The 144,179-nt window shown below is 48.3% G+C and overlaps 2 protein-coding genes across 3 annotated transcripts in view; both read right to left on the bottom strand.

Annotated features, from left to right (window-relative positions):
* Positions 1–20,755: 20,755 nt before the first annotated feature.
* Positions 20,756–75,688, bottom strand: LOC122923005 (docking protein 1-like). Of its 2 annotated transcripts, XM_044273794.1 has the most exons (5): positions 75,496–75,687; positions 48,518–48,820; positions 25,776–25,875; positions 23,973–24,145; positions 20,756–22,587 (listed from the first exon to the last, which is right to left on the bottom strand). In XM_044273794.1, exons 1-5 carry the CDS (start codon positions 75,559–75,561, stop codon positions 21,295–21,297), a joined length of 1,935 nt encoding a protein of 644 aa, XP_044129729.1. In that variant the 5' UTR covers positions 75,562–75,687; the 3' UTR covers positions 20,756–21,294. The 2 variants fall into 2 exon arrangements, with proteins under 2 accessions (XP_044129729.1, XP_044129730.1); XM_044273795.1 differs by lacking the exon at positions 48,518–48,820 and having other exon boundaries at positions 75,496–75,688.
* Positions 75,689–134,227: 58,539 nt separating this feature from the next.
* Positions 134,228–144,179, bottom strand: part of MRPS26 (mitochondrial ribosomal protein S26) — a 17,260-nt gene continuing 7,308 nt past the window's right edge. Inside the window, exons 3-5 of the mRNA XM_044273799.1 lie at positions 135,288–135,434; positions 135,090–135,213; positions 134,228–134,684 (exon numbers count right to left, since the gene is read on the bottom strand). Coding sequence (XP_044129734.1) covers positions 134,550–134,684; positions 135,090–135,213; positions 135,288–135,434 — 406 coding nt within the window. The 3' untranslated portion in view covers positions 134,228–134,549. The remainder of the gene's footprint in view (positions 134,685–135,089; positions 135,214–135,287; positions 135,435–144,179) is intronic.

Below are 144,179 nucleotides of genomic sequence, written 5' to 3' on the forward strand. Positions count from 1 at the left end.
CACACAATAAGACGTGAGGGAATTAGCGGAGGAGTCCTGGATAATTACATACATAGTTCACACAATAAGACGTGAGAGGATTACCGGAGGAGTCCAGGATAATTACATACATAGTTCACACAATAAGACGTGAGAGGATTAGCGGAGGAGTCCAGGATAATTACATACATCGTTCACACAATAAGACGTGAGGCGATTAGCGGAGGAGTCCTGGATAATTACATACATAGTTCACACAATAAGACGTGAGGGAATTAGCGGAGGAGTCCTGGATAATTACATACATAGTCCACACAATAAGACGTGAGGGGATTAGCGGAGGAGTCCTGGATAATTACATACGTAGTTCACACAATAAGACGTGAGGAGATTACCGGAGGAGTCCTGGATAATTACATACATCGTTCACACAATAAGACGTGAGGAGATTACCGGAGGAGTCCTGGATAATTACATACATAGTTCACACAATAAGACATGAGGCGATTAGCGGAGGAGTCCTGGATAATTACATACATAGTTCACACAATAAGACATGAGGGGATTAGCGGAGGAGTCCTGGATAATGACATACATAGTTCACACAATAAGACGTGAGAGGATTAGCGGAGGAGTCCTGGATAATTACATACATAGTTCACACAATAAGACGTGAGGCGATTAGCGGAGGAGTCCTGGATAATTACATACATCGTTCACACAATAAGACGTGAGGGGATTAGCGGAGGAGTCCTGGATAATTACATACATAGTTCACACAATAAGACGTGATGGGATTACCGGAGGAGTCCTGGATAATTACATACGTAGTTCACACAATAAGACGTGAGGCGATTAGCGGAGGAGTCCTGGATAATTACATACATCGTTCACACAATAAGACTTGAGGGGATTAGCGGAGGAGTCCTGGATAATTACATACATAGTTCACACAATAAGACGTGAGGCGATTAGCGGAGGAGTCCTGGATAATTACATACTTAGTTCACACAATAAGACGTGAGGAGATTAGCGGAGGAGTCCTGGATAATTACATACATCGTTCACACAATAAGACGTGAGGAGATTAGCGGAGGAGTCCTGGATAATTACATACATAGTTCACACAATAAGACGTGAGGCGATTACCGGAGGAGTCCTGGATAATTACATACATAGTTCACACAATAAGACGTGAGGAGATTAGAGGAGGAGTCCTGGATAATTACTTACATAGTTCACACAATAAGACGTGAGGAGATTACCGGAGGAGTCCTGGATAATTGCACACATAGTTCACAGAATAAGACGAGAGGCGATTAGCGGAGGAGTCCTGGATAATTACATACGTAGTTCACACAATAAGACGTGAGGCGATTAGCGGAGGAGTCCTGGATAATTACATACATCGTTCACACAATAAGACGTGAGGAGATTACCGGAGGAGTCCTGGATAATTACATACATAGTTCACACAATAAGACGTGAGGAGATTAGCGGAGGAGTCCTGGATAATTACATACATAGTTCACACAATAAGACGTGATGGGATTACCGGAGGAGTCCTGGATAATTACATACATAGTTCACACAATAAGACGTGATGGGATTACCGGAGGAGTCCTGGATAATTACATACATAGTTCACACAATAAGACGTGAGGAGATTAGCGGAGGAGTCCTGGATAATTACATACATAGTTCACACAATAAGACGTGATGGGATTACCGGAGGAGTCCTGGATAATTACATACATAGTTCACACAATAAGACGTGAGGCGATTAGCGGAGGAGTCCTGGATAATTACATACATAGTTCACACAATAAGACGTGAGGCGATTACCGGAGGAGTCCTGGATAATTACATACATAGTTCACACAATAAGACGTGAGGCGATTAGCGGAGGAGTCCTGGATAATTACATACATAGTTCACACAATAAGACGTGAGGAGATTAGAGGAGGAGTCCTGGATAATTACATACATAGTTCACACAATAAGACGTGAGGAGATTAGAGGAGGAGTCCTGGATAATTACATACATCGTTCACACAATAAGACGTGAGGAGATTACCGGAGGAGTCCTGGATAATTACATACATAGTTCACACAATAAGACGTGAGGAGATTACCGGAGGAGTCCTGGATAATTTCATACATAGTTCACACAATAAGACGTGAGGAGATTTCCGGAGGAGTCCTGGATAATTGCACACATAGTTCACACAATAAGATGCGAGGAGATTAGCGGAGGAGATTTTTCCATTCACACAGCCTTATGAGGGCTTATTTTTTGCGGGACAAGTTGTACTTTGTAATGGCACCATTTACGGTTGCATACCATGTAGTAGGAAGCAGGAAAAAGATTCCAAATGGGGTAGAATTGGGGAAAAATGTAATTCTGATAAAGGTTTTTATTTATTTATTTACACTTTACACTATGCGGTAAAATTTACCTCTTATCTTCATTCTCCAGGTCAGTACGGTTACAACCATTTTTCTTGCATTTTGATATTAAAATTAAAACCTTTGAGGAAATTTTTTTTTTTATAACCATATTCTGACCCCTATAACTTTTATGTAGTTATGTGTACGGGGCAGTGTGGGGGCTCATTTTTTGCAGGACAATCTGTTATTTTCAGAGATACCATTTTAAAGTCTGGGCGACCTTTTGATCACTTGTTAGAAAAAAATTCTTGAGTAGTTGAAGTGACAAAAAATGTCAAATTTTTATTTTAAGGAAAGGGTGGTGATTTGAACTTTTTTTAAAAAAAATGTATATTTTCAAAACCCTTTTTTTTTTTTACTTTTTTTATGTCACCTTGGGTGACAATAACTGGCAATCATTAGATTGTGTTCATTGATGTCTATATAGACACCATTGAACACTTAATTTGCACTATACAAATACAATGCTGCCACCTATTGGTCTGTATTGGTATAGTCATCTAATAGGCACTGAAGCCTGCTTGAGGCTTCAGCCTATTACATCAATGTAACAGGTTCCCCGATCTCAGCCGGGGAACGCTGTTACCGGAGCGGAAGTGTGCGACTTCCGCTTCTGGACTGCGCAGATGCCGTGGTCACATTTGAAAGGGAAAATTTATGCGATCAGCCTTGTGGCTGATCGCATACATGTGCTGCGGGTCCCTGCTATTTAAAATAGCAGAAACCTGGCGGCTATGGCGCCCGCTGCTCGTGCGAGCGGACGCCATGTTTGGGGACCGGACTTCCGCCGTACATGTAGGTCCTTAAGGGTTAAGGATTAAAGGGGTTAAGTTATACATGCAAAGCCTATTCAGTTATAATATTAATTAGGGATATTCCAATAAACATGTCCAGACCTGTCCGGACGCCCTCGGGCTGATGTCAGCAGTAAGTATATAAGGCGAGCTGGACGGATTTGGATAAAGTGATCTGTTATAGCGCTATCAGTTTTGAAACTTAAGATGGATAAAGGCAAATATGTTAACGATCCAGACAATTTCTGCTACATATGTGGCAAATACACGACTTATGATCAGGGCAAGAATCTGACAAAGCGAGGGCGTCTTGCAGCTCGGGATGCGTTGTGCTCGTAGTGCAGAACTTCCTTGGGAACAGACGAGCTGCAAACTATGCTGAATCAGTAGACAACCTGCTTACAGCACATGAACAACTTGGCTGCCGGATGTCAGTGAAAGTGCATTTCTTACATTCCCATCTTGACTTTTTCCCACCCAGTTTGGGACATGTAAGTGATGAACATGGAGAGCGGTTCCATAAAGATATTTCTACAATGGAGAACAGGTATCAAGGCCGCGGGAATCCCAACATGATGGCGGACTACTGCTGGTTTTTGCAACGGGAAAATATGACTGTTCACAAAAGCAGATCCCTGAAGCACTTTTAGCAGCACTGGGCCTCGCTCAAGTAGGACTTTTAAACTGGAAATGTTGTTATTCCATTCCATTTTCATACACTGTTTACTGCACACACTGTGTTGTAGATCAGGGAATTGTTGGAGTAAAACTCGTTCTGTTCAAACTGATTCAATGCTTTCCAAGTGCTTCATTCATTTAGGCATACTTATTCATAGCAACATTTTGTGACGTTGTTACAACAATTCTGACTTTGGATTTGTAATCCGCACACTTCATTTAGTATAGGACAAATGGTTTTTGCCCAGTAGCAGATGAAAAGTTTTTTTTTGTTGCGTTGTGTTATTTGACCTGCTGTGCAGGTTTTTGAAATCTGCAACATGTCAATTGTTGTTGCATTTTTCCCTTTTCAAAGGGCGAGATCTGCATCAAATCCACACAAAAAAAAACAAAAAAAAAAAAACACTGCACTAAGTATTAAGCAATGTATTGCTGCATTTGTGGGAGGGGAGGCTGATTACAAGGCTAATTATACGCACCTGTGGGCCCAGGCTGGCTGATTACTAGGCTATTTACAGGCACCTGTAGGCCTAGGCTGACGCTGATTCAGCTGATTTCACTACCTCTGAGTCAGCTCTAGGATACAGCAGCATGGGGTGGAGGCTCCTTACGGCTGGGCAAGGGCAGAATGTCTCAGGAGGGCCCTGGTATTCATGGTAGGATCGGAGTTGTTTGCACGGGACCCACGCTGCGGTCCGCGACGTGTAGTGATTTGGGATGAAGCAGAGTTTGGGCGCTAAATGGTCAAACTATGGTTGTTTGTATTGTTTGTCTGGCTATTCAGAGGCCTGGTCTGCATACAGTCATTGGGGTAGCAGGTGCTTAGAGTGGGCATGGTTGTATGTATGTTTTCTGATACCTGCTTTACATGCGGGCCGCGTGTCTACAGTTGGCTCAAGCACGCATGCTGGGTTTAAGTGATGGTTAATGTGGTTCAATGGTCGATAAAAAAAAACCAAAAAAAAAAACGTATATTTTGTCCAGCTTGTGGGGGGCTATTACATATGGTTATTGGTGTAAGCATGTCCCTAGAATAGGTATGGTCGCATGTTCTGATACCTGTTACATACGGGACGCGTGTCTCCAAGCTACGCACACTGTGTTTAAGCGATGGTATTTTATTCATTTAGTTTTTGGAAGGGTCATGGATCAATGGGGAAAAAAAAAAAAACTCCTGCAGCATCATGTGGAGGTTCGTTTGCACCTGGACAATGGCAGAAGGTGCCAGGCGAGTGCTGGCATTCACGGTAGGATCGGACTTGGTTACCTTCAAAGCTATGTCTGTGTGTCTGCGTTCACATTTTGTCCTATACACCATTCACTACTAGAGCTGCGGTCATATGTCCACTGTTGCATTACATTAATACTTTGCTCACTTTCAGATTGCATTCATACGGCTGCTTTATACCATGTTCCTCATGCTCATACTCAGAGCTGTGCCCATACCATGTTTTTAGGCACCACTCACATCCAGAGCTGCATGCACCCACTTGTTCTTACATCATGTGTTATACTCTGCTTCTACTTAAAGCTGCATTTCTTTTCATTGCTACATAATGGTTACTCAGCATTCTTACTAGGACTATCAGCATACCGCTCTTCCGATAAACATAGCTGCTTACGGGTCTTTCCCCGGTGGTTTGTTACATTCCTTAGGCCTACCTTTTTCTGTTTACTTGGGAAGGGGAAGGGGGGGGGGAAAGAAAGGAGAAAAAAAATATAATAATTGGGTGGTGTTCTTTAGTCCTGGTTTGCATTCACTCAGACTGGTCTCCTTTACTTCTGGTTCGCATTCACTCAGATTGATCTCCTGCCCCAGTTAACCAAATAGCTCCCTAGCGGTCAGTGGGCCAATAGGAGTAAGTTCCTGCTATGTTTTCAGTTGTTCATTCGTTTGTCACGACAAGGGTCTTCTCTTAGCGAACTGCAATGCCTCTGGCTCTTGTTTTTCTCCCTTCTGTTTCAATTTCGCGGTTCGCGGTTGATTTAATGTTTCGTTCATGGAAGTGGTTCGGATCTCTAATGTCTATGCATTTTCCATTAGGTCTGGCTCACGTTTTAATTACTTATCGTCACTGTAAGGTCATCCAGGTCAGTGTCTTGGCTTCGGGGGGCCTCATGGCTTCGGGGGCCCGATGACCGTTCTTCATGTTGTCCGTTAGGGGTACAATATGGTTGTAGGCTGGTTAGCATCCTAGGTTTATTGTCGGAGAGGGTCATGGTTATGCGAGTCCCCAAGTCATACTGGTGGTGCATAAGTGGTTTAAAAAAATTAAAAAATAAATAAAAAAATAATAATAATAATAAATAAAAATTATATAAATCCGCCATTAGTCTCTCACGCATGGCTTCTCCGTTTTAGTTTTACACATGGCTCCGCCATTAATCTCTCATGTATGGCTTCTCCCTTTTAGTGTTACACATATGACTCCGCCATTAGAGTCTCTCACGCATGGCTTAGCCATTAGAGTCTCGCACGCATGGCTTCTCCGTTTTAGTTATACACATATGACTCCGCCATTAATCTCTCATGTATGGCTTCTCCCTTTTAGTGTTACACATATGACTCCGCCATTAGAGTCTTTCACGCATGGCTTCTCCCCTTTAGTGTCACATATGACTCCGCCATTAGAGTCTCTCACGCATGGCTTAGCCATTAGAGTCTCTCACGTATGGCTTCTCCCCTTTAGTGTCATATATGACTCCGCCATTAGAGTCTCTCACGCGTGGCTTAGCCATTAGTCTCTCACGTATGGCTTCTCCCTTTCAGTGTCACATATGACTCCGCCATTAGAGTCTCTCACGCATGGCTTAGCCATTAGTCTCTCACGTATGGCTTCTCCCTTTTAGTGTCACATATGACTCTGCCATTAGAGTCTCTCACGCATGGCTTCCCCCTTTTAGTGTTACATATGACTCCGCCATTAGAGTCTCTCACGTATGGCTTCTCCCTTTTAGTGTTACATATGACTCCGCCATTAGAGTCTCTCACGTATGGCTTCTCTGGTTTAGTCTTACACTATGACTCCGCCATTAGAGTCTCTCACGCATGGCTTCTCTGGTTTAGTCTTACACTATGACTCCGCCATTAGAGTCTCTCACGCATGGCTTCTCTGGTTTAGTCTTACACTATGACTCCGCCATTAGAGTCTCTCACGCATGGCTTCTCTGGTTTAGTCTTACACTATGACTCCGCCATTAGAGTCTCTCACGCATGGCTTCTCTGGTTTAGTCTTACACTATGACTCCGCCATTAGAGTCTCTCACGCATGGCTTCTCTGGTTTAGTCTTACACTATGACTCCGCCATTAGAGTCTCTCACGCATGGCTTCTCTGGTTTAGTCTTACACTATGACTCCGCCATTAGAGTCTCTCACGCATGGCTTCTCTGGTTTAGTCTTACACTATGACTCCGCCATTAGAGTCTCTCACGCATGGCTTCTCTGGTTTAGTCTTACACTATGACTCCGCCATTAGAGTCTCTCACGCATGGCTTCTCTGGTTTAGTCTTACACTATGACTCCGCCATTAGAGTCTCTCACGCATGGCTTCTCTGGTTTAGTCTTACACTATGACTCCGCCATTAGTCTCTCATGCATGGCTTCTCCGTTTTAGTGTTACACATGTCTCCGCCATTAGTCTCTCACGCATGGCTCCGCCATTAGTCTCTCACGTATGGCTTCTCCATTTAAATTTTACACACATAACTCCGCCATTCGAGGCCAGCTGCGTGGTCCCACAACAAGTAAGTTCCATGTCTTGATCTGCCTTCGGACCCGCTCGCATGGCTCGGTCATCTGTGGCTCACAATACAATACTTGTGGTGGATCGCACGCATGGCTTGTGCCATTAGAGTCTCACTCACGTTATTGTTTTCCCTGACTTTTATTTTCTAGGTTGTTGGGTTTTCATTGTTTTCTTTATAAGCAGTCATCCCAAGCCTGCCTTTGCAGACATCATCTTCTCCCAGGCATGCTTACTTCATCTACAAACTTGGGCCGAGGTTGTTGGTGTCCGGCCTAAGTCCTGGGTATCGGCCGTCTTCCAGTAGGAGGTACAGTAATAAGGCGCAGTTTACGAAGTCTGTCATGTCTTCAGACACAACAAGTCCTATCACGACTACGACCGTAAGCTTATTTTCTGTCACAACTGCAGGTATTATGTGTACGTTCTGTCCTTATTACAGGCAACATTAGCTTGTTAATCGAAATAGCCATACATTCCTGTGTATGGTTCCCCAGGCCTGGTGGGTTTACACATTTCACTTAATTTACTACTACAGTAAGACGGAAGATGCCATGTGCTAACTTTTGGGCCCTTAATAGAAAGTGTGGCCTGGGGAATAAGTAGAGGTAAGTATGTTGCCACCAGGAACAGTTGGTGCCTGATCAGGGCCCTTGGCAGATGGTTGGAGTTAATCTAGGCCTTCCAACAGATTCACCATTGTTTGTTTCAGTCTGCAGTTCTCAGGATTCAGACCTTCTCGTTATAGGGTCATATGTTGGTCAACATAGAAGTAAATCGTTCCTGGGTACCGGCCACTCTTTCAATCGCATCAGCATTTACCATCTCCAAGAACGATGTGGTGGTGCACATGACAAAAAGGTAAGGTAGATGGAAGTCACTGATATATACGGTATATTCCGCACCTTCCTCGTGAAAGATCTTTTCCGTTCAAAATCTGGTGTCGTAACGGTATGTATATATTACTCTAAACGAGGTCTGCTCTTTTTGGCCCCTTTAGGCTGCCCTACCACAGCGGTTATTGCATAACTCCACTGCTTGTTGTAGATGGGGTTAGATAGGTTAGGTTCACCTTTCTGATAGCCGATCCGACCACAAGTATTAAGCAATGTATTGCTGCATTTGTGGGAGGGGAGGCTGATTACAAGGCTAATTATACGCACCTGTGGGCCAGGCTGGCTGATTACTAGGCTATTTACAGGCACCTGTGGGCCCAGGCGGACGCTGATTCAGCTGATTTCACCCACCCACCCACACCTTCTTAGTCACTTCTCATTAGGGTGGCCCCCTTTAGGCTGCCCTACCACAGAAGTTATGGCATAACTCTACTGCTTGTTGTAGATGGGGTTAGATAGGGTAAGTTCACCTTTCTCATAGCCGATCCGACCACAAATGCACCAAAAAAGCAATAAATACTGCAGATTTATGTGGGTTTTGTGCAGATTCCATGTGGATTTTCTATTGACAAATCTGCAGCCACATGAACAGTTACATCCAAGGTCCTGGGTGCAGCGAATGCTAGAATGCCCCTCGTGGATTGTCGTGTTGCATATGTGCGCGATTGTGACACACATTTTTTTTTAGGGGGCAGGATGGAAACATTTTTCTGCCATGGTTTTGAGATGGTTTTACTTGCACCTCCCAGAGACTTGAACATTACGCTTTTCGATGCCTCATATAATGCACTGCAGTACTCCAGTATTACAATGTATTACGTCTACAAGTGTTACAGGGACTGGCAGCTCTGGGGGACCTTGGTTGACTCCTGGTTACTATTGATCCCGTCATCTGAGGTATCTACGACATTCGCTCATCTTCAGGGAATTAATTATTTCGAGATGTATATGCCACATTTCATTGTGATATCCACTCTTCAGGGTGATTGGTGTTGAAGAGTGGACATTTTGATCATGTCATCTCTTTGTTCTGATTTCAGCCTTGCATACATAAAAGGTCCCATGTGTGACGTTTGTAGTTCCTCGGCCTCACTTGGCCCGTAACCCTGTCACGCTGACCCTGTGTGTGACCAGTACACCCACATCCTGTCCCACAGCAGCATATATGTGGGCATTGATGTGGACGTTGCTTGAATCCACATTATGTTCCTGTGTAAAAGCCACGGAAGATGCAACCATTGATACCTCGGCGAGCGATTCTTCACGTGTGTGCATTCATGGGCGTCTCTATGTTACACTTCTGCTTGGCTATAAATAACCTTAGTGCACATAGTCACACGCCATCCCCGGAAGAGGTGAGAGCAGCACTGATGGGCCTGTGGTTATGCAAGTGTAATCTTCCCCGGCATGCTGGCTCATGGCTATGTCAAAGAGCCCTTCTGTCCTGTGTGTTAGGGAAGTAACTGGGAAGCAGTAGGAAGATCTGTCACCAGAATACCAGGGCTGTTTACGGCACCTGGATCTGCTGTAGAGCTCTAACAGGATGTAGCAGAACTATGTCAGCTGCTGTTATCAGGACGTGGCCACCATGAGATTGTAACAAGACTGCTGTAGAGACAGCGTCACAATGCATCCACCAAACCCCATGGCTGCCATCTATGTCTACGCAGCCTGTCTCACAGGTTATGTTCTCCACCAGACCCCAGAACTTGACCTCAGCATGAAAAAGAGAAAACCTCCTGACCCCGAGTGGTGATCAGACTGTATATTATACATTGTATAATTCCTAGCACTGCTCCTAAAGCCCATTTCATCGGTCCAGTGATTGGCTGAATGTTGCTAAGATCATCACCCCATCTAAATGTCCCACAACAAACAAGCAACTAATCAGATAGCACGTCAGTGGGTCTTGGCCACTCCTGACCCTGTCCTTCCTTGCAACACTTTTGGTATGTAGTAATCACTACATACTAGGGACAAGACCGGCCGTTCTGGAGGTGATCTGACTCCGTCATATACAGGTCACATTTTGGCCCATGTTATGGTCACCTGCTTTTCTTTCTTCGGCAAGTAGCACAGGCTTTCCCTCTAGCGGGTATGTTGTGTAAGTCAGTTTCTAGTCTATAACCACCTTCAATAAAGTGACATCATCAGCATAGACGGAACCAGCTCCTGTACTCTGAGGCCTCTTATAAATTACACCGTAGTGGTCCCAGCACCCACCATCGATGCCACTGCTCATCACACGCTGACTTGTGAGAGGAGTAGTCTCTTATAACTTACACCGTAGTGGTCCCAGCACCCACCATCGATGCCACTGCTCATCACACGATGACTTGTTAGAGGAGTAGTCTTTTATAACTTACACCATAGCGGTCCCAGCACCCACCATCGATGCCACTGCTCATCACATGCTGACTTGTGAGAGGAGTAGTCTTTTATAACTTACACCATAGTGGTCCCAACACCCACCATCAATGCCACTGCTCATCACACGATGACTTGTTAGAGGAGTAGTCTTTTATAACTTACACCGTAGTGGTCCCAACACCCACCATCAATGCCACTGCTCATCACACAATGACTTGTGAGAGGAGTAGTCTCTTATAACTTACACCGTAGTGGTCCCAGCACCCACCATCGATGCCACTGCTCATCACACGCTGACTTGTGAGAGGAGTAGTCTCTTATAAATTACACCGTAGTGGTCCCAGCACCCACCATCGATGCCACTGCTCATCACACGCTGACTTGTGAGAGGAGTAGTCTCTTATAAATTACACCGTAGCGGTCCCAGCACCCACCATCGATGCCACTGCTCATCACACGCTGACTTGTGAGAGGAGTAGTCTCTTATAACTTACACCGTAGTGGTCCCAGCACCCACCATCGATGCCACTGCTCATCACACGCTGACTTGTGAGAGGAGTAGTCTCTTATAAATTACACCGTAGTGGTCCCAGCACCCACCATCGATGCCACTGCTCATCACACGCTGACTTGTGAGAGGAGTAGTCTCTTATAACTTACACCGTAGTGGTCCCAGCACCCACCATCGATGCCACTGCTCATCACACGCTGACTTGTGAGAGGAGTAGTCTCTTATAAATTACACCGTAGCGGTCCCAGCACCCACCATCGATGCCACTGCTCATCACACGCTGACTTGTGAGAGGAGTAGTCTCTTATAAATTACACCGTAGCGGTCCCAGCACCCACCATCGATGCCACTGCTCATCACACGCTGACTTGTGAGAGGAGTAGTCTCTTATAAATTACACCGTAGTGGTCCCAGCACCCACCATCGATGCCACTGCTCATCACACGCTGACTTGTGAGAGGAGTAGTCTCTTATAAATTACTCCGTAGTGGTCCCAACACCCACCATCAATGCCACTGCTCATCACACAATGACTTGTGAGAGGAGTAGTCTCTTATAACTTACACCGTAGTGGTCCCAGCACCCACCATCGATGCCACTGCTCATCACACGCTGACTTGTGAGAGGAGTAGTCTCTTATAACTTACACCGTAGTGGTCCCAACACCCACCATCAATGCCACTGCTCATCACACAATGACTTGTGAGAGGAGTAGTCTCTTATAACTTACACCGTAGTGGTCCCAGCACCCACCATCGATGCCACTGCTCATCACACGCTGACTTGTGAGAGGAGTAGTCTCTTATAAATTACACCATAGCGGTCCCAGCACCCACCATCGATGCCACTGCTCATCACACAATGACTTGTGAGAGGAGTAGTCTCTTATAACTTACACCGTAGTGGTCCCAGCACCCACCATCGATGCCACTGCTCATCACACGCTGACTTGTGAGAGGAGTAGTCTCTTATAAATTACACCATAGCGGTCCCAGCACCCACCATCGATGCCACTGCTCATCACACGCTGACTTGTGAGAGGAGTAGTCTCTTATAACTTACACCGTAGTGGTCCCAGCACCCACCATCGATGCCACTGCTCCTCACTCGCTGACTTGTGTGAGGGGTAGTCTCTTATAACTTACACCGTAGTGGTCCCAGCACCCACCATCGATGCCACTGCTCATCACACGCTGACTTGTGAGAGGAGTAGTCTCTTATAAATTACACCGTAGTGGTCCCAGCACCCACCATCGATGCCACTGCTCATCACACGCTGACTTGTGAGAGGAGTAGTCTCTTATAAATTACACCATAGCGGTCCCAGCACCCACCATCGATGCCACTGCTCATCACACAATGACTTGTGAGAGGAGTAGTCTCTTATAAATTACACCGTAGTGGTCCCAGCACCCAGCATCGATGCCACTGCTCATCACACGCTGACTTGTGAGAGGAGTAGTCTCTTATAAATTACACCGTAGTGGTCCCAGCACCCACCATCGATGCCACTGCTCATCACACGCTGACTTGTGAGAGGAGTAGTCTCTTATAAATTACACCGTAGTGGTCCCAGCACCCACCATCGATGCCACTGCTCATCACACGCTGACTTGTGAGAGGAGTAGTCTCTTATAAATTACACCGTAGCGGTCCCAGCACCCACCATCGATGCCACTGCTCATCACACGCTGACTTGTGAGAGGAGTAGTCTCTTATAAATTACACCGTAGCGGTCCCAGCACCCACCATCGATGCCACTGCTCATCACACGCTGACTTGTGAGAGGAGTAGTCTCTTATAAATTACACCGTAGCGGTCCCAGCACCCACCATCGATGCCACTGCTCATCACACGCTGACTTGTGAGAGGAGTAGTCTCTTATAAATTACACCATAGCGGTCCCAGCACCCAGCATCGATGCCACTGCTCATCACACGCTGACTTGTGAGAGGAGTAGTCTCTTATAAATTACACCATAGCGGTCCCAGCACCCACCATCGATGCCACTGCTCATCACACAATGACTTGTGAGAGGAGTAGTCTCTTATAACTTACACCGTAGTGGTCCCAGCACCCACCATCGATGCCACTGCTCATCACAAGCTGACTTGTGAGAGGAGTAGTCTCTTATAAATTACACCATAGCGGTCCCAGCACCCACCATCGATGCCAGTGCTCATCACACGCTGACTTGTGAGAGGAGTAGTCTCTTATAAATTACACCGTAGCGGTCCCAGCACCCACCATCGATGCCACTGCTCATCACACGCTGACTTGTGAGAGGAGTAGTCTCTTATAAATTACACCGTAGCGGTCCCAGCACCCACCATCGATGCCACTGCTCATCACAAGCTGACTTGTGAGAGGAGTAGTCTCTTATAAATTACACCGTAGTGGTCCCAGCACCCACCATCGATGCCACTGCTCATCACACGCTGACTTGTGAGAGGAGTAGTCTCTTATAAATTACACCGTAGTGGTCCCAGCACCCACCATCGATGCCACTGCTCATCACACGCTGACTTGTGAGAGGAGTAGTCTCTTATAACTTACACCGTAGTGGTCCCAGCACCCACCATCGATGCCACTGCTCATCACACGCTGACTTGTGAGAGGAGTAGTCTCTTATAAATTACACCGTAGTGGTCCCAGCACCCACCATCGATGCCACTGCTCATCACACGCTGACTTGTGAGAGGAGTAGTCTCTTATAAATTACACCGTAGCGGTCCCAGCACCCACCATCGATGCCACTGCTCATCACACGCTGACTTGTGAGAGGAGTAGTCTCTTATAACTTACACCGTAGTGGTCCCAGCACCCACCATCGATGCCACTGCTCATCACAAGCTGACTTGTGAGAGGAGGAGCCTCATATAAATTACACCGTAGCGGTCCCAGCACCCACCATCGATGCCACTGCTCATCACACGCTGACTTGTGAGAGGAGTAGTCTCTTATAAATTACACCGTAGTGGTCCCAGCACCCACCATCGATGCCACTGCTCATCACACGCTGACTTGTGAGAGGAGTAGTCTCTTATAACTTACACCGTAGTGGTCCCAGCACCCACCATCGATGCCACTGCTCATCACACGCTGACTTGTGAGAGGAGTAGTCTCTTATAAATTACACTGTAGTGGTCCCAACACCCACCATCGATGCCACTGCTCATCACACGCTGACTTGTGAGAGGAGTAGTCTCTTATAACTTACACCGTAGTGGTCCCAGCACCCACCATCGATGCCACTGCTCATCACACGATGACTTGTGAGAGGAGTAGGCTCTTATAAATTACACCATAGCGGTCCCAGCACCCACCATCGATGCCACTGATCATCGCACGCTGACTTGTGAGAGGAGTAGTCTCTTATAAATTACACCGTAGCGGTCCCAGCACCCACCATCGATGCCACTGCTCATCACACGCTGACTTGTGAGAGGAGTAGTCTCTTATAACTTACACCGTAGTGGTCCCAGCACCCACCATCGATGCCACTGCTCATCACACGCTGACTTGTGAGAGGAGTAGTCTCTTATAAATTACACCGTAGTGGTCCCAGCACCCACCATCGATGCCACTGCTCATCACACGCTGACTTGTGAGACAAGGAGCCTCTTATAAATTACACCATAGCGGTCCCAGCACCCACCATCGATGCCATTGCTCATCACACTATGACTTGTGAGAGGAGTAGTCTCTTATAAATTACACCGTAGTGGTCCCAGCACCCACCATCGATGCCATTGCTCATCACACTATGACTTGTGAGAGGAGTAGTCTCTTATAAATTACACCGTAGTGGTCCCAGCACCCACCATCGATGCCATTGCTCATCACACTATGACTTGTGAGAGGAGTAGTCTCTTATAAATTACACCGTAGTGGTCCCAGCACCCAGCATCGATGCCACTGCTCATCACACGCTGACTTGTGAGACAAGGAGCCTCTTATAAATTACCTTGTAGAGGTCCCAGCACCCACCATCGATGCCACTGCTCATCACACGCTGACTTGTGAGAGGAGTAGTCTCTTATAAATTACACTGTAGTGGTCCCAGCACCCACCATCGATGCCACTGCTCATCACACGCTGACTTGTGAGAGGAGTAGTCTCTTATAAATTACACTGTAGTGGTCCCAGCACCCACCATCGATGCCACTGCTCATCACAAGCTGACTTGTGAGAGGAGTAGCCTCTTATAAATTACACTGTAGCGGTCCCAGCACCCACCATCGATGCCACTGCTCATCACACGCTGACTTGTGAGAGGAGTAGTCTCTTATAACTTACACCGTAGTGGTCCCAGCACCCACCATCGATGCCACTGCTCATCACACGCTGACTTGTGAGAGGAGTAGTCTCTTATAAATTACACCGTAGTGGTCCCAGCACCCACCATCGATGCCACTGCTCATCACACGCTGACTTGTGAGAGGAGTAGTCTCTTATAAATTACACCGTAGTGGTCCCAGCACCCACCATCGATGCCACTGCTCATCACACGCTGACTTGTGAGAGGAGTAGTCTCTTATAACTTACACCGTAGTGGTCCCAGCACCCACCATCGATGCCACTGCTCATCACACGCTGACTTGTGAGAGGAGTAGTCTCTTATAAATTACACCGTAGTGGTCCCAGCACCCACCATCGATGCCACTGCTCATCACACGCTGACTTGTGAGAGGAGTAGTCTCTTATAAATTACACCGTAGTGGTCCCAGCACCCACCATCGATGCCACTGCTCATCACACGCTGACTTGTGAGAGGAGTAGTCTCTTATAACTTACACCGTAGTGGTCCCAGCACCCACCATCGATGCCACTGCTCATCACACGCTGACTTGTGAGAGGAGTAGTCTCTTATAAATTACACTGTAGTGGTCCCAACACCCACCATCGATGCCACTGCTCATCACACGCTGACTTGTGAGAGGAGTAGTCTCTTATAACTTACACCGTAGTGGTCCCAGCACCCACCATCGATGCCACTGCTCATCACATGCTGACTTGTGAGAGGAGTAGTCTCTTATAAATTACACCATAGCGGTCCCAGCACCCACCATCGATGCCACTGCTCATCACACGCTGACTTGTGAGACAAGGAGCCTCTTATAAATTACACCATAGCGGTCCCAGCACCCACCATCGATGCCACTGCTCATCACATGCTGACTTGTGAGAGGAGTAGTCTCTTATAAATTACACCGTAGTGGTCCCAGCACCCACCATCGATGCCACTGCTCATCACACGCTGACTTGTGAGAGGAGTAGTCTCTTATAAATTACACCATAGCGGTCCCAGCACCCACCATCGATGCCACTGCTCATCACACGCTGACTTGTGAGAGGAGTAGTCTCTTATAACTTACACCGTAGTGGTCCCAGCACCCACCATCGATGCCACTGCTCATCACACGCTGACTTGTGAGAGGAGTAGTCTCTTATAAATTACACCGTAGCGGTCCCAGCACCCACCATCGATGCCACTGCTCATCACAAGCTGACTTGTGAGAGGAGTAGCCTCTTATAAATTACACTGTAGCGGTCCCAGCACCCACCATCGATGCCACTGCTCATCACACGCTGACTTGTGAGAGGAGTAGTCTCTTATAACTTACACCGTAGTGGTCCCAGCACCCACCATCGATGCCACTGCTCATCACACGCTGACTTGTGAGAGGAGTAGTCTCTTATAAATTACACCGTAGTGGTCCCAGCACCCACCATCGATGCCACTGCTCATCACACGCTGACTTGTGAGAGGAGTAGTCTCTTATAAATTACACCGTAGTGGTCCCAGCACCCACCATCGATGCCACTGCTCATCACACGCTGACTTGTGAGAGGAGTAGTCTCTTATAAATTACACCGTAGTGGTCCCAGCACCCACCATCGATGCCACTGCTCATCACACGCTGACTTGTGAGAGGAGTAGCCTCTTATAAATTACACTGTAGTGGTCCCAGCACCCACCATCGATGCCACTGCTCATCACACTATGATTTGTGAGAGAAGAAGCCTCATATAACTTACACTGTAGCGGTCCCAGCACCCACCATCGATGCCAGTGCTCATCACATGATGACTTGTGAGACAAGGAGCCTCTTATAAATTACCTTGTAGAGGTCCCAGCACCCACCATCGATGCCACTGCTCATCACACTATGACTTGTGAGAGGAGTAGTCTCTTATAAATTACACCGTAGCGGTCCCAGCACCCACCATCGATGCCAGTGCTCATCACACTATGACTTGTGAGAGGAGAAGCCTTATATAAATTACACCGTAGCAGTTCCAGAACCCACCATCGATGTTACTTCTCATCATACTATGACTTCTGAGAGGAGTAGTCCCTTATAACTTACACAGTAGCAGTTACAGCAACCAGCATGGATGCCAGTGCTCATCACACTATGACTTGTGAGAGGAGAAGCCTCATATAAATTACACCGTAGCAGTTCCAGAACCCACCATCGATGTTACTGCTCATCATACTATGACTTCTGAGAGGAGTAGTCCCTTATAACTTACACAGTAGCAGTTCCAGCATGGATGCCACTGCTCATCACACTATGACTTGTGAGACAAGGGGCCTCTTATAAATTACACCGTAGTGGTCCCAACACCCACCATCGATGCCAGTGCTCATCACATGATGACTTGTGAGAGGAGGAGCCTCATATAAATTACACCGTAATGGTCCCAGCACCCACCATCGATGCCACTGCTCATCACACGCTGACTTGTGAGAGGAGTAGTCTGTTATAAATTACACTGTAGCGGTCCCAGCACCCACAATTGATGACACTGCTCATTGCACGATGACTTGTGAGACAAGGAGCCTCTTATAAATTACTCTGTAGAGGTCCCAGCACCCACAATTGATGACACTGCTCATCATCACGCTATGACTTGTGAGACATGGAGCCTCTTATAAATTACTCTGTAGAGGTCCCAGCACCCACCATCGATGCCACTGCTCATTATCACACTATGACTTGTGAGACAAGGAGCCTCTTATAAATTACTTTGTAGAGGTCCCAGCACCCACCATCGATGCTACTGCTCATCACACGATGACTTGTGAGACAAGGAGCCTCTTATAAATTACTCCGTAGAGGTCCCAGCACCCACCATCGATGCCACTGCTCATCATCACACGATGACTTGTGAGACAAGGAGCCTCTTATTACTTCGTAGAGGTCCCAGCACCCACCATCGATGCCACTGCCCATCGTCACACGATGACTTGTGAGACAAGGGGCCTCTTATAAATTACTCCGTAGCGGTCCCAGCACCCACCATCGATGCTACTGCTCATCACACTATGACTTGTGAGACGAGGGGCCTCTTATAAATTACACCATAGTGGTCTCAGCACCCACTATTGATGCCACTGTTGTTAAACACACGATGACTTGTGAGACGAGGGGCCTCTTATAAATGATGCCACTAATCATCCTCACACAACACTGACACTTACCTGCTTCTAGGGTGATACGGGACTATGGCTTCATATCTGCTCACAGTGAAAGCATCATACACATGTCCTATACTGTATCATACACACGTGTGTTCTACACTGGATCACACCCATGTATGTGTCCTATACTGCATCACACACGTGTTCTATACCGCATCCTACACATGTGTTCTATACTGCATCACACCCATGTGTCCTATACTGCATCACACCCATGTATGTGTCCTATACTGCATCACACACGTGTTCTATACCGCATCCTACACATGTGTTCTATACTGCATCACACCCATGTGTCCTATACTGCATCACACCCATGTATGTGTCCTATACTGCATCACACACGTGTCCTATACCTCATCCTACACATGTGTTCTATACTGCATCACACACGTGTCCTATACCTCATCCTACACATGTGCTCTATACTGCATCACACCAACGAGTCCTGTACTGCATCATACACCATATGTGTCCTATACTGCATCACACACGTGTTATATACCGCATCCTAAACATGTATGTGTCCTATACTGCATCACACACGTGTCCTATACCACATCCTACACATGTGTTCTATACTTCATTACACCCATGAGTTCTATACTGCATCATACACCATATGTGTTCTATACTGCATCACACACATATGTTTTTTATACAGCAGCATACACATGTGTTCAATACTGAATCATACCCATGTTTCTTAGGCTACTTTCACATTAGCGTTTTTTGTGGATCCGTCATGGCAGACAGAAAAACGCTGCAGGCAGTGTTTTGGTGTCGGCCTCCAGAGCGGAATGGAAGCTGTTCGGAGGCGAACTGACGCATTCTGAGCGGATCCTTTTCCATTCAGAATGTATTAGGGAAAAACTGATCCGTTTTGGACGCTTGTGAGAGCCCTGAACAGATCTCAGAAACGGAAAGCCAAAACGCTGGTGTGAAAGGAGCCTTATACTGCATCATACCCACGAGTCTTGTACTGCGTCATACCCACGAGTCTTGTACTGCGTCATACCCACGAGTCTTGTACTGCGTCATACCCACGAGTCTTGTACTGCGTCATACCCACGAGTCTTGTACTGCGTCATACCCACGAGTCTTGTATTGCGTCATACCCACGAGTCTTGTACTGCGTCATACCCACGAGTCTTGTACTGCGTCATACCCACGAGTCTTGTACTGCGTCATACCCACGAGTCTTGTACTGCGTCATACCCACGAGTCTTGTACTGCATCATACCCACGAGTCTTGTACTGCGTCATACCCACGAGTCTTATACTGCATCTTACCCACGAGTCTTGTACTGCGTCATACCCACGAGTCCTATACTGTGTCATACCCACGAGTCCTATACTGTGTCATACCCACGAGTCTTGTACTGCGTCATACCCACGAGTCTTATACTGTGTTCTACCCACGAGTCTTGTACTGCGTCATACCCACGAGTCCTATACTGCATCATACCCACGAGTCTTATACTGCATCATACCCACGAGTCTTGTACTGCGTCATACCCACGAGTCTTGTACTGCATCATACCCACGAGTCTTGTACTGCGTCATACCCACGAGTCTTGTACTGCGTCATACCCACGAGTCTTGTACTGCGTCATACCCACGAGTCTTGTACTGCGTCATACCCACGAGTCTTGTACTGCGTCATACCCACGAGTCTTGTACTGCGTCATACCCACGAGTCCTATACTGTGTCATACCCACGAGTCCTATACTGTGTCATACCCACGAGTCTTGTACTGCGTCATACCCACGAGTCCTATACTGTGTCATACCCACCTATGCACACACACGCACAGATACATGTCCTATACCAGTAGCATTAATCATTAAACCCAGAACAATTTATTCCTTGTATTATAAAACTGCACAGCATCATCTGGCAGACCGGGTTGGGAGCCTCACAGATTTATAGAAGTCATCCTGGTATAGATACCGTGTATATTACAGTCTGCAGTAAGCCAGGAGCAGCCATGACAGCTTCACCCGGGACTACTGTAGTAGTAGACGATCATCTCTGTCCAACCACAAATCACAGGTGAGATACATGGAACCACCTTTAGAATTGTGGGTACAGGTCATAAATCCCCAAAACTGGGAGAAGAAGAAGCTAGCAATGGATGCGGATCTTCTCAGAGAGTGGAGCTCATGGATCAGTGTCTTCACCTTGTGGGTGGACTTCTTAAACCCATGTGTCTATAGACAGCAGCTTTTTACCCACCACCTTCCATGTTGTGCCTGCAACCTCAAAGAACATCAAGCAGAGTCTGTTCCTGATCATCGGAGCAGAGGCCACAAACTGATGGACATTAGAAGAATGTGTGTGCATATACAAAACATGTGACCATTTCAGCATTCGGGTCACAAAACTCCCAGTTCCTCATAGATCAAATCACCAGGTACTTTTTCTGAAGCCTGTGGCAGCTGAAATGTCCCAGAGGCTAGGACACTTGTCATGTTGTCGACATCCTCATGGGTGATAGGGCTTTTAGCAAACTGAGATTTATTTGGGGAAGTCCCAGGCTGTGGTTTATTTGATGCAGATAGTGATGGTAGAGGTTTGCCCATCACTGGTAGGGGTGGTGTAGACTGTGGTTTTGGTGGCAGGGGCGGCATCATTTTTAGCTTGGTCTCTACTGTCACTGTTTTTATCACTTGACTATAGATGGGTTGAGTGTTTCCATTGTTATTGTTCCTGTTTGCTTGGCTGCAATGAGCCACCACCAATACCTTCTCAAAATCGTCTTCTTTCCCTGGTGGTTTTGGAATTAGCTTTGCTTGAGGCTTTGGAGCAGGAATAGGTTTAGTACCAGGCTTGTTGCGTGGCTGACTGGGTTTTCCCAGAAAGTTTGGCACAGAGTAGTCATCCGAGTTGGGATTGTATGGAAACTCATACCCCACCTTGTCATCGTTGGCTTGCTTCTTCCAGGCCCCAGCCTCAGTTTGTACCTCTGAGTATAACTGAAGTGGAGTACTAGATTGTGCCATGCCCTCAGGCTCATCATAAATATGCTCCTCACCTCCTCTTGGAAGTTTTGGAAGCCCCATAGAAGGTGCACCGACACCTCCTCCTACAACTTCGTAGCCAACGTGTTCATAGAGGTCTGAGTAAAGAGGAGAAGCTGCACTTTTGTCCTTATGTGGCCTTACACCTTGACCAGCCACACTGTCCACAGGATCTGAATACAGGGGATCAAAATGAGGATTGACCCCCTTAACAGAGTCTTTGGGCTCTGAATAAACCATCAGGTGCTCATTCTCTCCAGATTGATAACTTAAAGATCGAGAAAGTGGAGAGCGTGGGGGAGTGTTGGTCTTCCCTGGTATTGCACTCAATGACGAATGGTCAAGCAAGTGCTGGGGCTGAACAGGTTTAGTCGATGGGAGATTGGGAAGAGCCCTGCCTTTAAGAGACTTCTCCTCCATGTCCTTTCTGACTTGGGTGTCAGATCCACCCGAGTCTGATCCCAGAGAGGTGTTATCCGAGGGGTTCTCTGTATCCAGAATAGGACAGCTGAGACGGTTTTCTGAACCTTGCTGAGCCCGGATTGAACCTTCAACTTTCTGAAAAATGTCATGACCTTGTGTTGTCTCAAAGGTAAAATTTCCAGGACCCGACTGACATCTTCTGCCGGCTTCAAACGAGAACATGACCTAAAAGAGTAACGTAGAAGACTGATTACTGTAGAGAAACATCATCTAGCACTGTGCAAATAAAAATATTCCAAGATGAGCGGCTGATGTAACATGACTGAGAGATTGTCACAGCCCCGCCCCCTGTTACTGACATCACAGGAGCCACGACCATTGTACAGACCCTGCTATGACCACTTTACAGATGCTGCTGGAGCTACAACCACTGTACAGACACTGCCAGAGCTACAACCACTGTACAGACCCTGCTAGAGCTTTGACCACTGGACGGACACTGCCAGAGCTATGACCACTGTAAGGACACTGCCAGAGCTATGACCACTGTACGGACACTGCTGGAGCGATGACCACTGTACAGACTGCCAGAGCTATGACCACTGTAAGGACACTGCAGGAGCGATGACCACTGTACAGACACTGCCAGAGCTATGACCACTGTATGGACACTGCCAGATCTACGACCACTGGATGGACTCTGCTGGAGCTACAATGACTATATGGGCGGTGCTGGAGCTACAACTGCTATATGGAGGCTGCTGCAGCTACAACCACTGTACAGGCGCTGCCAGAGCTACGATCATTGTACAGATGCTGCCAGAGCTACAACCACTGTACAGACACTGCCAGAGCTATGACCACTGTAAGGACACTGCTGGATTGATTACTAATGTACGGACACTGCCGGAACTACAACCATGTACAGATGCTGCTGGAGCTAGGACCACTGTACAGACACTGCTGGAGTGATGACCAATGTACGGACACTGCCAGAGCTGTGACCACTGTAAGGACACTGCTGGAGCTACGACCACTGTAGGGACACTGCTGGAGTGATGACCAATGTACGGACACTGCTGGAGCTATGACCACTGTACAGACACGGCCAAAGCTGTGACCACTGTACAGACACTGATGGAGCTACAACCACTGTACGGACACTGCCAGAGCGATGACCAATGTACGGACACTGCTGGAGTGATGACCAATGTACGGACACTGCTGGAGTTACGCCCACTGTACGGACACTGCCGGAGCTATGACCACTGTACAGATGCTGCCGGAGTGATGACCAATGTATAAACGCTGCCAGAGCTATGACCACTGTACGGACACTGCTGGAGTGATGACCACTGTACAGATGCTGCTGGAGTTATGATCAATGTACAGACACTGCTGGAGCTACAACCACTGTACGGACACTGCGAGAGCTATTACCACTGTAAGGACACTACTGGAGCGATGACCACCGCACAGGTGCTGCTGGAGCTGTTGCATAGCCTACAGTTGACCATTAACTTTATGTGAATCTATGAAGGCGATGTCATTGGTCTTCATTTCATCACTTATTTGATTCAGTAGCATTTCCTCCGTCATTTAACCCTTACCTTGTCTCGTCCATACCTCCGCAGCAGTTTGTAAGGCCAGGAATACAGGACTTTCATAGTGCTTGGATCCTTCAGCATCAAGCATTCGTCATCAGCGTTCAGAATATAAGTTCCGCGGAGAGAGCAACGCTCTGCAGCTTCTGTCCTCTGCACAGTGACCCGGTATTCAGACACTGCAACAAGAGGACAACATTATCTAGTCCAGTACTTTAATACATATTACTAACCATCCTCTGCATCCACGGCATTACAGGGTTCAGCCCAGTAAATGACGCGTCATCGGTTCTGCAACGTTTCTCACCATTGTCAGGTTCTAACAACACTCTGCCCACAAGGCTGACAGCTTGCTGCAAGATGTGTCCCTGCCAGTATTGTCTCCACTATCATTATCCCCATCACCATTGTCCCCGTCACCACTGCCTCCCATCATTATCTCTGTCAACATTGTCCCCATTATCAGTATCCCTGTCTCACCACTGCCTCACATCATTATCCCCATCACCACTGTCCCACCATCACTGTTTTCTGGTCATAATTGTCTCTGCCATCACTGTCTCTGTTTCCATTGTCCCCTACATCATAGTTCCCACCATCACTGCCCTTTATTCCATTGTCCCCATTATAGTTCCCGCCATCACTGCCCTTTTTTCCATTGTCCCCATCATAGTTCCCGCCATCACTGTCTCTGTTTCCATTGTCCCCATCATAGTTCCCGCCATCACTGTCTCTGTTTCCATTGTCTTCCACATCATAGTTCCCGCCATCACTGTCTCTGTTTCCACTGTCCTCATCATAGTTCCCGCCATCACTGTTTCTGTTTCGATTGTCTCCCACATCATAGTTCCTGCCATCACTGTCTCTGTTTCCACTGTCCTCATCATAGTTCCCACCATCACTGTCTCTGTTTCCATTGTCCTAATCATAGTTCACGCCATCCCTGTCTCTGTTTCCATCGTCCTCAACGTTATATAGTTCCCGCCATCACTGTCTCTGTTTCCATTGTCCCCATCATAGTTCCCACCATCACTGTCCCTGTTTCCATTGTCTCCTACATCATAGTTCCCGCCAATACTGTCCCTGTTTCCATTGTCCCCGCCATCATAGTTCCTGCCATCACTGTCTCTGTTTCCACTGTCCTCATCATAGTTCCCGCCATCACTGTCTGTTTACATTGTCTCCCACATCATAGTTCCCGCCATCACTGTCTGTTTCCATTGTCCTCATCATAGTTCTCGCCAATACTGTCCCTGTTTCCATTGTCTCCCACATCATAGTTCCCGCCATCACTGTCTCTGTTTCCACTGTCCTCATCATAGTTCCCGCCATCACTGTCTCTGTTTCCACTGTCCTCATCATAGTTCCCGCCATCACTGTTTCTGTTTTGATTGTCTCCCACATCATAGTTCCCGCCATCACTGTCTCTGTTTCCACTGTCCTCATCATAGTTCCCGCCATCACTGTCTCTGTTTCCATTGTCCCAATCATAGTTCACGCCATCACTGTCTCTGTTTCCATTGTCCTCACCGTTATAATTCCCGCCATCACTGTCTCTGTTTCCATTGTCCCCATCATAGTTCCCACCATCACTGTCCCTGTTTCCATTGTCTCCTACATCATAGTTCCCGCCAATACTGTCCCTGTTTCCATTGTCCCCGCCATCATTGTCCCTGTTTCCATTGTCTCTGCCCTCTGAGGGTCTGGTTTCTATTTTCTTCCCCAGTAGATGTTTCCTTACATTAGAATACTATAGATTATTATTTCTCATGTATGACGTCACTTATTTCACCAGACTGAACCGCTTACCTTCCTTTCGGGAGAAGTAAATGTTGTTTATAGCCATCTCCAGGGACGTGACCCCATCTGAGGCCTCTGACCCCTTGTCCTGGGAGCCGTCCACCTTTCCCTATGAGAGAACAGAGAAGGATTAGGTAGAAGAGAGGATTGATGGGGCTGTAGTAAATGCTCAGATCTCGGCCATGACAGCCATCAGTAGATAATTGTCTTGGCCGCTTCATTATAAATCAGTTTATATGGGTCATAATGAGGAGAACCTCAAAACTCTAATGAGGAGTCCACATCACGGTTGGAGGCACCTGTGTCAGTGGTCTGTAGAAAGATGAGGATGACTGCTCTGTGTCACCAGGGTCATCAATACTAGGAAACCGGAGGATGAAATGTTTAGTACAACAAAGTGGCATCATCTGACCATGGAAACACTGAGGATAGTAATGTAGACTGGACATCACCTAAGGCCACCACCCTATGAGGGTCCAGGACCTGCAATGATCAGTGCAGAACTTGAATGTTGTCATATTATACAGGACACAGCGGCGTTGTCTCCGCAGAGCATGGCCACTGTGCATGGATGGAGTTCGTGGCTGTCCCATGTAATATTAATAATTCTTATTTCTATAGCGCCAACATATTCGGCAGCGCTTTACACTCAGGAGGAGATAGGGGTGACACAAGAGCTTACGATCTATGAGGAGATGGAGGAGGCACAAGAGCTTACAATCTATGAGGAGATGGAGGTGACACAAGAGCTTACAATCTATGAGGAGATGGAGGAGACACAATAGCTTACAATCTATGAGGAGATGGAGGAGACACAAGAGCTTACACTCTATGAGGAGACAGGGGTGACACAAGAGCTTACAATCTATGAGGAGATGGAGGAGACACAAGAGCTTACAATCTATGAGGAGATGGAGGAGACACAAGAGTTTACAATCTATGAGGAGATAGAGGAGACACAAGAGCTTACAATCTATGAGGAGATGGAAGAGACACAAGAGCTTACAGTCTATGAGGAGATGGAGGAGACACAAGAGCTTACAATCTATGAGGAGATAGAGGAGACACAAGAGATTACAATCTATGAGGAGATAGAGGAGACACAAGAGCTTACAATCTATGAGGAGACAGGGGTGACACAAGAGCTTACAATCTATGAGGAGATGGAGGAGACACAAGAGCTTACAGTCTATGAGGAGATGGAGGAGACACAAGAGCTTACAATCTATGAGGAGATGGAAGAGACACAAGAGCTTACAGTCTATGAGGAGATGGAGGAGACACAAGAGCTTACTATCTATGAGGAGATGGAGGAGACACAAGAATTTATAATCTATGAGGAGATAGGGGTGACACAGAAGGTAAGAGTGCTTGTTTTGTACAAAGGTCCGGCCATGTTGGGAGATTAGTGCAGCAGATATAAAGCTGCATGAGCCGTCACCAGCCGATATATGAGGTGCTTCTGGGTGCAGTGGAGAGTTTGGTGGAGGATCAGGTTCAGGAAATGATAGATGGGCTGTTTATGGAGAGGGGTTAGATCAGGGGAGGCGATAGGCCACCGTGAAGAGATGTGTTTTTAGGGAGCACCTATATCCTTATATATTGTCATTTAACCCAATCTCTTGAGGTAGGACACTCCAGAGAACTGGTGCAGCTCGGGAGAGGTCTTGGAGCCAGGAGTGATTAGTTCGGATTAAGGTGGAAGTCAGTCTTAAATCATTTACAGAGCAAAGAGCACAGTTAGGGTGGTAGACAGAGATGAGGAGGAGATGTAGGGGGTGCAGCACTGTGGAGAGCACAGGTAGGATGGTAGACAGAGATGAGGAGGAGATGTAGGAGGTGCAGCACTGTGGAGAGTACGGGTAGGATGGTAGACAGAGATGAGGAGGAGATGTAGGTGGTGCAGCACTGTGGAGAGCACAGGTAGGATGGTACACAGAGATGAGGAGGAGATGTAGGGGGTGCAGCACTGTGGAGAGTACAGGTAGGATAGTAGACAGAGATGAGGAGGAGATGTAGGGGGTGCAGCACTGTAGAGAGTACAGGTAGGATGGTAGACAGAGATGAGGAGGAGATGTAGGGGTGCAGCACTGTGGAGAGTACAGGTAGGATGGTAGACAGAGATGAGGAGGAGATGTAGGGGGTGCAGCACTGTGGAGAGCACAGGTAGGATGGTAGACAGAGATGAGGAGCAGATGTAGGAGGTGCAGCACTGTGGAGAGTCCAGGTAGGATGGTAGACAGAGATGAGGAGGAGATGTAGGAGGTGCAGCACTGTGGAGAGCACAGGTAGGATGGTAGACAGAGATGAGAAGGAGATATAGGGGATGCAGCACTGTGGAGAGTACAGGTAGGATGGTAGACAGATGAAGGAAGAGATGTAGGGCGGTGCAGCACTGTGGTGGGCACCGGTAGGGTGGTAGACAGTGATGAGGAGGAGATGTAGGGGGTGCAGCACTGTGGAGAGTACAGGTAGGATGGTAGACAGAGATGAGGAGGAGATGTAGGAGGTGCAGCACTGTGGAGAGTACAGGTAGGATGGTAGACAGAGATGAGGAGGAGATGTAGGAGGTGCTGCACTGTGGAGAGTACAGGTAGGATGGTAGACAGAGATGAGGAGGAGATGTAGGGGTGCAGCACTGTGGAGAGTACAGGTAGGATGGTAGACAGAGATGAGGAGGAGATGTAGGGGGTGCAGCTCTGTGGAGAGTACAGGTAGGATGGTAGACAGAGATGAGGAGGAGATGTAGGGGGTGCAGCACTGTGGAGAGTACAGGTAGGATGGTAGACAGAGATGAGGAGGAGATGTAGGAGGTGCAGCACTGTGTAGAGTACAGGTAGGATAGTAGACAGAGATGAGGAGGAGATGTAGGAGGGGCAGCACTGTGGAGAGTACAGGTAGGATGGTAGACAGAGATGAGGAGGAGATGTAGGAGGTGCAGCACTGTGGAGAGTACAGGTAGGATGGTAGACAGAGATGAGGAGGAGATGTAGGGGTGCAGCACTGTGGAGAGTACAGGTAGGATGGTAGACAGAGATGAGGAGGAGATGTAGGGGGTGCAGCACTGTGGAGAGTACAGGTAGGATGGTAGACAGAGATGAGGAGGAGATGTAGGGGGTGCAGCACTGTGGAGAGTACAGGTAGGATGGTAGACAGAGATGAGGAGGAGATGTAGGAGGTGCAGCACTGTGGAGAGCACAGGTAGGATGGTAGACAGAGATGAGGAGGAGATGTAGGAGGTGCAGCACTGTGGAGAGCACAGGGTAGGATGGTAGACAGAGATGAGGAGGAGATGTAGGAGGTGCAGCACTGTGGAGAGTACAGGTAGGATGGTAGACAGAGATGAGGAGGAGATGTAGGAGGTGAGGTGCAGCACTGTGGAGAGCACAGGTAGGATGGTAGACAGAGATGAGGAGGAGATGTAGGGGGTGCAGCACTGTGGATAGTACAGGTAGGATGGTAGACAGAGATGAGGAGGAGATGTAGGAGGTGCAGCACTGTGGAGAGCACAGGTAGGATGGTAGACAGAGATGAGGAGGAGATGTAGGAGGTGCAGCACTGTGGAGAGCACAGGTAGGATGGTAGACAGAGATGAGGAGGAGATGTAGGAGGTGCAGCACTGTGGAGAGTACAGGTAGGATGGTAGACAGAGATGAGGAGGAGATGTAGGAGGTGCAGCACTGTGGAGAGCACAGGTAGGATGGTAGACAGAGATGAGGAGGAGATGTAGGGGGTGCAGCACTGTGGAGAGTACAGGTAGGATGGTAGACAGAGATGAGGAGCAGATGTAGGAGGTGCAGCACTGTGGAGAGTCCAGGTAGGATGGTAGACAGAGATGAGGAGGAGATGTAGGAGGTGCAGCACTGTGGAGAGCACAGGTAGGATGGTAGACAGAGATGAGAAGGAGATATAGGGGATGCAGCACTGTGGAGAGTACAGGTAGGATGGTAGACAGATGAAGGAAGAGATGTAGGGCGGTGCAGCACTGTGGTGGGCACCGGTAGGGTGGTAGACAGTGATGAGGAGGAGATGTAGGGGGTGCAGCACTGTGGAGAGTACAGGTAGGATGGTAGACAGAGATGAGGAGGAGATGTAGGAGGTGCTGCACTGTGGAGAGTACAGGTAGGATGGTAGACAGAGATGAGGAGGAGATGTAGGGGTGCAGCACTGTGGAGAGTACAGGTAGGATGGTAGACAGAGATGAGGAGGAGATGTAGGGGGTGCAGCTCTGTGGAGAGTACAGGTAGGATGGTAGACAGAGATGAGGAGGAGATGTAGGGGGTGCAGCACTGTGGAGAGTACAGGTAGGATGGTAGACAGAGATGAGGAGGAGATGTAGGAGGTGCAGCACTGTGGAGAGTACAGGTAGGATGGTAGACAGAGATGAGGAGGAGATGTAGGGGGTGCAGCACTGTGGAGAGTACAGGTAGGATGGTAGACAGAGATGAGGAGGAGATGTAGGAGGTGCAGCACTGTGTAGAGTACAGGTAGGATGGTAGACAGAGATGAGGAGGAGATGTAGGGGTGCAGCACTGTGGAGAGCACAGGTAGGATGGTAGACAGAGATAAGGAGGAGATGTAGTGGGTGCAGCACTGTGGAGAGTACAGGTAGGATGGTAGACAGAGATGAGGAGGAGATGTAGGAGGTGCAGCACTGTGGAGAGTACAGGTAGGATGGTAGACAGAGATGAGGAGGAGATGTAGGGGTGCAGCACTGTGGAGAGCACAGGTAGGATGGTAGACAGAGATAAGGAGGAGATGTAGTGGGTGCAGCACTGTGGAGAGTACAGGTAGGATGGTAGACAGAGATGAGGAGGAGATGTAGGAGGTGCAGCACTGTGGAGAGCACAGGTAGGATGGTAGACAGAGATGAGTAGGAGATGTAGGGGGTGCAGCTCTGTGTAGAGTACAGGTAGGATAGTAGACAGAGATGAGGAGGAGATGTAGGAGGGGCAGCACTGTGGAGAGTACAGGTAGGATGGTAGACAGAGATGAGGAGGAGATGTAGGAGGTGCAGCACTGTGGAGAGTACAGGTAGGATGGTAGACAGAGATGAGGAGGAGATGTAGGGGTGCAGCACTGTGGAGAGTACAGGTAGGATGGTAGACAGAGATGAGGAGGAGATGTAGGGGGTGCAGCTCTGTGGAGAGTACAGGTAGGATGGTAGACAGAGATGAGGAGGAGATGTAGGGGGTGCAGCACTGTGGAGAGTACAGGTAGGATGGTAGACAGAGATGAGGAGGAGATGTAGGAGGTGCAGCACTGTGGAGAGCACAGGTAGGATGGTAGACAGAGATGAGGAGGAGATGTAGGAGGTGCAGCACTGTGGAGAGCACGGGTAGGATGGTAGACAGAGATGAGGAGGAGATGTAGGAGGTGCAGCACTGTGGAGAGTACAGGTAGGATGGTAGACAGAGATGAGGAGGAGATGTAGGAGGTGAGGTGCAGCACTGTGGAGAGCACAGGTAGGATGGTAGACAGAGATGAGGAGGAGATGTAGGGGGTGCAGCACTGTGGATAGTACAGGTAGGATGGTAGACAGAGATGAGGAGGAGATGTAGGAGGTGCAGCACTGTGGAGAGCACAGGTAGGATGGTAGACAGAGATGAGGAGGAGATGTAGGAGGTGCAGCACTGTGGAGAGCACAGGTAGGATGGTAGACAGAGATGAGGAGGAGATGTAGGAGGTGCAGCACTGTGGAGAGTACAGGTAGGATGGTAGACAGAGATGAGGAGGAGATGTAGGAGGTGCAGCACTGTGGAGAGCACAGGTAGGATGGTAGACAGAGATGAGGAGGAGATGTAGGGGGTGCAGCACTGTGGAGAGTACCGTCTGCAGATGACACATATAGCGCACAGACGTCAGACAACACCTACATATAGTGTACAGACGTCTGCAGATGACACATACATATAGTGCACAGACGTCTGCAGGCAACACATACATATAGTGCACAGACGTCTGCAGGCAACACATACATATAGTGCACAGACGTCTGCAGGCAACACATACATATAGTGCACAGACGTCTGCAGGCAACACATACATATAGTGCACAGACGTCTGCAGACGACACATACATATAGTGCACAGACGTCTGCAGACGACACATACATATAGTGCACAGACGTCTGCAGGCAACACATACATATAGTGCACAGACGTCTGAAGACACATACATATAGTGCACAGACGTCAGACGACACATATAGTGCAGAGACGTCTGCAGGCGACACATATAGTGCAGAGACGTCAGACGACACATACATATAGTGCACAGACGTCTGCAGGCGACACATACATATAGTGCACAAACGTCAGACGACACATACATATAGTGCACAAACGTCAGACGACACATACATATAGTGCACAGACGTCTGCAGGCAACACATACATATAGTGCACAGACGTCAGACGACACATACATATAGTGCACAAACGTCTTGTCACCACCAGACATCTGAGAAGCTCTGACAGATGTCTTTCAGAACCTCCTCCTTGAGGTTCCTTTTGTTTTGCTTTCATTTTCTCATCTCGTTAGCCTCTCTCAGCTGTCATGTAGTTGCACTGATTGCATCCCTTTAAATCCTTTCCCATAGTGCTTCACTTTGCGGTTTATATTCCTTCCTGGAGTGTGTGCATGCTGATCCTACTTCTGAGTCTTCTACAGATAAGTTTTGTTCATTCATTTGTGTTTTTCTGTTTGCTGGATCCCAGGTGACCCTGACTCCCTCCATATCAAGTGTAGGGAGCCGGTTGCCATGTCCCCTCACTATTATAGGGTGTTCAGGTGTTATACAGTCGAGGTACGAGGATATGCGATCATCTACCATTGAGATTTTCGCATAGGCTGAGCAGTCAGGGAGAGAGCCAGGTCTCATGCAGGGCTCTCCCTTTTGTTCCTTAGTTTTGGATCCAGTGAGTCGGATATTCATTTTGTGTCTTCTAGTTTCCTGTACACCTTCCGTGACATTATAAACCGCTAAAACCGTCTCAAGTATGGATCCGGTTTCACTTTTGACTAAACACATGCAGGGTCTTTCATTGGAGGTAGCAGATCTCCGTAAGACTCTTTCTCAGTTTCAGGTGACCGGTTCAGCTTGCGTTCATGGAATTTGTTCTGAGCCTAAGATCTCGCTCCCGGATACGTTCTCCGGGGGTAGTGAGAATTATGTTTGTTTTAGAGAGGCTTGCAAACTCCATTTTCGCCTACTTCCCCATTCCTCTGGTGATGAGGAACGGAGCGTGGGGATCATCATCTCGCTGCTCAGGGATAACGCTCAGTCCTGGGCCTTTTCGCTGCCGGTGGGGGCACGGCCCCTCTGTTCAGTGGATGAATTCTTTGTAGCCCTGGGTCAGATATATGATGATCCGGATCGTATTGCTCTGGCTGAGTCTAGACTACGTCTGTTATGCCAGGGTAAACAATCCGCAGAGATATACTGCTCAGAATTTCGGAGATGGGCAGCTGATACTGGTTGGAATGATGCTGCACTCCGAAGTCAATTTTGCTATGGTCTTTCAGAGGGATTGAAAGATGCATTTGCCTTTCATGAGAGACCTACCTCCTTGGACTCTGCCATGTCTCGGGCCGTTCGTATTGACAGGCGTCTTAGAGAGAGAGGAGAAATCACTCCTTCCTGTCATACTCAATCCCAGGACAGTGCAGTGGTCTCATTCTGTGCGCAGGGGTCTTGGTCGCTGTCAGCCCCTTCTGAGCAGGAGCCCATGCAGCTCGGTTTGATTGCCTCTGACAGTTGAAGATTTAGTCCTCATAGGAAGGTTTGTTTCGGTTGTGGGGGTATAAATCATTTGGAAAATGTTTGTCCCTCTAGGAGATTCAGACAGTCTTTTCAGAGTAATAAAGAAACTAAAAGAAAAAAATCCTTTAAAAATGTTCCATCAGTTACCATTGGCAAGGTTGATGCGGAAATTGAAGGTTTTCCGTTTGCTTGTAGTTCCCGTTTTGTCCTGCCTGCCAGGGTGGCGCTAGAGAGCAATAAAAATTTTTGTAGATAGTGGAGCAGCTGTCAATCTTATTGATAATCAGTTTGCTATAACTCATGGTTTCCAGGTATGCACTTTGGGAAAGGATATTCCTGTTTTTGCTATTGATTCCGCTCCACTTTCACAGAAATCGTTAAAGGGCATAGTTCACAATATCCGTTTGATTGTGAGTGATGCTCATGTTGAGGATGTGTCATGTTTCGTCCTTAGCGGGTTGCCTCCTCCTCTTGTGTTGGGGCTACCCTGCCTCACTAAACATAACCCCACCATTGATTGGCAAGCAAGGCAAATAAATGGTTGGAGTGACTTTTGCAGAGAGAATTGCCTCACGACATCTGTTTCTGAGGTTTCTACTAAGACTGTACCATCTTTTCTCTCTGAATTTTCGGATGTCTTCTCTGAGAGTGGAGTTCAGGATTTGCCCCCGCACAGGGAGTACGATTGCCCTATTAATCTCATCCCAGGCGCCAAGCTGCCTAAATCTCGTTTATACAATCTCTCCCTACCTGAAAGGGTCGCTATGCGTGCTTATATCTCTGAGAGTCTGAGAAAGGGACACATACGACCCTCGAAGTCACCTGTTGCGGCTGGTATTTTCTTTGTTAAGAAAAAATATGGTTCTTTAAGACCTTGTCTGGATTTCAGGGAGCTGAACAGTATCACAATTCGTGACCCTTATCCGCTTCCTTTGATCCCGGACCTGTTTAACCAGATTGTTGGGGCTAAAGTTTTTTCCAAGTTGGATCTAAGAGGGGCATACAACCTGGTCAGGGTCAGAGAAGGAGACGAATGGAAGACGGCCTTCAATACCCCTGAGGGCCATTTTGAGAATTTGGTTATGCCTTTTGGTTTGATGAATGCCCCAGCCGTCTTTCAGCATTTTGTGAACAGCATTTTTTATCATTTAATGGGGAAATTTGTATTAGTGTATCTAGATGACATTTAGATTTTTTTTCTCCTGATTTCAAAACTCATAAGGAACACTTACGTCAGGTCTTGCTCATCCTGCGGGAGAATAAATTGTACGCGAAACTGGAAAAATGTGTGTTTGCGGTTCCAGAAATTCAATTTCTGGGGTTTATTCTCTCCGCTTCTGGTTTTCGCATGGACCCCGAGAAGGTCCGCGCTGTGCTTGAGTGGGAGCTTCCTGAGAATCAGAAGGCTCTGATGCGTTTTTTGTGCTTTGCCAATTATTACAGGAAGTTTATTTTGAATTATTCCTCTGTTGTTAAACCACTCACTGATATGACTAGAAAGGGGGTAGATTTTTCCTCCTGGTCGGTAGAGGCGCGTAAGGCCTTTTCTAATATCAAGGAGAGTTTTGCTTCCGCTCCCATCTTGGTACAACCTGATATTTCTCTACCCTTCATAGTTGAGGTTGATGCTTCTGAGGTGGGTGTGGGTGCGGTCTTGTCTCAGGGTCCCTCTCCTGCCAAATGGCGACCGTGTGCCTTTTTCTCGAAGAAACTCTCCTCCGCAGAGAGAAATTACGATGTGGGAGATAAGGAGTTGTTGGCTTTTGAGGAATGGCGCCATTGGCTAGAGGGAGCCAGACACCCTATTACCGTGTTTACTGACCATAAGAATCTGGCCTACTTGGAGTCAGCCAAGCGTCTGAACCCGAGACAGGCCCGATGGTCTTTGTTCTTTTCCAGGTTTAATTTTGTTGTCACGTTCCGCCCTGGGGTTAAGAATGTGAAGGCGGATGCCCTGTCACGTTGTTTTCCGGGAGGTGGGAATTTTGAAGACCCGGGTCCCATTTTGGCTGAAGGTGTGGTGGTCTCTGCTCTTTATCCTGAATTGGAGACAGAGGTTCAGGTAGCTCAGTCAGAGGCTCCTGATCTTTGTCCTCCTGGGAGGTTGTTTGTGCCTCTCGCTTAAAGACACAAGATTTTTAAGGAACACCACGATACTGTCCTTGCTGGGCACCCGGGGGCAAGAGCCACAGTGGATCTCATCGCTCGGAGATTCTGGTGGCCGGCGCTTCGTAAGTCGGTTGAGGGTTTTGTGGCAGCCTGCGAGACCTGCGCTCGTGCCAAAGTCCCTCATTCACGGCCATCAGGTCCTCTCCTTCCCTTACCCATTCCTTCCCGTCCTTGGACACATCTGTCCATGGACTTCATAACGGACCTGCCTCGTTCCTCGGGGAAGACTGTGATTCTGGTGGTGGTGGACCGTTTTAGCAAAATGGTGCATTTCATCCCTTTTCCTGGCTTGCCCAATGCTAAGACGCTGGCGCAGGCATTTATTGATCACATTGTCAAATTGCATGGTATTCCTTCAGACATAGTCTCTGATAGGGGCACGCAGTTTGTTTCCAGATTCTGGAAGGCTTTCTGTTCTCGCTTGGGGGTTCGGTTGTCATTCTCTTCTGCTTTCCACCCGCAGTCGAATGGCCAGACAGAGCGCGTCAATCAGAATCTGGAGACATATCTGCGCTGTTTTGTGGCGGAGAATCAGGAGGATTGGTGTTCTTTTTTGTCCCTTGCTGAGTTTGCTTTAAATAACCGTCATCAGGAGTCCTCTGATAAGTCACCATTTTTTGGTGCATATGGGTTTCATCCGCAGTATGGGACATTCTCTGGAGAGGGGTCTTCTGGTTTACCTGACGAGGACAGATTCTACTCGTCTTTGTCATCTATTTGGCAAAAGATTCAGGATAATCTAAAGAGCATGAGTTAGAGATATAAGCGTGTGGCGGATAAGAGACGTGTGCCTGGTCCGGACCTGAATGTTGGTGATCTGGTGTGGTTGTCTACTAAGAATATCAAATTGAAGGTTCCCTCCTGGAAGTTGGGTCCTAAGTTGGGCCTTACAAAATCTTGTCTGTCATCAATCCTGTTGCCTACCGTCTTGATTTTCCTCAGACTTGGAAGATCCATAATGTTTTTCCATAAGTCCTTATTAAAACCTTATGTCCAACCCATTGTACCCTCGTCTTTGCTTCCTCCTCCGATTGTGGTTGACGGTAATCTTGAATTTCAGGTCTCTAGGATTGTGGATTCTCGTGTTGTCCGCGGTTCTCTCTAGTACCTCGTTCATTGGGAGGGTTATGGTCCTGATGAGAGGATGTGGGTCCCAGTGACGGACATTAAGGCCACTCGTCTCATCAGGGCTTTCCATAGGTCCCATCCTGAGAAGGTGGGCTCTGAGTGTCCGGAGTCCACTCGTAGAAGGAGGGGTACTGTCACCACCAGACATCTGAGAAGCTCTGACAGATGTCTTTCAGAACCTCCTCCTTGAGGTTCCTTTTGTTTTGCTTTCATTTTCTCATCTCGTTAGCCTATACAACATCCAGTCCTATATTAATTGTAATACCAAGCATGTGGTGTATCTTATTACATGTACTATTTGCTCTTTGTTGTATGTGGGCTGCACCACCACCCCTCTAAAAAATCGGATTCGCAGACACATTTCCGATGTACCCCATTATAAGGACCGGAATGTCTCTGCAGTCAGCCTGCATTTTGCAGTGGTACATGCTGGTGATGTATCCCACTTACAAGTTAAGGGCATAGAAAGAGTTTTTCTGCCGCCTAGGGGGGGGGATCACAGGAGGAAACTCCTTAACAGGGAGGCCTTCTGGATCTTCCAGCTAGAATCTCGCCAGCCCTGTGGGTTGAATAGACGTCATGATCTCATTCTACAAAATTAATTTGGGACCGTGTCGTCTTTTCTTTTTTATTACACATATGCTTTGCCATCAGTATCTTTGCTCTCTTTGTATTTGTATTTTTATTTAATATAATGATCACTGTTTCAGTGACCTAATTTACCTGTATGTAAGGTTTCTTTTCCTTTTTGCTAGTGTTTGCACTTGATTAAAAAGGGTTTTCTTCTGTGTCATGTGCATGGGAACGCCCCCTTGGGTCTCCACCTCCCAGGTGATACCCATCAGCCTGGGGTTAGTTTGTGCTACTTAAGAGGGAGCTCCCATTTCATAAACACGTTTGTCATGAGGAAGGACCCATATTTCTCTGAGGTCTGAAACGCGTTGACTGTTTTTTGTACACCTGTATGGATTTTAAACTTGCTGGATTAAAGTTTCTCATTTTTTCACCGGAGAGAGCTGGATTTTCTTCTCTTTCTTATTGTATATACCGCACCCAGGAGCGGCATCCGTGCACCTCTGGTGATTCTACTACTGCAGGTGAGAGCTGCCTTACGTTTTCTACGTTAGCCTCTCTCAGCTGTCATGTAGTTGCACTGATTGCATCCCTTTAAATTCCTTCCCATACTGCATCACTTTGCGGTTTATATTCCTTCCTGGAGTGTGTGCATGCTGATCCTACTTCTGAGTCTTCTACAGATAAGTTTGTTCATTCATTTGTGTTTTTCTGTTTGCTGGATCCCAGGTGACCCTGACTCCCTCCGTATCTAGTGTAGGGAGCCGGTGGCCGTGTCCCCTCACTATTATAGGGTGTTCAGGTGTTATACAGTCGAGGTACGAGGATATGCAATCATCTACCATTGGGATTTTCTCATAGGCTGAGCAGTCAGGGAGAGAGCCAGGTCTGATGCAGGGGTCTCCCTTTTGTTCCTTAGTTTTGGATCCAGTGAGTCGGATATTCATTTTGTGTCTTCTAGTTTCCTGTACACCTACCGTGACACGTCTGCAGACGACACATACATATAGTGCACAAACGTCAGACGACACATACATATAGTGCACAGACGTCTGCAGACGACACATACATATAGTGCACAGACGTCTGCAGACGACACATACATATAGTGCACAGACGTCTGCAGATGACACATACATATAGTGCACAGACGTCTGCAGGCAACACATACATATAGTGCACAGACGTCTGCAGACGACACATACATATAGTGCACAGACGTCTGCAGACGACATATACATATAGCGCACAGACGTCAGACGACACATACATATAGTGCACAGACGTCTGCAGATGACACATACATATAGTGCACAGACGTCTGCAGACGACACATACATATAGTGCACAGACGTCTGCAGACGACACATACATATAGCGCACAGATGTCAGACGACACATACATATAGTGCACAGACGTCTGCAGACGACACATACATATAGCGCACAGATGTCAGACGACACATACATATAGTGCACAGACGTCTGCAGACGACACATACATATAGTGCACAAACGTCTGCAGGCAACACATACATATAGTGCACAGACGTCTGCAGACGACACATACATATAGTGCACAAACGTCAGACGACACATACATATAGTGCACAGACGTCTGCAGACGACACATACATATAGTGCACAGACGTCTGCAGACGACACATACATATAGTGCACAGACGTCTGCAGACGACACATACATATAGTGCACAGACGTCTGCAGACGACACATACATATAGTGCACAAACGTCTGCAGACGACACATACATATAGTGCACAGACGTCTGCAGACGACACATACATATAGTGCACAGACGTCTGCAGATGACACATACATATAGTGCACAAACGTCAGACGACACATACATATAGTGCACAGACGTCTGCAGACGACACATACATATAGTGCACAGACGTCTGCAGACGACACATACATATAGCGCACAGACGTCAGAAGACACATACATATAGTGCACAGACGTCTGCAGACGACACATACATATAGTGCACAGACGTCTGCAGACGACACATACATATAGTGCACAGACGTCTGCAGACGACACATACATATAGTGCACAGACGTCTGCAGACGACACATACATATAGTGCACAGACGTCTGCAGACGACACATACATATAGTGCACAGACGTCTGCAGACGACACATACATATAGTGCACAGACGTCTGCAGGCGACACATACATATAGTGCACAGACGTCTGCAGGCGACACATACATATAGTGCACAGATGTCAGACGACACATACATATAGTGCACAGACGTCTGCAGACGACACATACATATAGTGCACAGACGTCTGCAGACGACACATACATATAGTGCACAGATGTCTGCAGACGACACATACATATAGTGCACAAACGTCAGACGACACATACATATAGTGCACAGATGTCAGACGACACATACATATAGTGCACAGACGTCTGCAGACGACACATACATATAGTGCACAGACGTCTGCAGGCGACACATACATATAGTGCACAGACGTCTGCAGGCAACACATACATATAGTGCACAAACGTCTGCAGACGACACATACATATAGTGCACAGACGTCTGCAGACGACACATACATATAGTGCACAGACGTCTGCAGACGACACATACATATAGTGCACAGACGTCTGCAGGCGACACATACATATAGTGCACAGACGTCTGCAGGCAACACATACATATAGTGCACAAACGTCTGCAGACGACACATACATATAGTGCACAGACGTCTGCAGGCAACACATACATATAGTGCACAGACGTCTGCAGACGACACATACATATAGTGCACAAACGTCTGCAGACGACACATACATATAGTGCACAAACGTCAGACGACACATACATATAGTGCACAGACGTCTGCAGACGACACATACATATAGTGCACAGACGTCTGCAGACGACACATACATATAGCGCACAGACGTCAGAAGACACATACATATAGTGCACAGACGTCTGCAGGCGACACATACATATAGTGCACAGACGTCTGCAGACGACACATACATATAGTGCACAGACGTCTGCAGACGACACATACATATAGTGCACAGACGTCTGCAGGCGACACATACATATAGTGCACAGACGTCTGCAGGCGACACATACATATAGTGCACAGATGTCAGACGACACATACATATAGTGCACAGACGTCTGCAGACGACACATACATATAGTGCACAGACGTCTGCAGACGACACATACATATAGTGCACAGATGTCTGCAGACGACACATACATATAGTGCACAAACGTCAGACGACACATACATATAGTGCACAGATGTCAGACGACACATACATATAGTGCACAAACGTCTGCAGACGACACATACATATAGTGCACAAACGTCTGCAGACGACACATACATATAGTGCACAGATGTCAGACAACACATACATATAGTGCACAGACGTCTGCAGACGACACATACATATTGTGCACAGACGTCAGACGACACATACATATAGTGCACAGACGTCTGCAGACGACACATACATATAGTGCACAGACGTCTGCAGGCGACACATACATATAGTGCACAGACGTCTGCAGATGACACATACATATAGTGCACAGATGTCTGCAGACGACACATACATATAGTGCACAGACATCAGACGACACATACATATAGTGCACAGACGTCTGCAGACGACACATACATATAGTGCACAGACGTCAGACAACACATACATATAGTGCACAGACGTCAGACGACACATACATATAGTGCACAGACGTCAGACGACACATACATATAGTGCACATACATCAGACGACACATACATATAGTGCACAGACGTCTGCAGACGACACATACATATAGTGCACAGACGTCAGACAACACATACATATAGTGCACAGATGTCAGACGACACATACATATAGTGCACAGACGTCTGCAGGCGACACATACATATAGTGCACAGACGTCTGCAGGCGACACATACATACAGTGCACAGACGTCAGAAGACACATACATATAGTGCACAGACGTCAGACAACACATACATATAGTGCACAGACGTCTGCAGACGACACATACATATAGTGCACAGACGTCTGCAGGCGACACATACATATAGTGCACAGACGTCTGCAGACGACACATACATATAGTGCACAGACGTCTGCAGGCGACACATACATACAGTGCACAGACGTCAGAAGACACATACATATAGTGCACAGACGTCAGACAACACATACATATAGTGCACAGACGTCTGCAGATGACACATACATATAGTGCACAGACGTCTGCAGGCGACACATACATATAGTGAACAGACGTCTGCAGGCGACACATACATATAGCGCACAGACGTCAGACGACACATACATATAGTGCACAGACATCAGACGACACATACATATAGTGCACAGACGTCTGCAGACGACACATACATATAGTGCACAGACGTCAGACAACACATACATATAGTGCACAGATGTCAGACGACACATACATATAGTGCACAGACGTCTGCAGGCGACACATACATATAGTGCACAGACGTCTGCAGGCGACACATACATACAGTGCACAGACGTCAGAAGACACATACATATAGTGCACAGACGTCAGACAACACATACATATAGTGCACAGACGTCTGCAGACGACACATACATATAGTGCACAGACGTCTGCAGGCGACACATACATATAGTGCACAGACGTCTGCAGACGACACATACATATAGTGCACAGACGTCTGCAGGCGACACATACATACAGTGCACAGACGTCAGAAGACACATACATATAGTGCACAGACGTCTGCAGGCGACACATACATATAGTGCACAGACGTCTGCAGGCGACACATACATATAGTGCACAGACGTCAGACAACACATACATATAGTGCACAGACGTCTGCAGATGACACATACATATAGTGCACAGACGTCTGCAGGCGACACATACATATAGTGCACAGACGTCTGCAGGCGACACATACATATAGTGCACAGACGTCTGCAGATGACACATACAGATAGTGCACAGACGTCTGCAGGCGACACATACATATAGTGCACAGACGTCTGCAGATGACACATACATATAGTGAACAGACGTCTGCAGGCGACACATACATATAGTGCACAGACGTCTGCAGGCGACACATACATATAGTGCACAGACGTCTGCAGATGACACATACAGATAGTGCACAGACGTCTGCAGGCGACACATACATATAGTGCACAGACGTCTGCAGATGACACATACATATAGTGCACAGACGTCTGCAGGCGACACATACATATAGTGCACAGACGTCTGCAGGCGACACATACATATAGTGCACAGACGTCTGCAGACGACACATACATATAGTGCACAGACGTCTGCAGGCAACACATACATATAGCGCACAGACGTCAGACGACACATACATATAGTGCACAGACGTCAGACGACACATACATATAGTGCACAGACGTCTGCAGGCGACACATACATATAGTGCACAGACGTCTGCAGACGACACATACATATAGTGCACAGACGTCTGCAGTCGACACATACATATAGTGCACAGACGTCTGCAGGCGACACATACATATAGTGCACAGACGTCTGCAGATGACACATACATATAGTGCACAGATGTCAGACGACACATACATATAGTGCACAGATGTCAGACGACACATACATATAGTGCACAGATGTCAGACGACACATACATATAGTGCACAGACGTCTGCAGACGACACATACATATAGTGCACAGACGTCTGCAGAAGACACATACATATAGTGCACAGACGTCTGCAGGCGACACATACATATAGTGCACAGACGTCTGCAGGCGACACATACATATAGTGCACAGACGTCTGCAGACGACACATACATATAGTGCACAGATGTCAGACGACACATACATATAGTGCACAGATGTCTGCAGACGACACATACATATAGTGCACAGATGTCTGCAGACGACACATACATATAGTGCACAGACGTCTGCAGGCGACACATACATATAGTGCACAAACGTCAGACGACACATACATATAGTGCACAAACGTCAGACGACACATACATATAGTGCACAGACGTCTGCAGACGACACATACATATAGTGCACAGACGTCTGAAGACACATACATATAGTGCACAGACGTCTGCAGACGACACATACATATAGTGCACAGACGTCTGCAGGCAACACATACATATAGTGCACAGACGTCTGCAGACGACACATACATATAGTGCACAAACGTCTGCAGACGACACATACATATAGTGCACAGACGTCTGCAGACGACACATACATATAGTGCACAGACGTCTGCAGATGACACATACATATAGTGCACAAACGTCAGACGACACATACATATAGTGCACAGACGTCTGCAGACGACACATACATATAGTGCACAGACGTCTGCAGACGACACATACATATAGCGCACAGACGTCAGAAGACACATACATATAGTGCACAGACGTCTGCAGACGACACATACATATAGTGCACAGACGTCTGCAGACGACACATACATATAGTGCACAGACGTCTGCAGACGACACATACATATAGTGCACAGACGTCTGCAGGCGACACATACATATAGTGCACAGACGTCTGCAGGCGACACATACATATAGTGCACAGATGTCAGACGACACATACATATAGTGCACAGACGTCTGCAGACGACACATACATATAGTGCACAGACGTCTGCAGACGACACATACATCTAGTTCACAGATGTCTGCAGACGACACATACATATAGTGCACAAACGTCAGACGACACATACATATAGTGCACAGATGTCAGACGACACATACATATAGTGCACAGATGTCAGACGACACATACATATAGTGCACAAACGTCTGCAGACGACACATACATATAGTGCACAAACGTCTGCAGACGACACATACATATAGTGCACAGATGTCAGACAACACATACATATAGTGCACAAACGTCTGCAGACGACACATACATATTGTGCACAGACGTCAGACGACACATACATATAGTGCACAGACGTCTGCAGACGACACATACATATAGTGCACAGACGTCTGCAGGCGACACATACATATAGTGCACAGACGTCTGCAGATGACACATACATATAGTGCACAGACGTCTGCAGACGACACATACATATAGTGCACAGACATCAGACGACACATACATATAGTGCACAGACGTCTGCAGACGACACATACATATAGTGCACAGACGTCAGACAACACATACATATAGTGCACAGACGTCAGACGACACATACATATAGTGCACAGACATCAGACGACACATACATATAGTGCACAGACGTCTGCAGACGACACATACATATAGTGCACAGACGTCAGACAACACATACATATAGTGCACAGATGTCAGACGACACATACATATAGTGCACAGACGTCTGCAGGCGACACATACATATAGTGCACAGACGTCTGCAGGCGACACATACATATAGTGCACAGACGTCTGCAGACGACATACACATATAGCGCACAGACGTCAGAAGACACATACATATAGTGCACAGACGTCAGACAACACATACATATAGTGCACAGACGTCTGCAGACGACACATACATATAGTGCACAGACGTCTGCAGGCGACACATACATATAGTGCACAGACGTCTGCAGACGACACATACATATAGTGCACAGACGTCTGCAGGCGACACATACATACAGTGCACAGACGTCAGAAGACACATACATATAGTGCACAGACGTCAGACAACACATACATATAGTGCACAGACGTCTGCAGATGACACATACATATAGTGCACAGACGTCTGCAGGCGACACATACATATAGTGAACAGACGTCTGCAGGCGACACATACATATAGTGCACAGACGTCTGCAGGCGACACATACATATAGTGCACAGACGTCTGCAGATGACACATACAGATAGTGCACAGACGTCTGCAGGCGACACATACATATAGTGCACAGACGTCTGCAGATGACACATACATATAGTGCACAGACGTCTGCAGGCGACACATACATATAGTGCACAGACGTCTGCAGGCGACACATACATATAGTGCACAGACGTCTGCAGACGACACATACATATAGTGCACAGACGTCTGCAGGCAACACATACATATAGCGCACAGACGTCAGACGACACATACAGATAGTGCACAGACGTCAGACGACACATACATATAGTGCACAGACGTCTGCAGGCGACACATACATATAGTGCACAGACGTCTGCAGACGACACATACATATAGTGCACAGACGTCTGCAGACGACACATACATATAGTGCACAGACGTCTGCAGGCGACACATACATATAGTGCACAGACGTCTGCAGGCGACACATACATATAGTGCACAGACGTCTGCAGACGACACATACATATAGTGCACAGACGTCTGCAGGCGACACATACATATAGTGCACAGACGTCTGCAGACGACACATACATATAGTGCACAGACGTCTGCAGGCGACACATACATATAGTGCACAGACGTCTGCAGGCGACACATACATATAGTGCACAGACGTCTGCAGATGACACATACATATCGTGCCCAGTTGTCAGACGACACATACATATAGTGCACAGAGGTCAGACGACACATACATATAGTGCACAGATGTCAGACGACACATACATATAGTGCACAGACGTCTGCAGACGACACATACATATAGTGCACAGACGTCTGCAGATGACACATACATATAGTGCACAGACGTCTGCAGGCGACACATACATATAGTGCACAGACGTCTGCAGGCGACACATACATATAGTGCACAGACGTCTGCAGACGACACATACATATAGTGCACAGACGTCTGCAGATGACACATACATATAGTGCACAGACGTCTGCAGGCGACACATACATATAGTGCACAGACGTCTGCAGGCGACACATACATATAGTGCACAGACGTCTGCAGACGACACATACATATAGTGCACAGACGTCTGCAGGCGACACATACATATAGTGCACAGACGTCTGCAGATGACACATACATATAGTGCACAGACGTCTGCAGGCGACACATACATATAGTGCACAGACGTCTGCAGGCGACACATACATATAGTGCACAGATGTCAGACGACACATACATATAGTGCACAGATGTCAGACAACACATACATATAGTGCACAGATGTCTGCAGACGACACATACATATAGTGCACAGATGTCTGCAGACGACACATACATATAGTGCACAGACGTCTGCAGGCGACACATACATATAGTGCACAAACGTCAGACGACACATACATATAGTGCACAAACGTCAGACGACACATACATATAGTGCACAGATGTCAGACGACACATACATATAGTGCACAAACGTCTGCAGGCAACACATACATATAGTGCACAGACGTCTGCAGGCGACACATACATATAGTGCACAGACGTCTGCAGATGACACCTACATATAGTGCACAGACGTCTGCAGATGACACATACATATAGTGCACAGACATCAGACGACACATACATATAGTGCACAGACGTCAGACGACACATACATATAGCGCACAGACGTCAGACGACACATGCAGTGCTGCCCATAATTATTCATAGCCCTGGCAAATTTTGACTTAAAGTTACTTTTATTCAACCAGCGAGTAATTTTTTGATGGCAAATGACATCTGTGTCTCCCAAAAGATAATAAGACGATGTACAAGAGGCATTATTGTGGAAAAAAAACATTCCTCAGCTTTTATTTACATTTGAGCAAAAAATACAAGATGTTTCGCACTGTGGAAAATCTCAGAGGACGTGGTCAGAAGCCAAAAGTAACCTCTGTGCTGCCAGGAGGATAGTTAGAATCCAAGGATCCCCACCAAGGCCATCCTGGTGAATCTGGGCTCTGCTGGTGGCAATGTCCCAAGGCAGACAATCCAACGGACACTGCAGACCAAGGAGGACGCCACTTCTCCAGATAAGGCAGACAATCCCACGGACACTGCAGACCAAGGAGGACGCCACTTCTCCAGATAAGGCAGACAATCCCACGGACACTGCAGACCAAGGAGGACGCCACTTCTCCAGATAAGGCAGACAAAAGCTTGCTTGGCCTTTGCAAAAGCTGATCTAGACAAAGAAGACGACTTCTGGCCTTCTGTGTTATGGTCAGATTAAACAAAAATTGAATTGTTTGGTCACAATGATGTTTCCTTCATTTGGCGTAAAAAAGGAGAAGCCTTCAACCGAAAGAACACCATTCCCACTGTCAAACATGGTGGTGGGAACCTAATGCTTTGGGGGTGTTTTTCAGCCAATGGACCAGGGAACATAATCACAGTAAACAGCACCATGAAAAAGAGCAATACATGAGGATTCTCACCGACAACATCAGGCCGTCTGCAGAGAAACGTGGCCTTGGGCACCAATGGACATTTCAGCAGGACAATGACCCAAAACACACAGCAAAAGTGGCGAAGAAATGGGCAGCAGACAACAACATTAACGTTTTGGAGAGGCCCGGCCAGAGTCCAGACTGGAATCCAATTGAGAATCTGTGGAAGGAGCTAAAGATCAGGGTGATGGCGAGAAGACCCTCCAACCGGAAAGATTTGGAGCTCATTGCTAAAGATGAATGGGCAGAAATACCTGGAGACCTGCAAAAAGCTGCTCTGCAATTATAGGAAGCGTCTGATCGCTGTAATGGCCAATAAAGGCTTTTCTATTTATTATTGAGAAGGGGATGAATAATTTTGGACTGGACACTTTTTGCTCAAATGTAAATAAAAGCTGAGAAATGTTTTTTCCCCACAATAATAATGCCTCTTGTACATCGTCTGATTATCTTCTGGGAGACACCGATGTCATTTCCTTTAAGTCAAAATTTGCCAGAGGTATGAATAATTATGGGCAGCACTGTACATATAGTGCATAGACAGGAGATCGCTTCATGTTAATGCGTGGTCTCCCTCACTGATCGAGCAGCCGACTGACCGGATAGAACACTTCCTTCCTGACAATCGGCCGATCTAAATCCACCTTGACACTGGTACTCACCATGAAGGCGATTTCGCTTAGCCTCTGCACCCATTCCTCGCACTGCAGGCGCTCTGTGGAGAGCACCATGGTCTTGTCGCTTGTCTCTATGATGAATGCTGCCATGTTTTCTTTGTGGCCATTCTCTGTTGGGGCTGGGGCCACATGGATACATTCTGACAGTCGTATAACCTTCCGGTCAGCGGCACGTCGGGCGTATATCTTCTCTCCAGTCAATGTGCCATCCTTCCAGTCATAGATCTCTAGTCGAGCCACCCCAAACTGAGAGTCCGGATACAAGACCATATAGCATCTCTTCCACTTCTGTCACAAAAGACACAAGAGACGGTTAGATGGTGCTACACATGTGTGACTTGTGAGATAACACTAGGTTGCCCATATATGCCATATACAGAAGACTGGACAGGCCCTTTAAGAAGGGTAAAGAACCTACAGCCATCCTTGATCTCCACACCTGGTGTGATCATCTTGTAATACTGAAACCATTTTTGATCTCCAGACCTGGTATGATCAACTCGTAATACTGAAGCCATCCCTGATCTCCAGACCTGGTGTGATCAGCTCATAATACTGAAGCCATCCCCGATCTCCAGACCCGATGTGATCAGCTCGTAATACTGAAACCATCCCCAATCTCCAGAACTGATGTGATCAACTCATAATACTGAAGCCATCCCTGTTCTCCAGACCCGGTGTGATCAGCTCGTAATACTGAAGCCATCCCTGATCTCCAGACCCGGTGTGATCAGCTCATAATACTGAAGCCATCCCCGATCTCCAGACCCGATGTGATCAGCTCATAATACTGAAACCATCCCTGATCTCCAGACCTGGTGTGATCAGCTCATAATACTGAAGCCATCCCCGATCTCCAGACCCGATGTGATCAGCTCGTAATACTGAAACCATCCCCAATCAACCATTTTTGATCTCCAGACCTGGTATGATCAACTCGTAATACTGAAGCCATCCCTGATCTCCAGACCTGGTGTGATCAGCTCATAATACTGAAGCCATCCCCGATCTCCAGACCCGATGTGATCAGCTCGTAATACTGAAACCATCCCCAATCTCCAGAACTGATGTGATCAACTCATAATACTGAAGCCATCCCTGATCTCCAGACCCGGTGTGATCAGCTCGTAATACTGAAGCCATCCCTGTTCTCCAGACCCGGTGTGATCAGCTCATAATACTGAAGCCATCCCCGATGGTGCTACACATGTGTGACTTGTGAGATAACACTAGGTTGCCCATATATGCCATATACAGAAGACTGGACAGGCCCTTTAAGAAGGGTAAAGAACCTACAGCCATCCTTGATCTCCACACCTGGTGTGATCAGCTCGTAATACTGAAACCATCCCCAATCTCCAGAACTGATGTGATCAACTCATAATACTGAAGCCATCCCTGTTCTCCAGACCCGGTGTGATCAGCTCGTAATACTGAAGCCATCCCTGATCTCCAGACCCTGTGTGATCAGCTCATAATACTGAAGCCATCCCCGATCTCCAGACCCGATGTGATCAGCTCATAATACTGAAACCATCCCTGATCTCCAGACCTGGTGTGATCAGCTGTCATGGCCATGGTCATGGTCGTGACTCTTGAACCGCATGCTGTTGCCTGCAGTTTGTATGTAGGTGTTCAACCACAGGTGAGGGCCGCTAGTGTGCTGCCTCACTTGTGGTTGCCGCGGGCAACAAGTTATGTTGTACTGTTGCAGCCTGAGCTGTTGTTAGGCAGCTTGCTGTAAGTGCATGCGGTTGTACTTGGCAACTTGGTTTGTATGTGTGCACTTCCCTTGTTTGGTGTGCACGGGGTTTATTTGTGTGTATTCCCCTTTAAGTTGCTGTCTTCCCTTCCCTGGTGTTGGAAGGGTTAATTCCCTTCTGTGTGTGTGAACACTGGGTGTGTCTCTATGTGGGTGTGACTACTTGGGCCTATAAAGCCTTAGTGTATAGTGCAGGTCAGAGGGGTGCTTCAGCCATGCTTTGCTGGAGACACTCTCCTGGTATTTACATCTGCCAGTGGGGGCCACCCTTGTGGTCATAGGTTTATCTGTGAAGTTTATGTCTCGATGTTCAGTTGATGTTTTCCTTTGTCTGTGTTTATTTGCAACTACGGATGTCCTGGTTACCTGTGTGTTATGTGTGCTGTGTCCTCTAGTTGTTCTGTGGACATTAGTAGTGCATGCATGGGTTCCAGTCAGCGTGGCTGTGACAGGTACGTGTGGAACTAGTTGTTCGCCTGTCATATCTGTATGTTGTATGTGTTTCCCCATTCCTTGTAGCTTGGCCAGTGAGACCCCTGTTCCTCCGTGTCCAGAAGGAACAGGCCGTCTTACCTTGACTCCTAGTTCAGGGACCGGTCGGAGGGTGAGTTAGGGATCCGAGGTTCCTGAGCATGGGCCCTCCTACCTTCAAGGTCGGCCCATGCAGCTAGGAGTTAGGGTCAGGTTAGGGACGCTGTAGGAGGTGACCTGCTCCCTAATCCTGTCGTCCTGGCCGAGCAGCCTAACATCTTCTGGCATCGCACGACTGAGGGTTTTCTCCATCCTCAGCCGTGACATCAGCTCATAATACTGAAACTATCCCCAATTTCCATACCTGATGTGATCACCTTGTAATACTGAAACCATTTGTGATATCCAGACCTGATATGATCAGCTCGTAGTACTGAAACCATCCCCAATCTCCAAAACTGATGAAGCCATCCCTGTTCTCCAGACCCGGTGTGATAAGCTCGTAATACTGAAGCCATCTCTGATCTCCAGACCTGGTATGATCAGCTTGTAATACTGAAGCCATCCCTGATCTCCAGACAGGTGTGATCAGCTCATAATACTGAAACCAACCATGATCTCCAGACAGGTGTGATCAGCTCATAATACTGAAGCATTCCCTGATATCCAGACTTGGTGTGATCAGCTCATAATACTAAAACCATCCCTGATCTCCAGACGGTTGTGATCAGCTCTTTATAATGATCTTGTCCCTGATCTTCAGACCTGGTATGATCAGCTCGTAATACTGAAACCATCCCTGATCTTCAGATCTCGCATGATCAACTCACAATACTGAAACTATCTCTGATCTCCAGACGTGGTTTAATCAGCTTGTAATATTGCCACCATCCCTGATCTCCAGACCTGATGTGATTGGGTCATAATAGTGGACCATATATGATCTGTAAACCTAGTGTCATCAGCTCAAAATACTAAACTGCCCTGATCTCCAGAACTGGTGTAGTCAGCTTATAATACTGAACTGTCGCCAATTTCTAGATGCATGAAGAGATGGTTTGTACTGGGAGTGAGCACACGTGTGCAGCCATAAAGAATGAGTTGATGGTGGCCTCAACTCCAGAAAGAGGAAATGAACATTCACATAGTGGCTGAATCTACACAGTAAGAACATGGCACGTCCTCCACCCACACACAGTGCATTATGGGAGCTCAGTACATGAGAAAGGCCTACAGGGAGATCAGAAGAATGTCATATCAGGACTGCAGCTCTGGCTGCAACTGGAGTATAGGACATATGGTCCCAGCACAAGCTTCTCAACCCTAAGCTGCTGTGTGGTTTCTGGAGGAAGCAAACACAATTATTGTGTCAGCTCGGCCCCATGGACGCAGTGATGGGGAAGTGAACTTGTATTTCATCTCAGGAAGAGTACTTTGGAGAAGTTGCAGTGAAATAATGAGAGATCAAGGCTAAAGAGCAAAGGGAACAAGTGGAATAAAACACTAGCCATGTTGTATACCAGGAGTCTTGACAAAACATACCAGACCTTTAATGCTGATCTACAGTGAGAACCAGGCCATCAAGTACATGCCCTGAGAGCCTGGCATCACAAGAGCGACTTCCAAGTAAACCACCCAGAATAGAGCTGTAAAGAGGTTTTGCAGAGCCATGACCTCCAGTAGCTATTACGATGGGCAAGATCATATGAATTAACCTCACATGCAAGGGTAAGGTAAAGCTTGTCCACCAAGATGGAAGATCAAGTCAATCAGGGGGTGATGTGTTGATCTTAATATGTGCGAACCCAAACAAGGGCAGTGTGAGGGCTCATAATTCATAGCAGAAGCCACATGTCCAAGTCATTGATCTGCTTAGCACATTGTGGAATCAAGAGGGTCTTGGTATTGGTTCTGATGAAACTGTAAAGCCACTTACCAACTTCATGGCATCTCTGTCAAGTGGGTGCCACAACAGGGAGCCACCAAGAACCCTAACAGCACTCGAGGCTCTGGAAAAGCCCGCAGGCACTGCGTCATGTGTACAGATCACAAATGCGCTTCTATGTGGTCTCATTAACCCAACCAAAATATTAGAGAAAAGGCCACGTTTCTCGAACAACTGGACCTGAACTCACTGCATTATGGAGATCTAGGGCGATGAGGAGAAACAAAGCTATTATATATGTTCTTCTGCACTGTATTCACTGAGGAAAATAAACTGTCAGATGAAATGCAGAATGTAAGAGTAAATTCCCCATTAAAAGTGTCCTGTCTGACCCAGGAAGAAGTACAGCAGCGTCCTAAAAAGATGAAAATAGGCAAATTGCCGGGACCAGATGGCAAACACTGCCGTATCCTAAGATTAAGTAATGTCATAGCCAGACCCTTATTTCTGATATTTGCAGACTCTATACTGACAGGGACGTTCCACACGATTGGTGCATAGAAAATGTGGTGCCAATATTCAAAAAGGGTCCAAAAACAGAGCCCGGAAACTATAGGCCGGTAAGTTTAACATCTGTCGTGAGTAAACTGAAGGTTTTCTGAGAGATGCTATCTTGGAGGACCTCAATGAAAATAAGCAAATAACGCCATATCAGCACGGCTTCATGAGGGATCGGTCATGCCAAACGAATTTAATCGGTTTCTATCAGGAGGGAAGTTCTAGACTTGACAGCGGTAAATCAATGGATGTCATATATCTGGAATTCTCCAAAGCATTTGACACTGTACCGAATAAAAGGTTAGCATATAAAATGAGAATGCTCGGACTGGGAGAAAACGTCTGTATGTGGGTAAGTAACTGGCTCAGTGATAGAAAACAGAGGGTGGTTATTAATGGTACACACTCAGATTGGGTCACTGTCACTAGTGGGGTACTTAAGGGGTCAGTACTGGAGAGGTCACCGTCACTAGTGTGGTACCACAGGGGTCAGTACTGGAGGGGTCACTGTCACTAGCGGAGTACCTCGGGTCAGTATTGGAGGGGTCACTGTCACTAGTGGAGTACCACAGGGGTCAGTATTGGAGGGGTCACTGTCACTAGTGGGGTACCTCGGGTCAGTATTGGAGGGGTCACTGTCACTAGTGGAGTACCACAGGGGTCAGTATTGGAGGGGTCACTGTCACTAGTGGAGTACCACAGGGGTCAGTACTGGAGGGGTCACTGTCACTAGTGGGTTACCTCAGGGGTCAGTGCTGGAGGGGTCACTGTCACTAGTGGGGTACCACAGGGGTCAGTACTGGAGGGGTCACTGTCACTAGTGGGGTACCTCAGGGGTCAGTACTGGAGGGGTCACTGTCACTAGTGGGGTACCACAGGGGTCAGTACTGGAGGGGTCACTGTCACTAGTGGGGTACCACAGGGGTCAGTACTGGAGGGGTCACTGTTACTAGTGGGGTACCTCAGGGGTCAGTACTGGAGGGGTCACTGTCACTAGTGGGGTACCTCAGGGGTCAGTATTGGAGGGGTCACTGTCACTAGTGGAGTACCTCGGGTCAGTATTGGAGGGGTCACTGTCACTAGTGGAGTACCACAGGGGTCAGTACTGGAGGGGTCACTGTCACTAGTGGGGTACCTCAGGGGTCAGTACTGGAGGGGTCACTGTCACTAGTGGGGTACCACAGGGGTCAGTACTGGAGGGGTCACTGTCACTAGTGGGGTACCTCAGGGGTCAGTACTGGAGGGGTCACTGTCACTAGTGGGGTACCACAGGGGTCAGTACTGGAGGGGTCACTGTCACTAGTGGGGTACCTCAGGGGTCAGTACTGGAGGGGTCACTGTCACTAGTGGGGTACCACAGGGGTCAGTACTGGAGGGGTCACTGTCACTAGTGGGGTACCACAGGGGTCAGTACTGGAGGGGTGACTGAACAAATTTGCTCTGACGTGGGTTCATTCTTGGGAAGTCTCACAACCCTCATCTGAGATATCTTGTGATTGCCATTCACACAAGCCATAATATTGGAGACGGGAGGGTTATCTTAGCCTTGGATGCCTGTTGATTTTGTAGTCCTTTTGATGAGCTGCGATGTGTAGGATGAGGTTTGTTAAATTTCATGAAATGGGAACAACTATTGTATGCTAACCCTGCCACTAGGTTAGGATTAACAGGTATGTTTCCGATAGCTTCAGGTTGGGTAGAAGAACTTGACAGGGGTGTCCTCTGCCCCCCATGTTCTATGCTATTGCTGTGGATCCATTGACGGCCCATATTTCGTACTCATGGTGCATGATTTATATCTGGCACATTGCAGGATCATATTTCTGTCTATGCAGATGTGGGGGTCTCGATGTCCTAGGGTTTTTAATGACTATGCTAGTCCAGCTAGGGAATTAACCCTTATAAAGATAATTATACTTTTAATAATTATACAAAAATGAGGTACACTGTTATCCTAATGTAAGTAAATCCACAAGAAGGCTGGGTAAGCTAGTTATGGGTGGGGAGACTCTCCCTATATACACACCCTGAAGCTATACCCTCTGCCCGGGGACGGCCCCTAATGGTGGGGACTCCCTGTCCTCGAGCCTTGGCTAGCAACTCCTATAACACCCTCATTTTGTGTAAGCTGGTAGTTTAGAGCCTAAATGTGGATTCCTACATGGACAGACGGACAAGACAAACACAAAAAAGTGCCCAATGTATACAGCCCTGATGATGGACTAACAACAAGAGGTACATGGTGCACTTAACTAACTACTAAAAGACACCCTACTATGATAGTATTTGATCACAAACAAATTATACGGCGAACCCCAACGCGTTTTCCCCGCGGTGTGGGGTCATCAGGGGGGGAATGAGTCTATATATTTAAATAGATGATAAAACAAAAACAGAAATAGAACGGACGGGACCCATATTATAATGAGGTCTCCGTAAGACGGGTGTTGATCACCGTTCAAGGTACAATGGTGTCAATTCACATACAATAATTAATTAAAATGGACCAGATGATAATCCTAGGAGGAGGCGGAGGAGGAGGAGGAGGAGGAGGAGGCAGATCAAGTATCGCATCCCCGGATTGTGCAAACACAAGGACTCAAGGTAGGTTTCTGTGGAAAGAAAGATGTATATACATGTATTTGTGCAGTAAAACCAACACTAGCTATTAAATAGCTGAGGAGTAACCACCACCAAATAAAACCCCAGAAAAGGAGATAGCGCACTGTGCCCGGGGGGGACTTGGTGTATATCTGAATGCAGTATATACCGCAATAGAGCCACACAGGTCATGGACCAACATAGATTTTGTGGTGTCCAACAGGACGAGCATCCACGTGTATTTGATAAGTGCAGCTGAAACATGAAAACATATAGATTTGCTGGTATATGCACAGAAAAACCAACACTTGGGACCACCACCTTTCGGAACCCAAAGGTATAAAAACAGAACTACCTCAGATACGTCACTCATTAGGTAGACACCTGTCAGAAATAGATGGCTTGTTGACTACGATCACCTATATGACAGAAGACGTACATCAAAACATAGGTATAGCCTGACCTTGTGGCCAAAAGTGTCCAGAGAGTACTCACAGTCAGGGCCTGTTGCGGCGCTTCCTCCAATATTGATCCTCCTAGGGTCCCCACCTTATAAGCGTCATCCTAATTGGTCCCAGGTGGCTACCACATGGACCAGATTGTGGCTACCACTTACAGGACAGACAGTATGGGCGTGCGTTCCACACTGGAACGCACGATAGAGCGCCAGCTTCCGGCAGGACCTCCGGTTAGGTGAGATAATGATGCAAATCAGTTAGTCCCGGAACGCATCGTACATCCGGTCGTTGGACCGCAACTGACTTCCTGTCTCCCATATGCTTTGATAGATCCTAGAGATGCATCCAAGAGCGTTAAAGCGATCAGACAGTGGCTGATAGAAAAGGATATTCAAAGGGAAAGGATTAGGGTATTTTTTATTTATTATTTAGATCACTCAGGACACTATGTTGGTCCATGACCTGTGTGGCTCTATTGCGGTATATACTGCATTCAGATATACACCAAGTCCCCCCCGGACACAGTGCGCTATCTCCTTTTCTGGGGTTTTATTTGGTGGTGGTTACTCCTCAGCTATTTAATAGCTAGTGTTGGTTTTACTGCACAAATACATGTATATACGTCTGTCTTTCCACAGAAACCTACCTTGAGCCCTTGTGTTTGCACAATCCGGGGATGCGATACTTGATCTGCCTCCTCCTAGGATTATCATCTGGTCCATTTTAATTAATTATTGTATGTGAATTGACACCATTGTACCTTGAACGGTGATCAACACCCGTCTTACGGAGACCTCATTATAATATGGGTCCCCGTCCGTTCTATTTCTATTTTTGTTTTATCATCTATTTAAATATATAGACTCATTCCCCCCCTGATGACCCCACACCGCGGAGGAAACGCGTTGGGGTTCGCTGTATAATTTGTTTGTGATATCAAATACTATCATAGTAGGGTGTCTTTTAGTAGTTAGTTAAGTGCACCATGTACCTCTTGTTGTTAGTCCATCATCAGGGCTGTATACATTGGGCACTTTTTTGTGTTTGTCTTGTCCGTCTGTCCATGTAGGAATCCACTTTTAGGCTCTAAACTACCAGCTTACACAACATTAGGGTGTTATAGGAGGCCAAGGCTCGAGGACAGGGAGTCCCCACCATTAGGGGCCGTCCCCGGGCAGAGGGTATAGCTTCAGGGTGAGTATATAGGGAGAGTCTCCCCACCCATAACTAGCTTACCCAGCCTTCTTGTGGATTTACTTACATTAGGATAACAGTGTACCTCATTTTTGTATAATTATTAAAAGTATAATTTTCTTTATAAGGGTTAATTCCTTAGCTGGACTTGAATACTACTTACCTTTTGACCCATCATATAAATACCTTATCCATAATTGCTGGACTTAGATTTATTAATGAGTATGGACTGTAATCTGGCCTAAAAAACTGGGATAAGTGCTGTGTACTACCCACATTTCCTTGCTCTTCTTGCAATAGGTCACCCAGTTTACCGCTTTGGGCATTCAGACCTTTACAGGATTTCCACAGTTTTCCACTTATCTTCCAGGCTGGCAGAAAATAGAAGAGATTACCTGTTTCGAGAATGACCTGAATTATCTTTATCCCTAAAATTCTATATGTTCTCCTTATTCCCCCATGTATGAGCTCCAGGACTATTCAGAAGCTGGGTTCTGTGTGTAACAGTGGCTGCTGTACGCCGCTGTTCCCCCGCTTATCGCTGCGGTCCCGGGTGCCGCGCTCAGCGGTGACCTGTGGCCAGTGCTTCCCATTTCACCGCTGCGGCCCCGGGCTCTGTTCTGTAGGTGTTGTTGCTTTTGAGGATTCCGCTCCACAGCTTCCACTCAGCCCTGGATACAGCATGAGGTCGGCTGGTTTCGGGTTACACTGCTCTAAGGGCGGAGTGCATCACTTCCCGGGCTGTGTGGGTTAGGTCAGGTGACCTCGCTGACCAATCCTAGCCCTCCTGCACATATATAAGTGGCTCAGCCCTCTTCCCAGATGCCTCAGTGTCAAGGTCCTTGAGTTTGCTAGTTCCTCATACTCTCGTGTGCTCCTGATTTATACTTCGTTCTTGGACTCTGCTTATCGTCTGATCCCTGCCTGCTTGCTTTGTCTCTCCTGTTGCTGATCTGGATTACCTGACCTGTACCTGTGCTGCCTGCCCTGACCTATTGCCTATCTGACCACGTCTCTACCTTATCCTTCGATCCTGCACCGTTGCTCCTGGTAACATCTCTGCCCGCCTGACTACGCTTATACTTCTGGTACCTACTCATGTACCTCCTGGTCCACCCGGACCAGCTGCCAGTGACTCAGGGATTGCTCTAGAGTAGCCCCTGGCAACTACCCTAACGGCTCAAGTCTATCCTCACCATCTGAGGCTCTAGTGAAAACCAGGTAGTTGCTTAAACATGCCCCTCCAGAGTATAGCCAGTCAGTGGCACAGTGGGTTCACACCCGCTGATCCGTGACACTGTGCTCCTGGTTAGGCTGGAAAGGCAGGTTCTTCTGCACCCTAGGGTTCTGGAAAGTTTTATGTTGTCCAATCTTAACTTATATCACAGGGCTTCCCAATTATGACACCCTTGTAGACGCGATTGTCAGACCCTATGACCCAAATATTTCACTTCCCTGTTATTCCAGGGGATCAGCCTTTCTCTCCGGATCCTGCAGAATTCCCCTCTGCACAGGTAGGCCCTGCTGATGTGGAGTGCTGCCCGTAAACCATGTCAGACACCCACTTATGACGTCTGTGTCATAATGTCGGAATACAACCCTCAGATGTGGCCGTCTTTGGGAACGAGCTGGCCTGGTTTAGATGTGGCAGGTTCTTTCGATTGGAAGCATTGAATCATTCCAAACCCTTGAAGGGGGTACACTGCTCAGGATAGGCCATCACTATCTGCTTGGTGGGGATCTGACATCCGGCATCCGACTAATCAGCTGTTCTGTGTAGCTCCCTCCATTGCGTACTGGGCAGAACTGGTTACCATTCACTTCAATGGGAGCAGTGCTGCAGTAACCACCACACAATGGCCGCTGCTGTGTAGTACTAGTGTAGAAGTTACTGCAGAACAACTGATCGGCGGGTGTGTAGGGTAGATCATTGGGATGGGACATACATGTGTAGATCAACAAGGCATGCTCACATAGATTAGGACGGGACATACATGGGTAGATTGGGACATGTTACACCCATATAGATCACCAGGACGGGTCCTACACCCATACAGATCACAGGACGGGTCCTACACCCATACAGATCACAGGACGGGTCCTACACCCATACAGATCACAGGACGGGTACTACACCCATACAGATCACAGGACGGGTCCTGCACCCATACAGATCACAGGACGGGTCCTGCACCCATACAGATCACAGGACGGGTCCTACACCCATACAGATCACCAGGACGGGTCCTACACCCATACAGATCACCAGGACGGGTCCTACACCCATACAGATCACCAGGACGGGTCCTACACCCATACAGATCACCAGGACGGGTCATACACCCATACAGATCACCAGGACGGGTCATACACCCATACAGATCACCAGGACGGGTCATACACCCATACAGATCACCAGGACGGGTCATACACCCATACAGATCACCAGGACGGGTCCGAAACCCATACAGATCACCAGGACGGGTCCGAAACCCATACAGATCACCAGGACGGGTCCGAAACCCATACAGATCACCAGGACGGGTCCGAAACCCATACAGATCACCAGGACGGGTCATACACCCATACAGATCACCAGGACGGGTCATACACCCATACAGATCACCAGGACGGGTCATACACCCATACAGATCACCAGGACGGGTCATACACCCATACAGATCACCAGGACGGGTCCGAAATCCATACAGATCACCAGGACGGGTCCGAAACCCATACAGATCACCAGGACGGGTCATACACCCATACAGATCACCAGGACGGGTCATACACCCATACAGATCACCAGGACGGGTCATACACCCATACAGATCACCAGGACGGGTCATACACCCATACAGATCACCAGGACGGGTCATACACCCATACAGATCACCAGGACGGGTCATACACCCATACAGATCACCAGGACGGGTCATACACCCATACAGGTCAATAGTTATATTTCACTGTTGGTCTAAATTTACAGCTTGGAAAGGTTTAGTGAATCTGCTCCATAATGTGTCAGGAGGACAAGAGCTTCCAGCCACATGACATCCTACAATCATTCTAGAACACCCCAAGGGCAGCAGCTGTCAATGTCTGATTCACCAGGCACATGTAAGGAGACTTCAGGGTGATGTTCATACAGAGGATCCTATAACTCCTGACTCACCTCCTGGCTCTCACACTCTCTTACCTTGCAGATGAGCCACCATCATCGCCTCTCTGCCCAAACTACCCATCCAACCTGCAGCCTACACCCTTAGCTATCACCACAGCAGTATTTCCCATTCTTCTCCAGGGATTAGCTGAATGTGAGCTCTTCATCCCAGTCCTCTCTCACCAGTCCTCGTCTGTATACACCTCCACTACATCAGGTTATAGTAGCATTGCTACCGAGACCACTGTCTGACCACCGACAACAGCTGCTACCATAGAAGTGTGTGCAGTCCTCATCTGTAACCTGTATCTGAGCACAGACCTCTGGAGCCTACCAGGACTACCACCTGTAGGGACACTAGTATGTGCTAGAAGTATCACTAAGGACAGCAGAAGCAGCAAATGTCTCCTCTCTACAGTACATTGTGTAGAGCTGTAGCCATGCTAAACATGTCCTGTGAAGGTCCTGTAAGTACACCCTCTCACAGTCCAGATAACGCCATTGGCCTAAGTTACTGGATAAGATATGCAATGTACGGGTAGGTGTCTACTCAAGGCAAAAGTACCTGAATGACAGCATGGGTGAGAGGAGGGAGAGCAGAGCGCCCAAATGAGAAAGAGGAGAGCACCTGAATGAGTGTATGAGTGAGAGGAGGGCACCTGAATGAGTGTATGAGTGAGAGGAGGGCACCTGAATGAGAGGAGAGCACCTGAATGAGAGGTGAGCACCTGAATGAGTGTATGAGTGAGAGGAGAGCACCTGAATGAGTGTATGAGTGAGAGGAGAGCACCTGAATGACAGTATGAGTGAGAGGAGAGCACCTGAATGACAGCATGAGTGAGAGGAGAGCACCTGAATGACAGTATGAGTGAGAGGAGGGCACCTGAATGAGAGGAGAGCACCTGAATGAGAGGTGAGCACCTGAATGAGTGTATGAGTGAGAGGAGGGCACCTGAATGACAGCATGAGTGAGAGGAGGGCACCTGAATGAGAGGAGAGCACCTGAATGAGAGGTGAGCACCTGAATGAGTGTATGAGTGAGAGGAGAGCACCTGAATGACAGTATGAGTGAGAGGAGGGCACCTGAATGACAGCATGAGTGAGAGGAGAGCACCTGAATGACAGTATGAGTGAGAGGAGAGCACCTGAATGACAGTATGAGTGAGAGGAGAGCACCTGAATGAGTGCATGAGTGAGAGGAGAGCACCTGAATGAGTGTATGAGTGAGAGGAGGGCACCTGAATGAGTGCATGAGTGAGAGGAGAGCACCTGAATGACAGCATGAGTGAGAGGAGAGCACCTGAATGACAGCATGAGTGAGAGGAGAGCACCTGAATGACAGTATGAGTGAGAGGAGGGCACCTGAATGAGAGGAGAGCACCTGAATGAGAGGTGAGCACCTGAATGAGTGTATGAGTGAGAGGAGAGCACCTGAATGACAGTATGAGTGAGAGGAGGGCACCTGAATGACAGCATGAGTGAGAGGAGAGCACCTGAATGACAGTATGAGTGAGAGGAGGGCACCTGAATGAGAGGAGAGCACCTGAATGAGAGGTGAGCACCTGAATGAGTGTATGAGTGAGAGGAGAGCACCTGAATGACAGTATGAGTGAGAGGAGGGCACCTGAATGACAGCATGAGTGAGAGGAGGGCACCTGAATGAGTGTATGAGTGAGAGGAGGGCACCTGAATGAGAGCATGAGTGAGAGGAGGGCACCTGAATGACAGTATGAGTGAGAGGAGGGCACCTGAATGAGTGTATGAGTGAGAGGAGAGCACCTGAATGACAGTATGAGTGAGAGGAGAGCACCTGAATGAGTGTATGAGTGAGAGGAGGGCACCTGAATGACAGCATGAGTGAGAGGAGAGCACCTGAATGACAGTATGAGTGAGAGGAGGGCACCTGAATGAGAGGTGAGCACCTGAATGAGTGTATGAGTGAGAGGAGAGCACCTGAATGACAGTATGAGTGAGAGGAGAGCACCTGAATGAGAGGAGGGCACCTGAATGAGTGTATGAGTGAGAGGAGAGCACCTGAATGAGAGGAGGGCACCTGAATGAGTGTATGAGTGAGAGGAGGGAGAGCAGAGCGCCCAAATGAGAAAGAGGAGAGCACCAGAATGAGAGGAGAGCACCTGAATGAGTGTATGAGTGAGAGGAGGGCACCTGAATGACAGTATGAGTGAGAGGAGGGCACCTGAATGAGTGTATGAGTGAGAGGAGGGCACCTGAATGAGTGTATGAGTGAGAGGAGGGAATCTGAATAACAGCATCAGTGAGAGGAGAGCACCTGAATGACAGCATGAGTGAGAGGAGAGCACCTGAATGACAGCATGAGTGAGAGGAGAGCACCTGAATGAGTGTATGAGTGAGAGCAGGGCACCTGACTGACAGTATGAGTGAGAGGAGGGCACCTGAATGAGTGTATGAGTGAGAGGAGGGCACCTGAATGAGAGTATGAGTGAGAGGAGAGCACCTGAATGACAGTATGAGTGAGAGGAGAGCACCTGAATGAGTGTATCAGTGAGAGGAGAGCACCTGAATGACAGCATGAGTGAGAGGAGAGCACCTGAATGAGTGTATGAGTGAGAGGAGAGCACCTGAATGACAGTATGAGTGAGAGGAGGGCACCTGAATGACAGCATGAGTGAGAGGAGAGCACCTGAATGACAGTATGAGTGAGAGGAGAGCACCTGAATGAGTGTATGAATGAGAGGAGGGCACCTGAATGACAGTATGAGTGAGAGGAGGGCACCTGAATGAGTGTATGAGTGAGAGGAGGGCACCTGAATGAGAGTAGGGCACCTGAATGAGTGTATCAGTGAGAGGAGAGCACCTGAATGACAGCATGAGTGAGAGGAGAGCACCTGAATGAGTGTATGAGTGAGAGGAGAGCACCTGAATGAGTGTATGAGTGAGAGGAGGGCACCTGAATGACAGTATGAGTGAGAGGAGGGCACCTGAATGAGTGTATGAATGAGAGGAGGGCACCTGAATGACAGTATGAGTGAGAGGAGGGCACCTGAATGACAGTATGAGTGAGAGGAGGGCACCTGAATGAGTGTATGAGTGAGAGGAGGGCACCTGAATGAGAGTATGAGTGAGAGGAGAGCATCTGAATGACAGTATGAGTGAGAGGAGAGCACCTGAATGAGTGTATGAGTGAGAGGAGAGCACCTGAATGACAGCATGAGTAAGAGGAGGGCACCTGAATGACAGTATGAGTGAGAGGAGAGCACCTGAATGACAGCATGAGTGAGAGGAGAGCACCTGAATGAGAGTATGAGTGAGAGGAGAGCACCTGAATGAGAGGAGAGCACCTGAATGAGTGTATGAGTGAGAGGAGAGCATCTGAATGACAGTATGAGTGAGAGGAGAGCACCTGAATGAGTGTATGAGTGAGAGGAGAGCACCTGAATGACAGCATGAGTAAGAGGAGGGCACCTGAATGACAGTATGAGTGAGAGGAGAGCACCTGAATGAGTGTATGAGTGAGAGGAGAGCACCTGAATGACAGTATGAGTGAGACGAGAGCACCTGAATGACAGTATGAGTGAGAGGAGGGCACCTGAATGACAGCATGAGTGAGAGGAGAGCACCTGAATGAGTGTATGAGTGAGAGGAGGGCATCTGAATGAGTGTATGAGTGAGAGGAGGGCATCTGAATGAGTGTATGAGTGAGAGGAGAGCACCTGAATGACAGTATGAGTGAGAGGAGAGCACCTGAATGACAGTATGAGTGAGAGGAGAGCACCTGAATGACAGTATGAGTGAGAGGAGAGCACCTGAATGACAGCATGAGTGAGAGGAGGGCACCTGAATGACAGTATGAGTGAGAGGAGAGCACCTGAATGAGTGCATGAGTGAGAGGAGAGCACCTGAATGACAGTATGAGTGAGAGGAGAGCACCTGAATGACAGTATGAGTGAGAGGAGAGCACCTGAATGACAGCATGAGTGAGAGGAGGGCACCTGAATGAGAGTATGAGTGAGAGGAGGGCACCTGAATGACAGTATGAGTGAGAGGAGAGCACCTGAATGACAGTATGAGTGAGAGGAGAGCACCTGAATGACAGCATGAGTGACAGGAGAGCACCTGAATGAGAGGAGGGCACCTGAATGAGTGCATGAGTGAGAGGAGGGCACCTGAATGACAGTATGAGTGAGAGGAGAGCACCTGAATGAGTATGAGTGAGAGGAGAGCACCTGAATGAGAGGAGGGCACCTGAATGAGTGTATGAGTGAGAGGAGAGCACCTGAATGACAGCATGAGTGAGAGGAGAGCACCTGAATGACAGCATGAGTGAGAGGAGAGCACCTGAATGACAGCATGAGTGAGAGGAGAGCACCTGAATGAGTGTATGAGTGAGAGGAGAGCACCTGAATGAGTGTATGAGTGAGAGGAGAGCACCTGAATGAGTGCATGAGTGAGAGGAGGGCACCTGAATGACAGCATGAGTGAGAGGAGGGCACCTGAATGAGAGTATGAGTGAGAGGAGAGCACCTGAATGACAGCATGAGTGAGAGGAGAGCACCTGAATGACAGCATGAGTGAGAGGAGAGCACCTGAATGAGTGTATGAGTGAGAGGAGAGCACCTGAATGACAGTATGAGTGAGAGGAGAGCACCTGAATGACAGTATGAGTGAGAGGAGGGCACCTGAATGACAGTATGAGTGAGAGGAGGGCACCTGAATGAGTGTATGAGTGAGAGGAGGGCACCTGAATGAGTGTATGAGTGAGAGGAGAGCACCTGAATGACAGTATGAGTGAGAGGAGAGCACCTGAATGACAGTATGAGTGAGAGGAGAGCACCTGAATGACAGTATGAGTGAGAGGAGAGCACCTGAATGACAGCATGAGTGAGAGGAGGGCACCTGAATGAGAGTATGAGTGAGAGGAGAGCACCTGAATGACAGTATGAGTGAGAGGAGGGCACCTGAATGAGTGTATGAGTGAGAGGAGGGCATCTGAATGAGTGTATGAGTGAGAGGAGAGCACCTGAATGACAGTATGAGTGAGAGGAGGGCACCTGAATGAGTGTATGAGTGAGAGGAGGGCATCTGAATGAGTGTATGAGTGAGAGGAGAGCACCTGAATGACAGTATGAGTGAGAGGAGGGCATCTGAATGAGTGTATGAGTGAGAGGAGAGCACCTGAATGACAGTATGAGTGAGAGGAGAGCACCTGAATGACAGTATGAGTGAGAGGAGGGCATCTGAATGAGTGTATGAGTGAGAGGAGAGCACCTGAATGACAGTATGAGTGAGAGGAGGGCACCTGAATGACAGTATGAGTGAGAGGAGGGCATCTGAATGAGTGTATGAGTGAGAGGAGAGCACCTGAATGACAGTATGAGTGAGAGGAGAGCACCTGAATGACAGTATGAGTGAGAGGAGAGCACCTGAATGACAGTATGAGTGAGAGGAGAGCACCTGAATGACAGCATGAGTGAGAGGAGGGCACCTGAATGAGAGTATGAGTGAGAGGAGAGCACCTGAATGACAGTATGAGTGAGAGGAGGGCACCTGAATGAGTGTATGAGTGAGAGGAGGGCATCTGAATGAGTGTATGAGTGAGAGGAGAGCACCTGAATGAGAGTATGAGTGAGAGGAGTGCACCTGAATGACAGTATGAGTGAGAGGAGAGCACCTGAATGACAGCATGAGTGAGAGGAGAGCACCTGAATGACAGTATGAGTGAGAGGAGAGCACCTGAATGAGTGTATGAGTGAGAGGAGAGCACCTGAATGACAGTATGAGTGAGAGGAGAGCACCTGAATGAGAGTATGAGTGAGAGGAGGGCACCTGAATGACAGTATGAGTGAGAGGAGAGCACCTGAATGACAGTATGAGTGAGAGGAGAGCACCTGAATGAGTGTATGAGTGAGAGGAGAGCACCTGAATGAGTGCATGAGTGAGAGGAGGGCACCTGAATGACAGCATGAGTGAGAGGAGGGCACCTGAATGAGAGTATGAGTGAGAGGAGGGCACCTGAATGACAGCATGAGTGAGAGGAGAGCACCTGAATGAGAGTATGAGTGAGAGGAGAGCACCTGAATGACAGCATGAGTGAGAGGACGGCACCTGAATGACAGCATGAGTGAGAGGAGGGCACCTGAATGACAGTATGAGTGAGAGGAGAGCACCTGAATGAGAGGAGGGCACCTGAATGAGTGTATGAGTGAGAGGAGGGCACCTGAATGACAGCATGAGTGAGAGGAGAGCACCTGAATGACAGTATGAGTGAGAGGAGGGCACCTGAATGACAGTATGAGTGAGAGGAGAGCACCTGAATGAGAGTATGAGTGAGAGGAGAGCACCTGAATGAGAGGAGGGCACCTGAATGAGTGTATGAGTGAGAGGAGGGCACCTGAATGAGTGTATGAGTGAGAGGAGGGCACCTGAATGAGTGTATGAGTGAGAGGAGAGCACCTGAATGAGTGTATCAGTGAGAGGAGAGCACCTGAATGACAGCATGAGTGAGAGAAGGGCACCTGAATGAGTATGAGTGACAGGAGAGCACCTGAATGAGAGGAGGGCACCTGAATGAGTGCATGAGTGAGAGGAGGGCACCTGAATGACAGTATGAGTGAGAGGAGAGCACCTGAATGAGTATGAGTGAGAGGAGAGCACCTGAATGAGAGGAGGGCACCTGAATGAGTGTATGAGTGAGAGGAGAGCACCTGAATGACAGCATGAGTGAGAGGAGAGCACCTGAATGACAGCATGAGTGAGAGGAGAGCACCTGAATGACAGCATGAGTGAGAGGAGAGCACCTGAATGAGTGTATGAGTGAGAGGAGAGCACCTGAATGAGTGTATGAGTGAGAGGAGAGCACCTGAATGAGTGCATGAGTGAGAGGAGGGCACCTGAATGACAGCATGAGTGAGAGGAGGGCACCTGAATGAGAGTATGAGTGAGAGGAGAGCACCTGAATGACAGCATGAGTGAGAGGAGAGCACCTGAATGACAGCATGAGTGAGAGGAGAGCACCTGAATGAGTGTATGAGTGAGAGGAGAGCACCTGAATGAGAGGAGGGCACCTGAATGAGAGTATGAGTGAGAGGAGAGCACCTGAATGACAGCATGAGTGAGAGGAGAGCACCTGAATGACAGCATGAGTGAGAGGAGAGCACCTGAATGAGTGTATGAGTGAGAGGAGAGCACCTGAATGAGAGTAGGGCACCTGAATGAGAGCACCTGAATGAGTGTATGAGTGAGAGGAGAGCACCTGAATGACAGCATGAGTGAGAGGAGAGCACCTGAATGACAGCATGAGTGAGAGGAGAGCACCTGAATGAGAGGAGGGCACCTGAATGAGTGTATGAGTGAGAGGAGAGCACCTGAAAGACAGTATGAGTGAGAGGAGGGCACCTGAATGAGTGTATGAGTGAGAGGAGGGCACCTGAATGACAGTATGAGTGAGAGGAGGGCACCTGAATGACAGTATCAGTGAGAGGAGGGCACCTGAATGAGAGTAGGGCACCTGAATGAGTGTATGAGTGAGAGGAGAGCACCTGAATGACAGTATGAGTGAGAGGAGGGCACCTGAATGAGAGTAGGGCACCTGAATGAGTGTATGAGTGAGAGGAGAGCACCTGAATGAGTGTATGAGTGAGAGGAGAGCACCTGAATGACAGCATGAGTGAGAGGAGAGCACCTGAATGACAGCATGAGTGAGAGGAGAGCACCTGAATGACAGCATGAGTGAGAGGAGAGCACCTGAATGAGTGTATGAGTGAGAGGAGAGCACCTGAATGAGTGTATGAGTGAGAGGAGAGCACCTGAATGAGTGTATGAGTGAGAGGAGAGCACCTGAATGAGAGTAGGGCACCTGAATGAGAGCACCTGAATGAGTGTATGAGTGAGAGGAGAGCACCTGAATGACAGCATGAGTGAGAGGAGAGCACCTGAATGACAGTATGAGTGAGAGGAGGGCACCTGAATGAGTGTATGAGTGAGAGGAGGGCACCTGAATGAGTGTATGAGTGAGAGGAGAGCACCTGAATGAGTGTATGAGTGAGAGGAGAGCACCTGAATGAGTGTATGAGTGAGAGGAGAGCACCTGAATGAGTGTATGAGTGAGAGGAGGGCACCTGAATGAGTGTATGAGTGAGAGGAGGGCACCTGAATGACAGTATGAGTGAGAGGAGAGCACCTGAATGAGTGTATGACTGAGAGGAGGGCACCTGATTGAGTGTATGAATGAGAGGAGAGCACCTGAATGACAGCATGAGTGAGAGGAGAGCACCTGAATGAGTGTATGAGTGAGAGGAGAGCACCTGAATGAGTATGAGTGAGAGGAGAGCACCTGAATGAGAGGAGGGCACCTGAATGAGTGTATGAGTGGGAGGAGAGCACCTGAATGACAGTATGAGTGAGAGGAGGGCACCTGAATGACAGTATGAGTGAGAGGAGGGCACCTGAATGAGAGTAGGGCACCTGAATGAGTGTATGAGTGAGAGGAGAGCACCTGAATGAGTGTATGAGTGAGAGGAGAGCACCTGAATGAGTGTATGAGTGAGAGGAGAGCACCTGAATGAGTGCATGAGTGAGAGGAGAGCACCTGAATGAGAGCATGAGTGAGAGGAGGGCACCTGAATGAGAGTAAGGCACCTGAATGAGAGCACCTGAATGAGTGTATGAGTGAGAGGAGAGCACATGAATGAGTGTATGAGTGAGAGGAGAGCACCTGGATGAGAGAAGGGCACCTGAATGACAGCATGAGTGAGAGGAGAGCACCTGAATGACAGCATGAGTGAGAGGAGAGCACCTGAATGACAGCATGAGTGAGAGGAGAGCACCTGAATGAGAGGAGGGCACCTGAATGAGTGTATGAGTGAGAGGAGAGCACCTGAATGACAGTATGAGTGAGAGGAGGGCACCTGAATGACAGTATGAGTGAGAGGAGAGCACCTGAATGAGTGTATGAGTGAGAGGAGAGCACCTGAATGAGAGTATGAGTGAGAGGAGAGCACCTGAATGAGAGTATGAGTGAGAGGAGAGCACCTGAATGAGAGGAGTGCACCTGAATGAGAGTATGAATGAGAGGAGGGCACCTGAATGAGAGTAGGGCACCTGAATGAGTGTATGAGTGAGAGGAGGGCACCTGAATGAGTGTATGAGTGAGAGGAGGGCACCTGAATGAGTGTATGAGTGAGAGGAGAGCACCTGAATGAGTGTATGAGTGAGAGGAGAGCACCTGAATGAGTGTATGAATGAGAGGAGAGCACCTGAATGAGAGTATGAGTGAGAGGAGAGCACCTGAATGACAGCATGAGTGAGAGGAGGGCACCTGAATGAGTATGAGTGACAGGAGAGCACCTGAATGAGAGGAGGGCACCTGAATGAGTGCATGAGTGAGAGGAGGGCACCTGAATGAGTGCATGAGTGAGAGGAGAGCACCTGAATGAGTGTATGAGTGAGAGGAGAGCACCTGAATGACAGCATGAGTGAGAGGAGAGCACCTGAATGAGTGTATGAGTGAGAGGAGAGCACCTGAATGAGTATGAGTGAGAGGAGAGCACCTGAATGAGAGGAGGGCACCTGAATGACAGTATGAGTGAGAGGAGAGCACCTGAATGAGTATGAGTGAGAGGAGAGCACCTGAATGAGAGGAGGGCACCTGAATGAGTGTATGAGTGAGAGGAGAGCACCTGAATGACAGCATGAGTGAGAGGAGAGCACCTGAATGACAGCATGAGTGAGAGGAGAGCACCTGAATGACAGCATGAGTGAGAGGAGAGCACCTGAATGAGTGTATGAGTGAGAGGAGAGCACCTGAATGAGTGAATGAGTGAGAGGAGAGCACCTGAATGAGTGTATGAGTGAGAGGAGAGCACCTAAATGAGTGCATGAGTGAGAGGAGGGCACCTGAATGACAGCATGAGTGAGAGGAGGGCACCTGAATGAGAGTATGAGTGAGAGGAGAGCACCTGAATGACAGCATGAGTGAGAGGAGAGCACCTGAATGACAGCATGAGTGAGAGGAGAGCACCTGAATGAGTGTATGAGTGAGAGGAGAGCACCTGAATGAGAGGAGAGCACCTGAATGACAGCATGAGTGAGAGGAGAGCACCTGAATGACAGCATGAGTGAGAGGAGAGCACCTGAATGACAGCATGAGTGAGAGGAGAGCACCTGAATGAGAGGAGGGCACCTGAATGAGTGTATGAGTGAGAGGAGAGCACCTGAAAGACAGTATGAGTGAGAGGAGGGCACCTGAATGAGTGTATGAGTGAGAGGAGGGCACCTGAATGACAGTATGAGTGAGAGGAGGGCACCTGAATGACAGTATGAGTGAGAGGAGGGCACCTGAATGAGAGTAGGGCACCTGAATGAGTGTATGAGTGAGAGGAGAGCACCTGAATGACAGTATGAGTGAGAGGAGAGCACCTGAATGACAGCATGAGTGAGAGGAGAGCACCTGAATGAGTGTATGAGTGAGAGGAGAGCACCTGAATGACAGCATGAGTGAGAGGAGAGCACCTGAATGACAGCATGAGTGAGAGGAGAGCACCTGAATGACAGTATGAGTGAGAGGAGAGCACCTGAATGAGTGTATGAGTGAGAGGAGAGAACCTGAATGAGTGTATGAGTGAGAGGAGAGCACCTGAATGAGTGTATGAGTGAGAGGAGGGCACCTGAATGAGTGTATGAGTGAGAGGAGAGCACCTGAATGAGTGTATGAGTGAGAGGAGAACACCTGAATGAGTGTATGAGTGAGAGGAGAGCACCTGAATGAGTGTATGAGTGAGAGGAGGGCACCTGAATGAGTGTATGAGTGAGAGGAGGGCACCTGAATGACAGTATGAGTGAGAGGAGAGCACCTGAATGAGTGTATGACTGAGAGGAGGGCACCTGATTGAGTGTATGAATGAGAGGAGAGCACCTGAATGACAGCATGAGTGAGAGGAGAGCACCTGAATGAGTGTATGAGTGAGAGGAGAGCACCTGAATGACAGCATGAGTGAGAGGAGAGCACCTGAATGAGTGTATGAGTGAGAGGAGAGCACCTGAATGAGTATGAGTGAGAGGAGAGCACCTGAATGAGAGGAGGGCACCTGAATGAGTGTATGAGTGAGAGGAGGGCACCTGAATGACAGTATGAGTGAGAGGAGGGCACCTGAATGACAGTATGAGTGAGAGGAGGGCACCTGAATGAGAGTAGGGCACCTGAATGAGTGTATGAGTGAGAGGAGAGCACCTGAATGAGTGTATGAGTGAGAGGAGAGCACCTGAATGAGTGTATGAGTGAGAGGAGGGCACCTGAATGACAGCATGAGTGAGAGGAGGGCACCTGAATGAGAGTAAGGCACCTGAATGAGAGCACCTGAATGAGTGTATGAGTGAGAGGAGAGCACCTGAATGAGTGTATGAGTGAGAGGAGAGCACCTGAATGAGAGAAGGGCACCTGAATGACAGCATGAGTGAGAGGAGAGCACCTGAATGACAGCATGAGTGAGAGGAGAGCACCTGAATGAGAGGAGGGCACCTGAATGAGTGTATGAGTGAGAGGAGAGCACCTGAAAGACAGTATGAGTGAGAGGAGGGCACCTGAATGAGTGTATGAGTGAGAGGAGGGCACCTGAATGACAGTATGAGTGTGAGGAGGGCACCTGAATGACAGTATGAGTGAGAGGAGGGCACCTGAATGAGAGTAGGGCACCTGAATGAGTGTATGAGTGAGAGGAGAGCACCTGAATGAGTGTATGAGTGAGAGGAGAGCACCTGAATGAGTGTATGAGTGAGAGGAGGGCACCTGAATGAGTGTATGAGTGAGAGGAGAGCACCTGAATGAGAGTAGGGCACCTGAATGAGTGTATGAATGAGAGGAGAGCACCTGAATGACAGCATGAGTGAGAGGAGAGCACCTGAATGACAGCATGAGTGAGAGGAGAGCACCTGAATGAGTGTATGAGTGAGAGGAGAGCACCTGAATGAGTGTATGAGTGAGAGGAGAGCACCTGAATGAGTGTATGAGTGAGAGGAGAGCACCTGAATGAGTGTATCAGTGAGAGGAGAGCACCTGAATGAGTGTATGAGTGAGAGGAGGGCACCTGAATGAGTGTATGAGTGAGAGGAGAGCACCTGAATGAGAGTAGGGCACCTGAATGAGTGTATGAATGAGAGGAGAGCACCTGAATGACAGCATGAGTGAGAGGAGAGCACCTGAATGACAGCATGAGTGAGAGGAGAGCACCTGAATGACAGTATGAGTGAGAGGAGAGCACCTGAATGAGTGTATGAGTGAGAGGAGGGCACCTGAATGAGTGTATGAGTGAGAGGAGAGCACCTGAATGAGTGTATGAGTGAGAGGAGAGCACCTGAATGAGAGTATGAGTGAGAGGAGAGCACCTGAATGAGTGTATGAGTGAGAGGAGAGCACCTGAATGAGTGTATCAGTGAGAGGAGAGCACCTGAATGACAGCATGAGTGAGAGGAGAGCACCTGAATGAGTGTATGAGTGAGAGGAGGGCACCTGAATGAGTGTATGAGTGAGAGGAGGGCACCTGAATGACAGTATGAGTGAGAGGAGGGCACCTGAATGACAGTATGAGTGAGAGGAGGGCACCTGAATGAGAGTAGGGCACCTGAATGAGTGTATGAGTGAGAGGAGAGCACCTAAATGACAGTATGAGTGAGAGGAGGGCACCTGAATGACAGCATGAGTGAGAGGAGAGCACCTGAATGACAGCATGAGTGAGAGGAGAGCACCTGAATGAGTGTATGAGTGAGAGGAGAGCACCTGAATGACAGCATGAGTGAGAGGAGAGCACCTGAATGACAGCATGAGTGAGAGGAGAGCACCTGAATGAGAGGAGGGCACCTGAATGAGTGTATGAGTGAGAGGAGGGCACCTGAATGACAGTATGAGTGAGAGGAGGGCACCTGAATGAGTGTATGAGTGAGAGGAGGGCACCTGAATGAGAGTATGAGAGAGAGGAGAGCACCTATATGACAGTATGAGACAGAGGAGAGGGACCCATATCATACTCTGTAGCTGGAGTCCATGAAAACAACTGCCTGTTCAATTGTGAGGATCAAGGAGGGTCAATTGGAGGGTAAGGGTCAGCCTGAGATGTCCAAGTAAAGATAAGGGTAAGTGAGTGTCAAGGAGGGGGTAGATTAGGATGGGTGAGGGTCAATTTGGCAGTCAGGCTTGGATGATATTGCCCCCTCTAGAAGAAACGATTCAGAAGACGAGGACCTCCACATTGGATCCCTGGAATCTGCTAATCGTTCATTTGGCCGGTTTACACTGAGAATAGTCCTCAGCGGAGGGACTATACTGGTCACTGGTGAGGAGAAGGGCGCAGAAGAGTCTGAGGAGGTTATAAAGATGGTAAAAGCAGAGCATGGCCAATGTCAGGTCCACAACAAGATCAGTCTGTGTTGACAGAAAAGATCTGCATTGAGTTTGCATGTTCTCTCCATGTTTGTGTGGGTTTCCTCCAGGTTTTCCGGTTTCCTCCCACACGCCAAAAACGTACAGTCCCGGTAACGTGAAGTACAGATTATAAGCACCAATGAGGACTGATGTAACACTCTCCCTACATTGCTGTGGAATATGACGGTGCCATATCAATGAATAAACTCATAGGTTTAAAGACTTCCTCACCTTACTGATGAAGATGCCTCCAACACCAGACACCTAGAGCATTCACAGAGAAACTAGAAGGTTACCAGGGTTGAATGGTGGTGGCATCTGAAATCTGCATCACAGTCGCAGGTCATGGTGAAAGAATCGCATCCAGAGCTCCATTTGTCCACAAGAACCTTTCTACGTCATCTTCTGTCAGATAATGTGTCACATCATGAGGTGAAGGCAAAGTTCTGGCTTCATGACGTCACGTATGAGAATCATGGTCACTGGAATGTGAGGACCGGTCTATGTGTGATATACTGGTGACACACATTCACAAGAGATGGAGAGGAACCATATGGTGTGACGATGACAAGTCCTACATACAAGTGAACCTGTATATATTCATAGTGGACAACCTGAATTATTCTTTCCTCTGGAAAACCTCTCCAAACACCATGCACGGTAAAAAACGTCAAAGTGGAGAACCAAATGATGGCCACGCTGATATATACAAATTACCACCACAGTGACCTCCTCAGATACCCCCGGCCTCATCACAATCACATATACTGGAGAACCATGATGAAAGGTAAGTGATAGACATCTATAGGTGAACATACTGGTATGTACCATCACAGTGACCTCCTCACATATACTGGAGAACCATGATTAACGGTAAGTGATAGATGTCTATAGGTGACCATACTGGTATGTACCATCACAATGACCTCCTCAAATACCACCGGCCTCATCACATATAGTGGAGAACCATGATGAAAGGTAAGTGATAGAGCAGAGCAGCACTCACCTGGGTAGACACTGCAGAGCAGCACTCACCTGGGGTAGACACTGCAGAGCAGCACTCACCTGGGTAGACACTGCAGAGCAGCACTCACCTGGGTAGACACTGCAGAGCAGCACTCACCTGGGGTAGACACTGCAGAGCAGCACTCACCTGGGTAGACACTGCAGAGCAGCACTCACCTGGGGTAGACACTGCAGAGCAGCACTCACCTGGGGTAGACACTGCAGAGCAGCACTCACCTGGGGTAGACACTGCAGAGCAGCACTCACCTGGGGTAGACACTGCAGAGCAGCACTCACCTGGGTAGACACTGCAGAGCAGCACTCACCTGGGGTAGACACTGCAGAGCAGCACTCACCTGGGGTAGACACTGCAGAGCAGCACTCACCTGGGGTAGACACTGCAGAGCAGCACTCACCTGGGGTAGACACTGCAGAGCAGCACTCACCTGGGGTAGACACTGCAGAGCAGCACTCACCTTTACTACCCTGTTCTGCTTGATGTGCAGCTGTCCCTCCTTCAGAGGCTTGTCAGCAGCCGCCATCCTGACCCGAGATCACTGAGCCCCGGCTCTGAGGGACATGTCCACCCGACAATATGGATCCACAGATCAGACACTTCATGAAAGTTTCCTCAGCTCCGTCCCTCCCCCGCCCTCAGCTTCTGCTTTTTCTATAACTTCCTCCTCTGTCAGCTTCCTGTATCACACATCAGCCGTATACACCTCCCCCTCACTATATACAGTAATATATACCGCCCTGTATCACACATCAGCCGTATACACCTCCCCCTCACTATATACAGTAATATATACCTCCCTGTATCACACATCTGCCGTATACACCTCCCCCTCACTATATACAGTAATATATACCTCCCTGTATCACACATCTGCCGTATACACCTCCCCCTCACTATATACAGTAATATATACCTCCCTGTATCACACATCAGCCGTATACACCTCCCCCTCACTATATACAGTAATATATACCGCCCTGTATCACACATCTGCCGTATACACCTCCCCCTCACTATATACAGTAATATATACCGCCCTGTATCACACATCTGCCGTATACACCTCCCCCTCACTATATACAGTAATATATACCGCCTTGTATCACACATCAGCAGTATACACCTCCCCCTCACTATATACAGTAATATATACCTCCCTGTATCACACATCTGCCGTATACACCTCCCCCTCACTATATACAGTAATATATACCGCCCTGTATCACACATCAGCCGTATACACCTCCCCCTCACTATATACAGTAATATATACCGCCCTGTATCACACATCAGCCATATACACCTCCCCCTCACTATATACAGTAATATATACCTCCCCGTATCACACATCAGCCATATACACCTCCCCCTCACTATATACAGTAATATATACCTCCCTGTATCACACATCTGCCGTATACACCTCCCCCTCACTATATACAGTAATATATACCGCCCTGTATCACACATCTGCCGTATACACCTCCCCCTCACTATATACAGTAATATATACCGCCCTGTATCACACATCTGCCGTATACACCTCCCCCTCACTATATACAGTATTATATACCGCCCTGTATCACACATCAGCCGTATACACCTCCCCCTCACTATATACAGTAATATATACCGCCCTGTATCACACATCAGCCATATACACCTCCCCCTCACTATATACAGTAATATATACCTCCCGTATCACACATCAGCCATATACACCTCCCCCTCACTATATACAGTAATATATACCGCCCTGTATCACACATCTGCCGTATACACCTCCCCCTCACTATATACAGTAATATATACCACCCTGTATCACACATCTGCCGTATACACCTCCCCCCTCACTATATACAGTAATATATACCGCCTTGTATCACACATCAGCAGTATACACCTCCCCCTCACTATATACAGTAATATATACCGCCCTGTATCTCACATCAGCCATATACACCTCCCCCTCACTATATACAGTAATATATACCGCCCTGTATCTCACATCAGCCATATACACCTCCCCCTCACTATATACAGTAATATATACCCGCCTTGTATCACACATCAGCCATATACACCTCCCCCTCACTATATACAGTAATATATACCGCCCTGTATCACACATCAGCCGTATACACCTCCTCCTCACTATATACAGTAATATATACCTCCCTGTATCTCACATCAGCCGTATACACCTTCCCTCAATATATACAGTAATATATACCTCCCTGTATCACACATCAGCCATATACACCTCCCCCTCACTATATACAGTAATATATACCGCCCTGTATCACACATCAGCCATATACACCTCCTCCTCACTATATACAGTAATATATACCTCCCTGTATCTCACATCAGCCGTATACACCTTCCCTCAATATATACAGTAATATATACCGCCCTGTATCACACATCAGCCGTATACACCTCCCCCTCACTATATACAGTAATATATACCTCCCTGTATCTCACATCAGCCGTATACACCTTCCCTCAATATATACAGTAATATATACCTCCCTGTATCACACATCAGCCATATACACCTCCCCCTCACTATATACAGTAATATATACCGCCCTGTATCACACATCAGCCATATACACCTCCTCCTCACTATATACAGTAATATATACCTCCCTGTATCTCACATCAGCCGTATACACCTTCCCTCAATATATACAGTAATATATACCGCCCTGTATCACACATCTGCCGTATACACCTCCCCCTCACTATATACAGTAATATATACCGCCTTGTATCACACATCAGCCATATACACCTCCCCCTCACTATATACAGTAATATATACCTCCCTGTATCTCACATCAGCCGTATACACCTTCCCTCAATATATACAGTAATATATACCGCCCTGTATCACACATCTGCCGTATACACCTCCCCCTCACTATATACAGTAATATATACCTCCCTGTATCACGCATCAGCCGTATACACCTCCCCCTCACTATATACAGTAATATATACCTCCCTGTATCACACATCAGCCGTATACACCTCCCCCTCACTATATACAGTAATATATACCGCCCTGTATCACACATCTGCCGTATACACCTCCCCCTCACTATATACAGTAATATATACCGCCTTGTATCACACATCAGCCATATACACCTCCCCCTCACTATATACAGTAATATATACCTCCCTGTATCTCACATCAGCCGTATACACCTTCCCTCAATATATACAGTAATATATACCTCCCTGTATCTCACATCAGCCGTATACACCTCCCCCTCACTATATACAGTAATATATACCTCCCTGTATCTCACATCAGCCGTATACACCTCCCCCTCACTATATACAGTAATATATACAGCCCTGTATCACACATCAGCCGTATACACCTCCCCCTCACTATATACAGTAATATATATACCTCCCTGTATCTCACATCAGCCGTATACACCTCCCCCTCACTATATACAGTAATATATACCTCCCTGTATGACACATCAGCCGTATACACCTCCCCCTCACTATATACAGTAATATATACCGCCCTGTATCACACATCAGCCGTATACACCTCCCCCTCACTGTATACAGTAATATATATACCGCCCTGTATCACACATCAGCCATATACACCTCCCCCTCACTATATACAGTAATATATACCGCCCTGTATCACACATAAGCCATATACACCTCCCCCTCACTGTATACAGTAATATATATACCGCCCTGTATCACACATCGGCCATATACACCTCCCCCTCACTATATACAGTAATATATATACCGCCCTGTATCACACATCAGCCATATACACCTCCCCCTCACTGTATACAGTAATATATATACCGCCCTGTATCACACATCAGCCATATACACCTCCCCCTCACTATATACAGTAATTTCCCTTTTCTTACTCCGGCAGCACATCACGGGTTAATCCCATTCCCTTCAGTTTGTAGGACCGCCCACCTAGATAAATCAGAATAATTAATTAATTCACTCCCCATATAAGGCAGCTACCAAAATGCACCATTGTGTTTTTTCATTGTCCTTCACTCTGCCCACCTAGCGGTTGGTTACCTGGTCGGGTAGCCTAATTATTTTTGTTTCTTTCTTTTGCTTCTATTTTTTCTGGCCATGTATGTTCCCTGGCCTCGGGCGTTTGCTCCTGCGTTTTTTTTAGGACACGCTTTTGGCATCGGAGGCAGCGTTTTTCCGCACCGGCAACCGGGGGATTGTGTTTCGGTCTTCTGGTTTTCGGTGGTGTGGTGGCAAGGAAGCCCCTGGTGGAACGCAGGCGCAGGGCGTCTGACGTCACCACATGCCTCCTCCTATGGCTCAGAGCGTCCGGACGGACTTCTGGTTCAGTGGAGCGCACGGAAATGGGTTAGTGGAGCGCACGGAAACGCTTGGTGGAACGCAGGCGCAGGGCGTCTGACGTCACCACATGCCTCCTCCTATGGCTGCAGAGCGTCCCGGACGGACTTCCGGTTTCAGTGAGCACACGGAAGCGCTTGGTGGAACGCAGGCACTGGGGTCTGAACGTCACCACATGCCCTCCTTCTATGGCTCAGAGCGTCCGGACGGACCTTCTGGTTCAGTGGAGCGCACGGAAACTGCTTGTGGAACGCAGGCGCAGGGCGTCTGACGTCACCACATGCCTCCTCCTATGGCTGCAGAGCGTCCGGACGGACCTTCCGGTTCAGTGGAGCACACGGAAGCGCTTGGTGGAACGCAGGCACTGGGCGTCTGACGTCACCACATGCCTCCTTCTATGGCTGCAGAGCGTCCGGGCGGACTTCCGGTTCAGTGGAGCGCACGGAAGCGCTTGGTGGAACGCAGGCGTGGGCGTCCTGACATCACCACATGCCTCCTCCTATGGCTCAGAGCGTCCGGACGGACTTCCGGTTCAGTGGAGCGCATGAAGCGCTTGGTGGAACGCAGGCGCTGGGCGTCTGACATCACCACAATGCCTCCTCCTATGGCTCAGAGCGTCCGGACGGACTTCCAGTTCAGTGGAGCGCACGGAAGTGCTTGGTGGAACGCAGGCGCTGGGCATCTGATGTCACCACATGCCTCCTCCTATGGCTAAGAGCGTCCGGACGGACTTCCAGTTCAGTGGAGCGCATGGAAGCGCTTGGTGGAACACAGGCGCTGGGCGTCTGACGTTACCACATGCCTCCTCCTATGGCTCAGAGCGTCCGGACGGACTTCCGGTTCAGTGGAGCGCACGGAAGCGCTTGGTGGAACGCAGGAGCTGGGCGTCTGACGTTACCACATGCCTCCTCCTATGGCTAAGAGCGTCCGGACGGACTTCCGGTTCAGTGGAGCGCATGGAAGCGCTTGGTGGAACGCAGGCGCTGGGCGTCTGACGTTACCACATGCCTCCTCCTATGGCTCAGAGCGTCCGGACGGACTTCCGGTTCAGTGGAGCGCACGGAAGCGCTTGGTGGAACGCAGGCGCTGGGCGTCTGACGTCACCACATGCCTCCTCCTATGGCTGCAGAGCGTCCGGACGGACTTCCGGTTCAGTGGAGCGCACGGGAGCGCTTGGTGGAACGCAGGCGCTGGGCGTCTGACGTTACCACATGCCTCCTCCTATGGCTGCAGAGCGTCCCGACAGACTTCCGGTTCAGTGGAGCGCATGGAAGCGCTTGGTGGAACGCAGGAGCTGGGCGTCTGACATCACCACATGCCTCCTCCTATGGCTCAGAGCGTCCCGACAGACTTCCGGTTCAGTGGAGCGCACGGGAGCGCTTGGTGGAACGCAGGCGCTGGGCGTCTGACGTCACCACATGCCTCCTCCTATGGCTGCAGAGCGTTCTGGACGGACTTCCGGTTCAGTGGAGCCCATGGAAGCGCTTGGTGGAACGCAGGCACTGGGCGTCTGACGTCACCACATGCCTCCTCCTATGGCTCAGAGCGTCCGGACGGACTTCCAGTTCAGTGGAGCGCACGGAAGCGCTTGGTGGAACGCAGGCGCAGGGCGTCTGACGTCACCACATGCCTCCTCCTATGGCTCAGAGCGTCCGGACGGACTTCCGGTTCAGTGGAGCGCACAGAAGCGCTTGGTGGAACGCAGGCGCAGGGCGTCTGACGTCACCACATGCCTCCTCCTATGGCTCAGAGCGTCCGGACGGACTTCCAGTTCAGTGGAGCGCACGGAAGCGCTTGGTGGAACGCAGGCGCTGGGCGTCTGACGTCACCACATGCCTCCTCCTATGGCTAAGAGCGTCCGGACGGACTTCCGGTTCAGTGGAGCGCATGGAAGCGCTTGGTGGAACGCAGGAGCTGGGCGTCTGACATCACCACATGCCTCCTCCTATGGCTCAGAGCGTCCGGACGGACATCCGGTTCAGTGGAGTGCACGGGAGCGCTTGGTGGAACGCAGGAGCTGGGCGTCTGACATCACCACATGCCTCCTCCTATGGCTCAGAGCGTCCGGACGGACTTCCAGTTCAGTGGAGCTGCACGGAAGCGCTTGGTGGAACGCAGGCGCAGGGCGTCTGACATCACCACATGCCTCCTCCTATGGCTCAGAGCGTCCGGACGGACTTCCAGTTCAGTGGAGCGCACGGAAGCGCTTGGTGGAACGCAGGCGCAGGGCGTCTGACGTCACCACATGCCTCCTCCTATGGCTCAGAGCGTCCGGACGGACTTCCGGTTCAGTGGAGCGCACGGAAGCGCTTGGTGGAACGCAGGCGCTGGGCGTCTGACGTCACCACATGCCTCCTCCTATGGCTAAGAGCGTCCGGACGGACTTCCGGTTCAGTGGAGCGCATGGAAGCGCTTGGTGGAACGCAGGAGCTGGGCGTCTGACATCACCACATGCCTCCTCCTATGGCTGCAGAGCGTCCGGACGGACTTCCAGTTCAGTGGAGCGCACGGAAGCGCTTGGTGGAACGCAGGCGCTGGGCGTCTGACATCACCACATGCCTCCTCCTATGGCTCAGAGCGTCCGGACGGACTTCCGGTTCAGTGGAGCGCTTGGTGGAACGCAGGCGCTGGGCGTCTGACGTCACCCTACAGGCCACCTCCTATCAGCCGCAGCTGTAAGTATTTAAAGTGGCTGTTACTTGTTGCTCACTGCCGCGTGTGCCTGGCAGCCGAGCTCTGGTATGATAAAGGTAATTCTGCCTGTCCTGTGTCAGGCTATCCTGCAATAAGCTGTCACTATGTTAATGGATTCCTGTATTATGTATTGCAGATGTCCAGCTCTTCCAGCAAAACCAGGAAGAGAGCCAGAAAGAGCAGGCGCAGGTGGTGCCAATCATGTGATCAGCCCCTGCCTGATGACTGTTCAGAGGATTACTGTGAGCAGTGTAGTGGGACTCCTCCTAAGGTCTCCCCGTCCAGAGCTGCTAAGAAACACAAGTCTAAACAGGCCTTGTGCATCTCGTGCATTCAGCCGCTGCCTAATGATTGTGACTCCAAAATATGTAAAAGTTGTTCTCATTCAGAGGAGGTCTCTGACGCAGAGACCAGGAAAATGATGTCTCTGTTTAAAAAATTTCTTGCTAAAACCAGAAAGAAGAGTAGCAGGAAGGAGCATTTGTCCTCCATATCATCTTCTGAGCAGTCCGCACTCTCTGTAGGTGAAGTTGCTTCAGATTCCGAGTCTGAATCCGCTATTCTGGAAGATAATTTTCTATTTAACAAGAATAACGCTAACCAGCTGATTAAAGAAGTTAAAAAAGCATGGAGTCCAAAAAAGAAAAGACATCAGAGCGGGAAGAAGAGAACCTGTTTTATTTCCCTAAGAAGAAAGCCTCTGTGTTTCCAAGTCACCCTGTATTGAATTCCATTATGTGTAAGGAATGGGAGCAGCCAGTAGGAAAGGTAAATCTGGGCTCCAGATTTAGAGCGGCGTACAATACGGATCCGGCTGAATCCACCAGCTGGGAGGCCCCAGCAAGAGTAGACCCTGCGGTTACCTGTTTAGCCAAGAAGTCTCTTTTTCCTAGTGACAACTCCTCCTTGCTGAAGGAACCTATGGAGAAGAAAGCAGATGGGCTCCTAAAGAGGCTGCACACCTACTTGGCCTCCCTAAGCAAGGCTGCGATGGCAACAGTCCCTGTAGCTCGGGCTCTCAGGGTATGGCTAAGCCAGCTTGGTAGGGATATAGAGGATGGAGTGTCAAGAGAGGAATTGCTGCACCAACTACCATAGTTGAAAATGGTGGCGGAGTTCCTTTGTGACTTCCCTGTAGATACGTTAAGATTGACAGCAAAGAATATGGCCCTGTCAAACTCTGTCAGAAGAGCCTTCTGGTTGAAGCTGTGGTCCGGAGATTCTTTGTCTAAGAGTAACCTCTGCTCCTTACCATTTGAGCCTGGAAGACTTTTTGGCTCCCGTCTGGATAAGCTTTTGGAAGCTAACATGGTAGAAAAACGTTAAATTTTCCTCAGACCAGACGTAGAGATAAACGGTATTTTTTAAAGTTTTTTCGCCCCTATAGAGGTCAAGAGTATAGGAGGTTGAGTTTTAGGGGACGCTCTATCAGAGGAAGATCTGACCAAAGATTCAGGCCTGCTTCTGAGAAGTCAGGAAAGAAACAGGAGGATTCCAAACAACCAAATACTGAGTTCTGACGCCATAAGTCGGGAAGTGGGAGGCCGTCTTTCAAACACCTATGCAGAATGGCTGCGGATTACCTCAGACAAGTGGGGTCTCCAGATCATCAGAGAAGGTTACGAACTAGAGTTCGACCACTTCCCAAGAGACAGATTTCTAACAAACAAAGGAGAAGATCTTCTACTAGTTCGATTACTGGAAGAATTTTTAGAAAAGGGTGCACTAGAGCCCGTTCCCTGCCTCCAAAGGGGAGAAGGAATATACTCCAGAATATTCCACGTCCCCAAGTCAGACGGAAAAAAACGTCTCATCATAGATCTGCATTACTTAAACCAGTACATGAAGAAGACACATTTCAAGATGGAAACTATAAGATCGATAACAGCGGTACTCAGAAAGGATCAGTACATGGTATCCTTGGACTTAAAGGACGTGTATCTTCACATCCCAATAAGAATGTCATCCAGAAGATTTTTAAGACTGGCCATTCAGAAGGGGGAAAGCATTTCTCACTTCCAGTTCAAGGCTCTTCCGTTTGGCCTCTGCTCTTCACCAAGAATCTTTACCAAGATTGCAGTCATAGTAGCGGTGACTCTTCGCCTCCAGGATATGCAGGTCTTCCCCTACCTGGACGACTGGCTTCTAGTAGCCCAATCCGAACACCTTCTGCAAGTTCATCTCGAGAAAGCTGTGAAACTGCTGCAATCCCTAGGATTTCTAATAAATTGGAAAAAGTCAGAAATCGTTCCTACTACCTCCAAAGCATTTCTAGGGTTCAACATAGACACATACCGCATGAAGCTTCTCCTGCCTCTTGCAAAGATTGGGATGCTAAAGAAGGAAGTAAGAACCCTGTTATCCTTACATCGTCCTACAGTCCTCAGAGTCATGAAGACATTGGGACATATGACAGCAGCAGCAGATGCCGTCCCCTGGGCCATAATTCATACCAGGGACTTACAACAGGACATGCTACAGACATGGCATCACAGCCACCACAGTCTGAAAGCAAGGGTGAAACTGAAGCCTTCAACAATTCAGAGTTTAAGCTGGTGGCTCCAGACTAAGAATCTTGCCTGTGGGAAGAGTTTCCAGTTCATGTCTCCGGTCATAATCACCACAGACGCGTCTGGCCTAGGCTGGGGAGCACACCTCGAAGACAAATGGGTTCAAGGCCTCTGGTCCCCACAGATGAAGAAGCAATCGTCAAACTTCAAGGAACTGAAGGCGGTTCACTTGGCTCTCCATTGGTTTGCGGCAGAGATAATAGGAAAGCCAGTGGTTGTTCGTTCAGACAATCTCCCAGCGGTCTTTTAGCTAAACAAGGGGGGACAAGGAATGCGATTCTTCTAAGTTTGTGCAAACAAATCTTTTTTTTTTTTTTTTTTAATTATATTTTTATTGAAAATTTTTCAAAGTATAACAGAAGGTAACAGGGAGTACCAAGATATATGCTCGCAGGCTGCATCAGAATACAATCAATATTCAGAGTGACATCTTATCTGTAAGACAGTACAATACAACAAATGGGTGAGTGTACATGACCACAGTGGAGATTAAGATGATCCAGTTACAGATGATAGAGGTAGTTTGTAAAGAGCGCAATGTCAGACATTCGAAAAGACAATGACATCAGTAGTCAGAATATTTTTGTCCACTCTTATGCTGAAGTCTAATAGTCATAATATGAAGTGCTTTGAGAGGATGTTGAGGAAGGTTGCCTTTGTCCACCAAAAGAACTAGATACCAGCAGTACTCTGAGATTTAGGGGCTCTATAGTTGGACCATTTGTTCCAATTTTTGAGGAACTTTATGTGTGTACGAGTCTCCCAAGCAGAGAGTTCCTCAAATCTGTGAATCTGGTCGATCTTTTGGATCCACTGATCTATAGGGGGAGTGGTCGACTGAAGCCAGAATTTAGGGAGTTGGAGACGGGCCACCAGTATCATTTGTGAGAATACATATGGCTGTTTGAGGGTCTCCTTTCCCTGGGAGAAGGAGAGAAGTGCAATTTGAGGGGAAGGTTGGATCGAGGAACCACAGACCTTGTTGGCAGTTGAGAACACCTCGCACCACCATTTATATATAGATGGGCATGTCCACCAAATATGTAAGAAAGATCCCCTTCCCCCCTGGCACCTCCAGCAGGTATCTGACGTGGACCCAGTATATTTTGCTGTCCTATCCGGTGTATTGTACCACCTAGTTAGAATTTTGTACCCGTTTTCTTGAATCCTGACACATCGAGAAACTTTGTGTGGGGATTCTAATAATTTAGGCAGGGACGCATAGGGAATTGTGATGTTAAGGTCCGATTCCCATTGCCTAATAAAGGATGGCTTAGCCATCATGGGAGGTAGGCGGAGCTTACCGTATACCAACGAGATGATCTTTCTGGGTAGTGTTTGTGAGGAAATCAAAGCCTCCAGCCAAACTAGAGGGCGGTACAGGTCGCCCACTGTGATGTGCTGTTTAAGGTATGCTCTAAGATAAGCTACAGAGAGAAAATCTCGTGGGTGAGGGTTTAGCAGAACGTTGGTGTCTTCCAAGTCCATCCATATTCCATCAGGTAGGGCGAGAGATATTATTGGGATTGAGGAGGAAATCAATTCTTGAGAAGTTGAGCCTCTTAAGGGAGGGGGAGCTGTATTGATGACATCAGATATGGACAGCAAGGGCGAAGGAAATGGGATCGAGCAATGTGTGGATGATAACCATTTCCATGCCTCCAATGTGGCCCTAATAATTGGGTAGTGAGACATGCGGCCAGGGAAGACCGTCTTATGTCCCAAAATAAGCGCTCTAGATGGACTATTCAAAATGTCCAATTCCATCTGGACCACAGCGGAAGCAGGGGAAGAGCTCAGCCAGGCAATTGCGCGCGAGAGAAGAATAGCTTTCCCATACAGCTCTGGGTTTGGAAGGCCTATACCCCCTGCATGTCTAGGCTTGGTAAGGAGGGCAAACGAGAGTCTCGCCTTTTTTCCACTCCAAATAAATGCTCTGAATTTTTTCATAAGTTCTTCGTAATAGTGTTTAGGGACAGGAATGGGAAGGACCTGCTGTAAATAGGTCAGCCTGGGGAGGATTAAAGAGGAAATAAGGTTCTTTCGACCAAACCATGAAAGCGTAGGGTTTGTATGGGCTAGATTATCGATTGATTCAATGAGCGACTTTTTCAGGGGAGTATAATTTAGTGACAAAAAGGTCATTTATATCGGGGCTAATCCTGACCCCCAAAAACGTAATGTTAGGAGAGGACCAATTGAATGGGAAGTCTGCCATCAATCGACTTTTAATTGTCTGTGAAATCCCAGAGCAGAGGGCTAGTGTTTTGCTGGCATTAATTTTGAAATCTGATATGGCACTGTACGCATGAAGGTGAAGTTGGATTCGCGGAAGGGATATTTTCGGGTTAGTCACCATCATAAGAACATCGTCCGCAAAAGCGGCGACCTTTTGTTCCTTGCCTCCAACACATAGACCCACAACCTCTCTGTCTAGTCGTATAGTTGCTAGCAGAGGCTCGAGAGCCAAAATAAATAAGAGGGGTGAAAGTGGGCAACCTTGGCGGGTCCCATTTCCAATAGTGAAGGGAGCGGACAAGCTTCCATTAACTAGGACTGAGGCGGTTGCATGTTCGTACATCGAAAATGTTGCTTTGACGAAAGGATCAGGCAAACCAAAGCTTGACAAGACTTGCTTTAGATATGCCCAGTTCACCCTATCGAATGCTTTCTCAGCATCTGTGCTGAGTAAAAGCAGAGGGGAGGATAACTGTTTAGCGTGACAGAGTGCATTAATCACTCTGGCGGTATTATCTTTGCCTTCTCTGTTTCGTACAAAGCCCACCTGGTCCCCGTGGACAAGTTGAGGAAGCAGTAATGCCAATCTATTAGCTAACATTTTGGCCAATAGTTTGAGATCTACGTTTAGGAGGGAAATGGGCCTATAGCTGGGGCATAATTTGGCGTCTTTCCCTTCTTTAGGGATTAGAGTGATTTGGGCTGCCGTCATATCTCTTGAAATGGGGATACCCTTCAGGGACTGATTACAAACTTCGAGGAGATGGGGGAGAAGTAGCTCTTGAAATGTTTTATAATAAGTCAGCGGAAGTCCATCAGGGCCTGGACTTTTCCCAGTCGGCATTTGATGTACTGCTGCTTTGAGCTCGCTTAGTGAAAAGGGGGCTTCCAAACTCGTTTTTTGGTTTACGGAGCGGTTAGGTAGTTTGGCGGCAACTAGAAATGATGATGTGAGTGAGGCTTGAACTTCAGGGTTCATTGTTGTGGGAAGGTTGTAAAGATCCCTGTAGAAGGAGCGGAATTGGGCTGCAATTTGGTTGACCGAAAATATTGGGGTCCCATCATCTGCCGAGAGCTGATGAACGTAATTTGCCGACCTCCTCCCTTTAATCCTGTTCATCACAAACTTGGTGGCCCTGTCACCGTGCGCAAAAAATTTATGTTGGGCGCTCATGTAATATTTGGCCGCTCTAGACACTAGAAGGGTTTTAAGTTTGGCCCTATATTCTGATAGCTCCTGAAATTTGGTGCCCGAGGGAGAGTTTTTGTGCTGAGATTCAAGTCGCCGAATATTTCCTAATGTGTCGTCTATTTCTCTTTCTCTCATTCTTTTGTGATACGTGCCTATGTTAATGAAATGTCCCCTAATCACAAGTTTGTGGGCATCCCACTTGGTATTGTCTGATAATTCAGTGCTTCCATTTAGGGAGAAATATTCAGCTAGTTGCTTGGAGATTTGTTCAACTGAGTCTTTGTAGCCCAATAGGGATTCGTTTAATCGCCAGTTAAAACACTTAGGCGTTTCGTTAGGGGCCACAACTTTAACATAAATTGGGGAATGATCTGACACATGTATTGAGCCAATAGAAGTCTCCTTACACAGGTGGATGTGCTCTTTAGAAATGAACAGATAGTCCAATCTGTGGTAGGTGCCATGTGTTGGGGAATAGAAAGTGAAGTCTATGGTGTTAGGGTTGTGAGATCGCCACACATCCACCAAGTGCAGATCCCAGAAGACATTACGTATATGTTTAAGAGATTTCTCAGAGTGGACTGATTTGTGTGTGGAGATGTCCAGCCGCGGAAAAAGTGCCACGTTTAGATCACCCCCTGCTATCACCACCCCCTCTTTAAAGGATTCTATTACAGGGAAGATGTCAGAGAACCAGCGGGAGTGTTTAGAGTTTGGAGCGTATATGTTGATAAAAGTATATATTTGCGGCCCTATAGTACCTTTGAGCAAAATAAACCTACCCTCTGGGTCTAAAGTTTGGCTAATAAATTTAAAAGGGATTTTCCTTTGAAACCCTATGCTAACTCCACAAGAAGCAGAGGAGCTGCTCCCACAGTGATACCAATTGGAGTAGTGAGAGAACCGCATGTCAGGATAATGGTTGAAGCGGAAATGTGTCTCTTGTAGAAACAACACTCCAGCCCCAGCTTTCCTCAGAATGGCAAAGATTTGGCTCCGTTTTGAGGGGGAGTGAAAACCTTTGACATTGTAGGAAGCAACTGACAAATCAGCCATTAGCTATGGTGTGTGTAAATTTACCTTGCGGCTGGTGCTGCTTTAACTGAGAGATATCGTTAGGTTTGTGGTGGTCAGTTGTTCTGTACGTCAAAGAAGTTGAATAAGAAAAGCATTCACTCCGTATCAGTGAAAAAAGCAGACACCTTGGATTAAAAGAAGGAGAAGGAGAAGGAAAGGGAAAAAAGCAGACACCTTGGATTAAAAGAAGGAGAAGGAAAGGGAAAAAAGGGAAACAGAACATAACTGGTTAAACAGACGGTAAATAATAGAACATACAGCATAGGATACTCTATATTCCTAATCAAGGGGGATTATTTGGTCAGTAGACCGACAGGGAGAATGTATAACGCCTAAAACAAGGCTATGCTAAGGCGAAAATGGAAAGGCTCTATGAGCAATGAAGCAGGCTATATATGCGGGAACAAATTAGTAATAGGATCTCATGGTCTAGTATAACATCATAACATGTCCTTCAACTGTCATCATAGCTTAAACCTGTAAAGAGACAGGCATTTAGGACTAACTAATGATCCTGAGAGAGACTTCTCGGAGTGAACCCTCTTTTCTTGGAGCGAGAGGCTTTCGGGGTACGCGGCATCTCAAAGGGGGTCACTTTGGGAATATCCGGCAGTGTGCATAGATCTTGAAAAAGTTCCCAATTTTCAACCGGCATAGGAGGTATTTTCAGAAGATCATAGGCGACTGTGAGATCTGTAAATGAAGCAATATTGACTCTTTTGCCCTCATAGGTGAAGGACAGGCCAAATGGGTAGGACCACCTATACAAACATTTTTTGGACCGAAGCCAATCCGTGAAGGGCTTGAGAGCCCTGCGTTTTCTCAATGTTGAAGGGGCTAAGTCCTGGTATATGTCAATCTTGGACTCTTCAAACAAGAGGTCAGAATGGTTGCGTGCAGCATCCAATATAGCCATTTTAACTTGAAAGTTGAGGAACCTACATATTATGTCCCTGGGTGGGTCAGCAGGCTTGGGCTTGGGCCTCAGGGCTCTGTGCGCTCGTTCTATGATCACTTCTTGTGGGAAGTTTGGGCCCAGCAGTAACCCGCAAATTTCAAGTATGGAAGCTGCAATGTCACCGGTGGGGACCGATTCGGGGATACCCCTGAATCTCAGGTTATTTCGGCGCCCCCGATTTTCCTGATCTTCTAATGAGTTATGGAGGTCATTCAAATATACTGCGCACCGACGGAGGGAGTCCGATACTGCAGTCTGGTGGTTCAAGATCTCCGTCTCATGCAGCTCCAGGCTTTCTACCCGGTCCCCCATCTGTCTCACCTCGTGTCTGCACGCCGACAGCTCTGCGAGGATTGGTTCCATTACTCTGTTCAGAGCATTGTTCAGGTACTTCCTCGTGAGCGGGAGTTCTGCTCTGGGTTGCGGATCTTCTGCATCGCTATCTTCCTCCGCTTGTGCTGACGCGCGCTTCGGAGCCTTTGCCTGTGGTGACGGCGCCATCTTAGGTTCCCGTGCAGCCACCGTTGAGGCGGCTTTTTTCAGGAATTTCTCCATATCTCCGCTTGTAGTTTGGCTTTTGGAGGGAGCAGGTGTGTCACCATGTCTGGCGTTCCCGATCTTTACCATTTTCGCCACTGTTAGCTTATGTTAGCTGGCGTTAGGGACGATTCTCTTTACAGAGCCCACAGCTATGCGTCCATTCTCATCCGGCGCAAGCTCTGCCCCCCCAAACAAATCTTTACCTGGGCGGAGTCCCACCTTTTAGAATTACGAGCCATGCATATCAAAGGTTGCTGCAATACTCAAGCGGATCGGCTGAGTCGGAAGATGATCAAACCGGCAGAATGGGAGCTGAATCAAGCAGTATTCCAGCAGATAGTGGCCAAATGGGGTCTTCCAACTTGGGACCTGATGGCATCCAGAAAGAACAGGAAACTGTCATGGTTCTGCTCTCTGAACAGTTGGGAGAGCCCCACAGTGGTGGATGCGTTTTCCTTCAGCTGGAGACACCTATTCGTGTACATCTTTCCTCCGGTTCCCCTCATTGTGAGAGTCCTTCGGAAGATTCTTGCAGAGATGCCTCAGGTGATACTAATAGCGCCATTCTGGCCAAGAAGGTCGTGGTTTCCCCTTCTTCTCCAGCTGTCCAAGTGGGAATTCTGGAAGCTCCCTCTAGTTCCGGATCTTTTACTTCAAGATGGTCTGTGTCATCAGCATCTGGACAGACTACACCTCACAGCCTGGAGGCTGAAAGATCTGCGCTAGAAGAAAGAGGACTCTCAGACTCAGTAATTAACACGCTTCTCAGTTCTCGTAAGCAGTCAACGAATATGAAGTATACCAAAATTTGGAATAGGTTCTCAGAGTGGCTCTGTGAGTCAAATTGTTCAGTCATTAACATCTCTTCTATACTACAGTTCCTTCAAGACGGTTTCCAAAAGGGTCTTAAGCCCAACACATTAACGGCACATATGACGGCGATCAATGCCATGACATATAAATTCATTCATCACCCTCTCATCGTCAGGCTCTTCAAAGCAGTAAAAAAGTTAAGACCTACTAAGGAGTTCAGAAAGGCAGAGAACCTCCTCCTGTTGTATGCTGGCTCAAGAAGAGGGCAATGTCCTTCCAAGGATACCATTGCGAGATGGATCAAATCCACAATTATGGAATCGTATGCACTTGAGGGGATTTCTCCTCTGTTTCCAATCAAGGCACACTCTACAAGAGCCACAGCAGTATCCTGGGCACAACAGGCGCAAGTATCTTTAGAAGACATCTGCAACGCAGCATCCTGGTCTTCAACGCTGACCTTCGCGAATCCCTACCGCCTGGACATCTATACCCAGAGCTCAGCCTTCGGCACTGGGGTATTGAGTGCAGTACTTGATGCGGAAGCCCCCCCTTTGGGATCTATGCAAATCCCGTGATCCAACTGTCCAGCCACGATACAGTTTTGGAGGAGGAGAAGGAGGAACCGTGTTCACAGCAGGGTGGCACCCAGACCAGCTCATGGCCATCACTGGTGCTTGGATGGAGGGATACAGAGGACACAGACGATACACCTCCCACAGAGGACAGCTTCTCGTTGCCTCTGGGCAGCCTGGCACACATGAGCGATTACATGCTGCAGTGTCTCCGCAACCACCGCCGAGTTGCCCACATTCTAACTTGTGCTGATTACTGGGTGGCCACGCTGCTGGATCCCCGTTACAAGGACAACGTACCGTCCTTAATTCCCTCACTGGAGCGTGATCGGAAGATGCGCGAGTACAAGCGCTCGCTGGTAGACGCTCTGCTGGTGGCATTCCCACCTGACAGCGGGGGCACAGTGGAAGCACAAGCGAAGGCAGAGGAAGAGGTCGCCAACGCAGCTGGGGCACCACCAGCACCTCAGAAGGCAGGGTTAGCATGGCCGACATGTGGAAAAGCTTTGCCAGCACAACAACCAGCACCACCGGCTGATATGGAACGTCTTAGCAGGCTCAGCATTTCACCAACATGGTGGAGCAGTAAGTGGGCACACGCCTACACGGACTGAATGACGGGTCTGCCCCCTGCAGCTTCTGGGTCTCCACATTGGGCACATGGCCTGAGCTTGCCCTTGGAGGTGCTCCCTGCCCTGCAGCCGGTGTATTATCTGAATGTGTGTTCAGCACGGCAGGAGGCGTCATCACAGACAAGCGCAGCCGCCTGTCCACAGCCAACGTGGACAAGCTCACGTTTATTAAAATGAACCAGGCATGGATCCCTCAGGACTTGTCCGTAACTTGTGCAGAGCAGAGACGTATACCGGCACTAACCCGCCATTGTTATACTGCAGCGCACTTTGTGCATCTCTTTGCCATCTCCCAATGTTTTGGGGCCTACAGTAACCAAAAATAAATTTATTAACATTTTAAAATAATAAATTAAATAAAGTTGGTGACCTCCTCCGCCTGCACTGCCACGTCCGGCTCCTCCGCCTGCACTGCCACATCCGCCTCCTCCGCCTGCACTGCTACGTCCGGCTCCTCCGCCTGCACTGCCACGTCCGCCTCCTCCGCCTGCACTGCCACGTCCGCCTCCTCCGCCTGCACTGCCACGTCCGCCTCCTCCGCCTGCACTGCCACGTCCGCCTCCTCCGCCTGCACTGCCACGTCCGCCTCCTCCGCCTGCACTGCCACGTCCGCCTCCTCCGCCTGCACTGCCACGTCCGCCTCCTCCGCCTGCACTGCCACGTCCGCCTCCTCCGCCTGCACTGCCACGTCCGCCTCCTCCGCCTGCACTGCCACGTCCGCCTCCTCCACCTGCCCTGCCACGTCCGCCTCCTCCGCCTGCACTGCCACGTCCGCCTCCTCCTCCTCTGAGTACTCCGCCTCCAGGCTCAAGATGATGTCTTATATTGGCAGAGTAGAGAAGCGCACCGGCCGCACCCTCAGCCATTGTTGTAGAGTATTCTGCTTCTAGAATTCTAAGCTTCTAATTTCCAATAAGACGCCAACGTAAACTGACAGCTGCCATCAGAAATATTCGACCTCCAGATTTTAAGGATTCTGCTTTGGACGGAGTGATGAGATCTGCACTGAATGTCCACGATGTAGTATTTTTTACTATATGTGATGATGGCCATGGCACAATTATATAATATTGGGCTTTTTATGGCCTAAAGTGTAGATGAAACACCATTCAGTACATGGGAACTCGATGATGATCCTCCTAATATAAACCCCACCATGAAGATATCCGAGGTCAGCTGCAATCAAGACTAAAGAGCTTCCAGAAAAGCTGAGAGAGAGAGGACCTAAATGGCCTGGGGTATAAGATTTCCCCAAAATTTTACATTCCAAGGGACATCATTGGGAGCCTTATAAGTAGGTTTAAAACTTATGGTAATGACTACAAACCTACCTGGCTGTGGAAGAAGGCCCAAGATTTCATTAAGGGTCCTTAGCAACTTCAGACAAGTAAGAGAAAATCCTATGAGCGGAAGACACCTACAGGATGACATGATGGAGTCAGTGGAAATTATAAGACGTGCTCAAGACGCACTCCACTGCTGACCACAAGGAACATCAAATACCGACTAGAATTTGCCAGGAGGAACTTGGGTAACACTACAGACTTTTTGGAGACAGTTCTATGGACTGATGAAACCAAACTGGAACTGTTTAGATATAAGGACCAGCGACTGGCCAGGCGTATGACCAGAATATATCCCCACAGTCAAGCATGGAGGTGGCTCCCTGATGATGTGGGGCTGTTTTTCTGCAGCATGAACTGGCCATCCTGAACATGCACCTGGTATCATGGTTTGTCAGAAATTTCAGGCCATTTAAAGAGGAACGTGATGTCTTCTGTTGAGACATTACACCTTGGTGATCAATGGACTTTCCAGTAAGACAATGATCCCAAGAACACCTCAAAGTCCACCAAAGCTTGATCCGGGAACATCCTGGGGTGGCCTCCTCAGTCACTAGATTTACATCCAACTGAAAGTCTTTGGTGGCATTTAAAGAAGCATGGAGGCCATCAATCATCACTGAGCAGAAGGCTATTGAGTACGCGTGAAGAATGGCGAAAGATCCGGACGAGAGGTGAAAACGCTCATCAGCAATTACCCAAAACCTTTATTGGCAATTATAAAAGCGAAAGGAAGCCCCACAAAGTGCTGAAGCGGGGCTGAATGATGAGGCACAGGTGATAATTAATACTCAAATACAAAATGTAAATCTAAAGTAGATCAAATACGGATCAAGAAACGGGTTTTGTTGTCTGAGGTTTTTTGGTCATTATCTTTCATCCACATGACTATAACGTCTTTTGAGGTGCGGGGGTTGAATATTTCTGATTGCAATGGCCACTGTGTATCTTAAAGTAAAATTTTGAAAACTAATAACTTTTTAAAATTTTCTGTAAAAACATACTCAGATTTACCACTAACATGAAGTACAATTTGTCGGGAGAAAACAATCTCAGAATTGGTTGGATAAGTAAAACCATTCCACATAAAGTGACACATCCGATCTGTACTGTTAGGCCGTGTCAAGAAGCTGTGACTCCATCCCCCCTCTCCGTGGTCAGGAAGCTGAGAACTGTCCGTGTCCTGAAGGGTTATTCACGGTGGAGTCACTGTGACCCCCTCCGTGGTCAGGGAGCTGAGAACTGTCCGAGTCCTGAAGGGTTAATCAGGGTGGAGTCACTGTGACCCCCTCCGTGGTCAGGGAGCTGAGAACTGTCCGTGTCCTGAAGGGTTAATCGGGGTGGAGTCACTGTGACCCCCTCCGTGGTCAGGGAGCTGAGAACTGTCCGTGTCCTGAAAGATTAATCAGGGTGGAGTCACTGTGACCCCCTCCGTGGTCAGGGAGCTGAGAACTGTCCGTGTCCTGAAGGGTTAATCAGGGTGGAGTCACTGTGACCTCCTCCGTGGTCAGGAAGCTGAGAACTGTCCGTGTCCTGAAGGGTTAATCAGGGTGGAGTCACTGTGACCCCCTCCGTGGTCAGGGAGCTGAGAACTGTCCGTGTCCTGAAGGGTTAATCAGGGTGGAGTCACTGTGACCTCCTCCGTGGTCAGGAAGCTGAGAACTGTTCGTGTCCTGAAGGGTTAATCAGGGTGGAGTCACTGTGACCCCCTCCGTGGTCAGGGAGCTGAGAACTGTCCGTGTCCTGAAAGATTAATCAGGGTGGAGTCACTGTGACCCCCTCCGTGGTCAGGGAGCTGAGAACTGTCCGTGTCCTGAAAGATTAATCAGGGTGGAGTCACTGTGACCCCCTCCGTGGTCAGGAAGCTGAGAACTGTCCGTGTCCTGAAGGGTTAATCAGGGTGGAGTCACTGTGACCCCCTCCGTGGTCAGGGAGCTGAGAACTGTCCGTGTCCTGAAAGATTAATCAGGGTGGAGTCACTGTGACCTCCTCCGTGGTCAGGAAGCTGAGAACTGTCCGTGTCCTGAAGGGTTAATCAGGGTGGAGTCACTGTGACCCCCTCCGTGGTCAGGGAGCTGAGAACTGTCCGTGTCCTGAAAGATTAATCAGGGTGGAGTCACTGTGACCTCCTCCGTGGTCAGGAGGCTGAGAACTGTTCGTGTCCTGAAAGATTATTCAGGGTGGAGTCGCTGTGAACCCCGCTTGTGGTCAGGAGGCTGGGAACTGTCCATGTCCTGAAGGGTTAATCAGGGTGGAGTCACTGTAATCCCCGCTTGTGGTCAGGAGGCTGAGAACTGTCCGTGTCCTGAAGGGTTCATCAGAGTGGTTGGTGGCACATTATGGGGACTCTGTGCGGTCTTGAGATTCTCACTCTGTTCCGTCAGGCAGCTCATCTGACGGCTCCGCATCGTTTGACCTTATAAACACTGATTATAACTCTATTCTTATTTTACTGATAAGAATGTGGCTTAACCCCTTCAAGACCAAGCCAGTTTTCACTATAAGGTCCAAGACACATTTTGTAAATCTGACATTTCATTTTTGATGGTAATAACTCTGGAACGCTTTTACTAATCCAATCCGTTCTGAAATCATTTCTTCCAATAAAACGTTGCATAAACTCCCCATTTTACATTACCACAAAGGCTAACGGGAGAAAAAGCACCTCAAATTTTAAGCATTTTCTCCTAAACACGGAAACCACCCAGGTGTGGTGGTAAACTGCAGTATGGGCGCATAGCAGGGCTCAGATGGGAAGGAGCACCATATGGATTTTGGAGGGCAGATTTTGTTGGAATGTTTTTCGGGTGCCATGTTGCATTCGAGGAGACGCTGTGGTATCCATACAGTGAAAGCCCCCCCAAAGTGACCCCATTATACAAACTACACCCCTCAAGAAATGTATCGAAGGGTACGGTGAGTCTTTGACCCCACAGGCATTTCATAGAATTTAGAAACATTTGGCTGTGAAAATGAACATTTTTATTTTTTCCAATATAATGTTGCTTTAGCCTCAGATTTTTCCATTTTCACAAGTGGTAACATGAGAAAACAAGACCCCAAAATGTACTTCACAATTTCTACTGAACACAGCAACACCCCATATATGCTGTTACACAGTTAATATTTACATTAATGTAGATGGGAGTTTATATAGTTTATTCTGTGAACCATTTCCTAGGGATATTTTTATGGTTAGTTACATGCTGCCATCTAGTGGCCTTTCTTTGGTAATGCACTTGTTTTTAATGTTCCCTTCCCTGAGATCTATGACTCATTTCCTTACAATGCTCCACCCTTCTTGTGGAGTGCAGCACTTCCTGTGTCATGGATGCAGCTATCAGGCCACATGTAACAGGGACACATGTATTCTTCACGGCACGCTAAAGAAAGTATCATCTTTTGACCGCATAATACTGAGATCTATTCATTCTGCGGTGTCCTGTTGTCTGATGTACAGAATAAAGCAACTTGTAGATGAACACGTGTTGGTGCGTTCAGCTATCTGGTGAGGATTGTCCGCAGGGATTATATCTGCTCACACGGGCCAGGCATAGAGGTCTCACTAGGGATAGATCGCTGTCACAACAATCGGAGTCAGAATACCATACGTGGTCATAAACTGCTGTCTGGGTGCGCCACAGGACACAGAAGGGAAAGAGCGCAATATGCTTTTGCTGGAATGGTTTTTGGGCACCAAGTCGCAGACACCCCCAGGAAGTGACCCCATTTTAGAAGCCACACCCCTCACAGTATTTATCAAGGGGTGTAGTAAGCATTTTGACCCCAACAAATTATTTGCAAAAATGAATTTACAGTAGATGGTGCAAAGTGAAAATAGCTATATTTTTTTATACAGATCGGCCATTTCTGCACCCAATATGTTGTGCCCACTGTGAAAAGTAAGCCTTTGTAGTATTATGGGGCGCTTCCTGGTTTTATAAACCCCCTACACGTGGCTCTGATCTTATAGAAACCTAGAATGTGTCGGCAGATAAGACCCATTTGGCCCATCTAGTCTGCCCCATACACTGAATACTAGGGATAGCCCCGGCAGATAAGGACCATGTGACCCATCTAGTCTGCCCCAATATACTGAATACTAGGGATAGCCCCGGCCCTATCTTATATGAAGGATGGCCTTATGCCTATCCCATGCATGCTTAACCTCCTCCACTGTATTTGGCCCATCTAGTCTGCCCAATATACTGAATACTATGGATAGCCCCTGGCCCTATCTTATATGAAGGATGGCCTTATGCCTATCCCATGCATGCTTAAACTCCTCCACTGTATTTGCAGCTACCACTTCTGCAGGAAGGCTATTCCATGCATCCACTACTCTCTCAGTAAAGTAATACTTCCTGATGTTACTGTTAACCCTTTGCCCCTCTAATGTAACACTATGTCCTCTTGTAGCAGTTTTTCTTCTTGTAAATCTTCTCTCCTCTTTTCCCTTGTTGATTCCCTTTATGTATTTAGCAGTTTCTCTCATCTCCCCTCTGTCTCGTCTTTCTTCCAAGCTCTACACAGGGCCGGACTGGCCTGCCGGGATACCGGGAAATTTCCCGATAGGCCGGCAGGCCTGATTGCCGCAAGGCCGCAGCCCTGGTGACATGTGGGGGCGGCCGGCGGCGGGGCACAGCAGCAGGAGATGAGCGCTTCCATTGTGGCAGCGCTCATCTCCATAGTCATCTGTATCGCCGTCCTCAGGACAGAAATACAGATGTCTATGTTGCGGCAGGGGAGGGAGAGGCATGTCCCCTCCTGTTCTTCTGATAGGCTGCCGGCCTAGTGCTGGCAGCCTATCAGAGGCCGGTGCAGGCGGCACAATGACGTCATCGAGCCGCCTGAGCCGTGTAGCGAGGGACACAGGACGGAAGAGGCTGCATCGCATCGCTGGAGGTAAGTATAAGTGTTTTTAGTTTTTGTTTTTTATATAGGTACAATACTGGATCATGATGGGGGGCTACTGGCACATGATAAGGGGGGGCCTATTGGCACATGATAAGGGGGGCCTACTGGCACATGATAAGGGGGCTATTAACACATGATATGGGGCTATTGGCACATTAGGGTTGCTACTGGAACATGATATGGGGGCTACTGGCACATGATATGGGGGCTACTGGAACATGATATGGGGCTACTGGCACATGATATGAGGGCTACTGGCACATGATATGAGGGCTACTGGAACATGATATGGGGGCTACTGGCACATGATATGAGGGCTACTGGCACATGATATGGGGGCTACTGGAACATGATATGGGGGCCACTGGCACATGATATGGGGGCCACTGGCACATGATATGGGGGCTACTGGCACATGATATGGGGGCTACTGGAACATGATATGGGGGCTACTGGCACATGATATGGGGGCTACTGGCACATGATATGGGGGCTACTGGAACATGATATGGGGGCCACTGGCACATAATAAGGGGGCTACTGGCACATGATAAGGGGTGGCTACTGGCACATGATAAGGGGGCTACTGGCACATGATAAGGGGGCTACTGGCACATGATATGGGGGCTATTGGCACATGATATGAGGGCTACTGGCACATGATATGAGGGCTACTGGCACATGATAAGGGGTGGCTACTGGCACATGATAAGGGGGCTACTGGCACATGATAAGGGGGCTACTGGCACATGATAAGGGGGCTACTGGCACATGATATGGGGGCTATTGGCACATGATATGGGGGCTATTGGCACATTATATGGGGGCTATTGGCACATTATATGGGGGCTATTGGCACATTATATGGGGGCTACTGGAACATGATATGGGGGATACTGGCACATGATATGAGGGCTACTGGCACATGATATGGGGGCTATTGGCACATGCTAAGGGGGCTATTGGCACATGATATGGGGGCTATTGGCACATGATAAGGGGGCTATTGGCACATGATAAGGGGGCTATTGGCACATGATATGAGGGCAATTGGCACATTATATGGGGGCTACTGGCACATAATAAGGGGGGTTATTGGCACATAATAAGGGAGGGTTATTGGCACATGATATGGGGGGGCTCTGGCTGCTGGCACATGATGGTGGGAGGGCTCTTATTACTGGCACATGATTGGGGGGCATCTTACTGGCACATGATATGGGGGCTACTGGAACATGATATGGGGGCTACTGGCACATGATATGAGGGCTACTGGCACATGATATGAGGGCTACTGGCACATGATAAGGGGTGGCTACTGGCACATAAGGGGGCTACTGGCACATGATATGGGGGCTATTGGCACATGATATGGGGGCTACTGGCACATGATAAGGGGGCTACTGGCACATGATATGGGGGCTATTGGCACATGATATGGGGGCTACTGGCACATGATATGAGGGCTATTGGCACATGCTAAGGGGGCTATTGGCACATGCTAAGGGGGCTATTGGCACATGATAAGGGGGCTATTGGCACATGATAAGGGGGCTATTGGCACATTATATGGGGGCTACTGGCACATAAGGGGCGGCTACTGGCACATAATAAGGGGGGTTATTGGCACATAAGGGAGGGTTATTGGCACATGATGGTGGGAGGGCTCTTATTACTGGCACATGATTGGGGGGCATCTTACTGGCACATGATATGGGGGCTACTGGAACATGATATGGGGGCTACTGGAACATGATATGGGGGCTACTGGCACATGATATGAGGGCTACTGGCACATAATAAGGGGGCTACTGGCACATGATAAGGGGTGGCTACTGGCACATGATAAGGGGGCTACTGGCACATGATATGGGGGCTACTGGCACATGATATGAGGGCTACTGGCACATGATATGAGGGCTACTGGCACATGATATGGGGGCTATTGGCACATGCTAAGGGGGCTATTGGCACATGCTAAGGGGGCTATTGGCACATGATATGGGGGCTATTGGCACATGATATGGGGGCAATTGGCACATGATATGGGGGCTACTGGCACATAAGGGGCGGCTACTGGCACATAATAAGGGGGGTTATTGGCACATGATATGGGGGGGCTCTGGCTGCTGGCACATGATGGTGGGAGGGCTCTTATTACTGGCACATGATTGGGGGGCATCTTACTGGCATATAATTGGGGGCATCTATGGGGGCACATCTTACTGGCGCATGATTGGGGGGCATCTATTGGGGCACATCTTACTGGCACATGATTGGGGGGCACTATAGGGGCATCTACTGAGGCTAAAAAGAAGGGGTATTTTATATTGGGGGCTCTGTATAGGGGCATTTTATACTGGGACAAATTATGGTGGGTGGAAGGGGGGGAGCACTATGGGGTAATCTACGGGGGTACTGAGAAGGGGTATTTTATATTGGCACATTTTGGGAACATTAGCTCAACTGGGGATATTACAAGGGGGTATTTTTTGCACTGTCACATTATAAGGAGAATTATTACTACTGGGGGGGGGGGCATTATGGTGGGCTTTATTACTCCCCCATGGTATGACCCCCTAGAAGCAGCCCCAGCCTCTCCCTGCTCCGCTATCCCTCTGCTCTTCTCCAAATCCTTATTATGAAATCTTTCTCATTAGGATAAAACACAACATCAGCTCCGCCGAGCCCCCGGCCAAAGTGTGGAAGTGGCGTCCGAGACCCCCAAGGGGCAAGTAACTGTAAGTGTTCATGTGGAGTATGTTTATGTTTGTACTTGATCTTTATTATTGATTTTACATTGCAGATTTATTTATTTTTTGCAGCATATGGGTGAGATTTTATAAATATTTGTATTATTTGGTCGAAAGGCTCATTGGGGGGGATTGTAATAGGACTGCTGTAGAATATCTAAAATAGCTGGTCAAGTAAAATGTTGCATGCGACAATCATTAAATAGGTGGCCAACAAAAAAGGGGCGGGCGTGGTAAAACACTGAGCATGCTGAGAGTTGTAGTTTTGCAACAGTTTGAGGCGTCCTGGTTGGGAAAATACTGTGATAATATGAAATGGGGGTTCTACAAAAGAGCTATCGTGGGGCAAAGTTCATATTCGTGTTTACACACGTGTTTTAAAATGAACGCTTTCTCCTATTATAAACAAGTAAATAACGACGCAATGCCGTGGGGCTGGTGCGCAACTGTTTCCAGGGCTGGTTTTTATCCCCAGTCCGGCCCTGGCTCTACATGTTAAGGTCCTTTAACCTTTCCTGGTAAGTTTTATACTGCAATCCATGGACCAGTTTAGTAGCTCTTCTCTGAACTCTCTCCAAAGTATCAGTATCTTTCTGGAGATATGGTCTCCAGTACTGCGCACAATACTCCAGATGAGGTCTCACTAGTGCTCTGTAGAGCGGCATGAGCACCTCCCTCTGTCTACTGGTAATGCCTCTCCCTATACACCCCAGCACTCTGCTAGCATCTCCTGCTGCTCTGTGACATGGTCTGCCTACCTATCCTTCTGGAGATATGGTCTCCAGTACTGCGCACAATACTCCAGATGAGGTCTCACTAGTGCTCTGTAGAGCGGCATGAGCACCCCCTCTGTCTACTGGTATACACCCCAGCATTCTGCTAACATCTCCCGCTGCTCTATGACATGGTCTGCCTACCTTTAAGTCTTCTGAAATAATGACCCCTAAACCCCTTTCCTCAGATACTGAGGTTAGGACTGTATCACTGGTTGTATATTCTGCTCTTGGGTTTTTACGTCCCAGGTGCATTATCTCGCACTTATCAACATTACATTTTAGTTGCCAGATTTCTGACCATTCCTCTAGTTTTCCTAAATCCTTTTCCATTTGGTGTATTCCTCCAGGAACATCAACCCTGTTACAAATCTTTGTGTCATCAGCAAAAAGACCCACCTTACCATCGAGGCCTTCTGCAATGTCGCTGATAAAGATATTACACAACATGGGTCCCAGAACAGATCCCTGAGGGCCCCACTGGTAACAGGACCTTGGTCTGAATATACTCCATTGACTACAACCCTCTGTTGCCTGTCCCTCAGCCACTGCCTAATCCAGTGTTCCTCAACTTCAGTCTTCAGGGACCACCTACCGGTCAGGATTTGGGAATATCCCACAGAATGAATACCTGTGGTAAGTCCTGATGCATTTACACTAATTATATTATCTTCTCATTACTAAGGAAACCCTGAAAACATGACTGGCAGGTGGACCCTGAGGACTGGAGTTGAGGAACACTGGCCTAATCCATTCAACAATATGGGAGTCCAAGCTCAAAGACTGCACTTTATTGATAAGCCTTCTATGTGGGACAGTATCAAAAGCCTTACTAAAGTCCAGATAAGTGATGTCTACGTGCATCTATTATTTTAGTCACCCAATCAAAAAAATCAATAAGATTAGTTTGACATGATCTCCCTGAAGTAAACCCAGGCTGTTCTTCATCTTTCAATCCATGGGATTTTAGATGTTCCACAATCCTCTCCTTAAGTATGGTTTCCATGAATTTCCCCACTATTGATGTCAGGCTTACTGGCCTATAGTTGCCCGATTCCTTCCTACTACCTTTCTTGTGAATGGGCACAACATTTGCTAATTTCCAATCTTCTGGGACGCCTCCTGTTGCCAGTGATTGGTTAAATAAATCTGTTAATGGTTTTGCTAGGTCACCGCTGAGCTCTGTTAATAGCTTTGGGTGTATCCCATCAGGCCCCTGCGACTTATTTGTAGTAATTTTAGACAGCTGACTCAGAACCTCTTCCTCTGTAAAGACACATGCATCAAAAGATTCATTAGTCTTCTTTCCTAACTGAGGTCCTTCTCCTTCATTTTCTGTTCAGTTATTACAAAGGAAGTATTCACTGAGGCAGTCAGCTAGTTCTTTATCTTCTTCCATATACCTTCCTTCTTTAGTTTTTAGTTTGGTAATTCCTTGTTTTAGTTTCATTTATGTATCTGCAGAATGCCTTATCGCCCTTTTCCCTGACTGAGCTCATTTCTCTTCTGCCTGTGCTTTAGAAGCTCTTATAACTTGTTTGGCCTCTCTCTGCCTAATCTTATACATTTGTCTGTCATCCTTGTGTTTTTTTTGTTTTTATAATTACTAAATGCTATCTTTTTGTTTTTAATGATTTTGGCCACTTCTGCTGAGTACCACAGTGGTCTCTTCCTTTATTTGCTTTTACTGACAAGCCTAATGCAATTTTCTGTTGCCTTCAATAGTGACACTTTAAGGTAGTTCCATTTCTCCTGGACTCCAATGAAACTGTTCCAGTCTGATAGGGACTCGTATACCACTAATCTAATTTTAGAAAAATCCGTTTTTCTAAAATCTAAAACTTTTGTTATTGTGTGGTGTGACTCAGTCACTGTACTTATAGTAAACCACACTGACTGGTGATCACTAGATCCCAAGCTTTCCCCTACAGTAATATCAGATACCAAATTCCCATTTGTGAATACTAGATCTAAAATGGCCTCCTTCCGGGTTGGCTCCTCCACTACTTGCTGTAGAGATAATCCCAGTAGGGGGTTTAGAATATCTGTACTCCTGGCAGAACTAGCTATTTTGGTTTTCCAGTTTACATCTGGAAGATTGAAGTCTCCCATAATGATGACTTCCCCCTTCAATGTCCTTTTAGCTATTTCCTCAACTAGTAGATCATCTAATTCTTTGACTTGGCTAGGTGGTCTATATATCACACCTACACGAGTTACCTTATGATTATCAAGCTGCAAGGTAACCCAAACTGACTCTGAATTGTTCTCGCTAACTTGTATCAAATTAGATTTTATGCTATCTTTCACATACAGAGCCACCCCTCCCCCCTTCTTGCCTTCTCTGTCTTTCCTATATAGAGAGAACCCTGGTATTGTTATATCCCAGTCATTACTCCCCTTGAACCACGTCTCAGTAACCGCCACTACATCTATATTCTCAGATGCCATTATAGCCTCAAGATCATTGATCTTATTCCATAAACTGCGAGCATTGTCATTTCTTAACCTATGTGCTTCTGGCCTCTTCTGGCATTATTCCGGGGGCAGTTGGACTGCTGGATTATCACTCTTTTGCCCCCCTTTCCTAGTTTAAATACTCCTTAGCAAATACGTAGAACTGTTCACTGAGGACATTCGTTCCCTTGAGAGAAAGATGCAAACCATCTTTCTTGTACAGTTCTTTTCTATTCCAACAAGAGCTAACATGAGACACAAAGCCAAACCCTTGGTTCCGACACCATTTACCAAGCCATACATTGAATTCCTTAAAGGGGTTGTCCGGGACCAAATGTTTAAAAAAAAAAAAAAAACACGTTTACTCACAATGTACATCTAAGTAAAGGCCTCCATACATTTTCAGCTATTTTTGCCACTTCTATGTGGCTCCAACGGTCCCCCACTCATTGTTTATATATCTGTTTATCTTTACCTGACTTCCGGCTGCACTGCCCTGTGGGTCCTGGGGCAGCGCAGCATCAGGTGGTTACAGCTGTCTCTCTGCTCCGCTGTAACTCCGCCCCTCATCAATATTCACCTCGATTCATTTGCTGCCAGTGACGTCACCGGGCTCCCTGAACAGCGGAAGAGGAAGCTTTGCTTGCCTGCAAGGGACCCGGTACTTCACTGAGGAGAAGAAAACAGTAACTTCCGGCCACGAATTTCAAAGATGAAAACGGGTCTGCAGAAATCTGTGCCAAAGGTACTACCTGCTTGTATGTAATGTGTATGCCACACTTGTACTATTAGAGTAATGTCCCCAATCCCGGACAACCCCTTTAATGCGCATCTTCCTGTCATGCTGAAGGTTATTCACAGGCAAAACTGCAGAGAATGAAACCCCCTCTACACGTGGCCCTAATCTCATAAACCCCTCTACACGTGGCCCTAATCTCATAAACCCCTCTACACGTGGCCCTAATCTCATAAACCCCTCTACATGTGGCCCTAATCTCATAAACCCCTCTACACGTGGCCCTAATCTCATAAACCCCTCTACACGTGGCCCTAATCTCATAAACCCCTCTACACGTGGCCCTAATCTCATAAACCCCTCTACACGTGGCCCTAATCTCATAAACCCCTCTACATGTGGCCCTAATCTTAAAAAAAAAACCTACATGTGGCCCTAATGTGGTGATGGATTCATGTTATGCTGACAACTGGACAGGCTCTGGGGTGAAATAAATGGAACCATGAGAAGTGGCCCCATATCAGAAACTACACCCTGAGATATTTTTTAGGGAGTGGATTGAGTATTTTTGGTGTTTCAGGTGTTCTGCAAAAATTGTAAGTTCTCCACAGACACTTCATTTCAGTGGCCAGTGACCTATGCCCACTGCGCTCCATCTGAGACACTGCGCCCCTTAGGGCTCTTTCACACGAGTGGATCTAATGCGTGGAATCCACTGCGTGAAAGAGTGCCAAGCCGCGCTCCGGACAGCAGAGACACGGAGCAGTAACATGACTGATAACGCTCCGTGCCTCTCTGTGATCTTTTTACTACAAAATCACAGCGACAACTTTATCTCACTATGATTTTGTAGTAAAAAGATCACAGAGAGGCACGGAGCATTATCAGTCATGTTACTGCTCCGTGTCTCTGCTGTCCGGAGCGCGGCTTGGCACTCTTTCACGCAGTGGATTCCACGCATTAGATCTACTCGCGTGAAAGAGTCCTTAGTGTGAGGCGGTTTCTTCTGGGCACTGAAATGCCACAAATGTGGAGGTAACTGCTGTTCGGGCACACTGCCGGGTTCAGAAGGGAAGGAGCGCCATTCAGCTTTCGATGAGCAGATTCTGATGGATTAGATTACGGTCGCCATGTTGCCGTCGATCAGCCTCTGGGACCAGTGCAGACACTTTCTGACAACCCTACATTTATTTTTCTCTGGACGGAGCTGTGTCAGGACTTATTTTTTATGGGATGCTTTGCCATCACCAGTGGATTTGATCACTTATTATTTTGCTTGTTGAGAAGCAGGGTAAAGAAATGCAGTCATTCCGCCATTTTTTGGGGGGTTTTAGTATTGCGACGTCCACTGCGCAGGAACAGCGACTGCCGGTCAGCACGATTTTATATAGGTTTTACCTTTTACACCAAGCATTTTTGTAAAGAAAAAGAATGTTTTTGTGTTGCCATTTTCTGAAAGTCATATTTTTTTCTGGCGACTGTCTTGTGAGGGGACTTGTTTTTAGCGGGATGGGGGGACATTTTTATTGGTACTATTTTGGGGCAGAAAGAACATTTTGATTGCGCTCTATTATGCTTTTTGTAAGGCAAGGTGACAAAAAATGGCTATATTTGCACAGTTTTATTTGTAATAAATGCGTTTGTGAGGGTTGAGAATCCATTTTTGGATGAACATGTCCTCAATCCTTGTGTTTAGGTGGAAAATTACTGACCCAGCTGTGAAGGATGAGGGAGGGGGGGGGGGGGTTCTGTTAATAAGCAAATGCTCCTAGCTGCAAGGCCAAGGTAGTGGCCCCATCGCTTTCTTATCAGAGTCTGACATACAAGAGAGCGTTATACTCTGTTAGTTTGGAATGCGCTGCTAACGAGCACTAACTCTAAGATAAGATTCAGCAGAATCTTTTTAATTAGAATTTTATTAGTATGATGTGGAAGTATTACCTTTTATGAATAACCAATCAAATCATTTGTTTTGCTTTCCACCCCCTTTGGTGGTGGCCAGATTTATCTGTCATCTATACTGTTATAAAATGTATGCTTTTTATAGAATAAAGTAGAGCAGTTGATTCAGCAGTGTGTCTGTGTCCGCTCTCTGAGCGCTCATAAATAAAACCTCAATTTGGAATCCCGACAATCATAGAAGTGGGGGTTTTGCCCCAACAAACTTGGCGCTTCAACGAGGGGCTCGACTAATGGACACTTCATTCATCTCCCGACAACTTGGATAATCCAGACCAGGACTAGCAGATATAAAAGACAGCGACTTTATCTTACATTATATTTGTGCCTCCCTGACCGCTTGTCTGGCTCGAGGGATTGTTGAAGGAACGTACGTATAAAAGTCCTTTTACAGTCGAGTTCATATTGATAAAGAACCTTAAAAGTTGAAAATACCTATGATTGTTTAGTTTAGTTTCTGATCATGAGTAACTTTGATTTGGATGTTTTTGGTCTGGCTTTAGGAGTCACGGTATACGTTTTGTTTGTTCTTCACTGTGTTTGGAAAATTGCAGAACATTATAGCAAGGAAAAGCAAAGTCCTTGGACTCCGATGTCTGGTTTGTAGACTTGATTTGTATAATAAATCTCAGTAACAGTGTACACTAGGTGAATATAGTGAGGAAGCTCCTTGGAGACTCAGGGGAAACAGACATCTGAATTTTGTTACTTTCTATAGTTGTTCTGGTACAGTTGAAGAGAAATGGGAAATAATTTCAGTATACCCGAAGGTTACAAGACAGCCAAAACCTTGGTGAAGGAAAGAGGAGGTAAGGAGGGTCTGAAGAATGTGGACAGAGTGTTGGAGAAGGCAGGGATGAAGTATGGGAATCTTAACCTAGAGGTCTGGGAAAGATTCAGTAGGACGCATTGTGGTTGGATAAAAGATCATGGCTGTGAAGAAGTGGTTTATATATGGATAAAAGTAGCTTGTGAGGTTAAAACTGAGGGATGGAGAGGAGAAGTTGTGTGAGGTAGATTGTTGTATACTCAGCAACAAAAATGTGTGGAAACTGGGAGATACAACACCTCCATACCCCCTGGCAAGTGCCCTACTAGAGAGTCCAGGAGTGGACCAGAGGGATGGACGTGTAACATCTGTTGAAATCAGAACCCAGACTAGACTGACACTTGTAAGGTTTGTGGGGCACGTCAACCCCAGAAACCAGCAGGCATTTATCCTGTATTGACTAAGACTAGAATCCTACCTGCTCAGACACCCAAAACAGATGCCACAGACCCATCCGCCCCTATGGATCCGGAAGCCCCAGGACCGTCAGGACAGTATGGTTACGTTACTGTGACAGAATATCACCCTTGGAGCCCTAAAGACCAATTAGGACTGTTGACTAGACTCCCAGACCCCCTGATAAGACCAGTGCCCAGATGTTACAACAGATTCAGGCGACATACAGAGCCACCTGGGCTGAAGGACTTGATGTTGCTGAAACTAGAGGAATCACAGTATCATGTTGTGGACCCTTTCCTGACTAAACATAGGATGAGGGCTTTTGACAATCTGTCTCTAGAGGACTGGGAAAAGAAGATGAGAGCTCCAGGAATCTAAAAGACATAGTTGAGGGACCTCAAGAGACAGTGTAGACGTATGCAGCTGGACTGCGGACCATTTGGACTGACATGGGTTGGGATCAGACTGGACCAATGGGTGAGAAATTGTTGACATCCGCATTTAGGGAAGGCTTGAGACCTGCTCTGCCAGCCAAGTTAAAAGCCTGTAAACCTGAATGGCGAGTCACTGCACTGCCACAATTTATTGCTGCTGCAAAAGGGTTAGAACTGGACCTGAAAAAGAATTCAGGGGCTGCAGCCAAATATGTCGCAGAACCTGTAGGAACTCTGCTGAGATAGAGAACATATGGAGACGGAAAGCTGAGTATGAGGGGAGATTGCGGGGGCTGCAGCTGCGAGGGGAGTGACGTCACGACAATGGAATGTGCGATAGCGAGTACTAGGTCGCCGCTCAGTATGTACTGTATTATACCAAGTGTTAGATCTAAACTGCGCTCCCCCTGCTCCCCATCTGTACCGTACTCACCGCTACATGTCACACTCCGTCTCCTGTAGTAAGCGCTAGCAGCCACGTGACCTCGGTGAGTTACGGCCGCCTGCAGCCCGGCCTGCCTGCTAGCTCTTACTACAGGAGACGGAGTGTGACATGTAGCGGTGAGTACGGTACAGATGGGGAGCAGGGGGAGCGCAGTTTAGATCTAACACTAGGTATAATACAGTACATACTGAGCGGCGGGCCAGAGTACAGCGCCTGCACTGCCGCCACTCTCCCCGCCTACTACAGACCCTCCTTAGGAATCTGTGGATGGGATAATGATGGGGGGGGGTCTGTGGATGGCATTATGATGGGGGATCTGTGGATGGCATTATGATGGGGGATCTGTGGATGGCATTATGATGGGGGGTCTGTGGATGGCATTATGATGGTGGGGGGTCTGTGGATGGCATTATGATGGGGGGGGGTCTGTGGATGGCATTATGATGGTGGGGGGTCTGTGGATGGCATTATGATGGGGGGGGGGGTCTGTGGATGGCATTATGATGGTGGGGGGTCTGTGAATGGCATTATGATGGGGGGGTCTGTGGATGACACATATAGCAGTGTCATCCACAGATCCACTACCCCATAACAGTGCCATCCACAGATCCCACCATTATAATGCCATCCACAGATCCCCCACCATCATGCCATCCACAGATCCCCCCCACCATCATAATGCCATCCACAGATCCCCCCCACCATCATAATGCCATCCACAGATCCCCTCCACTATCATAGTGCCATCCACAGATCCCCCCCACCATCATAATGCCATCCACAGATCCCCTCCACTATCATAGTGCCATCCACAGATCCCCCCACCATCATGCCACCCACAGATCCCCCCCACCATCATAATGCCATCCACAGATCCTCCCCATAACAGTGCCATCCACAGATCCCCCCCACCATCATAATGCCATCCACAGATCCTCCCCATAACAGTGCCATCCACAGATCCCCCCCACCATCATAATGCCATCCACAGATCTCCCCCATCATAATGCCATCCACAGATCCCTTCCATAACAGTGCATCATCCATAGGTCCCCCCCATAACAATGCCATCCACAGATCCCCCCATAACAGTGCATCATCCACAGATCCCCCATAACAGTGCATCATCCACAGATCCCCCATAACAGTGCCATCCACAGATCCCCCATAACTGTGTCATCCACAGATCCCCCATAACAGTGCATCATCCACAGAGCCCCCCCATAACAGTGCCATCCACAGATCCCCCATAACAGTGTGTCACCCACAGATTCCCCATAACAGTGCCATCCACAGAGCCCCCCCATAACAGTGCCATCCACAGATCCCCCATAACAGTGCGTCACCCACAGATCCCCCCCATAACAGTGTGTCATCCACAGATCCCCCATAACAGTGTCATCCACAGATCCCCATAACAGTGTCATCAACAGATCCCCCATAACAGTGCCATCCACAGAGCCCCCCCATAACAGTGCCATCCACAGATCCCCCATAACAGTGTGTCACCCACAGATCCCCCCCATAACAGTGTGTCATCCACAGATCCCCCATAACAGTGTCATCCACAGATCCCCATAACAGTGTCATCAACAGATCCCCCATAACAGTGTCATCCACAGAGCCCCCCATAACAGTGCATCATCCACACACCCCCCATAACAGTGTCATCCACAGATCCCCCATAACAGTGCGTCATCCACAGATCCCCATAACAGTGTCATCCACAGATTTCCCCATAACAGTGTCATCCACAGATCCCCCCATAACAGTGTCATCCACAGATCCCCCATAACAGTGCGTCATCCACAGATCCCCCCATAACAGTGCATCATCCACAGATCCCCATAACAGTGTCATCCACAGATCCCCATAACAGTGTCATCCACAGATTTCCCCATAACAGTGTGTCATCCACAGATCCCCCATAACAGTGTGTCATCCACAGATCCCCCATAACAGTGTCATCCACAGATCCCCCATAACAGTGCGTCATCCACAGATCCCCATAACAGTGTCATCCACAGATTTCCCCATAACAGTGTCATCCACAGATCCCCCATAACAGTGTCATCCACAGATCCCCCATAACAGTGTCATCCAACAGATCCCCCCATAACAGTGGCATCCACAGATCTCCCATAACAGTGTGCCATCCACAGATCCCCCATAACAGTGCATCATCCACAGATCCCCCATAACAGTGCCATCCACAGATCCCCCATAACAGTGCGTCACCCACAGATCCCCATAACAGTGCCATCCACAGATCCTCCCCATAACAGTGCGTCATCCACAGATCCCCCATAACGGGTGTCATCCACAGATCCCCCATAACAGTGTGTCATCCACAGATCCCCCATAACAGTGTCATCCAAAGATCCCCCCATAACAGTGTCATCCACAGATCCCCCCCATAACAGTGTATCCACAGATTCCCCCCATAACAGTGCGTATCCACAGATCTCCCATAACAGTGTGTCATCCACAGATCCCCCCTATAACAGTGCGTCACCCACAGATCCCCATAACAGTGCCATCCACAGATCCCCCCCATAACAGTGTGTCATCCACAGATCCCCCAAACAGTGTATCATCCACAGATCCCCCATAACAGTGTCATCCACAGATCCCCCATAACAGTGTCATCCACAGATCCCCCATAACAGTGTCATCCACAGATCCCCATAACAGTGTCATCCACAGATCCCCCATAACAGTGTCATCCACAGATCCCCCTAACAGTGTCATCCACAGATCCCCCATAACAGTGTCATCCACAGATCCCCCATAACAGTGTCATCCACAGATCCCCCATAACAGTGTGTCATCCACAGATCCCCCATAACAGTGTGTCATCCACAGATCCCCATAACAGTGTCATCCACAGATCCCCCATAACAGTGTCATCCACAGATCCCCCATAACAGTGTCATCCACAGATCCCCCATAACAGTGTCATCCACAGATCCCCCATAACAGTGTCATCCACAGATCCCCATAACAGTGTGTCATCCACAGATCCCCCATAACAGTGCATCCACAGATCCCCCATAACAGTGCGTCATCCACAGATCCCCCATAACAGTGTCATCCACAGATCCCCCATAACAGTGTCATCCACAGATTTCCCCATAACAGTGTGTCATCCACAGATCCCCCCCATAACAGTGGTCATCCACAGATCCCCCCATAACAGTGGTCATCCACAGATCCCCCATAACAGTGTGTCATCCACAGATCCCCCATAACAGTGTGTCATCCACAGATCCCCCATAACAGTGTGTCATCCACAGATCCCCCCATAACAGTGTCATCCACAGATCCCCCATAACGGTGCGTCATCCACAGATCCCCCCATAACAGTGTCATCCACAGATCCCCCATAACAGTGTTCATCACAGATTTCCCCATAACAGTGTGTCATCCACAGAATCCCCCATAACAGTGCTTCATCCACAGATCCCCCCATAACAAGTGCGTCATCCACAGATCCCCCATAACAGTGTCATCCACAGATCCCCATAACAGTGTCATCCACAGATCCCCCCATAACAGTGCATCATCCACAGATCCCCCATAACAGTGCATCATCCACAGATCCCCCCATAACAGTGCGTCATCCACAGATCCCCATAACAGTGTCATCCACAGATCCCCCATAACAGTGCATCATCCACAGATCCCCCCATAACAGTGTCATCCACAGATCCCCCATAACAGTGTCATCCACAGATCCCCCCATAACAGTGTCATCCACAGATCCCCCATAACAGTGTCATCCACAGATCCCCCATAACAGTGTCATCCACAGATCCCCCCATAACAGTGTCATCCACAGATCCCCCATAACAGTGTCATCCACAGATCCCCATAACAGTGTCATCCACAGATTTCCCCATAACAGTGTGTCATCCACAGATCCCCCATAACAGTGTCATCCACAGATCCCCATAACAGTGTCATCCACAGATTTCCCCATAACAGTGTGTCATCCACAGATCCCCCATAACAGTGTGTCATCCACAGATCCCCCATAACAGTGTCATCCACAGATCCCCCATAACAGTGTCATCCACAGATCCCCCATAACAGTGCGTCATCCACAGATCCCCATAACAGTGTCATCCACAGATTTCCCCATAACAGTGCTCATCACAGATCCCCCCCATAACAGTGTCATCCACAGATCCCCCATAACAGTGCGTCATCCACAGAGCCCCCCATAACAGTGTCGTCCACAGATCCCCCATAACAGTGTCATCCACAGATCACCCATAACAGTGTCATCCACAGATTTCCCCATAACAGTGTGTCATCCACAGATCCCCCATAACAGTGTGTCATCCACAGATCCCCCATAACAGTGTCATCCACAGATCCCCCATAACAGTGCGTCATCCACAGATCCCCATAACAGTGTCATCCACAGATTTCCCCATAACAGTGTCATCCACAGATCCCCCATAACAGTGTCATCCACAGATCCCCCATAACAGTGTCATCCACAGATCTCCCATAACAGTGTGCCATCCACAGATCCCCCATAACAGTGCATCATCCACAGATCCCCCCATAACAGTGCCATCCACAGATCCCCCATAACAGTGCGTCACCCACAGATCCCCCATAACAGTGTCATCCAAAGATCCCCCCATAACAGTGTCATCCACAGATCCCCCCATAACAGTGTCTCCACAGATCCCCCCATAACAGTGCATCATCCACAGATCCCCCATAACAGTGCATCATCCCAGACAGAATCCCACCCCATAACAGGGCGTCAATCCACAGATCCCCATAACAGTGTCTCCACAGATCCCCCATAACAGTGCATCATCCACAGATCCCCCCATAACAGTGTCATCCACAGATCCCCCCATAACAGTGTCATCCACAGATCCCCCCATAACAGTGTCCATCCACAGATCCCCCATAACAGTGTCATCCACAGATCCCCATAACAGTGTCATCCACAGACCGCAATTAGTTCAAACCCACCAAAAGAACACCTTTTTGTTCAAAATATATTTTTTATTATTTTCCTCTTTAAAAACCTAGGTGCGTCTTATAGGGCGAAAAATACGGTAAGTACAGCCAGCCAGGTCATTGTTATCCTTCAGATCCCATGGCATTCCTTCTCATTATCCATCAAGCTTCTTTTTGTAATAATTGACGCTTTCCATCTCCTCCTCTCGATGGTAGTTTAACCTCCTTCTATGCCGGCACACTATAAAACCCTTAGCTCTCCCTGATGCACAGTGCGTCTTCAATGAGGCGCGTCGCTCCGATGCCAGTTTCAATAGATTTCTTATGTTCCCTAAAGCCAATATATAGGGGCCAGTAGAGTTTGCCTATGGAAGATCGGCCACATGGACAAAGAGGACATATACGACATATGCAGGTATACAATGAATAAACTCTGACTTCCACAGATCCCCCATAACAGTGCCATCCACAGATCCCCCATAACAGTGCGTCACCCACAGATCCCCCATAACAGTGCGTCACCCACAGATCCCCCATAACAGTGTGTCATCCACAGATCCCCCATAACAGTGTGTCATCCACAGCTCCCCCATAACAGTGCGTCATCCACAGATCCCCCATAACAGTGCCATCCACAGACCCCCATAACAGTGCGTCACCCACAGATCCCCCATAACAGTGCCATCCACAGATCCCCCATAACAGTGCGTCATCCCACAGATCCCCCATAACAGTGCGTCACCCACAGATCCCCCATAACAGTGCGTCACCCCAGATCCCCCATAACAGTGCGTCACCCACAGATCCCCATAACAGTGCGTCACTCACAGATCCCCCATAACAGTGCGTCACCCACAGATCCCCATAACAGTGCGTCACCCACAGATCCCCCATAACAGTGCGTCACCCACAGATCCCCCATAACAGTGCCATCCACAGATCCCCCATAACAGTGCCATCCACAGATCCCCCATAACAGTGCCATCCACAGATCCCCCATAACAGTGCCATCCACAGATCCCCCATAACAGTGCGTCACCCACAGATCCCCCATAACAGTGCATCACCCACAGATACCCCATAACAGTGCCATCCACAGATCCCCCATAACAGTGCATCATCCACAGATCCCCCATAACAGTGCCATCCACAGATCCCCCATAACAGTGCGTCACCCACAGATCCCCCATAACAGTGTGTCATCCACAAATCCCCCATAACAGTGCGTCACCCACAGATCCCCAATAACAGTGCGTCATCCACAGATCCCCCATAACAGTGCGTCATCCACAGATCCCCCATAACAGTGTGTCATCCACAAATCCCCCATAACAGTGCGTCACCCACAGATCCCCCATAACAGTGCGTCACCCACAGATCCCATAACAGTGCGTCACCCACAGATCCCCCATAACAGTGCGTCACCCACAGATCCCCCATAACAGTGCCATCCACAGATCCCCCATAACAGCGCCATCCACAGATCCCCCATAACAGTGCCATCCACAGATCCCCCATAACAGTGCCATCCACAGATCCCCCATAACAGTGCCATCCACAGATCCCCCATAACAGTGCGTCACCCACAGATACCCGATAACAGTGCCATCCACAGATCCCCCATAACAGTGCATCATCCACAGATCCCCCATAACAGTGCCATCCACAGATCCCCCATAACAGTGCGTCACCCACAGATCCCCCATAACAGTGTGTCCATCCCACAGATCCCCCCATAACAGTGTGTCATCCACAGATCCCCCATAACAGTGTGTCATCCACAGATCCCCATAACAGTGTCATCCAAAGATCCCCCCATAACAGTGTCATCCACAGATCCCCCCATAACAGTGTCATCCACAGATTCCCCCATAACAGTGCGTCATCCACAGATCTCCCATAACAGTGTGTCATCCACAGATCCCCCATAACAGTGCGTCACCCACAGATCCCCATAACAGTGCCATCCACAGATCCCCCCATAACAGTGTGTCATCCACAGATCCCCCATAACAGTGTATCATCCACAGATCCCCCATAACAGTGTATCATCCACAGATCCCCCATAACAGTGTGTCATCCACAGATCCCCCATAACAGTGCATCATCCACAGATCCCCCATAACAGTGCATCATCCACAGATCCCCATAACAGTGTCATCCACAGATTTCCCCATAACAGTGTCCTCCACAGGTCCCCCCCCATAACAGTGCATCATCCACAGGTCCCCCCCCCCATAACAGTGTCATCCACAGATCCCCCATAACAGTGTGTCATCCACAGATCCCCCATAACAGTGTGTCATCCACAGATCCCCCATAACAGTGTCATCCACAGATCCCCCATAACAGTGCGTCATCCACAGATCCCCCCATAACAGTGCATCATCCACAGATCCCCCATAAACAGTGTCATCCACAGATTTCCCCATAACAGTGTGTCATCCACAGATCCCCCATAACAGTGCATCATCCACAGATCCCCCATAACAGTGCGTCATCCACAGATCCCCCATAACAGTGCATCATCCACAGATCCCCATAACAGTGTCATCCACAGATTTCCCCATAACAGTGTCCTCCACAGGTCCCCCCCCATAACAGTGTCATCCACAGGTCCCCCCCCATAACAGTGTCATCCACAGATCCCCCATAACAGTGTGTCATCCACAGATCCCCCATAACAGTGTCATCCACAGATCCCCCATAACAGTGCGTCATCCACAGATCCCCCCATAACAGTGTCATCCACAGATCCCCATAACAGTGTCATCCACAGATTTCCCCATAACAGTGTGTCATCCACAGATCCCCCATAACAGTGCGTCATCCACAGATCCCCCATAACAGTGCGTCATCCACAGATCCCCATAACAGTGTCATCCACAGATTTCCCCATAACAGTGTCATCCACAGATCCCCCCATAACAGTGCATCATCCACAGATCCCCCATAACAGTGCATCATCCACAGATCCCCCCCATAACAGTGCGTCATCCACAGATCCCCATAACAGTGTCATCCACAGATCCCCCATAACAGTGCATCATCCACAGATCCCCCCATAACAGTGTCATCCACAGATCCCCCCATAACAGTGTCATCCACAGATCCCCCCATAACAGTGTCATCCACAGATCCCCCATAACAGTGTCATCCACAGATCCCCATAACAGTGTCATCCACAGACCGCAATTAGTTCAAACCCACCAAAAGAACACCTTTTTGTTCAAAATATATTTTTTATTATTTTCCTCTTTAAAAACCTAGGTGCGTCTTATAGGGCGAAAAATACGGTAAGTACAGCCAGCCAGGTCATTGTTATCCTTCAGATCCCATGGCATTCCTTCTCATTATCCATTCAGCTTCTTTTTGTAATAATTGACGCTTTCCATCTCCTCCTCTCGATGGTAGTTTAACTCCTTCTATGCCGGCACACTATAAAACCCTTAGCTCTCCCTGATGCACAGTGCGTCTTCAATGAGGCGCGTCGCTCCGATGCCAGTTTCAATAGATTTCTTATGTTCCCTAAAGCCAATATATAGGGGCCAGTAGGTTTGCCTATGGAAGATCGGCCACATGGACAAAAGAGGACATATACGACATATGCAGGTATACAATGAATAAACTCTGACTTCCACAGATCCCCCATAACAGTGCCATCCACAGATCCCCCATAACAGTGCGTCACCCACAGATCCCCCATAACAGTGTGTCATCCACAGATCCCCCATAACAGTGTGTCATCCACAGCTCCCCCATAACAGTGCGTCATCCACAGATCCCCCATAACAGTGCCATCCACAGATCCCCCATAACAGTGCGTCACCCACAGATCCCCCATAACAGTGTGTCATCCACAGATCCCCATAACAGTGTGTCATCCACAGATCCCCCATAACAGTGTGTCATCCACAGCTCCCCCATAACAGTGCCATCCACAGATCCCCCATAACAGTGCGTCATCCACAGATCCCCCATAACAGTGTGTCATCCACAGCTCCCCATAACAGTGCGTCATCCACAGATCCCCCATAACAGTGCCATCCACAGATCCCCCCATAACAGTGCGTCACCCACAGATCCCCCATAACAGTGTGTCATCCACAGATCCCCCATAACAGTGTGTCATCCACAGCTCCCCCATAACAGTGCCATCCACAGATCCCCCATAACAGTGCGTCATCCACAGATCCCCCATAACAGTGCGTCACCCACAGATCCCCCATAACAGTGCGTCACCCACAGATCCCCCATAACAGTGCGTCACCCACAGATCCCCATAACAGTGCGTCACTCACAGATCCCCCATAACAGTGCGTCACCCAACAAGATCCCATAACAGTGCGTCACCCACAGATCCCCCATAACAGTGCCACCACAGATCCCCCATAACAGTGCCATCCACAGATCCCCCATAACAGTGCCATCCACAGATCCCCCTAACAGTGCCATCACAGATCCCCATAACAGTGCCATCCACAGATCCCCCATCACAGTGCGTCACCCACAGATCCCCCATAACAGTGCGTCACCCACAGATACCCCATAACAGTGCATCCACAGATCCCCCATAACAGTGCATCATCCACAGATCCCCCATAACAGTGCCATCCACAGATCCCCCATAACAGTGCGTCACCCACAGATCCCCCATAACAGTGTGTCATCCACAAATCCCCCATAACAGTGCGTCACCCACAGATCCCCCATAACAGTGCGTCATCCACAGATCCCCCATAACAGTGCGTCATCCACAGATCCCCCATAACAGTGTGTCATCCCAAATCCCCCTAACAGTGCGTCACCCACAGATCCCCATAACAGTGCGTCACCCACAGATCCCCATAACAGTGCGTCACCCACAGATCCCCCATAACAGTGCGTCACCCACAGATCCCCATAACAGTGCCATCCACAGATCCCCCATAACAGCGCCATCCACAGATCCCCCATAACAGCGCCATCCACAGATCCCCCATAACAGTGCCATCCACAGATCCCCCATAACAGGTGCCATCCACAGATCCCCCATAACAGTGCCATCCACAGATCCCCCATAACAGTGCGTCACCCACAGATACCCCATAACAGTGCCATCCACAGATCCCCCATAACAGTGCATCATCCACAGATCCCCCATAACAGTGCCATCCACAGATCCCCCATAACAGTGCGTCACCACAGATCCCCCATAACAGTGTGTCATCCACAGATCCCCCATAACAGTGTGTCATCCACAGATCCCCCATAACAGTGTGTCATCCACAGATCCCCCCATAACAGTGCCATCCACAGATCCCCCCATAACAGTGCGTCACCCACAGATCCCCCATAACAGTGCATCCACAGATCCCCCATAACAGTGCGTCATCCACAGATCCCCCATAACAGTGCCATCCACAGATCCCCCATAACAGTGCGTCATCCACAGATCCCCATAACAGTGCGTATCCCAGATCCCCCATAACAGTGTGTCATCCACAGATCCCCCATAACAGTGCCATCCACAGATCCCCCATAACAGTGCGTCATCCACAGATCCCCCATAACAGTGTCACCACAGATCCCCCATAACAGTGCATCACCACAGATCCCCCATAACAGTGCATCACCACAGATCCCCCATAACAGTGGTCACCACAGATCCCCCATAACAGTGCATCACCACAGATCCCCCATAACAGTGCGTCACCAGATCCCCATAACAGTGTGTCATCCACAGATCCCCCATAACAGTGCCATCCACAGATCCCCCATAACAGTGCGTCATCCACAGATCCCCCATAACAGTGTCATCCACAGATCCCCCCATAACAGTGTGTCATCCACAGATCCCCCATAACAGTGTGTCATCCACAGATCCCCCATAACAGTGTCATCCAAGATCCCCCCATAACAGTGTCATCCACAGATCCCCCCATAACAGTGTCATCCACAGATTCCCCCATAACAGTGCGTCATCCACAGATCTCCCATAACAGTGTATCATCCACAGATCTCCCATAACAGTGTGTCATCCACAGATCCCCCATAACAGTGCGTCACCCACAGATCCCCATAACAGTGCCATCCACAGATCCCCCCCATAACAGTGTGTCATCACAGATCCCCCATAACAGTGTATCATCCACAGATCCCCCATAACAGTGTGTCATCCACAGATCCCCCATAACAGTGCATCATCCACGATCCCCCATAACAGTGCGTCATCCACAGATCCCCCATAACAGTGCGTCATCCACAGATCCCCCATAACAGGGCATCATCCACAGATCCCCCATAACAGTGTCATCCACAGATTTCCCCATAACAGTGTCATCCACAGATTTCCCCATAACAGTGTGTCATCCAATGATCCCCCATAACAGTGTGTCATCCACAGATCCCCCATAACAGTGTCATCCACAGATCCCCCCATAACAGTGCATCATCCACAGATCCCCCATAACAGTGTCATCCACAGATCCCCATAACAGTGTCATCCACAGATCCCCCATAACAGTGCCTTCCACAGATCCCCCCCATAACAGTGCGTCATCCACAGATCCCCCATAACAGTGTGCCATCCACAGATCCCCCCCATAACAGTGTGTCATCCACAGATCCCCCATAACAGTGTGTCATCCACAGATCCCCCATAACAGTGTCATCCAAAGATCCCCCATAACAGTGTCATCCAAAGATCCCCCCATAACAGTGTCATCCACAGATCCCCCCATAACAGTGTCATCCACAGATTCCCCCATAACAGTGCGTCATCCACAGATCTCCCATAACAGTGTGTCATCCACAGATCTCCCATAACAGTGTGTCATCCACAGATCCCCCATAACAGTGCGTCACCCACAGATCTCCATAACAGTGCCATCCACAGATCCCCCCATAACAGTGTGTCATCCACAGATCCCCCATAACAGTGTATCATCCACAGATCCCCCATAACAGTGTGTCATCCACAGATCCCCCATAACAGTGCGTCATCCACAGATCCCCCATAACAGTGCATCATCCACAGATCCCCCATAACAGTGTCATCCACAGATCCCCATAACAGTGTCATCCAAAGATCCCCCCATAACAGTGTCATCCACAGATCCCCCCATAACAGTGTCATCCACAGATTCCCCCATAACAGTGCGTCATCCACAGATCTCCCATAACAGTGTGTCATCCACAGATCTCCCATAACAGTGTGTCATCCACAGATCCCCCATAACAGTGCGTCACCCACAGATCCCCATAACAGTGCCATCCACAGATCCCCCCCATAACAGTGTGTCATCCACAGATCCCCCATAACAGTGCGTCATCCACAGATCCCCCATAACAGTGCATCATCCACAGATCCCCCATAACAGTGCGTCATCCACAGATCCCCCATAACAGTGCATCATCCACAGATTCCCCATAACAGTGTCATCCACAGATTTCCCCATAACAGTGTGTCATCCACAGATCCCCCATAACAGTGTCATCCACAGATCCCCCCATAACAGTGCATCATCCACAGATCCCCCATAACAGTGTCATCCACAGATCCCCATAACAGTGTCATCCACAGATCCCCCATAACAGTGCCATCCACAGATCCCCCCCATAACAGTGCGTCATCCACAGATCCCCCATAACAGTGTGCCATCCACAGATCCCCCCCATAACAGTGTGTCATCCACAGATCCCCCATAACAGTGTGTCATCCACAGATCCCCCATAACAGTGTCATCCAAAGATCCCCCCATAACAGTGTCATCCAAAGATCCCCCCATAACAGTGTCATCCACAGATCCCCCCATAACAGTGTCATCCACAGATTCCCCCATAACAGTGCGTCATCCACAGATCTCCCATAACAGTGTGTCATCCACAGATCTCCCATAACAGTGTGTCATCCACAGATCCCCCATAACAGTGCGTCACCCACAGATCCCCCATAACAGTGCCATCCACAGATCCCCCCCATAACAGTGTGTCATCCACAGATCCCCCATAACAGTGTATCATCCACAGATCCCCCATAAGTGTGTCATCCACAGATCCCCCATAACAGTGCATCATCCACAGATCCCCCATAACAGTGCGTCATCCACAGATTCCCCCATAACAGTGCATCATCCACAGATCCCCATAACAGTGTCATCCACAGATTTCCCCATAACAGTGTCCTCCACAGGTCCCCCCCCATAACAGTGCATCATCCACAGGTCCCCCCCATAACAGTGTCATCCACAGATCCCCCATAACAGTGTGTCATCCACAGATCCCCCATAACAGTGTGTCATCCACAGATCCCCCATAACAGTGTCATCCACAGATCCCCCATAACAGTGCGTCATCCACAGATCCCCCCATAACAGTGCATCATCCACAGATCCCCCATAACAGTGTCATCCACAGATCCCCAAAACAGTGTCATCCACAGATTTCCCCATAACAGTGTGTCATCCACAGATCCCCATAACAGTGTCATCAACAGATCCCCCATAACAGTGCGTCATCCACAGATCCCCATAACAGTGTCATCCACAGATTTCCCCATAACAGTGTGTCATCCACAGATCCCCCATAACAGTGTCATCCACAGATCCCCCATAACAGTGCGTCATCCACAGATCCCCATAACAGTGTCATCCACAGATTTCCCCATAACAGTGTGTCATCCACAGATCCCCCATAACAGTGTCATCCACAGGTCCCCCCCATAACAGTGTCATCCACAGATCCCCCCATAACAGTGCATCATCCACAGATCCCCCATAACAGTGCATCATCCACAGATCCCCCCCATAACAGTGCGTCATCCACAGATCCCCATAACAGTGTCATCCACAGATCCCCCATAACAGTGTCATCCACAGATCCCCCATAACAGTGTCATCCACAGATCCCCCCATAACAGTGTCATCCACAGATCCCCCATAACAGTGCATCATCCACAGATCCCCGCATAACAGTGTCATCCACAGATCCCCCATAACAGTGTCATCCACAGATCCCCCATAACAGTGTCATCCACAGATCCCCCATAACAGTGTCATCCACAGATCCCCCCATAACAGTGTCATCCACAGATCCCCCATAACAGTGCATCATCCACAGATCCCCGCATAACAGTGTCATCCACAGATCCCCCATAACAGTGTCATCCACAGATCCCCCATAACAGTGTCATCCACAGATCCCCCATACAGTGCATCATCCACAGATCCCCCCATAACAGTGCATCATCCACAGATCCCCCATAACAGTGCATCATCCACAGATCCCCCCCATAACAGTGCGTCATCCACAGATCCCCATAACAGTGTCATCCACAGATCCCCCATAACAGTGTCATCCACAGATCCCCCATAACAGTGTCATCCACAGATCCCCCCATAACAGTGTCATCCACAGATCCCCCATAACAGTGCATCATCCACAGATCCCCGCATAACAGTGTCATCCACAGATCCCCCCATAACAGTGTCATCCACAGATCCCCCATAACAGTGTCATCCACAGATCCCCCATAACAGTGCATCATCCACAGATCCCCCATAACAGTGTCATCCACAGATCCCCCCATAACAGTGTCATCCACAGATCCCCCCATAACAGTGTCATCCACAGATCCCCATAACAGTGTCATCCACAGACCGCAATTAGTTCAAACCCACCAAAAGAACACCTTTTTGTTCAAAATATATTTTTTATTATTTTCCTCTTTAAAAACCTAGGTGCGTCTTATAGGGCGAAAAAATACGGTAAGTACAGCCAGCCAGGTCATTGTTATCCTTCAGATCCCATGGCATTCCTTCTCATTATCCATTCAGCTTCTTTTTGTAATAATTGACGCTTTCCATCTCCTCCTCTCGATGGTAGTTTAACTCCTTCTATGCCGGCACACTATAAAACCCTTAGCTCTCCCTGATGCACAGTGCGTCTTCAATGAGGCGCGTCGCTCCGATGCCAGTTTCAATAGATTTCTTATGTTCCCTAAAGCCAATATATAGGGGCCAGTAGGGTTTGCCTATGGAAGATCGGCCACATGGACAAAAGAGGACATATACGACATATGCAGGTATACAATGAATAAACTCTGACTTCCACAGATCCCCCATAACAGTGCCATCCACAGATCCCCCATAACAGTGCGTCACCCACAGATCCCCCATAACAGTGTGTCATCCACAGATCCCCCATAACAGTGTGTCATCCACAGCTCCCCCATAACAGTGCCATCCACAGATCCCCCATAACAGTGCGTCATCCACAAATCCCCCATAACAGTGTGTCATCCACAGATCCCCCATAACAGTGCGTCACCCACAGATCCCCCATAACAGTGCGTCACCCACAGATCCCCATAACAGTGCGTCAGCCACAGATCCCCCATAACAGTGCGTCACCCACAGATCCCATAACAGTGCGTCACCCACAGATCCCCCATAACAGTGGGTCTCCCACAGATCCCCCATAACAGTGCCATCCACAGATCCCCCATAACAGTGCCATCCACAGATCCCCCATAACAGTGCCATCCACAGATCCCCCCCATAACAGTGTGTCATCCACAGATCCCCCATAACAGTGTATCATCCACAGATCCCCCATAACAGTGTGTCATCCACAGATCCCCCATAACAGTGCATCATCCACAGATCCCCCATAACAGTGCGTCATCCACAGATCCCCCATAACAGTGCATCATCCACAGATCCCCCATAACAGTGTCATCCACAGATCCCCCATAACAGTGTCATCCACAGATTTCCCCATAACAGTGTGTCACCCACAGATCCCCATAACAGTGCCATCCACAGATCCCCCATAACAGTGTGTCATCCACAGATCCCCCATAACAGTGTGTCATCCACAGATCCCCCATAACAGTGTCATCCACAGATCCCCCCATAACAGTGTCATCCACAGATCCCCCATAACAGTGTCATCCACAGATCCCCATAACAGTGTCATCCACAGATTTCCCCATAACAGTGTGTCATCCACAGATCCCCCATAACAGTGTCATCCACAGATCCCCATAACAGTGTCATCCACAGATTTCCCCATAACAGTGTGTCATCCACAGATCCCCCATAACAGTGTGTCATCCACAGATCCCTCATAACAGTGCGTCATCCACAGATCCCCATAACAGTGTCATCCACAGATTTCCCCATAACAGTGTCATCCACAGATCCCCCCATAACAGTGTCATCCACAGATCCCCCATAACAGTGCGTCATCCACAGATCCCCCCATAACAGTGCATCATCCACAGATCCCCCATAACAGTGTCATCCACAGATCCCCATAACAGTGTCATCCACAGATTTCCCCATAACAGTGTGTCATCCACAGATCCCCCATAACAGTGTGTCATCCACAGATCCCCCATAACAGTGTCATCCACAGATCCCCCATAACAGTGCGTCATCCACAGATCCCCATAACAGTGTCATCCACAGATTTCCCCATAACAGTGTCATCCACAGATCCCCCATAACAGTGTCATCCACAGATCCCCCCATAACAGTGTCATCCACAGATCTCCCATAACAGTGTGCCATCCACAGATCCCCCATAACAGTGCATCATCCACAGATCCCCCCATAACAGTGCCATCCACAGATCCCCCATAACAGTGCGTCACCCACAGATCCCCCATAACAGTGCCATCCACAGATCCTCCCCATAACAGTGCGTCATCCACAGATCCCCCATAACAGTGTGTCATCCACAGATCCCCCATAACAGTGTCATCCACAGATCCCCCCATAACAGTGTCATCCAAAGATCCCCCCATAACAGTGTCATCCACAGATCCCCCCATAACAGTGTCATCCACAGATTCCCCCATAACAGTGCGTCATCCACAGATCTCCCATAACAGTGTGTCATCCACAGATCCCCCATAACAGTGCGTCACCCACAGATCCCCATAACAGTGCCATCCACAGATCCCCCCCATAACAGTGTGTCATCCACAGATCCCCCATAACAGTGTATCATCCACAGATCCCCCATAACAGTGTATCATCCACAGATCCCCCATAACAGTGTGTCATCCACAGATCCCCCATAACAGTGCATCATCCACAGATCCCCCATAACAGTGCATCATCCACAGATCCCCCATAACAGTGCATCATCCACAGATCCCCCATAACAGTGCATCATCCACAGATTTCCCCATAACAGTGTCCTCCACAGGTCCCCCCCCCATAACAGTGCATCATCCACAGGTCCCCCCCCCCATAACAGTGTCATCCACAGATCCCCCATAACAGTGTGTCATCCACAGATCCCCCATAACAGTGTGTCATCCACAGATCCCCCATAACAGTGTCATCCACAGATCCCCCATAACAGTGCGTCATCCACAGATCCCCCCATAACAGTGCATCATCCACAGATCCCCCATAACAGTGTCATCCACAGATCCCCATAACAGTGTCATCCACAGATTTCCCCATAACAGTGTGTCATCCACAGATCCCCCATAACAGTGCATCATCCACAGATCCCCCATAACAGTGCGTCATCCACAGATCCCCCATAACAGTGCATCATCCACAGATCCCCATAACAGTGTCATCCACAGATTTCCCCATAACAGTGTCCTCCACACGTCCCCCCCCATAACAGTGCATCATCCACAGGTCCCCCCCCCCATAACAGTGTCATCCACAGATCCCCCATAACAGTGTGTCATCCACAGATCCCCCATAACAGTGTGTCATCCACAGATCCCCCATAACAGTGTCATCCACAGATCCCCCATAACAGTGCGTCATCCACAGATCCCCCCATAACAGTGTCATCCACAGATCCCCATAACAGTGTCATCCACAGATTTCCCCATAACAGTGTGTCATCCACAGATCCCCCATAACAGTGTATCTTCCACAGATCCCCCATAACAGTGTCATCCACAGATCCCCCATAAGTGCGTCATCCACAGATCCCCATAACAGTGTCATCCACAGATTTCCCCATAACAGTGTCATCCACAGATCCCCCCATAACAGTGCATCATCCACAGATCCCCCCCATAACAGTGCGTCATCCACAGATCCCCATAACAGTGTCATCCACAGATCCCCCATAACAGTGCATCATCCACAGATCCCCCATAACAGTGTCATCCACAGATCCCCCCATAACAGTGTCATCCACAGATCCCCCCATAACAGTGTCATCCACAGATCCCCCATAACAGTGTCATCCACAGATTTCCCCATAACAGTGTCATCCACAGACCGCAATTAGTTCAAACCCACCAAAAGAACACCTTTTTGTTCAAAATATATTTTTTATTATTTTCCTCTTTAAAAACCTAGGTGCGTCTTATAGGGCGAAAAATACGGTAAGTACAGCCAGCCAGGTCATTGTTATCCTTCAGATCCCATGGCATTCCTTCTCATTATCCATTCAGCTTCTTTTTGTAATAATTGACGCTTTCCATCTCCTCCTCTCGATGGTAGTTTAACTCCTTCTATGCCGGCACACTATAAAACCCTTAGCTCTCCCTGATGCACAGTGCGTCTTCAATGAGGCGCGTCGCTCCCATGCCAGTTTCAATAGATTTCTTATGTTCCCTAAAGCCAATATATAGGGGCCAGTAGGGTTTGCCTATGGAAGATCGGCATATGCAGGTATACAATGAATAAACTCTGACTAGATGCGGTGTACCTCCTATATGGATGCCTCTGCACATACAACCGCGCATAGAGCAGCGTCCGCATCTAAAATCTCCCCTGGGCCCCATCTCTACAACCAATTAGCTTGTGAACTCAGTGATAACATCTCCTATAGTTTAGTGCAGGCATGTCCAAACGGCGGCCCTCCAGCTGTTGCAAAACTACAACTCCCAGCATGCCTGGATAGATTACAGCTATTAGGGCATGCTGGGAGTTGTAGTTTTGCAACAGCTGGAGGGCCGCAGTTTGGACATGCCTGGTTTAGTGCGTCTAAAACTAACAGGCAAATCCCGTGTTCCATCTCTCAGGAGATGCCAATTGTTCAGGATAGTGTTTTTGATTGTTTGGGCCATAGGGGAATATTCAAGTGTGGACGCGGCTCTAGCGTTTTTTGGAGTATATTCTCCAGTTGTCTTTTTCTTAGCTGATATCAGGCCATTAACCCTTTGTGCACTTTCCGATAGGCTTGGTCACTGATTGTCCCTGGGTTTCCTCTTTGTAGTAGTCGCACCTTCGCTACAATGCTCTTCAAATACTTCTGGGTTTGTAATAATCCTTAGGGGAAACCTGTCAGCAGATGCGGGGGATGGATACTCCTGTAGTAGAGCGTTTGTCGGGTGGGTTTTCTATATATAGTGGTGTCTGACTAGAACATGTAAACCCTCGAGTTCTTGCTGTTCTATTCTCCTAGTAACTCGCATGTTCATATCGTAGTATATTAGTAAAGGTACAGGAGACGGGTGTCCCCATAGCAGTGCCTGCTGACTGTACCATTGCTGATCATACATGAAGGAGCTGCGAGACAATACAAAGGCCAGTGCTTCCCCTATAAACTCAGTATAGTGTGCGTTCTTACCGAGCCTAGTCAATAAACTACAGATGTTTCTTACACCTCGCTCCTGAGGTGTCCTGGTGGACCAGCTTTTCTATTGAAGCCAGCAGGAAATCCTCTTGCCACTCAATTTCTTTGAGAGCTCCAAGAAAGTCGCTGGTGGCCTCCAGGTGCGACGGAATCCCCTGTAAAAGTGGTCGCAACACGATGGGCGTCCTGGAGGATCCACCAGTGACTTGTGGATTTTCGGCATGTGATACCATACTGGCTTAATAGGACAAAGTTTCTCTGCAGTACGTTTGGGTAAGATTCCTTTATCTACATATTTCCATAACAAGGCTCCTAATTGTATTCGATCGGGTTGGTTTTCCGGGGTAAGTATGTCTTGCTGTCACCCAGCTGACGGGTTGCCTCTATGGCTTCTTATACATCACCACTATTTTCCCGGTTTGATTATTATATTTTTAGAAATCCAGTCTAGAACATCACGCTTTCCCTCCTTAGGATAGTTCAGGGCTTTAACTTCTTTCATAACCTGTCTCTGAAAGAGGTCAAGGCTGGAGCCGGCCGGCAAGGGTGGAGTAAAGGTGGCTTTACCTCCCCGTTGTGTCTCACTATGTTCTGATTGCGTCTCTGCTAAACAACCTTGCAATTCTAAAAGGGTTTGTATCATCTGCCAGTGTGATCTTGATATTCACCAAAATTAAATCCTAGGGGACCTATAGTAATGGGGGTTTCTGCCTCTTTTGCTTCTTCTACACTTAGATTTTTGTCTTGGAAATACTTATGCAAATTCAGTTTCCTCAATGCCTTAAATAAATCTATTTCAAAGTGTGTATCATCAAACTCATTCACCAAACCAAAATGAAGGCCCTTGGATAGAAGTGCCAGACCGTCTGTGTTTAGATGGATCTCAGTCAGGTTGACCACATTATGTCCCACTGGTAGCTCTCGGGTATGTTCCGCGCACAGAGCTAACGTCTCCAGGCTACTTGTTTCCTTTATACATGAGTGCACTGTGTATTTGATACATTGACATGTAATTGTCTCACCTGTTGACTGGTCACGTGGAGGAGGAGTGAGTGCGGCATTTACTACGCCCCTCAACCACAGGAGGCGGCTGCCCTGAATTGCTGTGCAGTGCCCCGCATCCAGCATGTTTTTACCGTAATAAAGCTACTATCAACACAACTAACGGTGAGTGCCGCTTTTCCTTCATCTCTTCAACATTGTGAATAATTTCCATACATTGAAGCTGTGCATAACCTCGGCCCGGCCCTGGGTATTCCAAAATATGATGAGGAATGTAACCTGTTCTGCTCAGAAATGCAGGGTCACAGCACGGCTGTACTGACTCAGGAACATGGTAACCGCCAGCAGCCAGTGGCGTACCTTTCAGCCAGATTAGATCCTGTCGCCAGAGGCGTCCCTTCCTGTGTCAGGGCAATAGCGGCAGTGCAGTCAATGATAGAAAAAGCCTCTGACATTGTGTTAGACTGCCCGGTGACTGTACAAACACCCCATGACATACAGGGCATATTAACACAGATTCAACCTCAGCATATTTCTATGGCCAGGCAACTCAGACTCCATTGTGCACTCCTCATGCCGCTAACATTTCTTTCACAATGTGTACTACTCTGAATCCTGCTACTTTGTTACCAATCACAGATCCAGAAATGGGAAAAGGGTGCATAGAAGGTACGGGGAGCCTCCTAAATGACATGATGGAAGATGACCTCCATGACTGTGTACAATTAATACAACAAGAAACATCAGGAGTTAATCATGTCCATGAAAATCCTGACATTGAGTATATTATAGATGGAAGCAGGTTGATGGGAGAGTACATTCGGTTCCACACTGGATATGCAGTGGTTACACAGCATGAGGTAGGGATAGCTGAACCACTGCCACCTCACATGTCAGCGCAAGAGGCGCAGCTGAAGGCACTCACTGAGACATAGAAATTGGGAAAGAAGGTGAACATCTACACCGACTCCAGGTATGCTTTTGGTATTGCACATGACTATGGACCAATATGGCGGCTAGAGACTTTCTAACATCAGCAGGCCAGCCATTTACAGATAAAGACACTGTACTTGAACGTATGGACTCTCTAGTTTTACCAAAGGAGGTCAGTATCATTAAGGTAAAGGCTCATACAAGATGCACCACAGTGGAAGCAGAAGGCAATGATCGAGCAGACAAGGCAGCCAAACAAGCTGCACTCCAGCCACTAAATGCTGACGCCACCCCGGTGAGAGCCTCGAGACCTGAGGACATTTCTGTAAGAACATATCAAAGAATGCTCGAACAAGCCCCTCCTGAGGAAAAATAACTTTGGGCAAAACAAGGGCCAAACCTGAGGAACATGGAATTTGGATAAACAAGGACAAAATTTGTCTACCGTCCCCTCTATACCCAGTTATGGCTCAGAAGGCCCAAGGGCCCACTCACCTATCAAAAGGTGCCATGGTAAGTGTGGTCAATGCAGGGCGGATTGCTCCAGGATTTGTACAGTAGCCGCCCGGTTTGTACAAGGATGTATGGTCTGTGCATTGAACAATCCCGGTCAAAACTCCAAGCAAGCACCCCCCAGGCCACTTTACCTGTTCCAGAGACTGCAGATAGACTATATACAACTGCCTAAGGTAGGAGTATAGGGATTTGTCCTTGTGGGTGTTGATCTCTTTTCAGGGGGGCCAGAAGCCTTTCCAGTAGCAAAGGCAAATGCAAAGAAGCTGGTCAGTGAGCTGGTGTGCAGGTATGGTGTCCCTGAAGTAATGAGGGAAGTGATGCAGGCTTTAGGGGTCACCCAGGCTTTCCATACAGCATACCATCCCCAAAGCAGCGGCCGCGTCGAGCGTCTAAATGGCACGCTCAAATTACAAATCCAGAAAGCCATGTAGGAAACTCAGCGGTCTGGCCAGAGGGTTTGCCCTTAGCCTTATACTCAGTCAGGACCTCTCCAAACAGGAAGACAGGATTATCCCCATTTGAGATTCTGTTTGGAAGCGCCCCCAGATTAGGATTGTATTCTCCACAACAGTTGTAAATGAGCTATGATAGCCCAACAAGCTACATGCGGCCTCACAGAGGCCTGAGCACAGCCATAAACAAGTGTTTGCTTCCCTTCCAGATCCAGTAGAAGGAACTTGTCTTGTTGGCAGTTTGTCTCACAAAGAAGACCAGGGCCTGATGATGAGAAGTATAACCCCACTGCAGTCCCTCTCCCCATAGCAGGGTGGGTGGAGGCTCCTGGTGGCAAGACAAACAATACTGCAAGTAGTGATGATTATAACAGTAGTAGATGCTGGGATTAAAGGGATTCGGTCATCGGATTTAACCCCTCTAACCTAAACACATGCTCATGTCCAGACTAATAAGAAGAATCCTAAGTTGGCCTTATTAAACCTCACTGGCTCTATTTGCCCCAAAAAGTTTTGTATAACCTGTCAATCACTTACTTAAGGTGCCCAAGGGGAGGTCCGTTAATACAGGGTGCCCGGCCGCACCCCTCGCCGTTCGGTGCCCAGCACCGCCTTTTACAGCTCAGCACCGGGACAGGGAGGATTGCGGAGGCAGCGCTGAGCTGTAGAAGTCGGCGCTGGGCACCGGACGGCGAGGGGTGCGGCCGGGCACCCTGTATTAACGGACCTCCCCTTGGGCACCTTAAGTAAGTGATTGACAGGTTATAAAAAAACTGATTTTTGGGCAAATAGAGCCACAGTGAGGTTTAATAAGGCCAGAGAGGGAATCTGGCCTCCGGCCGGCAGTTGGACCTATCCCAACAGAAGTACCTCTGGGTTAAGATATCTCAAAATGGGGGAATTGTGAGGGATGAGAATCCATTTTTGTATGAACATGTCCCTCGGGTGGAAAATTACTGACCCAGCGGTGAAGGATGAGGGGGTTCTGTTAATGAGCAAATGCGCCCAGCTGCAAGGCCAAGGTAAGTGGCCCCCTGGCTTCCTTCAGAGTCTGACAGATGAGAGTTATACTCCTTGTGAGTTCGGGAGGCGCTGCTAACGAGCACTAACTCTGAGATAAGATTCTGCATTGTATTAGTATGATGTGGCAGTATTACCTTTTATGAATAATTCGTTTTGCTTTCCACTCTCCGAGCGCTCATAAATAAAACTTCAATTTGGAATCCCGACAATCATAGAGGTGGGGGTTTTGCCCCAACACGTTCACCTGATGAGGCGGATCATGTGACATGGTTATAGAGCCGGACGTTACGATACCCAATATGTCTGTTTTTATTGTACATGACTTGAGGTGAAAGGGTGTTTTTTTTACTTGAAACTTTCATGTTTAAAAAAAATAAAAACATTTTTTTCACTTTTTATGTTTGCCCCACTATGGGACGTCAACTCTTCTGGGTCTGTGCTGCATTGTCTGTCAGGGTTATACACCGACAGTTGCCTGTATCTGGGTCTCCAGGGCTGCAGAGGGGGTGATGGGGTCAGAGAGCCCCCTCCTGTGCACAGGTCAGCACTGAGGGCGGCATCTGAAGGGTTAATCTGCCGCCGGATACAGCAGGGGCCCGGCAGTCAGTCCCAGTACTGTCCCAGCATCTGCCCCGATCAGAACACGTACATGTATGTGAGAACGCATTAGATGAGCGGCACAACGTGAAAGTAGGATATAGACAGTTAACCCTTTGTGACAGAACGGCTCAATATTTTTTATAAAGATCAATTGAAAATATGATTTATAGCCCAAAATCAGCAAAATACAATCATAAATAAACTTGCCCCCGAAGGTGACCCCCAGACCAGGTGGTAAACACTCGTTTCTCTCACCACGATGGTCTGGAATTGGAGAGAAGCCATGATCAGAGCGAGGAAGGATAACCCCCATTCTGTAAGAGAGTGATGATCGGGCTGCGCTGTTACACTTCAGCGGGAGGGGCCACAGCAGACGACGTCACAGTAACGACAGCTTCAGCTCTTCATACACATTTATTCATATTACAGGGCAGACAAGTTCCAGGCTCTGGTGGCCTGAGGTCCAGGGGATCTCCGTCCTCAGGGGCATCCTCCTCCAGAACTCCTGCAGGTGTTGGTGGCTTCCGAGATGTAAGGAAAGATCGTCACCCCTGTACCGAGCAGCCACTCGCCCCAACCCATGGACCCCATACCTTCACGAAGAGACTCAAGGCGGCTACAGAGCAGAAGAGGGCTTGGATGACCAAGGAACCAATCTGATAAAAAAGAAGAGTTTGTTCACCCTGGAGCAGTCCTGTGCGGGCAGCAGGGGACACGCTCGTCTCAGGACTGGTGCGCCCCCGGCCGCAGGATTCTCCCATCTCGGTCCAGGCAGAAGTTGTAGGACTTTGGATTGTTCAGGGCGGCCTCAATTCTCTCCACCAGGTTTTCAGGAGTGATGAATGTCTTGGAGAGTTCCTGCAGAAGAAGATACCTGCAGTTACACACCTGCTGCACCTCACCTTAAAGGGGAGCTCCACCTCAACACTACAATGGTAAAGGGCAGGATCTTCAAGGTCACAATAGACACACAGGACAAGATGCAGAAGAAATGCCCCATTATAAATCCAGAAGACCCCGGACGAGCGCTGTGCCCAGCAGTAGACACTGTAGCTCTCGCTGCATGTCTTGTAGGCGGATATGCTGCTGTTCACACCAGGTGGCCTCAGTGACTTATATACCCCGTCCACTTTTCCATACATCTATAGGGGGCTTCATAAATACGGTGCTCGGCCCACATACTGATAAATCTGCTCACTAAGGCCTAAACATAAAGCCCCTTGTGTGGAATCAACCAAGGCATCTGCCCCCTCCATACTGCACCTCCAGACTCTGGATCTCCAGCTCCCGCTCCTGCAGCTCCTCCAGCTCCGCCTCGTCTCTCAGCTTGGCAGCTTCTTTCCTCAGCGTCTCGAAGGCCTGCTCCTCCACCTTCAAACGTTCCAACCTGTGGAAAGAGCTGGTCAGGAGCACTGTCCTGGGAAGACACTAACCACACACCTTGTGGACCCCAAGCCTCACCTCCGGCGCAGGGCCTTGTTGTTCTCCTCATTGTTCCACGCCATCAGGGCTGCATGCTCCATGGCCTCCTGGTGAAGACGATGCTCAGCAAAAGAGCCCACCTGCTGCTCAAAGCGTGACCGTAACATCTCCTCCTTAAAATCTGCCCTACAAAGGATGAGCAAAGTCAATGGTGAAGCCTGACGGCCATGGACATGTAGTAAGGAGGAGAGTCATCAAAATCTGTGCAAAGCGGAGCAGCCACCCAGCGCAACCAGTCATGTCCCAGATCTCCAAAGGCCTGCTCTTACCATTAATTCAGATGAATGTCCTCCATTGTAAAGACACAGGGGCTACAAAAACTCAAGAGAAACCCCAGGAAAGTGCCCACCAGGGCTTAGCTCTACAAAAACACAAGAGGAAACCCAGGGAGGTGGCCACCAGGGTCAGGTCTACAAAAACACAAGAGGAACCCAAGAGAGCAGCCCACCAGGCTCAGGTCTACAAAAACACAAGAGGAACCCTAGAAAACAGGCCACCAGGCTCAGGTCTACAAAAACACAAGAGGAACCCTAGAAAGCCGCCCACTAGGGCTCAGATCTGCACCTCTGATTCTATGGGGCTCCTGAAGACTTATCGGGTTCTCATTTAATCTGTTTAAGGGGCCAAATCTAGTGAAGAGGAAAAGTGATGATCTAACTGGGAACAGAGCCCAGGAGTTCAGGAGCATACGCATGGTGGCTCAGTGGTTAGCACTGGTGGCTGAAGCGCTGGGGTCCGAGGCAGGAATCCAACCAAGGACAACATCTGCCTGGAGTTTGTATGTTCTCCCCGTGTCTGTGGGGCTTTCTCTGGTTTTCCCCCACACTCTAAAGACATCCCGATAGGAACCTTAGATCAAAACCAGAGTAAGAGCCGGCACTCCAATATTCGTCCAGAGTCGGCGTCCCGCGGCGGTACAGAGGAGAAGAGCGGCGCTCGCTGAGGTAGGTACAATACTTTTATTACTGCCACATAAAGGACACAGGAGGGACGCGGCTCCACGAATCCAGTCTGTCAGACAAGAGTATAACAGACAGGATTCAAAAGCCCCCAAATCTGGAGTCATAGGCCACGGTGTCCGGTAGTCAAGGCAACGTATATACAAAAGAAAGCAGTGATACGGGCAAGTAGGAATACATGAGGTCACAGACTGGAGGTAACAGTACTAGTAGGAATACATGAGGATACAGACTGGAGGTAACAGTACTAGTAGGAATACATGAGGATACAGACTGGAGGTAACAGTACTAGTAGGAATACATGAGGATACAGACTGGAGGTAACAGTACTAGTAGGAATACATGAGGATACAGACTGGAGGTAACAGTACTAGTAGGAATACATGAGGATACAGGCTGGAGGTAACAGTACTAGTAGGAATACATGAGGATACAGACTGGAGGTAATGGTACTAGTAGGAATACATGAGGTCACAGACTGGAGGTAACAATACTAGTAGGAATACATGAGGATACAGACTGGAGGTAACAGTACTAGTAGGAATAGATGAGGATACAGACTGGAGGTAACAGTACTAGTAGGAATACATGAGGATACAGACTGGAGGTAACAGTACTAGTAGGAATACATGAGGATACAGACTGGAGGTAACAGTACTAGTAGGAATACATGAGGTCACAGACTGGAGGTAACAATACTAGTAGGAATACATGAGGATACAGACTGGAGGTAACGGTACTAGTAGGAATACATGAGGATACAGACTGGAGGTAACAGTACTAGTAGGAATACATGAGGATACAGACTGGAGGTAACAATACTAGTAGGAATACATGAGGATACAGACTGGAGGTAACAGTACTAGTAGGAATACATGAGGATACAGACTGGAGGTAACAGTACTAGTAGGACTACATGAGGTCACAGACTGGAGGTAACAATACTAGTAGGAATACATGAGGTCACAGACTGGAGGTAACAATACTAGTAGGAATACATGAGGATACAGACTGGAGGTAACAGTACTAGTAGGAATACATGAGGATGCAGACTGGAGGTAACGGTACAAGTAGGAATACATGAGGTCACAGACTGGAGGTAACAATACTAGTAGGAATACATGAGGATACAGACTGGAGGTAACAGTACTAGTAGGAATACATGAGGATACAGACTGGAGGTAACAGTACTAGTAGGAATACATGAGGATACAGACTGGAGGTAACAGTACTAGTAGGAATACATGAGGATACAGACTGGAGGTAACAGTACTAGTAGGAATACATGAGGTCACAGACTGGAGGTAACAATACTAGTAGGAATACATGAGGATACAGACTGGAGGTAACAGTACTAGTAGGAATACATGAGGATACAGACTGGAGGTAACAGTACTAGTAGGAATACATGAGGATACAGACTGGAGGTAACAGTACTAGTAGGAATACATGAGGATACAGGCTGGAGGTAACAGTACTAGTAGGAATACATGAGGATACAGACTGGAGGTAACGGTACTAGTAGGAATACATGAGGTCACAGACTGGAGGTAACAATACTAGTAGGAATACATGAGGATACAGACTGGAGGTAACAGTACTAGTAGGAATACATGAGGATACAGACTGGAGGTAACAGTACTAGTAGGAATACATGAGGATACAGACTGGAGGTAACAGTACTAGTAGGAATACATGAGGATACAGACTGGAGGTAACAGTACTAGTAGGAATACATGAGGTCACAGACTGGAGGTAACAATACTAGTAGGAATACATGAGGTCACAGACTGGAGGTAACAATACTAGTAGGAATACATGAGGATACAGACTGGAGGTAACAATACTAGTAGGAATACATGAGGTCACAGACTGGAGGTAACGGTACTAGTAGGAATACATGAGGATACAGACTGGAGGTAACAGTACTAGTAGGAATACATGAGGATACAGACTGGAGGTAACAGTACTAGTAGGAATACATGAGGATACAGACTGGAGGTAACAGTACTAGTAGGAATACATGAGGATACAGACTGGAGGTAACAGTACAAGTAGGAATACATGAGGATACAGACTGGAGGTAACAGTACTAGTAGGAATACATGAGGATACAGACTGGAGGTAACAGTACTAGTAGAAATACATGAGGTCACAGACTGGAGGTAACAGTACTAGTAGGAATACATGAGGATACAGACTGGAGGTAACAGTACTAGTAGGAATACATGAGGTTAATGCAAAACAAAAATTCATGAAAACCTGAGAGGATAATCTTCATATTCATTGCGTTTTGATCCCTACTGGACTTTTCCATCTACCGGAATTCTATATGGGAAGAACTCCAGTTTACCACACTCTGGGATAGCGGGAGGATAAACGCTCCGGATACCTGGATTATTCCCAGTGAGGGGGGGCAGATGCAGACTGATGTATACCTCAAGGACACCGACAGTAACACAAGTAACCGTCTGCGGATGCACAATCCTTACCACCATTTAGACGTGTGGACAGAGTAGCTTCGGACATCGCTGTTAAAGAGACATCCATGGCAGAGGATAGCCAGAATCTGTAATAACATGAGTGTGACAACCTGACCGGCACAGTCCCTGTATCAGCACCAGACAGACTCGTCTACCTTCATAGTGAGACACCGTCCTCGGGTCAGTACATTCATGGCAGAGGATAGCCAGAATCTGTAATAACAGGAGCGTGACAACCTGACCGGCACAGTCCCTGTATCAGCACCAAACAGACTCGTCTACCTTCATAGTGAGAGGCCGTCCTCGGGTCAGTACAGTCATGGCAGAGGATAGCCAGAATCTGTAATAACATGAGCGTGACAACCTGACCGGCACAGTCCCTGTATCAGCACCAAACAGACTCGTCTACCTTCATAGTGAGAGGCCGTCCTCGGGTCAGTACAGTCATGGCAGAGGATAGCCAGAATCTGTAATAACATGAGCGTGACAACCTGACCGGCACAGTCCCTGTATCAGCACCAAACAGACTCGTCTACCTTCATAGTGAGACGCCGTCCTCGGGTCAGTACATCCATGGCAGAGGATAGCCAGAATCTGTAATAACATGAGTGTGACAACCTGACCGGCACAGTCCCTGTATCAGCACCAAACAGACTCGTCTACCTTCATAGTGAGACGCCGTCCTCGGGTCAGTACATCCATGGCAGAGGATAGCCAGAATCTGTAATAACATGAGCGTGACAACCTGACCGGCACAGTCCCTGTATCAGCACCAAACAGACTCGTCTACCTTCATAGTGAGACACCGTCCTCGGGTCAGTACATACATGGCAGAGGATAGCCAGAATCTGTAATAACATGAGCGTGACAACCTGACCGGCACAGTCCCTGTATCAGCACCAAACAGACTCGTCTACCTTCATAGTGAGACACCGTCCTCGGGTCAGTACATCCATGGCAGAGGATAGCCAGAATCTGTAATAACATGAGCGTGACAACCTGACCGGCACAGTCCCTGTATCAGCACCAAACAGACTCGTCTACCTTCATAGTGAGACGCCGTCCTCGGGTCAGTACATCCATGGCAGAGGATAGCCAGAATCTGTAATAACATGAGCGTGACAACCTGACCAGCACAGTCCCTGTATCAGCACCAAACAGACTCGTCTACCTTCATAGTGAGACGCCGTCCTCGGGTCAGTACATCCATGGCAGAGGATAGCCAGAATCTGTAATAACATGAGCGTGACAACCTGACCGGCACAGTCCCTGTATCAGCACCAAACAGACTCGTCTACCTTCATAGTGAGACACCGTCCTCGGGTCAGTACATTCATGGCAGAGGATAGCCAGAATCTGTAATAACAGGAGCGTGACAACCTGACCGGCACCGTCCCTGTATCAGCACCAAACAGACTCGTCTACCTTCATAGTGAGACACCGTCCTCGGGTCAGTACATACATGGCAGAGGATAGCCAGAATCTGTAATAACAGGAGCGTGACAACCTGACCGGCACAGTCCCTGTATCAGCACCAAACAGACTCGTCTACCTTCATAGTGAGACGCCGTCCTCGGGTCAGTACATCCATGGCAGAGGATAGCCAGAATCTGTAATAACATGAGCGTGACAACCTGACCGGCACAGTCCCTGTATCAGCACCAAACAGACTCGTCTACCTTCATAGTGAGACGCCGTCCTCGGGTCAGTACAGTCATGGCAGAGGATAGCCAGAATCTGTAATAACATGAGCGTGACAACCTGACCGGCACAGTCCCTGTATCAGCACCAAACAGACTCGTCTACCTTCATAGTGAGACGCCGTCCTCGGGTCAGTACATTCATGGCAGAGGATAGCCAGAATCTGTAATAACATCAGCGTGACAACCTGACCGGCACAGTCCCTGTATCAGCACCAAACAGACTCGTCTACCTTCATAGTGAGACGCCGTCCTCGGGTCAGTACATGCATGGCAGAGGATAGCCAGAATCTGTAATAACATGAGCGTGACAACCTGACCGGCACAGTCCCTGTATCAGCACCAAACAGACTCGTCTACCTTCATAGTGAGACGCCGTCCTCGGGTCAGTACAGTCATGGCAGAGGATAGCCAGAATCTGTAATAACATGAGCGTGACAACCTGACCGGCACAGTCCCTGTATCAGCACCAAACAGACTCGTCTACCTTCATAGTGAGACGCCGTCCTCGGGTCAGTACATCCATGGCAGAGGATAGCCAGAATCTGTAATAACATGAGCGTGACAACCTGACCGGCACAGTCCCTGTATCAGCACCAAACAGACTCGTCTACCTTCATAGTGAGACGCCGTCCTCGGGTCAGTACAGTCATGGCAGAGGATAGCCAGAATCTGTAATAACATGAGCGTGACAACCTGACCGGCACAGTCCCTGTATCAGCACCAAACAGACTCGTCTACCTTCATAGTGAGACGCCGTCCTCGGGTCAGTACAGTCATGGCAGAGGATAGCCAGAATCTGTAATAACATGAGCGTGACAACCTGACCGGCACAGTCCCTGTATCAGCACCAAACAGACTCGTCTACCTTCATAGTGAGACGCCGTCCTCGGGTCAGTACATCCATGGCAGAGGATAGCCAGAATCTGTAATAACATGAGCGTGACAACCTGACCGGCACAGTCCCTGTATCAGCACCAAACAGACTCGTCTACCTTCATAGTGAGACGCCGTCCTCGGGTCAGTACAGTCATAGCAGAGGATAGCCAGAATCTGTAATAACATGAGCGTGACAACCTGACCGGCACAGTCCCTGTATCAGCACCAAACAGACTCGTCTACCTTCATAGTGAGACGCCGTCCTCGGGTCAGTACAGTCATGGCAGAGGATAGCCAGAATCTGTAATAACATGAGCGTGACAACCTGACCGGCACAGTCCCTGTATCAGCACCAAACAGACTCGTCTACCTTCATAGTGAGACACCGTCCTCGGGTCAGTACAGTCATGGCAGAGGATAGCCAGAATCTGTAATAACATCAGCGTGACAACCTGACCGGCACAGTCCCTGTATCAGCACCAAACAGACTCGTCTACCTTCATAGTGAGACGCCGTCCTCGGGTCAGTACAGTCATGGCAGAGGATAGCCAGAATCTGTAATAACATGAGCGTGACAACCTGACCGGCACAGTCCCTGTATCAGCACCAAACAGACTCGTCTACCTTCATAGTGAGACGCCGTCCTCGGGTCAGTACAGTCATGGCAGAGGATAGCCAGAATCTGTAATAACATGAGCGTGACAACCTGACCGGCACAGTCCCTGTATCAGCACCAAACAGACTCGTCTACCTTCATAGTGAGACGCCGTCCTCGGGTCAGTACATCCATGGCAGAGGATAGCCAGAATCTGTAATAACATGAGCGTGACAACCTGACCGGCACAGTCCCTGTATCAGCACCAAACAGACTCGTCTACCTTCATAGTGAGACGCCGTCCTCGGGTCAGTACAGTCATGGCAGAGGATAGCCAGAATCTGTAATAACATGAGCGTGACAACCTGACCGGCACAGTCCCTGTATCAGCACCAAACAGACTCGTCTACCTTCATAGTGAGACGCCGTCCTCGGGTCAGTACATCCATGGCAGAGGATAGCCAGAATCTGTAATAACATGAGCGTGACAACCTGACCGGCACAGTCCCTGTATCAGCACCAAACAGACTCGTCTACCTTCATAGTGAGACGCCGTCCTCGGGTCAGTACAGTCATGGCAGAGGATAGCCAGAATCTGTAATAACATGAGCGTGACAACCTGACCGGCACAGTCCCTGTATCAGCACCAAACAGACTCGTCTACCTTCATAGTGAGACGCCGTCCTCGGGTCAGTACAGTCATGGCAGAGGATAGCCAGAATCTGTAATAACATGAGCGTGACAACCTGACCGGCACAGTCCCTGTATCAGCACCAAACAGACTCGTCTACCTTCATAGTGAGACGCCGTCCTCGGGTCAGTACAGTCATGGCAGAGGATAGCCAGAATCTGTAATAACATGAGCGTGACAACCTGACCGGCACAGTCCCTGTATCAGCACCAAACAGACTCGTCTACCTTCATAGTGAGACGCCGTCCTCGGGTCAGTACATTCATGGCAGAGGATAGCCAGAATCTGTAATAACATGAGCGTGACAACCTGACCGGCACAGTCCCTGTATCAGCACCAAACAGACTCGTCTACCTTCATAGTGAGACGCCGTCCTCGGGTCAGTACAGTCATGGCAGAGGATAGCCAGAATCTGTAATAACATGAGCGTGACAACCTGACCGGCACAGTCCCTGTATCAGCACCAAACAGACTCGTCTACCTTCATAGTGAGACGCCGTCCTCGGGTCAGTACAGTCATGGCAGAGGATAGCCAGAATCTGTAATAACATGAGCGTGACAACCTGACCGGCACAGTCCCTGTATCAGCACCAAACAGACTCGTCTACCTTCATAGTGAGACGCCGTCCTCGGGTCAGTACATCCATGGCAGAGGATAGCCAGAATCTGTAATAACATGAGCGTGACAACCTGACCGGCACAGTCCCTGTATCAGCACCAGACAGACTCGTCTACCTTCATAGTGAGACGCCGTCCTCGGGTCAGTACATCCATGGCAGAGGATAGCCAGAATCTGTAATAACATGAGCGTGACAACCTGACCGGCACAGTCCCTGTATCAGCACCAAACAGACTCGTCTACCTTCATAGTGAGACGCCGTCCTCGGGTCAGTACATCCATGGCAGAGGATAGCCAGAATCTGTAATAACATGAGCGTGACAACCTGACCGGCACAGTCCCTGTATCAGCACCAAACAGACTCGTCCTCGGGTCAGTACAGTCATGGCAGAGGATAGCCAGAATCTGTAATAACATGAGCGTGACAACCTGACCGGCACAGTCCCTGTATCAGCACCAAACAGACTCGTCTACCTTCATAGTGAGACGCCGTCCTCGGGTCAGTACATCCATGGCAGAGGATAGCCAGAATCTGTAATAACATGAGCGTGACAACCTGACCGGCACAGTCCCTGTATCAGCACCAAACAGACTCGTCTACCTTCATAGTGAGACGCCGTCCTCGGGTCAGTACATCCATGGCAGAGGATAGCCAGAATCTGTAATAACATGAGCGTGACAACCTGACCGGCACAGTCCCTGTATCAGCACCAAACAGACTCGTCTACCTTCATAGTGAGATGCCGTCCTCGGGTCAGTACAGTCATGGCAGAGGATAGCCAGAATCTGTAATAACATGAGCGTGACAACCTGACCGGCACAGTCCCTGTATCAGCACCAAACAGACTCGTCTACCTTCATAGTGAGACGCCGTCCTCGGGTCAGTACATTCATGGCAGAGGATAGCCAGAATCTGTAATAACATGAGCGTGACAACCTGACCGG

This window comes from Bufo gargarizans, unplaced genomic scaffold (assembly GCF_014858855.1).
Source record: "Bufo gargarizans isolate SCDJY-AF-19 unplaced genomic scaffold, ASM1485885v1 original_scaffold_1150_pilon, whole genome shotgun sequence".
NCBI classification, from domain to species: Eukaryota; Metazoa; Chordata; class Amphibia; order Anura; family Bufonidae; genus Bufo; species Bufo gargarizans.

Bases quoted from the DNA above. Each gene is read 5' to 3' on its own strand.
- LOC122923005 (XM_044273794.1), bottom strand. From the start codon at position 75,561: ATGGCGGCTGCTGACAAGCCTCTGAAGGAGGGACAGCTGCACATCAAG. The intron at 48,821-75,495 runs GTGAGTGCTGCT...CTTTTGTGACAG, and splicing joins AGCAGAACAGGGTAGTAAAG to AAGTGGAAGAGATGCTATAT. The intron at 25,876-48,517 runs GTGAGTACCAGT...GTTCTCTCATAG, and splicing joins TAAGCGAAATCGCCTTCATG to GGAAAGGTGGACGGCTCCCA.